This window comes from Lampris incognitus, chromosome 5 (genome assembly GCF_029633865.1).
Source record: "Lampris incognitus isolate fLamInc1 chromosome 5, fLamInc1.hap2, whole genome shotgun sequence".
In the NCBI taxonomy this organism is placed as follows: Eukaryota; Metazoa; Chordata; class Actinopteri; order Lampriformes; family Lampridae; genus Lampris; species Lampris incognitus.
In genome coordinates, this window is record NC_079215.1 from 46,650,411 (window position 1) to 46,794,589 (window position 144,179).

A 144,179-nucleotide genomic window follows, 5' to 3' on the forward strand; every position below is an offset into this window, starting at 1 on the left:
GTCTCCAAACCAATATAGCTGGTCTCACTACCATCTTGTAAACCTTCCCTTGAACTCTTGCTGGTACCCTTCTGTCACAAATAACTCCTGACCCTCTTCTCCACCCACTTCACTCTGCCTACACTCTCTTCTTCAACTCTGTTCCAAACTCCCCAATTCTTTGGACAGTAGACCCCAAGTATTTAAACTCATCCATCTTTGTCACCTATACTCCTTGCATCCTCACCACTCCGCTGTCCTTCCTCTCATTCACGCATATATATTATATCGTTTTTTTTTCTGAAACCGTCAATGATGTTGATAGAAGTGCTCAACTGATGAGCAGAATATCAATACAGATGCAGGAAAAAAAGTTTTAATACATAGCAACAAAGTTCCTTCTTTGTTGAATCACATTAGCAGCTGATGAGTCCGTGACGCACGAAACAGGCTTGTACCTGCTATATATTAAAACTTTTTTTCCTGCATCTGTATTGATATACACACACACACAAGTATATTCACACCAGTACAAGCTTGTTTCGTGCGCAATGCATAAACAAGCTTGTACTGCTATGTATTTTTTTCCTACATCTATATTGATATTCCGCTCCTCATAAGTTCAGCACTTTTATCAACACCATTGACGGTTTCCGAAGAAAAAAAACGCTATACATATATATTTATAGTATGTATATATATTCTGTCTTGCTCCTATTGACTTTCATTCCTCTTCTCTCCAGTTCATACCTCCACCTCTCCAGGCTCTCCCCACCCTGCTCCCTACTCAAGCTACAGGTCACAGTGTCATCCGCAAACATTCTAGTCCACGGAGACTCTTGCCTGATCTCATCTGTCAACCTGTCCTTCACCATTGCAAACAAGAAATGGCTTAGAGCCAATCCTTGATGTAATCCACCTCCACCTTGAACCCATCCATCATTCCTGCCACGCACCTCACCACTGTAATACTAACCCTGTACATATCTTGCACCACTCTTATATACGTCTCTACAACTCCTGACTTCCCCATATAATGCCACGCCTACTCTCGGGACACTGATGCTTTCTCTAAATCTACAAAGACACAATATAACTCCTTCTGACCTCTATAGTGCTTCTCCATCAACATTCTCAAAGCAAACATTGCATCTGTTGTGTTATTTTGTAGCATGAAACCATACTGCTATCTGCTAATCATCACCTCTCCTCTTAACCTAGCTTCCACTACTCTTTCCCGTATCTTCATGCTGTGGTTGATCAACTTTATACGTCTGTAGTTACTACAGCTCTGCACATCACCCTTGTTTTTCAAATCAGTACCAGTATGCTGCTGCTTCACTCCCCATGCACCCTCTTACTTTCCAAGATTGTGTTAAACAATCTAGTTAAAAGCCCCACTGCCATCTTTCCTAAATATTTCAATGCCTCCACAGGTATGTCATCTGGACCAACCACCTTTCCACTCTTAATGTTCTTCATATCTGCCCTCACTTCCTCCTTGATAATCCTCCACACTCTGATTCACTATCCCCACATTATCCAACCGTCTCTCTCATTTTCTTCATTCATCAGCCCCTTTAAAGTACTACTTCCACCTTTTCAACACATGCTCCTCTCTTGTCAGCACGTTTCCATCTCTATCCTAAATCATCCTAACCTACTGCACATCTTTCCCAGCTTAGTCCCTCTGTCTAGCGACTCAGTAAAAGTTTCTCCAAAAGTCATCTCCTTCCTTAGTGTCCAACCTTTCATACAACTCACCATATACCTTTTCCTTTACCTTCACCACATCTCCTGGTACTCCTGTCTACTTTTGTCATGTGTCTGGCTATCCCAATTCTTCTTTGCCAACCTCTTCCTCTGTATACTTTCCTGTACTCCCTCATTCCACCACCTTGTCTTCCTTCCTCTTTTCAGATGACACACCACTTACTCTCTATATACTTTTCCTGTACTCCCTCACTCCACCTCCCTGTCTTCCTCCCTCTTTTCAAATGACACACCACGTACCTACCTTCCTATCTGTCTCCCTCACTATTTCTGCAGTGGTTGCCCAGCCATCTGGCAACTCGTCACTTACCACCCAGTGCCTGTCTTAAATCCTCCCTAAACTCCACACAACAGTCTTTCTTATTCACCTTACACCATTTCATCCTTGGCTCTGCCTTCACTGTCTTCCTCTTCTTGATCTCCAAAGTCATCTTACAGACCACCATCTGATGTTGCCTAGCTACTTTCTCCCCTGTCACCACCGTGCAGTCTCCAATCTCTTTCAGATCTCACCTCCTGTATAAGATATAGTCCACCTGTGTGCACTTTTATCCACTCCTACATGTCACCCAGTGTTCCTCCCTCTTCTGGAAATATGTATTCGCCATTACCATCCTTTTTGCAAAATCCATCTGTCCCTCCAATCCTTGGCACCATACCTATCCATCACCTTATCATCACCTCTGTTCCCTTCACCAACATGCCCACTGAAGTCCACTCCAATCAGCACTCTCTCCTCCTTGGGTACACTCTCTACCACTTCATCCATCTCACTCAAGAATTGTTATTTCTCTTCCATCTCACACACAACTTACGGGGCATATTTGATGATAGCATTAATCGTCACACCTTCGATTTCCAGCTTGATACTCGTCACTGTTTGACACTCTTCACCTCCAACACACTGTTCTACAGTTACAGGTATGTTGTCTACTAGAGAGACGTGACCGTGAGTTGGAGAAACTTCTTTCAGTTAAGATTTCGTTAAACATTATGAGCACTCCAGATAGCCTTAGCCCCGGGCCAAACAGCACTAGATAAGCCTCGTTGGCAGATGCGGCCGAGTTTGTCTCCAGGCTGGGAAGGCTCACAAGAGCAAGCCACTAGTCATGTGGCCTTGTCTGCAGTCACCTCTCCCTACTGCAAATCGGTTTTTGCCCCTCACTAGCCCTGTTGGTAGTCCTAATGGCCAGTGTGCCTCTCCCACTCCTGTCAACAGTAAAGCAACTCATGCTAGTGATAGGAGACCCCGTTACCCACAATATCAGATTAGCTTCGCCAGCCTTGGTTCACTGTTTACCCGGGGCCAGAGTCTCCGACATAAAGGATAATCTTAGGGTGCTGGCATCACAGGGAGAAATGGGAACCCAAGCACACAGCACCACTACTTTCAACAACATTGTTATTCATGTTGGCACCAATACTGCTAGGATGATGCAATCAAGAGATTACAAAAGCCAGCCTAGTCAGGACGCTTGAGTTTGCCAGAAAGATGTTTCAGCATCAATTAATTGTCTCTGGCCCCTTACCTCTGATGGGTACTGAGATGTACAGTAGGCTCACCTCAGTGAACCACTAGCTGGCTCGTTACTATCATGAGCAGGGATTCGGCTTTGTTGACAACTGGCCTCCTTTCTGGGGCTGCCCTTACCTGCTGAAAGCGGACGGCGTTCACCCGATGGGGATGGTGTTGCTCTTTTGTCTAGCAGTATAGATAACTTTCTATGTTTAGTTTGACACGAGGAACATTCAGCAGGTTGCAGGAGATTAGAGAGCCTGCCAGCTTTAAATCTAGTGTGGATATGGAGTCAATTAGTTTAATTAATGTTTAGTCAGGGAATTTCTCATAGTGTAGATTATCAGGCTTGACAGCTTGGTCTATAACATTGAGACTGTCTCCCTACCCTGATATATTGCTCCCAAGCTCTCCTAAATGTGTGAATCACAGATGTAATAATCATTGCTACCACTGGTGGTAGTGAAATGTGCCATGAAGTATCTTATGATCTACAGAAACAAACCTCTAAAGTTATCAAAAGTGTTACCACATAGCATCCAAAGTGTTGGTCATCCAAGGTGTCTAATTCCAATTAATATTTCACCTATTGGTAGCTCTTAAATTCTGCCTACTACTGATCACTTCCACAAGATGCTTAAATTTGGTTTCATAAATATCAGATCATTTTCTACCAGAGCCTTACTAATAAATGATCTGATTCTTGAACATTGTTTCAATATAATTGGATTATGTGAAAAATGGCTGAAACCAAATATTTTCTTTCCCTTAAATGAAGCTTCCCCACCCGACTTTACTTATGCCCATGTAGCGCGGGCAAATGAACAAGGTGGGGGTGTTGCCTTAATATGTTTTTTCCCCCTCTTTGTCTTTGTGGGATATTTTTTCTTTTTTGATTCCCCCCCTCTTTTTCTCCCCAATTGTACTTGGCCAATTAACCCTCTGCCCGAGCAGTCCCAGTCACTGCTCCACCCCCTCTGCCGATCTGGGGAGGGCTGCAGTCTACCACATGCCTCCTCCGATACATTTGGAGTCACCAGCTGCTTTTCACCTGACAGTGAGGAGTTTCGCCAAGGGGACGTAGCATGTGGGAGGATTATGCTATCCCCCCCACCCCAGTTCCCCTTCCCTCCTGAAGAGGCGCCCCAACTGACCAGAGCAAGCGCTAGTGTAGTGACCAGGACACATACCCACATCTGACCCCCCCACAGACACGGACAATTGTGTCTGTAGTGACGCCCAACCAAGCCGGAGATAACACTCGGATTCAAACCGGTGATCTGCATGCTGGTAGGCAATGGAATAGACTGCCACGCCACCTGGATGCCCCTATAAGTCCATTTTCAATCTGACTTAGACTTGACTCTAAATTCCAATCTTTTGAGGCTCTTGTTCTGGGTCCATCTCCCTCAGCCATGAATAGACTCGGCTCTGTCCAAATAGTGATACTTATCAACCTCCTGGCTCTTGCCATCTTGAATAATTTGGGGAATTTGTCTCAGGTCTTGTTATTCATTCTGATGAGATTCTAATTCTTGGTGATTTCAGTATTCATCTGAATAAGGCTGTTGATCCTCTAAGCCTTTCTGGGACTTGTTGATACTTTTGGGTTTGCTCAGTTTGTTCAATGGTAACACTTGATTTGGTTTTATCTAACGGGATGGCTGTTTTCTGATCCGAATTTCTTGCCAACCTCATCTACCGTGTCAGATCCAGGGGTGTTTCCAGGATTTGAGGACATTTGGCATTTAGCTCAGACTTCTGTAGGGGAGTCCGGGGGAGGAATTCTTTTTTAGAAACAAGCTATATTTTGATGGTTTTTTTATGCACTCTGGCACCTTACTTACATTCAAAGTACATGTCTTAATCATTGAAAAATTGAAATGTCTACCTCAAAAACTTGTTTACTTTCCAGATTAATTATGAATTGTGATGTAAAAATTTTTAGTATTGAGTAGAAGCAGAATAATTCACAACTGCTATCATTAAAGAATTTATTGACATGCAACAGTACCAGACTAGAGAAAAAAAAGTTTAATGTATTTATGTTAACATAAGTTTATTGGAATATTACATTTTCTTTCACACACACACACACACACACACGGAGTTAGTGTAGAGACCTGCATTTATTTTGACAGGCTGTTATGTTATGAAGACTATCAGACATTCACACACATTCCATTTTTTGTTGGGCTTCACATAGGCTTAAATTTAAAATTACATTTGGGGCAACACAAAATGTTCCAGGCTTAAGCCCCGGCAAAATGACCTAGTGATGCCAATAGTCAGATAATTTTCTCATCAAATTTAAAGCATTATTGGCCTGTCCTGTTAATGTCAGCATAGATGTAATTGCCACTCGCCACATTGGTCAGTCCACTGTAGCTACATTTGGCCAGCAGCTACCTGAAGTCTTGGCTTCTTTCACTGTAGTGACTGACTGTGTTGAAAATTTCACTAGGGATTTAAATGTGACCCTCTCTAGTTTCCTCGATTAAGTTGCACCTCTCACTACCAGAGCTAGGCGACTAAAGAGGCCTACACCCTGGTATAACGACGACAAATATACTCTTAAGCGGGCCTGCAGGAGTCTGGAACATAAATGGCGAAAATCAAAATTGAGAGGTTTTTACCCATCTTGGCATGAGTGTTTATTGAAATACAAGTGTGCTTTGTCTACTGCAAAAGCAGTGTATCTATCTCACTTAATCAATAATAATAAACATAACCCCAGATTTCTCTTTAACACTGTCTGAACTTACTAAAAAGCAGCCGTCTATTAGCTGCTCACCATTCCCGGTCCATGAGTTTCTAGACTTTTCTTTTTTGCAATAAGGTTGATAAGATCATAAACATAATTAAATCTTCAACTTCAGCTACTCCTGCAGATCCCGTCTTAACCAAATTCATATCTGTATAATGAGTCACTGATAGTCTCAAAAGCTGTAAAAACAGGGACTAGGGACTATCTCTCGATACTTTGACCAAGCTCGTGTCAGCTTCTACAAAACCAACTACTTGCCTATTTGACCCTTTACCAGCAAAACCTTTTAAATATCTCTGGCCTATCCTGGGACTTACAATGCTAGACATTGTTAATTTATCACTTACTACTGGCACTGTTCCCAGCAGTTTTAAGACAGCTGTGCTTAAACCTCTGCTTAAAAACCCACACCTCAGGGTGTCCGGGTAGCATAGCGGTGTATTCCATTGCCTACCAACATGGGGATTGCCGGTTTGAACCCGTGTTACCAATTGTGTCCCTACAGACACAATTGGCCTTGTCTGCAAGGGGGAATTCGAATGTGGGTATGTGTCCTGGTCGCTGCACTAGTGCCTCCTCTGGTCAGTCGGAGCATCTGTTCGGGGGGGAGGGGGAACTGGGGGGAATAGTGTGATCCTCCCATGTGCTACATCCCCCTTGCGAAACTCCTCACTTTAAGGTCAAGTCATAATTTTTGGCATTGTGTATCATAATTTATTAATGTCTATGCATGCTCAATAATCCAGGTAAGAAAATTGTTGAATCAGTTCATCTGGACACAATGTTGTGTCCAGATGAACTGATTCAACTTCCTGCAATTTTCTTACCTGGACTGGATTCTTGAGCATGCATAAAGATATTTTGACTCATTTCGGCGAGGATTGCCTTAAACTTGCACGTGAGTACGAGCAAACGGCACAGAAAATTACAGACTACAGGAACCACCTGAGATTCAGCCTCAGATGCAGACAGAGCAGGATTACACCTAAGAACCTGCAAATGAAATCTTTAGTCAAGGGCCACTGAGCTAACAAGATCCTCCAGAGGGCACAGAGCTAGCTGTTGAACGAACGGGTGAGACAAACTAATTTTACCATCAATGCTTTGAAAGTCAAGGTGGAGCAGATCCAACAGAGACTCGTGTCACGTCTAGATGAGACCACTTTCCAATGTGTGATTGAGTTCACAGAGAAGGTTCGTCTAGCACAACACAGAAAGTCAAAAACCAGGCAGCAAAAGAAGTTCAACCTGCTTGCTGCACACCAGAGACCGCCAGATAACGGACGGTGCCCTCAACAGCAGACAAAGACAGATGCCAGGCATGCCAGCGATGTGGACAAGTGGGTTAAGTCAACTCAAAACTTTGAAGACTCGGGGTCCATAACAGACAAAGACAAGGTAAAATAAATAAATAGCATAAACACCAACCATTGATAAAAGATAAACAATAAAATAACAAAATTAACAAATCAGTCTTGACAATGGTCCCACTACCGGGATTGGTAGCGTGTGGCACTGAATCGTATATTTGTTAAACTCATGATGATTAATTATCAGTCATTAAGCTGGCAAATACATGTATACATGAGATTTCTTAAAACAGCCTGAAAAGTATTTACTCCTGCAGCCAAAAACATTTCATTTGCACTACACCGTCTAGGTCTTTATAGTAGTATTCTCATTACATAATTTTAAGCTACTCGAAGTCTCTGTAAGCTTGCTTTTTTGTAGTTTTGACCACAGGTGTGCAGTATAATGTGGTATACAATATGTTCTGAACACAAACATCTTCACACTAACTGAACACATAGCAAACTTATGTGAGGGAGTGTTTGCTCTTACATGCATCATGCAGCATTGCCTATAAATATCATCACCTGTCATTTTTTCAGTAACATAATGTCCAAGATTTCACATACGCCAAGATTTAGACAACTTAAAAATCAGGAAATTTTAGGTAATTGTCCTCTTTGGTTCTGCAGATCATCACAACACTAGCATTGTATTTGATATACTCCACACAATACACAAAACGTATAGTAAGGAGCTGCTGGAGACAAGCGCTACAGGGACTAAAGATGACAAGGTCATCCACAGATATGGTTCACCAAGGTATTACCAATCATGCACCCAGTGTTACAGGCTTTCAACTGCTTGGACAAATAATCAATTTTTCTAGATTGTGGACAACTGGAGACAGAATTCCCCCTTGTCTGACACCATTGCTGACCACAAATGGGGCTGAAACGCTATTACCCAATATCAGTTGCACAGTCTGGTGGGCATACCAATAAGCCAGAATTCTCACAATGTATTTTGGCACCCCTCTTTGATTCCATTTAACAAAACTTTATATAATTAACATGATCAAAAGCATCAATAAAACACATACGCCCTTGAGTTTTGGCCTCTATATTTGTTAATAATTTCCTTTAAGGCATGTATACATAAGTCAGTGCCATGTTTAGCTTTCAAACCAAACTGGTTATCCGTGGAGTTGATAAACTCATGCACTCTATCCAGCAGGATTGTTTCTAGGACTTTTGACAGTATGCTGGCTAGAACTATAGGCCTGTAGTTATCTAGGCTGCATACTTTACCAGCGTTGTCCTTAATGAAGGAATCAAACCTACAATAACAAACGACAGGGAGGGGATCAAAACTCCAAGGCAACAGGCAAGGTACAAACAACTATGAAGGCTCGAAGACCAGGCATGAAGCAATCAGAGGGACTATAACTGCTGGGGAGGCAATCAGGGAATGAGCAAGGCAGGACAGGAACAGAATGGCACAGCAATCAGGGAATAGGTGAGCAAAGCAGGGGCAGGAACAGAAATGACTGGTGAGCCTTCAAAACAAAACGGGAAAGTGAACTATGACATAACACCCCCCCCCCCCCCCGAAGGGACTGATTCCAGATGTCCCAAATGAACAGACCAGGAGCCCCAAGCAGGGTGGGCAGAGGAGGTCAGCAAGAGGACTTCAAGACTAAGTGGTATGGGAGCGGATGAATGGGGCCAGGGATCTCAGGCAGATGGGCCTGAGGGCTGGACTGATGGATGCAACCGATCTGGAGGGCGACCAGGATGCAGGACTGAAGGGCAGAGCATCTTCGGGGGACAGGCTAGAGAATGACTTGGAGACCGGTGACACTGGCGGGACTGCTCAGCTGCACGGGAGGCTGGCAGTGTGGACAGGACAGCCGCTTGGGAGGTCAACCAGGTGGTGGGGCCGACCAGGGTGCAAACATTGGCAGCGGGGCCCCTCGGGGGCCAGGAAGCTGGGCCACTGGAGACACAGGAAACAGCTCGAAGCAGGCAACCTCGAAAGCCACAGATAACAGCCAACCAGGAACCCCAAGACCCCACTACTTCGGGCAGCTGGAGGTCGGATTGGGTGGCGGCAAAGACGATCGTCTGATAATCTGGGAGCTTTGGCTCTGGGTCGGTGAAGACGGCCTACTGCTTGAGATTGGGCCAGGCATCGGCAGGTGCGGCCGGTGGTTTGAGGTCTGGCTGGTCGTTGGCAAATATGACTGGTAGCTCAAGGTTAGGCTGGGCATCAGCCAAAGGGGTTGGCAACTCCGGTGCAGCAACAGGCTGGGCGTCAGCTGAGGTGGCCGGCGACTTGGGTACAGCAACAGGCTGGGCGTCAGCAGGAACAGGCTGACCACTCTGGAACAGGAAGGATCTCCATAGTGTAGTGCTGGGCAGCGTATACCAACAGGTTGGCCGGGCTGGCTAGCAGCATAGGAAAGGTGGAACATGTCAGCCGGTGTAACTGGAGGCTGGTAGATGGGCAGCCGGCGGCTGGGGGACAGGAGGCTGACTGGAACAGACTGTTCTGGTTGTAACATAACCCAATGAAACACTGTGTTTCCTGTCACGAAGCCTGGGAGGCTGGCGGAAAGTATGGGGACCTTCCCAGGCCAGGTGGGTTCAGGGCTGGAGACAGCTCAGCACCATACATAGACTGGTGGTGTACCGACCGGTAAACAGACTGGTGGCTAACGGGCCCAAGGCTAGCAGACTTGGATACAGGATGATGGCTAGCAGGCCCAAAGCTAGCCAGCTGGGGAACAGGATGATGGTTAACAAGCCCGGTAACCCCCTAGCCTAGCCAGAGGCTACTCTCACCAGACACAGGCTTTGAAAAAGGCATACGTAGTCCATGAAAACACGAACCATCCACTGGGTCCATTTTTGGTTGGATTATACTGTCACGCCGGGGGCAGGAACTGGAGACACAAATGCAGACAGCAGAGACAGGCTGGGGTAGAGCAATGCCTTAATGAAGGAATCAAACTTACAACAACTGGAGCGGCAAGTAGGAGGTCAAAAGTCCAAGACAACAGGCAAGGTACAAACAACAAGGAAGGCTCAAGGACAAGGCATGATGCACCAGACTAACATAACAATCCGACAAAGAAAACAGGGCAACCAGGGGGAATATAACTGCTGGGGAGCCAACCAGGCAAAAGGGTAACAGGTGAGCAAGGCAGGGAAGGAACAGAAATGGGGAACAGGTGAGTGTTACAACCCTCACTTGTGCAGGTGTTCGTGATAGAGATTCAGACCAGGGGTTCCTAACAGTGGCTTTTATTGCCTCCAGCAGAAATGGTCTAGCTCTCTCGTGCATGAGCTAGCAAACAGTGTTTCTCCTGGCTAACCTCATGCATTGCATAGCATACTAAACTTACATGGAAATCAAAATGCACAACTCATTAATCTTCGTGTAAACAAAAGTACAAAAAATACCAAACAAAAGGACAGACAGCACTGGCATAGCACACTGAGTGATCGTATAGTTTTAACATAGAAATGTTTGCACATTTACATTATACATAAGCCACGTACCTGCATTCACAAATAAAACAACAATCCATGAGATTTCTGCTGCAACGCGACTGCATACAAGTCTAAAATAGCATAAAAACCAAAATAAGAACAATGCTCTCCATAACGCACAGCGCAGCGTGGTTGCCGCCAAAATTATACTTTAACTCGGTTAAAACACTTTCTATCGTTACTTTTCGAGAGCATTAGTTAGTACAACTTATATACATTTATATCCAACCCATAGTTTGCAAAGAAAAACATGTTCATTTATTAAAATATCAAATTATTCACAGAGCGCTGCCAAAGCCTGCTTACCTCCAGCGGAGATGGTCTAGCTCTAAGGTACGGATAGCGCAAATGCCCAAAATGTGTCAAAGCGAAAGTAAATAGACAAACAGTCACGCAGCCTCATATTTAACCTTAGTGAATGCGGTACAACATCTGGGGTTTACACAAACCATCAAAAAGCATTGGATTACAATAACATGTTAAAATACAAATTTTGGGAGAATTCACTTTATCTGAGTGAGGTCATTTTCAACTCTGTTACATGAGCAAAACAAGGGCAGGAACAGAAATAGCAAGACCGGTGAACCTTCAAAACAAAACAGGAAACCCAGATAACATAACTATGACAATGCTTGTCTTCTTGGTGGTGGGGAAAACTGGAGCATCCGGAGAAAGCCTACTGCAGACATGGGGAGAACATGCAAAATTCACACAGATGAGGACCTGGGATGACACCCCCCCACAAGGTTGGACAACCCCTGGGTGTGTGGCGACAGCGCTAACCACTGGATCACCATGCCACCAAAGCAAGTTAAGCAGTAATATGATCTAAACCACTTGCTTTGTTAACAGACAATGTTTGTAACATGATCACCATTGAATCATCACTTTCAATATTGCTCACCTTATACTGATCCCTTTGGATACAGTTGAATAAGGTACTATAATGCTGTCGCCATACCTCAGCAATATTGTCTCTACCAGAATCAACAGTGAATGGTAGAGAAGTTTCAGAACTCTCACTTCTTTCCAAAAATTAGCAACATTATGTCATTTCAGCTTCTTAGCCATGGAATCCGCCCTCATGTCTTGCTCATTTTTACAAATGAAGTGAATGGTATACTTGCTTCTTGTGTTCAAGCTCAGGCCTTTGTCTGGGTGTGCCTACTATAGCCCATGATTTAAAGGCTTCACAGGCTTCTTCATGATACCCAGCCTAAATACTTGTTCCAACCAGGCCTGATGTTATGTCTTATTTTTATACTTGTAGTAGGGCTTACTGCCTTCATACAAAGCGCAAATATCATCATACATGTAGCATGTCCTAAGAGTTGACCAGTCCAACCTTCCTGCGTTGTAACTATCTCCATTACTAGATAGCACAGGTAGATGTTCAACATTTATAGCCATAGCAAAAGGTATGTGATCAGTCGTTGCTGCCCCATACATAATACTCATACTCCCCAATGAGGCATATACATCAGCAATGCAAATACAGTGGTCCAGCCATGACATAGTGTGCCAGGCCTTACATCTATAACTATTTGTAAGCAAAAGCACTTTGCTTGACAATATAAGGTTATTATCTGAAGAATCTGTCTGACAGCCAACTCACACAGGTAGAGAAAGACATCCTTGCTAAAGGGCTGAATTTAGCTGTCACATTGAGGCAAAACCCACTAGTGGAACTGACCACAGCCACAGAATCAGCAATCCGTAAAAACAACATTGTGGACCTGGAAGCAGAGCAACTGCAGATGAAAGTTTCAGCCTGCCTCAGCAATGCGAAGGTGCTGCTGTCCAACATCAGTAGAGACGAGAGGGATACTCTCAAGACTCTAAGGACAATAACATCATCATCCTCCCGGCAGACAAAGGCCGATGCACTATTGTATTAGACCAGACAGACTATCATGAGCAAGTTATGACGTTACTTAGCAACATGAATACTTATGAGCCCCTGAAACGACATCCAGGCAGTGGTTACAAGAAATAGGTGATGGATTGTATGAAACGGTTAGAACAAGATAATGCTATTACTAGAATTTTGTATCATGGATTGTACCCAGGGGAAACTACACCTTGTCTGTATGTTTTACCTATGATACACAAACAGGATGTGCCATTACGGCCTATTGTTTGTATGATTAACTCAGTGACCTATAACAGCTCTACGTTTCTTGCATCTATTCTTAACCCGTTGGTAGGCAGTAATGAACATCACATTCAGAATACTTTGTTGATAACTGGCCTTCTTTTGGGGGCTGCCCTTGCCTGCTAAAAGTAGATAGCATTCACCCTACTGGGGACAGCACCACTCTTTTGTCTAGCAGTATAGATAGCTGACTACATTTAGTTTGACACTATGGACTTATCATTCAGCCCGTTGCAGGTGATTAGAAAGCCTGCTAGGTTTAAATCTAGTGTGAAAGTGGAATCAACTAGTTTAATTAATATGTTTATTCAGGGAATTTCTCATAGTATAAATTATCAAATTGTCAGCTTGGTCTGTAACATTGAGACCGTCTCCCTACCCTACTGTATTGCTCCCAAGCTCCCCTCTCCTAAATGTGTGAATAACAATAATCATTTCAACCACTGGTGGTGGTGAAATGTACAACAGAGTATCTAATAAACTACAGAATCAAACATCTTATGTTATCGTAAGTGTGACCACATATTGTCCAAAGCATAGGTCATCAAAATTGTCAGCTAATAATACAAGGTGTCTAATCGACTCTGTGCATAACTGTTACTACGTTAACAATGAGCCAGAGATCAGAGTGTGCGTTGCATTAATGTTTTATTAAGACTCCTGTGTAATACACAAAAGGGACCACATGGCAACAATAACACAGCTCAACTATCTTCTTTACAGGACACTTCACCCTTTTAGTAGAACCCCTCTGACAACATCAAATCTTTTTAGAGGTAATCCACTCTTACAGGTCTCTCATTAATACAAAACAGAACATCTATACAATATATATTTACAAATCCAGACGCACTGGAAGGCGTGACACTCAGCCTGAACTTGTCACATATGGTGTTGGTTGTGCCAGTATGTGTCTCTTGTGATATGAGTGTGTGTGTCAGTGTAACCTGGCTCTGGAGATGTGTCAGGTGGTGTCTGAGGTTGTGGATGGTGCACTGTGTGCATATGTGAGTGATTTCCCCTGACCCGTCCTTCATCTGTGCATATAATGTAGGACCTGGGTGTTGTTGCATGTTGAATGACAGTCCCGTTTCTTCTCTCGCGGGGAGCCACAAATTTTGACCCAACTGCAGTGGTGGTAAAGGACGAGCTTTGTGACAGGTTGTAGTGGCATTGCAGGTTCTCTTTTGGCTGCTTCTCAGACTTCCTAAATGCTTGGATGTTCAGCCAATGGGGTAGTAAGGATGTCTGGAATTGTGTTATGGTGGTGCGTATCTGTCTCCCCATGAGAAGTTGTGCAGGGGAATAACTGCTTTCCGGAGGTGTGGTGCGGTATGATGTCAAAGCCTTTGTTTTCTCACCTCCTTTCCACAGTCTTTTTACAGTAGCCACTGCACGATCCACCCCGCTGTTCACCTATGGATACCTCGAGATGCTGGTAACGTGTAAAACCATACTCTGTGGTGAAGTCTTTGAAGAGTGTACAGCTGTATTGCAGCCCATTATCAAACGTGACTTTCTGGTGTTCCATGGCGGCTGAATGCTTCCTTGAGAGCGGCAATGGCAGTGTTGGCAGAAGCTACCTTGAGGTGGGCTACCTCAATGTAGCATGAAAAATAATCCACTATGAGAAAGTACGTATTTTCCTCCTAGAAGAATAAGTCTGTACCCATCCGTTGCCAGTGTCTCTCTTGCACTGGCGTGGTTAGTAAGGGCTCTCTATGCTCTGCCCTGTGCTGTGAACATGTGATGTAGTTCTCCACCATCTGACTGATGTGTACAGACAGTCCTGGCCACCAGGCAGACTGGAAGGCCCTTGCCCTGCACTTTACTACACCTTGGTGGCCACTGTGGTGGTTGTGGAGGATTTCTTGTGTCATGCAGCAGCGAATCACAAATTTCTGTCCTCTGAGAAGCAGCTCTGCAGCCAAGATGAGGGTTTCTCTTTCAGGCCAGTATGGCCCCAGCTTTGGTGGGAGGGCATATTTCTCAGGCCACTCAGTCGCGAAGTATTTGGTTAGCTTTGCACAGATGGGGTCGGCTTTCTGATTCTCTTGAACCATTTTCAATCTTGCTTCTGTAGCAGGAAGGCTTTGACTGCATCCACAAACACTTTGACATCTGTCTCGCTGTCTTTTTCTGCTTGTGTAAATGTGTGTTTCACAGGGGCTCTTGATAATGCATCTGCTGTTATCCAGTATTTACCAGGTACATACACAATGTCAAACGTGAGCCTCATCAGCTCCAGCCACAACCTCAATACTCTCAGGGGAGCTCATCTAGTACCTTGATACTCAGCAGTGGCACTAGTGGCTTGTGATCAGTCTCTAATTTGAACTTAATTCCCAGGAGATAGGGCGACACACATTCACAAGCCCACGTAGCTGCCAAAGCCTCCTTCTCGATCTATGCATAATGTTTTTTGGCCTCGGACAGGCATCTTGAGGTGAACACAATCGGCTTCCTAATTCTGTCTGCTGTTGGCTCAGGACACACCCACAAGGCCAAAGGATGAGGCATCAGCAGATGCACACGTTTCTGCTGTTGGTGAGTACGGAGCCAACACGCAAGTCAGTTCGGTTTTCAGTTTCTGAAATGCCTTTCTGTGGTGTCCCCCAGCAACATTCATTTTTCTCACTGAGTAGGTCTTTTATCAGGTGTGTGTATGATGCAAGATGAGGTAAAAACTTGCCCAGATAGTTGGCCATCCCCATCACTCTCATCACACCTTCCACCCTAGTAGGTTCAGGCATCTCCATGACAGCCCTGGCCTTGCCTGGATCCGGTGTCTCACCGTCTGCTGTGACCCGGTGACCCACGAACATGATGCTGTCCTTGGCGAACTCACATTTTTCATTGTTCAGCATCAGTCCTTATTCTGTCAGCCTCTTCAGCACCTGATGCAGTCTCTCATTATGTTGCTGCATGTTCTTTCCATACACTAATATATCGTTAGCATGACACACTACTCCTGCATAACCCTCCAGCATCTGTGACATGCGATGCTGGAATTGCTCAGGGGCTGATGAGATCCCAAACAGTAGGCGATTGAATGCATATCGCCCAAATGGGGTGATGAATGTCATCAGGAATGAGCTCTCCCCTGATATTGGGATTTGCCAGAAGCCAGAAGTGGCATCTAGCTTCGTGAACACCATTGCCCCTGCCAGCGTGGCTAGTGTATGGTCTACCGCTGGGAGGATCTGTCTCTCTCCGCACCCACTTGTTCAAGTGTGTTAGGTCTATGCACAGTCATATAGACCTAACCCACTTGAACAAGTGGGTTTGGTCTTCTTCTTCTTGGGTTGTGGTGCCTAAGCCTCAGGGCTTGGGCACCACGACCATGCCAACACACCATGGTGTGGGTTGTGTCACTTTAGAAATCGCCCCTGTGTCATCTGTATGGTTCAGCTCTGCTCGTACCTTGTCATGCAGTGACAGGGGGATGCAGCATGGAGTTTACAGAGCATATGGGATGGCGTCTGGCTTCTACTCGATTGTGTAGGGCTCCTTCAATTTTCCTAAGGCAGAAAATACTGTGGGGTACTGGGCTTTAACATCCTCCTGCTGAGCGTGGTCTGTGTGGAGACACTATTAATGTGAGAGCTTCTATTGCAGAGAGACTGAGTGGGGGCTTAGAGAGTCTAACAACAACATATGAAGCTGGAATTTGAAGGTGTGTTAATGAATGGTATCAGTGCATGTGGCCCTCAAATTGGACGTGAGATGTAAGAGAAAAGAATTCTGGAGTGAGTTTGGATGAAGTGATGGAGAGTGCACCGATGGAGGAGAGAGTGGTGATTGGAACAGACTTCAGTGGACATGTTGGTGACGGGAACAGAGGTGATGAGGAGATGATGGGCAAGTATGGTGCCAAGGAGAGGAATGTGAAAGGATGGATGGTGGTGGATTTTGCGAAAAGGGTGGAAATGGCTGTGGTGAATACATATTTCAAGAAATGAGAGGAACACAGGGTGGTGTATGACCCAGGTGGCCTATACCTTAACTAGGATGCATAATCTGAAAGGGATTGGAGACTGCAAAGTGGTGACAGGGGAGAGTGTAGCTACGCAGCATTGGATGGTGGTCTGTAGGATGATTTTTGGAGACCAAGAAGTGGAAGAGAGTGAAGGCAGAGCCAAAGATGAAATGGTGGAAGTTGAATCAGAATCATGTTCTTTGGCCATGTAGGTTTGCACATGCATGGAATTTGATTCTGGTTTCATGGCTCTCTCATTGTACTTAACATAGAATAACAACACTACAACACAACAATATTCAGATATATACACAGGATTGACTTATAGAGGCCAAGTAAGAGGGGATAAGGTGCAGTGGTGCGGAGAATATATCAGAAATACTGAAATAGATGTTAGCCGGTTATTTACATACATGCCTGAGGGAGATGGACATGACAGAGGGTACCGGCATACGTACAATACAGTACATAGAAAATGGTTGGATTTATTGACAGTGTTATGCATTCATTTGAATGACAGCCCACAGAAAGAAACTGTTTTCATATCTGGTTGTTTTGGGGCACAGCGATCTGTAGCGCCTGTCAGAGTGGAGGAGTTGTGACCAGGGTGTGATGTGATGGGTCTGCAGTGATGCTGCCTACCCATTCCCTGAGTCTGGAGGTGTATAAGTGCTGAATGGAGGGCAGGTTGGCACCACTGATTTTCTCTGCAGACTTGTCTGTCCCTGTTCTGTTTGGTGGACGAACCAAACCAGATTGATGGATGTGGAAAGGACAGACTGGATTATTGCAGTGTACACCTGAGTCAACAGTTCCTGAAGCAGGATTAATTTCTTGAGCTAGTGGAGAAAGTGCATCCTCTGCTGGGCCTTTTTGATGATTGTGTCTATGTTGGACATCCACCTTAGGTCCCGGGGAGATTGCGGAACCCAGAAATCTGTAGTTTTTCACCGTAGACACTGTGCTGTTGAGTATGGTGGGGGGGGGGGCAGTGTTGAGGGGGCTCCTCTTGAAGTCCACTGTCACCGCTGTAGTTTTGAGTGTGTTAACCTCCAGGTTGTTATGGCCACACCAGAGGGCCAGGTGATCAACCTTCCATCTATACGCAGACTTGTCATCATCCTGGATAAGGCCAATGATGGTTGTGTCGTCTGCAAACTTCAGGCGTTTAACAGATGGGTCACCTGAAGTGCAGTCATTTTTGTAGAGGGAGAAGAGTAGAAGGGAGAACACACATCCCTGGGGGGGTGCCAGTGCTGATTGTCTGGGTGCTGGATGTAAGTTTCCCCAGCCTCACCAGCTGCCTCCTGTCTCTCAGGAAGTTTTTAATCCACTGGTAGATGGGGGCTGGTACAGTGAGCCAGGTGAGTTTGGAGTGGAGGATATCTGGGACAATGGTGTTGTTGAATGCTGAGCTTAAATCCACAAACAGGACCCTTTCGTATGTTCCTGGGGAGTCAAGGTGTTAGAAGATGTAATGCAATCCCATGTTGACTGCATCATACACTGACCTGTTTGCTTGGTAGGCAAACTGCTGGGAGTCAAGCAGGGGGCCCTGTGATTTCCTTCAGATGGGCCAACACCAGTCTCTCGAAGGATTTCAAGAACACAGACGTTAGGGCAATGGGCCTGTAGTCATTTAATCCTGTGATATAGGGTTTCTCGGGCACCAGGATGATAATGGCGCTGTTGAAGATCAGTGTGACAGTGTGAGCCAGCTGGTCAGCACAGATTTTGAGACAGGGTGGTGACCCACCATCCGGGCTGGGTGCCTTTCTGGTCTTCTGTCTCTGGAAGAGCTGGCACATGTCCTCAACACAGATCCTGAGTATGGCTGGGGTTCGGTTGGGAGGGGAGAGGGGCTGGCAGAGGTTGCAGTTGGTTGTGGCTGGAGAGGGTGAGGGGTGTGAAAGTTTGCTTTTCAAACCTGTAGTAAAACCCATTTAGGTTGTCAGCCACTTGATGGTTCCCTGCAGTGTGGGGGGATTTTGATGAAGAAGGAAGACCTAAATTATATTCTGCCCTTCAAAATTTAAAAAGAGACCATACCCTAAATATTAAAGCAAGATGGAAGCAGAGGGCAATTTCACAATAACACTGGAAGAATGGGACAGGATCTGCAGACAGCAATGGTTAATGACAAGCTCTCCCTCCTGGAGAGAATTCAGCGTGAAGAATGTGACTCGATTCTTCCATACACGTGCAAAAGACTAACTACTCAAATCAGACCGTTTGCTGGAGGTCCTGTGGAAGCACATTGGCAAACCACTTTTACATTTTCTGGAGTTGTCCCTATGTGGCTCCATTTTGGAGAAATGTTCACAATGTCCTGTAGGCAGTTTTTAAGATGAAGATCAATTTTAATTTTAAACCATGTACCTTATTGATCTGGAAGAGCTCCACTGTGCAAAGAATAAATACTTATTAAGAGTGTTGTTATTGCCTTGCAAAAAGGCCTTGACCAGAAAATGGCCTAGGAAAGACACACCAACCATAAATGAGTGGATTGACTTAGTGTACATGATATTCACATTGGAGAGAATTACATTTAAACTAAGAACTCAAATTGATACCTTTGATGAGAACTGGTCAAAATGGCTTACATGTGTCAACTATAAGGCCTGATTTTATATAGGCGTGAATATGTTTATACAGGTTTGTGCAGATAATTTGTTCATCTGCTAATGTGGAGGTGGGGAATGACTCCACATTAGCAGCCGATGAGTGCAAGATGCATGAAACAGGCCTGTACTGCAATGCTTTAAAACTTTTTTTTTCTCCTGTATCCGTGTTGATATTCCACTCCTCATTAATTGAGCACTTATAACACCATTGACGGTTTCGGAAAAAAAACATATATATACCAATAATTAAATGTATTTTCTACTTTTTTTGAGAATGGGAGAGAAGTTTGATCTCAATCTTTCTTTCTGGTCCTTGCAGATCTTAATTCACAAATAGGTAACCATATTCTTAACAGGAATTCCACATATAGTGCTGACCTGTTAACTTTTGTTGGTGCCTCTGTACCACTCTTTACGGTAGCCCTCTCTGTGTTATGTGGCACATGCACTGTGATGAGGTGTATTGTGGTGGACGGTGGCCATGCTGTTGAAAGCAAAAAGTAAAGGAACTAAACTAAATGGAAAACGTGTCATTATTGTGAATTAACATGGTAGAAGAGGATGGCTGCTAATAACTACAAATTACCTGCGGGATTCGACGAGGGGAAGTCCTACAAGAATTGGAAAAATTAAGTGGGAATGTGGAGAAGGGTGACGGACTTGGACAAGAAAAAACAAGCGTTGGCTGTGGCTTTATCGCTGAAAGGTAGGGCCAGGTATATCGCTCTGGAAATACAAGCTGATGATCTTGATAAGTATAATGAAATGACCACTTTGATTCAGGAACTTGACAAAGTTTTTATGAGAGAAGAGAAGGACCGTGCTTATGAAGTGTACTCAGAGTTTGTTTGTATATCAGGGAAAGATGGTGCCTCGATGGCTGAATATATTGCGTAATTTGATCAGAAATACAATAAGATCCATAAGTTTACTATGGTTCTGCCCGATGTGGTTTTGGCGTTTAAACTACTGGATACAGCCGGCCTTGATGTAAAACACAAGCAACTGGATTTAACTGCGTGCAAAATCATAGTTTTGCCGATAGGAAGTCAGCGCTAAAACAAGTATTTGGCGAGAAAAGGGAGCAAAAGGCGGGAGCAATCAACGTGAGTCAAGATGCTGTTTACTACACAGATCACAAAAGAGAGCAGTCACGAGCTCCAAGTAGCCAAGCTAGAGGACCACTCGCTGGCACTAACCCACTTGATAAGTATGGAAGACGGACAAAGTGTGGAATTTGTCAAAGCACATACCATTGGGTAAAATATTGCCCACAAAAGAAAAAACACATAAAGATGACAAGTAAAAATAAATGCAGCGAGGAACCTGAGGAGTGTAACATAACACTGTTTTCCAAGGAATCAGAGTCTGACATATTCATGGTTGAGGCTCTAGGATCGGCTATAATCGATACACCTTGCACAAGGACAGTCTGCGGTGAAAAGTGGCTGAATAACTATGTAGAGCAACGTTTCCCAACCCAGTCCTCAAGAAACCCCTATCCTGCAGATTTCCATTGTAACCCTGCATAGGTAGCCCTGCTTGAACTTACTCAACCAATCATCTCACAGCACTTAATTATGCAAGGTGTCCAACATCTGACATAATTCATTGCTGATTGGTTGAATAACTACAAACAGGTACCTATTCAGGGTTGCAAAGAAAATCTGCAGGATAGGGGTTCCTTGATGGGAAACACTGATGTAGAGGGACTAAATGAGAGAGTACAAGAAGTGACAAACACAGAGAGTAGCAGGCCTTTCAAGTTTGGGGATAGAAGAGTTGTGCATTCCATAAGAAAAGTAAAAATCCCAACCAAGGTAGGGGGAAAAATGCTGCATAGAAACAAGTAGTCCCATCTGACATCCTCTTACTACTAAGCAAAACCTCACTAAAAAGGGCAGGAGCTGTTTTTGACTTAGAGAACGACACAGTGATGATGTTTAAACAATTGTTAGCTCTAGAGCAGGGGTCGGGAACCTTTTTGACTGGGAGAGCCATAAAAGCCAAATATTTCTAAATATATTTCATTGAGAGCCATATAGTATTTTTAACGTATAATAAATTAAATATGTCTTACTTTTAATGCGACTTCTGGTGCTGCATGGTTTTGCTGATGGCCTTGTAGTCTGGTTCATACGTGGTGAGGTTGAGCTTCATGCAGGCGTTGAGGTTTCCATCAGTTAAACGTGAGCGTAGGTTGGTCTTAATGTTCCTCATATGCGAGAAAGACTGTTCACATGCATATGTAGAGCCAAACATGGTCAATACGGCAATACTCACACGCTGCATTGTGTGGTATGTCACAGGAAGCTCGTTCCAAGTTTTAAGAATCAGCTGGTCTTCAGGTTGAAGATTTTTAATTTCTGTCCACTTGTGTTCCCTCGCCAGCTCTGCTCGCTGTCGCGCAAGACTTTCCATCTCCATTAAGTGACTTGAACTTACTCATCCACATGTCTGATGCCTTCAGGTCAGCAACTTCCAGCTCAAAGTCTCCGATAGAGACCCCGGGGATGCATGTCAGGTCGATTTTGTCCACTGCACACTCATGTGGATGAGTGATGAACTTGAAAAGACCAGTGCGCGCACGAAATTCTCCAAAACGTGCTTTGAATGACTGCAGGAGATTGAACGTAAAGCCAGCTAGCTGCTGGAGATCCAGATGTTGAGTGGAGTCACTTGCTAAGCATGCATCTCTAAATTGTTGCAGTCTTTCAAAGTGCAGAAGACGACCTGTTTCAATGTCCCTGAGAAAGACTTCCAGCTTGCTTTCAAATGCAAACACTGCTTGTTGAAGGGATGAGATTGTATTTCCAATACCTTGCATTTTCACATTGAGCTGGTTCAGATGGCCAGTTATGTCCACGAGATAGTGAAACTGCAGGAGCCAGTCAGTGTTGTCTAGCTCAGGATGCTTGACGCCTTTCATTTCAAGAAAAGTCCGGATTTCACTCAGGCAAGCTGCAAAACGGCTGAGCACCTTCCCCCTTGACAACCAACGCACGTTGCTGTGTAAAAGCAGACCGGGATAATGATTCCCAACTTCTTCTAACAGAGCTTTAAACTGGCGATCATTTAAAGCTCGGGCAACAATAAAGTTGACCACTCGAATGACCAGAGACATCACCTCGCCAAGCTCCTGGCCACACGTCTGAGCGCAAAGCGCCTCCTGGTGCAGGATGCAATGAAAACTTAGGATGGCTCTCTTTTCATGTTCACGGAGAAGCGCTACAAATCCTTTGTTCTTCCCCAACATACAGGGTGCACCATCAGTACAGACAGAAATAAGTTTATCCATCGGTAGTTTTTTTTCTTTAGCAAACTCCATGAAAGACATGAATAAATCCTCTCCTCTTGTTGTCCCTTTCATTGGCAAAACAGCCAAGCTTTCCTCACGCAGTGTGTCACCTGCAGCATACCTGGCAATGATACTGCACTGAGATAGATGGCTAACGTCTGTTGACTCATCTAACGCGAGAGAAAAGTATGTCCCGGCGTTTATGTCCTTAATTTGTGTTTCCTCGACTTGATTTGCCATCATGATGCTACGATCGTGCACAGTTCTTGCTGACAGGGGCATGTCTTTTATTCGTTTGATTATCTTGTCTTTATTTGGGAAGTCATCAAACAGTTCATTGGCCACATCAAGCATGAATGTTTTGGCATACTCGCCATCTGTGAATGACTTTCCATTCCTTACTATTGCCAAAGCCCCCGCAAAGCTAGCGGAATTCCCGTCACCTTGCTTGGTCCACACACGTAGTTGCTGCTGACTCGTCTGCACTCTCCGCTGTAGCTCCTCGCATGCCCTTTTCCTGCTGTCTGTCCCCCGCTGGAGATTTCGATGCAAATGAAGCATGGTGTGTATCGAAGTGCCGCTTTATATTTGACCGTTTCATCGATGCAATTTTATCATTGCATATTAGACATACCGCAGATCCTGCTCTCTCCACAAATGCAAATTCCTCTGTCCACGCAGCCTGGAATGCACGGTAATCATCGTCTTTTTTTCTTTTCGCCATCTTTTCCGTTACAAGGGTTGAAGCGGATAAACTAGTTGGCTATCTGATAAAATTGATTTCTTCACCTTTACAATGACCCGGACATGCTCGCGAGCCATTGGTTCCCGACCCGACCCACGGGTGACCCGTGACCCGTGAAATTTATCTTCAAAACTAATTTCTGTTTACTTTAAAATGACACAGTATTATTAAGAAATATCACAAGTATTTTAAAATCAGTTCCAAACTGATTTTTTTGAAAAAAAAAAAATTTTCAACTCAAAATTGTCTGGGAGCCATATGCCGTCACCGGAAGAGCCATATATGGCTCGCGAGCCATAGGTTCCCGACCGCTGCTCTAGAGGTTACTTCCTCAGGACACTATTGTGTAAACATATCAGATAAACCCTCCCCAAGTGATACATATGAGAACATGGTACTAGCCATTACACAAAATATGACTGAGGAACAAAAGCACAAAGCTTTTACTGAAATTTCACAGGCAGTTTGGCCATGCGTCAGCTGATAAGCTCAAAAAAACTGCTGATGAATGCTGGAAATCTGGATGATGACAGCACTGCTATTCTGAAAGAGATAGTAAGTAAATGTGAGATATGTCTCAAACATGGCAAGCCTAAGCCCAAGCCTTCCTGATACAATGAGACTGTGGCAGTGGATTTACACGAATTAGAACCAAATGTGTGATACCTCCACATAGGTGTAAAACCAGGTCCAGAAAGTAAATGTCCAAACCGTGTATGTGCTCCGACCATGTTACTAAACCAGCTAGTTTCCCCTACCTAGCTGAGGAGTGGTGTTGACTAGAATCTGCTGGTGTAGTGCATGAGTGGCACAAATACATGGTTTGAAGTTTTACTTTCTGGACCTGGTTTTTACACCTCTGCCTCCACATTATCGATCACTTCACTCGGTTCAGCGCTGGTAGTATTGTCACTTCCAAGAAACCAAGTGTGATAGTGAAACATATCATGGACTCCTCGATCAGTGTCCATGGTCCGCCAGAGTGACTTTTCAGTGACAACGGAGGGGACTTCAACAATGAGGGACATGGCAGATAACTTCATTATTGAGATTAAGACCACTGCTGGCTACAGTCCATGGAGCAATGGCTTGCTGGAGCGCCATAATCAATTGCTCACGGAAATACTGTTGAAAGTAAAACTCGACGATGGATGTGACTGGAGAACGGCCCTGGATTGGGCACTTATGGCAAAGAACACAATGCAGAATGTGTACGGTTTCAGTCCATACCAGCTGGTATTTGGACAAAATCTAAATCTTCCCTCTGTCCTAGTGGATAAGCCACCTGCTTTGGAAGGCACTACTATGAGTGCATGGGTGGGACAACACATAACAGCGCTACACACAGCAAGGAAAGCATTCACAAAGGCAGATTGCTCAGAGAGAATAAGGAGAGCTCTAAGAAAGCAGCTTCGTCCCACAGATGTACAGTATGAAACCGGGGACCAAGTTTTCTACAAGAGGATGGACTGTGTTGAATTTAAAGGCCCTGGAGTTGTGATAGGAAAAGATGGGGTGGTGGTATTTGTACATCATGGTGGGACCTATGTCAGGGTTCATCACTCTAGGCTAAGGAAGGCTAATGCTGATCACAGTGAAGTAGCTGGTGCTGAAGGTCTAGAGCACCCTACAGAAAATGACAGGGTAATACTAATACTGATAATGATATGGGCAATGACAATGATGCTAGGAATGTTGCAGGGGTCCTCGACAATGCTATAGATAACGCTGAGGGTGTCAATCATCAGGATGATCAACAGCCACTAGGCATAAAAGTAGGAGGCTTTCTAGCACTAAAAACAGGACAGACAATTAGCTATGTGGACAATGATACCGGTATTTCTCACACAGCAAAGTGATGGGAAGAGCAGGAAGTGCTACAGGAAAGCACAAGCTATGGTACTCAGAACCTGCTGACATTGCAGGTACTATGAGGTCAACTGATCTTACTCAGGTAGACAATCTTTAGATTGAGCCACTGAACAATATTGAAATATGCTCTTATATACATGAAAATGTTGTGCTAAGCACAGAGGACATTTCATTTGACAGTGTAAAACCTGATAAAATTGTACACAAAAATTATGTGTTAGTCACGGAGGATGTTTCATTTGACAATACAAAACTTGATGAAATTAGTAATTGGAAGAGAAATGCAGTGTTTGAGGAGGTAAAAGACATTGGTCAAAAGCAGGTGTCCACCAGGTGGGTGTGTACATTGAAAGAAACCCCTGATGGTATAATACCCAAAGCACATCTAGTAGCAAGGGGCTTTGAGGAATTTAACACTAAAGCACTTCTAAAAGACTCTCCTACGTGCTCCTCAGAGTCACTCAGGTTACTTATGTCAGTTATATGTCAAGAGACAGTGGCCACTACACTCCATGGACATCAAGTCAGCTTTTCTTCAGGGAGCTGAGCTGTCTCGTGACATTTACATCCGTCCTCCTGAAGCCAAAAGCAAAGGAATATTGTGGAAGCTCAGGAAATATGTCTGTGGACTAGCTGATGCATCACTCTACTGGTGCAATAGAGTCAAAACAACACTGCTGAGAACAGGGGCCACAATGTCACAAGTGGATCCTGCTGTTTTCTACTGGCTTGATGAACACTGCAGTGTAACTGGCATCCTTGCTTGTCATGTCGAGGACTTCATTTGTGGTGGCTTGCACACATTTGCCACTACAGTCATTTCCTCACCTCATGTCAGGAGCATAACAGCTTTCATTATGTGGGGATGGAATCTGCCACAGTAAAAGGTGGAGTGGAGATGCAACAACAGATCTACATAGAGAATCTTCAGCCCATTCCTATGGACTCATCAAGAGCTTTGAAACGTGATTCTCCTCTTACAGACTGCAAGACTGACAAACTAAGGTCAAAAATAGGTCAACTCCTATGGGTGGCTAGACAGTGCAGGCTAGATATCATGTATGATATGTGCATCTTGCCTCCACCCTAAAACATGCTACTGTGAAAACCATGCATGAAGCAAACAAAGTAGTAAGGAAACTCAAATCAGAAAATGTTATCCTAAAATTTCAGAACTTATGAAATGATCACTCTTTGAAGCCTTTTGCTTTCAATGATGCTTCTATGGGTAACCTACCTGATGACGGAATACAAGGAGGGCATCTCATCGTGCTGATGGACAAGGAAGGGACATTCTCACCTGTCTGTTGGCAATCCAAAAGGATCCGGAGAGTAGTTCGTAGCGCTCTGGCAGGAGAAACACTTGCTCTTGCGGATGGTATTGACAATGCCATATTTCTGTCATCCCTCTACTCGGAACTCACCACAGGAAATGTCACACAGGGCATCTTGCCAGTGGTATGTGTCACAGACAACTACTCCCTGACGGATGCCATCAAGTCCACCAAAGCAGTGACAGAGAAAAGACCGAGACTAGAAATAAGTGGCATCAAAGAACTTATTCAGAACTAAAGGATTCAACACATCATGTGTTCAGCCACAAAGTAACAGCTGGCAGACTGTCTGACAAAAAAGGAGCCTCTTCCCCTGGTGCTTCTAAAAGCACAGAAGGATGGACAGTGGAAACTTGAGGAGTAACTGTCAAAAAAAAAACATATATAGATATATAAAGACTGTTAAGCCTGTTAAAGAATGGACTGTTATGTTTTTCTTACAGAATGTTTTCTGGCAAAGCACAAATGGACATTGAGTGTTAACCTTTTTGCAGGTTTTTTTTTAAAAGAGGGGAGATTGTTAAGTTAACTTTTGTTGGTGTCTCTATACCACTCTTTACGGTAGCCCTCTCTGTGTTATGTGGCACACACACTGATGAGGTGTATTGTGGTGGCCATGCTGTTGTGACCTGCTGTTGAGAGCAAAAAAGTAAAGGAACTAAACTAAATGGAAAACGTGTCATTATTGTGAATTAACATGACCATTGTACACTTCAAGGGTAACAACTCACATTTTCTAATATTTAATTTAAGACCAGACATGAGAAGGATGTCAAACATTCAATTGCTTTTTGAACTTGTGTGCCATCTTTCAGGAAGAGCATAGTATCATCCGCTAGTTGAGAGCACCTTATTTCTTTGTCTTGTATCTGAATACCTTTAAATGTTTATGTGTAATGCCATGACTTGAGTAACTAAAAGGAATAAAAAAGGAGAAATTGGGCAACCTTATCAATTCCCCTACCACTATCAAACCGTTGTGATGTCCCATAAGGTAATTTTACAGAACTAGTACCTTTATGTATTAATTACTCTTTGAAAATAATCACCAAAACCAAAGAAACCAAGAGTTTCAAGGATAAATGAATACTCAACAGAATCAAGGCCTTGTAAAAGTCAACAAAAGTGTCATCCTTTATGAAGTCAGTGTAGTCAATTAAATCTAATACCAGGTGAATACTACTAAATATACATATGTCTGCCCTTCATAAAGCCAGATTGAGATGTGTCTATAATAGAATCAAGTTTGTTTTTTTAATTCTTCACAAATACTGATGCTAGTAATTTTCCAGTTAATCAAAGTGATGGGCCTCCAGTTTCCTAAAAATAAGGGATCATTGTCTGGTTTTGATATTATTGTGATCAAACCTTGTGTCATTGAGGTTGGATGAGATCAATTGTTCCCCTAGAAACAAAATGAAGAAATTCTGTGAGATCATCCTAGAAAAGCTTATAAAATTCACTAGTAAGGCCGTCATTCCCAGGAGATTTGTTTTCCTTCAATTTATTGATACATGGTTATTTCTTCATCACACTTGCTCTTGAAATCCTCATCAATAAGTGTGGCATTTTCTCTAACCGACTCCAGAAAGGCAGACATATGTAGGGCAGGTATTATATAAAGTACCATAAAACTCAGAAACATATTTAGAAATATCCTTATAATTTTGATTTTCATGGTCATCTACATATATTACATTTGTGAACAGAAGTAAATTCGCTGTTGCTTTTCTCAAGGTTGTAAAATTATTTTGTATTCTTTTCACCCTCTTCTAACCATCTCCTTATTGATCATACAAAAGCCCCCTGGCCTTTTCTTCATATATTTCATCCAATTTCAACTGTAGATTAGTCTGTCAATATTTTCACAACCTAAAATGTTAATTATTTCTATGATAATTTCCTCTTCATTTAATCTTTTGTTCTTAGCAGTGTCCTTACTTCTTTTAATGGCAAACTGTCTCATATTATATTTCATTAGCTCCTAATAGTTCCTATAAGGTTTTTCTAGTTGTGCTTTACTCCAGTGACTAATAATGATGTACTTGGCTTCATTTTTAAATATATCATCCTTTATTATATTTATTAGAACCAGGACAACCCACATCAACAGAAGAATGGCTTTATGATCAGTAAGAACTGATGATTCAGTAGAGACTTTATCCGTTGTCTATCAAGAATATCTGAAATTTAAATAAGTATTCCACCAAAACTTCACAAAAGATCCAAAGATGGCATTACTGGGATTAAAGCCGGAAGGAATTGATGGAAGAGCTAAAAAAATACCTTTTACAAATGTTACTAACAGCAGCAATTAAATGCATCACAATTAAGTGGTTAAAACCTGGCCCCCCAACATAACATTTATGGACTGAGAAAGTATGGGAAATACATCAGATGGAACAAATAACAAATAACTCTGAGACTTCAGAAAGATATATTTAGGTGTAGCCTGGCCATGGCTATATTGAGACAGTGAAGTGTTCTAGACACTTGTATACATTCTGTGTCATACACATATCTCTGTCTTCTCATTTCACCTTATCTGTCTATGCATATACACGCACCCATACCGGTACACACATTCATACACAACTCCCCTCCTTTCCTTTTTTTTAATTATTCATGTCTTTAATTTATACCGCCATTACAACTAACACGTCAAGCTGAAGTAAAGGGTTTTTTGTTTGTTTGTTTTTTTTAATTCCCTTTTGTTAAATGATCTGTAAACCATATAGGTACAGCTGAAAATTTAAAAAAAAAAATGTCTGAAATCAACCATAAATCAATCTTTGATTTCTTGGATTTATCCTTATTACACCAGGTGCATTCCTTATTGTTTGGGTGTGTAGATCTCCATATATCTGTAACACCAAGACCAGAATATACGTATGTTACTGAACTCTGGATTTGTGATGGTAGGTTTAGTAGGAGGGAGGAACCCATCTAACATTACATCAGACATTGAGTTGAAATCCTCTCCCAGGATAGGTTTCCTGTGCACCACAAACAAACAAAAAATAAAACATTTCAAGTGTATGGCATTATGGCCATGAAATGATGGCAGGCACCAGCAGACTCAACCATAGCAGAAGGGAAGGGGACAAAGCAGGAGATCCACCGGAACGGACTATAGAATGGTAGCATTTGCCCACATTGCCAACTTTATCAACGGCGATAAACTCGACTATCTGTGAACAGCAGGAGGCATTATAAGTTGCATGAATGAGGGGTGCATTCAGGGAGGTGTATGAGAAATCGCCACCACCTTGGCGCAAGGTAATCCTCTCTATGCCAGTGCCATTGCCATCAGTGAGGTTGGCTGAAAGCTCCCACCAGTAACCGTCACAGTGAGTCACATCCTCAGGGCAGCCATCTGCTTGTACCTCAACAACTTCACATGATGGCTGAATAAAATCTGTAATCTAGAGAGATGGTATATAAAGAAGGGGTGGGAGGAGAGAATTTTGCTAACGTTACAAAACCATTACAGTAGCTTTTGGAACAACATCAGAAATTGAAACGGCACATCAAGTAGACTTTTGCTGGAAATGTTAGGCAACCATTGTTTAGGCCTTTTACAATAAACGTGCCCATTTTGGACATCTTAGAAACTTGACAGGCTACTTTTCCAGGAGTTTTCATACAAGTGATATTTCGCTCACCAACTTATGTTCCAAAGACTGAAAACTTACCTTATTAGCAACTGAGAATCTTAGCACAGCATAATTGGAATCGGCTCCACTGGGCGACTTGGCTTCGATGATCAGGGTGACATCAGTGCCTGATGGTGTGGTGGCAGGCGGTGTGATTGTCAGGGTTGCCTTACTTTGTTGACCAGTTGTCAAGGTGAGACTGACAAATAATGACAAAAGCAGATAAAGCATCTTTAGCTGGCTGCATAAGAAACCTACGTATTTCATATTATTAACTGAGAAGGTTATGGGTTTTCTGATTGCATACACTGAAAATATGTCAATGCCAATTTATATTTTATCCACATAATGGACAAACCCTATCCAGTGACATGAGCAGAGGCAGTAATTTTGTATTTTATTAGTAATGCATTGGCACTGCTGAAATCATCTCTTAAAGGCAAATATATGCAGCAAATTAGCTCAACCTACGTTTTTGGATAGGACATTGGGAATTCTTCGCCATTTCTTGCAGTGATGGCGAAATTGCCTCCGGGCCCCTGGGTGAGCACACTGAAGGGGATTGAGACAACTTTCCCAGGCTCCATGCTGCTGTCCACTACCGCCTGTGAAAGCCGGATGAGTATAGGGCTGTGTTGAATTCATATACCCAACTAACCAAACTTTGCTGGTGTTTAATGCCCTTTTCCTCTCAGTGGCTTTATTTCAAATGAAATATTAACTATTGCAATTAATTTTGAAATACATCTCATATATCCCAACTTTGAATATGGTATAAATGTGAAGTAAACAGTAATTCAAGGAGTGAACTGAGTAGTGACCATAGGGCAAAAGTTGGGTTAGAAATGATTAAAGATCTATGTACGCACATCCAATTCAGTATCAGAATAAAGACGGAAATTAAGTGTGTGTGTGTGTTTCTGTGTCCGACTTTTAAATGTACAAAGTCCTGTGGAAACAGTTGTTGCAGCAAAATGGTGTTCAGTGACATAATGGCATAATGAATTGGGAACCAGTGCTGAGTTGAGAGAGTGACGGCTTATTGAAATTGGAATTGTTTTCTCACAGCTAATGAGGACACTGACCTTGATGGCCACTTTAGAGGTGGACATCTGGGTGGTGGATTGCCTCTGGATTTGAGTGTTGGAAACTGTGTCTGTTCCGTTAAGCATGACCACAAACTCCCCTTTAGGGACACTGGAAATTGTTACCACAATATCTCCATTGCCCATGTCAATTGGCGTGCCACTGCTGACATTCTCAGGAACAGATGTGGTTACCAAGCCAATTGTATTTATAGTAACTGAAGATGGACCCTTCCTACCCATCACAGATAGCAACAGGGTGACAGGCTGGCCTGGAATGCAAGAGGAGAAGAGACATCAGATGGACAGGGAGGACTATTTTTTTCATGGGCAAAGCTGATTTAATTGCCTCAAGAATCATTAGATGAATAATAAGGGAAATATACCTCAGGCCCATATTGTGTCAGTGTGAGAAACAGAAAATAATTTGATTATGTCCACAATGAGGAAAAGGGGTGGATGTGAGTTTTGAGACGTCCCTGTCAATCTGCATGAATGCTAAGTTGGAAAAATATTTTTTTATTTCAGGAAGTGTGCAAATTGATTTTACAAAAACTGCAGGAATGTACAGGTATATATTCAAGTAAATGTTCGTTGTTTTTTTTTGGTCAATGTATCCAGAGATTTAGGCATAATTTGGATGTTTAGGTTACTTAGACAATTGAAGTGTTGCTTGGTATGTTAACATGCCTGTCAGCTCAAACAGATCAATGAGAGGATTGATTATTGATCCCATTATCATTTGCATGTTATGACTGCATGTAAAACTAAGTTGTAATAAGAGTATAAAGTAGTCATCTTAGTGCAGAATAGCTTTACTGCAGATACCTGCTTGTGGAAGTCCAGTTATAGCTGCATAGCCTGGGTGAGGTCCCTGGAATGCTTCCACAAAGTCATAGATAAAGGTGATGATACTCTGGCCTATGAACACACACACACACACACATTAAAGCATAAATAAAAAAGTAAGCAATGCTGTGTAGAGCTGGGCAATAATTCAATATTATTGTTTATTGCCTTTCGATGGTATTGTATCTGGATGAAATTCAGATATTGTCATATAATACACAATTTTGCTATCCAAATTAATGATATAGAGAATCTATTACCTTAAATTGCTCAAAAAACGAGGCCTGAAATATTTGAGAGAGCATTATTGAAAACTAGTTTTGGTTTGGTGTTATACTTTACATTACCTATCAATTCAATATGATGAACCTCATTGGGATTCTGTCTTTATGCATGCTCAATAATGAAGGTAAGGAAATCACAGAAAATCCCGTCAGTTCATCAACATGTTTATTGGGACAAGCGTTTCATCACTCATATAAGTGACTTCTTCAGTCTCAACCTACTGAAGGTATCCCCACCCTTATATAAACAGCACAGTGACATAACGACCGAAAACAATGATCAGTTTCATATGCAAATTACCATGACCATTAACTAGAGTTACAATGGCCATATGTACTATTCACAGAGGACTGGGGAGTAGTTGCAATTACAGCATTGTAAAATGGCGACAAATGTACTCTTAGGCCTTCCCCTCAGTTCAGGGGTGGTCATTCCCTCTTCACATAGATGGCCTCTTTGACTCCCCTTTCAAACCAGTATTCATCTCTTTCAAGGATGAGGATGCACATCCTCATCCTTGAAAGAGTGGCCACTGGCCTGTAGATGGGTGTACACATTGGAGTCCTGGCCTGATGCATTATCTCTTCAAGGCTGTGCCATCCTGTTTGCCAGCATCTGTTGGTTTTCCCCAGTGTACGTACAAGTCACGGCAATCCTCCCAGCACGTACCAGCGTACACTATATTGCTCTGTTTGTGTAAGGGGACCTGAGTCTTGGGGTGGACCAATTTCTGCAACAGTGTGTTTTGGGGTTTGAAAGCAACTGAGATGTGGTGTTTGGGAAAAGACGTGTCTCAGCTTTTCCAACACTCTCGCCACATATGGAATCACCACTGGTTTATGCTTAAGCAGCTGTTGTGCTCCACTCTTCGATCGGCTGGTACACTGTTTGGGTGTCATCCTGGCTTTGACAAACACCCAGGTAGAATAATCACACTTTACCAGGGCCCGTTTAAGGTGAGATTTCTCCCCTCCCCCCGCCGCTGTGTCAGTGGGGACATTGTCAGCTTGGTGGTACAGCGTTCTAATGACTCTTAGTTTTTGTTCCAGTTGATGATAAGAGTCAAACCTTAAGTACAAGACTTCTGTATGTGTTGGTTTACGGTAAACATCAACAATCAAATGTCCCCCATCACCAATTGCAATTTCAGTCTAAGAAGTCTAATCCATCCCTTTTCACAACCTCCCAGGTGAACTTGATGTGACTGTCCACAGAGTTAATGTAGTCGGTGAAATGTGCCACATCCTGAGATTTAATTTAACCCAGGTGTTGTCCACAAATCTGAATGAATGGCTAGGTGGTGTCCCTGGATAGGACATCAGAGCCCTCTTTTCCATTTACAAGTTGGCCAATATAGGTGAAACTGGAGTACTGCCCCCTGTATGTGAAGTACATTTACTTCAGTCTTTGTGTTTTCCAAACATTGTGTCTCAGTTGCTCTCAAACACCAAAACACGCTGCGCCAGAAATTGGTCCACCCCAAAGATCAGGTCCCCCTGGCACAAATAGTGCAATATAGTGTAATAACTTTATTTATAAAGTACTTTTCTAAAACAATGTTACAAAGTACCTCATAAAGAAATAAAACCAGACAAGGCAAAAATAAGAAAAGACCAAATAAGTAAGAGTAAAAATAAAAACAGAATGAATAAATAAAAACAAATGTAAAAATTTGTAAAAACTTTCACAGAAAGAAAAGATTTAAGATGAGATTTAAAAGAAGCTAAAGACTTGGCTTGTCTTAGTTCAACAGGAAGATACTTCCATAGTGTGGGGCTCTAGTAGCAAAACCCTAAACATCCTCTGTGACAAACCAAGACCTGGGAATAACCAGCAGGGCTCCATCTGTGGATCTTAATGGTCAAGAGGGTGTATACCAGGTCAATAAATCAGAAATGTATGTAGGGGAGCAAGACCGTTTGAGACCTTAAAAGTGAGCAATATTTTTTTTAAATCAATTTGAAATATAACAGTGAGCCAATGTAGGGAGCCACAGGAGTGATATGGTCATGCCTTTGTCCCATGAGCCGAGCAGCAGCATTTTTTACCAACTGCAGATGATGGAGGGAGCCCTTGCTGATACCCGAGGAAAGTGCATTACAATAGTCAAGCCAAGAACAGATAAAAGCATGTATAACTTTTTGCAGATCAGCAATTGATATAAATGAAATAATTTTAGAGAGTACCTTAAGCTGAAGAAAGCATGTCTGAACAACATGTTTGATTTGACTATTAAAACTGAGGTTAGCATCAAATATTACCCCAAGATTCCTAACAGCCTGCTTAAGACTACCTGACAGACCACCCAGATTAGTACCAAACAGGCTGATGGAATTTGGGGGACCGAACAGAATGACCTCAGACTTATCATCATTAATTTTAAGAATATTTTCAGACATCCAGGATTTCATGACAAAGAGGCAAGTTGTGAGATTTGCTAGGGTGCTAGGATCTGTGGGTTTTAGTGGCATGTATAACTGAGTGTTGTCAGCATAAAAATGGTAGAATACGTGATTTTGAATGACCTGGCCAAGGGGCAGCATGTATATACAAAACAGAAGGGGGCCAAAAACTGAGCCTTGAGGGACACTACAACTCAACTGAGCCATCGAGGAAGTAGTTATCCAGAGCAACAGAAAAGGTTCTGTGAGGTAAGAGTGTAATAAACTAAGAGCTGAGAACTTGAGCAATATAAGAGGAGACTGTGATCCACTGTGTCAAAGGCAGCACTTAAGCCTAAAAGAACTAAAATGAAGCAGTCACCTCTGTCTGCAGTCAGCAGTAGGTCATTAGTGACCTTAACTAAAGCTGTCTCGGTACTATGAAGTGCTCTAAAACCAGACTGGAAATGACCAAGGCTGTCATTTTGATGGTTTTGTATTTTCAAAGTTTAATCATTTTGTGAAAAAAAAGAGATACAGATCTGCTCCGTGAATGTTCCTAAAATTAGTTTCAGATAGTTGCACACAAAAAAAGCTATAAGATCGACCTAAAACAACCATGAGCCATCAAAATAATGGCGCGTAATTTGCATGTCATCGTGTGCGTCGTCACTATTTACGACGTGCGTTGGTCTCATAATTTCCTTCGCGAAGTTCATTGCTCTGTTCTAGTGTTCTCCAGTGTAGAGTAATAGTCTAAACTTGATTTTTGATTATTGCCAGCATGTACCAGACATGTTGGCAGACGGTCGCTCTTACAGATGCCGTTTCTGATGCACCATGACTACAACTGTGTGTTGCAGTATTTACAGGGGCTGGACAGCGGTAATTTTAAATTGTTTGAAAAATAGTATTAAAGTTGTTAAAATGTTATATTTGGTGTCAATTGTTTCCTAACAGACATACTTACCTGTGCAATGCATTTATATCTCAGTTGGGTATTTATCTTAACAGAATGTAGAGTTTAAAAACCATGGACGGCATGGTCATTCTACTAGTTTTTAAGTTCCGGTCGTTGTTTGGAACTGTTTCAATATTTATTTTCAGTTCTTTTTTTTTTTACATTTCACGTTTTATAAGCCTTGCTACTTTTGTTAGATTAGCAATATGTGTTTTTCTGTTTTGTTTTTCAGGTAATATTTTCATTTTTTCCTATTTTGCTATTCAAGCTCGACCATGTCTCTCTGAAGTTTAAATGGTTTAAAAATATTATAGTTGTTAAAAGTTAATTTTGCTTTCAGTCGTTTCCTAACAAACATACTAAAATTTGCAATGCATTAATTGCAAATGGGTATTCATCTTGACAGAATATAAAAATTGAAAACCGCCCATCATTTTGACGACCCATGGTCATTTTAGGTAGGAGTGAAATCCCGGTCATTCTAGTGTTAAAAACACTATTAGTATTCATAAAAGAAATCAATTGAGATGAAATTACTCTCTCCAGAACCTTACACAAAAAAGAAAATTTGGAGATTGGTCTGTAGTTACTTAAAGATAGAGGATCTAAATTAGGTTTCTTCAGCATTGGATGGACAAGGGCATGCTTAAAACTGTCTGGAAAAGAACCAGAGGCCAGAGAATTATTAAGAGTTTGCAGAATATTGGAGCTAACAGTTTAAAACATTTCCTTGAGCAGCTTCGTGGGAATGATATCTAAGATGCAGGTGGAGGCGTTCATATTGGAGACTGTACTCTTTAACACTGGACTTACAATTGGTTGAAGCTGGGTGAAAGAGGCAGAATTAACATGGGGAATGGAACGAATGCAAGGGTCAGGCTGGATTTGGGACCTGATATTCTCCACCTTATTTACAAAATAAGCGAGAAACTTTTCAGACAACTCAACATCAGGTTAAAAAAAATGGAGGAAGTATTAATGACAGAATTAATTACCCTAAAGAGAACTTTAGGATTGTGGTTGTTTCTTGATATCAGTTCAGAGAAGTACGCTGATGTCGCATCCTTAACTGCCTTCTGATAAAATTAACATTTGGTTTTGAAGGGTGTTATGTGCTAATTCGGACTTGTAGACTATTGTCGTTCTGATTTTCTACAGAACATTCCAAGCCCGAGTGTGATCATTCAGCCAGGGGAGGTTATTTGATTTTTGTTTCCTAGTTTTAAACGGTGCAATTTGGTCAAGGATGGATAGGCACTGATCATTGAATGAATTCAAAAGTGCATATGGACTGAGGGGGATATAGAGGCATTAAAGGACGATGAATTAAAATATCAACGAATCTGCGTCTGGGTAGCATGGCGTACCAACACGGGGAGCTCCGGTTCGAATCCCTGTGCTACCTCCGGCTTGGTCGGACGTCACTACAGACACAATTGGCTGTGTCTGCAGGTGGGAAGCCGGATGTGGGTATGTGTCCTGGTCACTGCACTAGCGCCTCCTGTGGTCAGTTGGGGCGCCTGTTCAAGGGGGAGGGGGAACTGGGGGGAATAGTGTGATCCTCCAATGCGCTACGTTCCCCTGGCAAAACTTCTCACTGTCAGATGAAAAGAAGCAGCTGGTGACTCCATGTGTATCGGAGGAGACGTGGTAGTCTGCAGCCCTCACCGGATCAGCAGAGGGCCGTGACTTGTACGTACACTGGGGAAACCCAACAGATGCTGGCGAACAGGATGGCACAGCACTGAAGAGATAATGCATCAGGCCAGGACTCCAATGTGTACACCCATCTTCAGGCCAGTGGCCACTCTTTCAAGGATGAGGATGTGCACATCCCTGATAGGGAGGAAAGCTGGTTTGAACGGGGAGTCAAAGAGGCCATCTATGTGACGAGGGAAAAGCCATCCCTGAACCGAGGGGAGGGCTAAGAGTACATTTGTCACCACTTTACAATGCTGTGATTCCAACTATTACTCAATCCTCTGTGAATAGTAGAAATGGCCATTGCAACTCTAGTTAATGGTCACGGTAATTTGCATATGAAACCGATCGTTGTTTTCGGTCATTATGCCACTGTGCTGTTTATAAGGTTGGGGATACCTGCAGTCAGTTGAGACTGAAGAGGTCACTTAGATGAGTGAGGAAACATTTCTCTCAATAAACCTTGTGTCCAGATGAACTGATGGAACTTTCTGTGATCATTTGGATTTTATTCTTACAAATGGTATTTTTGCATCCATGTGCAGATATAGTGGTATATACTGATATTGTGTAAAATTCCCTATTAGGATAATATGTTCTGTATCAGCCAGCATTAACTGTATGTATAGCTATGAAATGTAGGCTACTTAGCGAAACTTCAATGTGAGATATTTGCCTCAGTAGAAATCAGTTGTAAACAGGAGAATAGATACACAGACAATGGGCACCTGAGATCTCCAAAATGCCTCAATCCCTGTGTGGATATTCATGATTTTTTCTCCACGGGTGTATTGCAAAAGCAACAGATGACAATTTGAGAGTGCAGAAAAGAAGTGAATAATCTGACCTGTGACTTTGAGAGTGTAGGGCTCGTTGGAGTTTATGTTGATGCGCCAGGTGCCTGCCTCCTTGTCTTCATACAAACGAATTCTCCTCAGGTTACCCACGGTCTGAATGATCCCCAGCTTACCACTGGTCTCATCGTTGCTCTGGGTCTCACCTGAATTGGACAGCACGTAACATGGATATTTATTAATATAGCATTTTACAAATTGAATATCATTTTGTGTGTCTGTGCATTTTTCTTTTCACTTTTTTATTTAAATTCAAACATGGTGATGTACACATCGACATGAAGACCTTACAGGAATACACTTGTCTTCAGGAAGCAGCCAATTTGGTCAACTCGCAAATGTACGACAAGATAATTGGCAGAGCATTTATTCTGTGTGGTCAGTTATGTTTTATCCTAACTGACAAAGTAGTGCCCCAGCAAATATAGACAAAACATTTTTTTTTGACGCTATCTTGAGTATTTTGCGTTACCTGCAGGGCTGGTCAATGTAAAGCTAATTTTGTTTCCTGTGATATAAAGAGTGATGTTTTTCAGAGATGCATCCAAAGTGAAAGGGAACATCTCCTGTTTCCCAGGGTTCCTGGATCGTTGGAGAACAGTCACCTGAGAGAGGAGATAGAGAAGAGAAATGGCTGAGGATTTACTAATTTATTTTAGAAAGACATTACGAAATCGTTTCTTTATCGGCAAATGAAAGTTCTTAGTAAGTGATGTGTGTGCACAGATACACATGACCTGACAATATGAAAAATGTGCCATAATAACGAATTTATGGAATAATACAATTCATATTGCTGACCTGCTCAAGTGGACTGGTATACTTTACTTATATTACAAGAACACACACAAAAATTGGTATGTACATATAAATCATTTACAGAAATTCAGAAAGCTGCTTGTGTTCTCATTGAGCATAACAATGAGAGATACTATGTTTTAACCAAAACATTGCTTTTTTTTTTTCTTCTTCCCAGCAATGCATGGTGAAAATGAGCAGAACTAACATCTGAGAGCTGCATAGTCTTACCAGGGCTGAGGTGGAGGTGTCAAGAATGATATCAGTAGCTTCAGGCAGGTTCGTCTTGGACACCTGAATCACTTGGCCCCCAGAGGCTAGAGTAATGGCCCTATAGCCATCGAAGGAGGAAACTGTCAGAGAACGACGACGCCTCCCAATAACGTTTGTCAGAAAGAATGACACCTGTAGAGGGAATAGGGAGTAGGGATTATAATATGATTTTTTTTCCCCCACTGCGGAATGGATAGGTATGTAATATGTGAGTGAGAGAATTTCAAAGATATGGATTCAATATTAATTCAGAAATTTGTTTTAAAAATTGCCTCTATGACTAACATTCAGTATTTTGCGGTGCTACATTTTTGGGCAACACTTTACATTAAGTACATGTAATAAGTGTTAATTAATAGGTAATAAGGCCCATATAAGTCTTTATAAAATGCTTATTAACATTATTATGCATTCATATGACTATAATAAGGTTAGTTAATCGGTAATAAGTCATAACTTGCATTTTGTGGATTATCAAAATTATTTTAATAACTTAATCATGAACAGACATACTAAGTGCTTTGAGTGGCTGTTACAGCTAGAAAAGCACTATATAAAATGCGACTTGATTGATTGATGCTACCCGCAGATTTAAATGCATATTGGATTTACAACTTCAGATGCCACTTAGTGGCCGATTCTATTATTAACACTTCTATAGTGTTATTAACACAAAATAATGTTAATAAGCATTTTGTAAGGACTTATAAGGGCCTTAATACCTATTAACTAACACTTACTACATGCACTTAATGTAAAAAGTAACCCGTTTCTGTAGATGGATTACACTGGGGGACAGTGGAATGCAATGTTGGTGATGCAAAAAGAAAATGATTCAGATGAGGAAAGTAACTGCAAACAGACAACACAGTTCAGATGTACTTAAATCGAGTGTGAATTGTTCATATTCAGATAAGCAAAGGCATCAATTGATGAACCTCTAATACACTCCATCAGCTGGTGCAATCTATGGCACAATGATGCCAGGCCAGCGCCTCCCCTTTTACAGACTGACCATTTGTTTGTGGTAAGTTATATTACCACAAACACATTATCATTATTACAGCTCTTTATGATAAATTATTATTTCAAGAGACAAATGCTAAACCTGTTACTTATTATGGGCACTGTAAATTTTCATTCATTGATACTTTTTCAATAGCCTACTTCGTCTTGCCTTAGCTTTGTACTTCACATGTAAATTACTGTAATGTATGAACACCCCTTGAGCAACAGCCCCCATTTGAGTCCAAGAGAGCAATCAGATAGCACTAACAGATTGAGATATTTCCATATGTATTTTTCACATGGGTTCAGGAGCTCTCGTGAAATAGCATTTTCTGGAATGCTTAAGTTAACACGTGTGTATCTGACTTAATAAAAGAGACCCAATACAGGAACGTTTGAAGAAAGTATTTACTGTTGTTTTGGTGCTCCTGATGAGGGCAAGGATGGCATCCCTCAGATAAATGTCTTTCGCTGTGGCATCAGTGAATACATAGATGTAGGAGGAGGCAGGTGCACTAGTTAGAGCCAACTGAAGAAAAAGAGTCAGTGAATAAATCTGTTTAACCTATTCAATTACAACAATCCATTCCAACCCTAAATCATCATTTTTGGGATTGTGTATGATAATTCATTAATATATTAGTTCTGACTGATGAATATTAAAATAAGTCACCCGGAGCCCTGATAGGCACATCTCAGGTTCATCCCCACCCCCGTTTGCTTTGAGCTCTGCGATCTTTTTTTTCATCACATCAGCATCATTTGTCCTTATCAGGGGTCCAACCTCTAAAAACACAGAGTAACAGATGTGCAATCAAACGATCACACACACAATTGCACATATGTGCACATGGATACAAAGATGTGTGAAGGAGAGAGAGAAAAATTAAATGAGAGTATGACAAATTTGGCCACAGTTTTTTTGCCCTTACACCTTTTTTTCATTTTTTTACACCATGCCAAATGTGCATATAACCCTTTATGTCTGCCCTCTATCATAAAAATTAGAAACAGAATAATACATGTACAGTTAGATATACTATATGCCCTATGAAAAGAGCATTGTATGTGGCGCTACCATGCAAGCAGTGTGGAGAATATGACTTGTATTTGGGCAGACATGAATCACTGAAAGTGAATCGAATATACGTATGGACAGACTATACAAGTATCTGGTGAATTGGTGGGGCTGATCTTTTTTTCTTAATGAACATGCAATATTTTTATTTTTTGATATGTATTGCAATATTAAAGAATTAAAAAAAGTTGCAGTTTCGCCAGAAATTATGTGCAGCTTTTAATTTCAAAGAATGTTTTGCAACTAATGTATTATCCTAGCAATGTTTAGGGTGATTTTAGAGGGGGAAATTAGGCAATTGTCAAGGAAACCATTAAATCAGACTAGAGTATATTATTTGTCAGATGTGCTTGAATGTTTTTCTTCAAGAAGAGTTATGAAAAAGTGGACAATACTAGATTTCATTGTCTATCAAGCGATAAGAGTTTTAGCCCAGCATGACTGATGGACTCAATTTGCCTTATATTGCATCCTTTGCAATGTGACTATTGCATGTGTATGTTGCGATGTTGATTCTGAAACAACATATTATGCAGCCATGCTAAATGGCATCGGCTGCATTTTAACATAGTATTTAATGTACATGAGAGCTTACTTGGATCATTGAAGGGGACAAGGATGTACTCAGAAGGCTCATCCTGTGTTCCTCTTTTGCTGTTAATGATATCATTAGCCACCGCCTTGGCCTCATCAATGTCATCGCTCATGCTGCCTGTGGTGTCAATGACGAAACACAAAACAGACGAACGAGCAATCCCCATCATCCTATGAGAGAGAGGAGACAGAGAGAGAGAGAGACATTTTTTTTTACCTTTAACCAATTCTTTAATGGTCCCATTTACTTTAAAAAAAAAAAACAGTAAAATCAAAATAGATACTCTTGTACATACTGAGCAAGCCCCATACAAAGCAAAACCAAAGACACAAACCTTCCCTTTTTCAGAAATTAAGAAAAAGTAATTGGTTTTCTACAGTGCACAGAACTTCTCCATGCCCCCAAACAGAAACAAATTCTTCCAAGTTTGAAATCATTTTGAAATATGTGAACTCAATTTTAAACTGAGCAGCCACTAGACTGCTGAACATGAGTGTAGCATCTGTGGACCCTGTGCCTTTCATTTTCATTGTGTTTCTTCTACTCAGCCAAATGCTCCTTTTTGCTTGACCTATCAGAAAATTAACCAAAGTGACACATCTACACTGTACGGCCATGTACCTAGGACCAAAGACAAATAGGCTGTCTTCGAAAATATCTTCTAAAGATCCGAACCGCAGCTGCAGCACCGACAAAAGAGGGCTCAATCTGGGACAGTTGAGCCATAAGTGCTGTAGTTTCTTCATCATTACAGAAAAAAACAGTGGCTCCCTGCTCTAGGATCTATATATGTCATATGCCTGTTCGTAGCCACAGCCCCATGTACCACCCTCCACTGTAGATCCACAGTGTGTTTCTCTATAGGGGGTTTGTACAGCTGCCTTTGGGAGATGAACCTGGTGTCAACACACTCAACCACCTCAACTCCTGTACACCGGCTAGTGATGTTCTGTTGAGAACCTTTACAGTGACTGCATACAAGGCCTTCTTTGATGTTCTTGAGAAGTCCTGTAGTTGTGGTGTCTTAAAAGACAGAAGGCCCTGTTCACTTCCTCCTGCTCCTCCACAGCAACACAGATGGACATACAGTGCATCCGGAAGGTATTCACACCCCTTCACTTTCCCCACGTTTGTTATGTTACAGCCTTATTCCAAAAATGATTAAATTCCTTTTGTTTCTCATCAATCTACACACAATATCCCATAATGACAAAGCAAAAAGGGTTTTGTAGAATTTTTTGCAAATTTATTAAAAATAAAAAACTGAAATATTGCATGTACATAAGTATTTACACCCTTTACTCAGTACTTGGTTGAGGCACCCTTGGCAGCGATTACAGCCTCAAGTCTTCTTGGGTATGAAGCTACAAGCTTGGCACACCTATATTTGGGGTATTTCTCCCATTCTTCTCTGCAGAGCCTCTCGAGCTCTGTAAGGTTGGGTGGGGAGCATCGCTTCACAGCTATTTTCAGGTATTTCTAGAGATGTTCAATAGGGTTAAACTCTGGGCTCTGGCTGGGCCACTCAAGGACATTCACAGACTTGTCCCGAAGCCACTCCTTTGTTGTCTTGGCTGTGTGCTTAGGGTCGTTGTCATGTTGAAAGGTAAACCTTCGCCCCAGTCTGAGGTCCTGAGCGCTCTGTAGCAGGTTTTCATCAAGGATCTCTCTGTACTTTACTCCATTCATCTTTCCCTCGACCCTGACTAGTCTCCCAGTTCCTGCCACTGAAAAACATCCCCACAGCATGATGCTGCCCCCACCATGCTTCACTGTAGGGATGGTATTAGCAAGGTGATGAGAGGTGCCTGGTTTCTTCCAGACGTGACGTTTGGCATTCATGCCAAAGAGTTCAATCTTGGTTTCATCATGCCAGAGAATCTTGTTTCTCATGGTCTGAGAGCAATTTAGGTGCTTTCTGGCAAACTCCAAGCGGGCTGTCATGTGCCTTTTACTGAGCAGAGGCTTCCATTTGGCCACTCTACCATAAAGGCCTGATTGGTGGAGCGCTGCAGAGATGGTTGTCCTTCTGGAAGGTTCTCCCATCTCCACAGAGGAATGCTGGAGCTCTGTCAGAGTGACCATCGGGTTCTTGGTCATCTCCCTGACCAAGGCCCTTCTCCCCCGATTGCTCAGTTTGGCTGGGCGGCCAGCTCTAGGAAGAGTCCTGGTGGATCCAAACTTCTTCCATTTAGGAATGATGGAGACCACTGTGCTCTTCGGGACCTTCAAAGCTGTAGAAATGTTTTTGTACCCTTCCCCAGATCTGTGCCTCGATACAATCCTGTCTCGGAGGTCCACAGACAATTCCTTTGACTTCATGGCTTGGTTTCTGCTCTGACATGCACTGTCAACAGTGGGACCTGATATAGACAGGCGTGTGCCTTTCCATATCATGTTCAATCAGTTGAGTTTACTACGGGTGGACTCCAATTAAGATGTAGAAACATCTCAAGGATGATCAGTGGAAACAGGATGAACCTGAGCTCAATTTTGAGTGTCATAGCAAAGGGTGTGAATACTTATGTACATGCAATATTTCAGTTTTTTATTTTTAATAAATTTGCAAAAATTTCTACAAAACCTTTTTCACTTTGTCAATATGGAGTATTGTGTGTAGATTGATGAGGGAAAAAAAGGAATTTAATCCATTTTGGAATAAGGCTGTAACATAACAAAATGTGGGGAAAGTGAAGGGGTGTGAATACTTTCCAGATGCACTGTAGATGGAAAAACAGGCCGCATAACTGGCTGATCCTCTCTGCACTCTGCTCCTAGTGCCTCTCTGAAGAAACCAGGAAGTGCACTAATCACTTCCTCCAAAAGCTTCTCATTAGACAAAGAGATTTAAAACCAGTCTCTTGGCTCAAAATGGCAGCCATTTTCCACTGCCCTCCTGAAGTGAGACACACTATCTTAGTAAGTCCAGCTCTTGTGAGGGATTGCCATGCACTGATGGAGCTGAGCATCCTGCAGTGTATAGGCGGGTTATAGAACAGGGGTTCCTCCCGTACACTGCCATAGATCTGGGAGCAGTCTCTCCTGGTGTTTAAGACTGTTCCTCAAGCTCAGAAGACAGCCTGATAGAAAGGTGTCATAGTGAACTCCATGCCAGCTAGTTCCAGAAGGAACAAGTGCTTGTTATAATTCAGGTTCATAATCCTACGAAGCAACACATGCTGTTTCACTCCAAAGCTGTTTATGATATAATAGTCGCTGCACAGTTTGAAGGAGAGCTGTGATACAACTGTGGAGGTCAATCAGGCCCTGGTCACCTTCTAACACTAGTAGGAACAATACAGCAAATTTGGCCCAGTGAACGCCTCCCCAGAAGAAGTTCATCAGCCTCTTCTGTACTTCTCTTATAAGCATGTCCGGCGCTTCTACAACTGTAAACTGCTGCCAGAACATCAAGGCAATCAAGTTATTAACAATCAAGACGTTCCCCCTACAGGACAACTGAGGCTGGATCCATCTAGACAATCGGGCACTGATCTTTTCAACTAAACCCTCCCAGTTTTTGCTCAGAAAGTGGTCACTACCAAGAAACACACCTAAGCATTTTATCCCTTCTGTGTTCCACTACAGCCCAGCTGGTAATGTTGGCTTCTCTTTATTGTTCCACTCCCCCAGTAATACACCCTCGGATTTTGATCAATTGAGTTTAGCGGGAGAAACTTTTTCATTTAAAGCCCATTTCTGCTTGAGAATTTTAACATAATTTTGACTCATTATGACTCATTATGAAAACTGTGACATCGTCAGCATATGCTGACAAACTAACTGAATTAGTGATGTTCTCTGAAAATGTTAGCACTGAGAGACTGTGCTTGAGCTGAATTAAAAGAGGCTCGATGGCCAGGGAATACAGCATTCCAGATAAAGGACAACTCTTTCTTATACCTCTCTGACCAGAGACATGTAAGCTGAGTCCGCCACCTACCTTTAACAGAACACCGCCTCCAGAATACAACAATTTGATCCATGAAATACATTTTTCTCCAAAACCAAAACTTTCAAATGTTTTGAATAAATAAACATGATCAACCCTATCAAAAGTCATCTCTTGATCTGTAGAAAGAAGGCCAATGTCCAGCTTATGAATGAGTCTTAGATATATCAATAATGTCCCATATCAAAAACAGATTATCAATCAATCAAGTTGCATGTTTTATAGCTCTGTTATCCTTGATTGTATGGTCAAGAACACACTACGTCTGGCTATAATGTACAACAGTATCCATACACTCTTTGAGTCTATTTGAAAGACATTTTGCAATTATTTTATAGTCTGTACATAACGACACTGATCTCCAGTTTTTCAGTAAGCCAAGATCTCCCTTTTTGGATCACAATGTTAGGACAGCCCATCTACAACTCAAAGGTATAGTCCCAGAATCCAGACAGTATTTAAATAATTCATGTAAGTCTTGTCCAATTAGAGTCCAGAACCTCTTGTAAAACTTCAAAGAAAGTCAATCAACTCCTGAGACTTTGAAAAAGCTGAGCTGCTGAACTGCTGCAGACATTTCATCAAAGGAGAAGGGGGACTCCAGCGAGGCTACCTGTGTTTCACCCAGCTGAGGCAGTCTCTTCAGTATTTCCTCCACAAAGTCAGAGTCACAGTTCTCCGCAATGAATAGGCCACTGTAGAAGTCTATGGCCAACTTCCTCATCTCTGATGGGTCAATGGTTATTGCTCCATTTGGAAGCTTGAGATGCATCATCACATTATTTTTTTCTAATTTTTCTCTCAAGCTTAAAGAAAAAAGAAGTTGAAGCATCTATATCTTTTATGGTAGAGATTTGAGTTCTGATTAAAGCACCCTTTGCTTTCTCATGTAAAAACCTACCTAAAGCCTTCCTCCTACTCTCCCGGGTTCTGCTATTGCCATCATTCCCAATAATCACTTCATCTTCTAATATCTTAATTTCTTTCTCTAATTCTTTAAAGCAGTTTTTTTTCTACAGCTAATGTGTGTTTTTGTATTACTGACAGAAAATCCTAATTTGTGTTTTTCTGACCTCCCACCACTAGGCTAAGTTTTTTAAATCTTTCGTCCTCAGCCCCCATTGACTCCAGAAGTCAGAGCATAATTGACAGATAGCTTTATCATGTGTTAATCACACATTAAAGTGCCAGTAGTGGCAGTGTCGAAATTGAACTAGTAAGGAAAAATCTGCCACTACTAAACGGTGATCTAAAAATCCAACAGGTGATATTGGGAACTTAAATGAAATAGAATTAAATTAAGATAAATCCTATCCAAACCTGGCTGCCCTCACCCATGTGTACTGCCTAACCACTGGATTAAGTTTCCTCCAAACATCCTTGAGGTCATTTTCTGCGACCACACTGGAAATGAAGCTAATGGTGGATGAGGCTCTCTTGAGTTTATATCAACTGTAGAATGTGTAGTTCCAGTTCCATTCTCGTCCTGCTACTATTACTGAGCAACTATCGAACTGTTTTAGTTTGTCTTTCAATCTCAAACAATTGGCGCCAGAATTATAAGCATACATATTTATGAAAACAAAAGGTACATCTTGGATTGTTGCCTGAACTACTTGGATTCTGCCCTGCTCCACTTCACACATCAAAACATTTGTTAAAAGGAGGCGCTGTGAGAAGAGAACAGCTACACCCACACTAAAGTTGGTACCATGGCTCAAAAAAAAAAAAACTGGCTTGTCCAACTCATTCTCCTCTCTACCTCATTGTCTACTGAGCTATGTGTCTGCTGTAAGAGCACGTCTATGTTTTTAGCTCTACTCAGCTCAGCTACCATACCTCGCTTATCTCCAACCCCTCCTCCATTTATATTTAAACTTACTACCCACAAACTTTCCATAAAAAAGAAAGAAAAGGAAGGAAAAGTAGACAGTGAAACCTTCAAGAGGAAAACACCTTTTATGCGTCACCGATTTTTTTAAATTTTGTGCATTTAAAGGAACCTTTCCTCGCTTTTCTTTGCTAAGTTTAGTCAGAATCGTCTTTAGATGAAACCGCTTCTGTTCACTAAGCTCTTCGTATCCAACCGTTTTTCTAATATTCATAACTGTGTTACCAAAACTGTCCTCATTAGAGAAGAAATGTGTTATTTCCATAAAAAAATCCATAAGTATTTCAATAAGTTTCATCAAGGAAATCATTAATGTCCTTTAATGAATATGACTGCTGATCATCCTGTGACACAAAATCAGTAAGCTGTGATAGGCTATCATCCTCTAACATTTCCTCATGTTCATTTTTAGCGTTTTCATAGTATGACTCACCTGTTGCAGAGACATGACTCTCAGCCTCAGCTGTCTGACTGTCTCTCACTGGTTCTGTCTGCCCTCTGTCTCTGCATTAATTCACAGCCTGTGCTTCAGTACTACTTAGATTGCCATTATTGTTATCCTGCTCACTTGTTTCATTTCCCTTCATATCAGGTTGAGGATCACCGGCTGTGGTATCTCTTGCTGCCTGCTGCACTGTTTGCAGGCTACCACTCTTAGCGTCACCTCCAGGCTGTGGCTCACCTGAACTACTGCCTGCTGTGGGTTACCTGTGTGGGCAAGATGAACGTTTGTGGCTGACATAGCCACACTCAAAACATTGCATACTGCCAGAACTTGCATACACAGTGTACAAACTGTTTTTATATTTGGCCTTAAATGACATTTCTAGATGTTGCGAAAAATCATTTAAATATATGAATGCCTGTCTCCGCAGGGAGTGAAGAGTATGCTGTAGCCTAGCGTCTTCACAACCCAGACGAACTGCTCTGAACTCACTAGCAAACTCTCCGAAACATCTCATTTCTGTTTCAAGGAGCTCGTTTGGGATAAACGGAGGTACGCCTGACACGGTAATACGTGTCGATGACACAAATAATGGCGAGACAGCTAAAAAGAATCTGTCTAGCACCAGGCCTTTCTCAACCAACAGGTTGACCAAACGCTCCCCTCGGGGAAAAAAAGCCACCACGGATTATTCATCTAAGAGCCGTACGGGATTTTCTCATAGCCGACCTTTTCTACAGTGTACTGCGAGTCAGCCACGACTCTAACCCCATATGTAATTCACAGGGGAGGCAAACCATCACCAAGGCAGGACGCCATAGTGTACACCGCCAAACTCCAACCAGCTACTCCAGTCACTTTCTAACAACTAGCAATGAAGTAAAAGTAAACTCCTCTTACCTTACCATGTAGAGAAGAAAAGTGAAAAGCAGTGAACTATCCAAAATAAACAAAACACTCAAGCTCATTCAACACCCTCACTGACGCTCACACACCCAACCTCCCAGCACGCAGTGCAGAGAGAGAGAGAGTCATCTCACAATGTCTGAAAATAAATTTTTCTGATGATTTTTAGTTGGCAAAGGTCTGCAGACATCCAAACACACACACACACAGTGTCGGCTTGTACCTCAAGAAATCATTGTCTCCAGCAGCTCCCCGTATGTCCTCCAACAGCTGAAGGCTAGCAGCGGTGGCTGCACTGACAGCAGCTGTGTGAAGGGCGGCGTTGTCGGAGCGCCTTTCATCCTTGCTAATACCACCACGAGGAACCACCGTGCTTGTCTGGTCAGCTGCACCACCATGGCTGCATTTACCTTGCAATGGAAGCAGCGTAGTTTATCTAACATGAGCCACTTTGCTTTCTCAGTAAGGACTGATTTTAACTGACTTGCACTTGAGTCAAGGCCACCCACATCGTAAATCAGAATCAGAATCATTAAATCTAATTTTTCGTTTTGTTATTTTTTTTCTAAGTCTGGGTTATGCCTTATCCAGCTGACTCAGTGGTATTATGTGTATTATTATTATCTTTTACTACTACTTTCAGCTGCTCCTGTTAGGGGTCGGCACAGCGGATCATCGATTTCCATTTCTTATTATAATAATTGTTTTATCATATATATATATATATATATATATATAATAAAGTGTTGTTTTATATATATATATATATATATATATATATATATATAGGAAAAAACTTTTAATACATAGCAGTACAAGCTTGTTTCGTGTGTCGCGCACTCATCAGCTGCTAATGTGATTCAACAAAGAAAACGTACAGTATATGCTGCCCCACGTCACGCTCCTAATGTCAATGGACAGCAACCAATCAGAGGAGAAAATATTTGAAATTTTAATTATAAGAACCAATGGGGTAGGAAGTTACGATGCACAGCAACCAATGGTGGGGTAGAAAACATTACAACCAATGGGGTAAGAGCTTGGGGCTTGTTTTGAAAAAGCATTTAAATGACCAGAGCACTGTTGAAACAGCATACATTTAGAATATAACAAGGTAATGTCAAATGGGGTAATTTATGTACTATATCATATAGTGGGGTGGTGTTGGGGCACAGTTGGAAGGGCAGGCAGTTAAAATATAAATATAAAAAAATACATCTAAAAATGTCACGTATCATTTAATGGGTGAGGGGGGCAGAAAATAATAAAGACATTTTACTTCTCATTACAAAGAACATATATACATACACACACACACACACACGTATATATATATATATATATATATATATTATAGAGCTTTTTTGGACACTGTCAATGGTGTTAATAAAAGTGCTCAACAAATGAGTGGAATTACATCTAAATATATACTATAATATATCAATTATATTATTATTATGGTTATTATTATTATTATTAGTATAGTGCTATTATTATTGGTAATCATGAAAGTGATAGTAGCGGTGTGTTTTAGTTTATGGTCCAGTGTGGCTCGCCACCTTGTTCTGTTTTACTGTGTGTACATAATGAGCATTCTTGTGTCTCGTTTGGCTGAAGCGTGTGCTGCAGTGTTAGTTATGTCACCGTTACCTTTTGGTTTGGTAGGAGATGAGTTTCCCATATAGCCTGAGGTAAGTTTCTTTTCTTGAAGTATGTTGGGAAGGATTTGGTTGGGGCATGTCCCGCTGGCACAGTCACTGCAGGTGGCAGTGTCACGATCTACACAACGCAAATAGCATGCACATGTTGACTACACAAGACACATGATCGAAATAAAAAATATAAATAAAAAAAAAAATCTGTTTTCAGGTCATAACCAGCTTTCCCTATATAGTCAGAAAAACGTGCACACATTCAGACCCTTTGCTCTTTATTTCTTAGGTTGCTTTGCTGCTAGTGGAGTTTCACATAACCTGTAATACTATGACCATCAACCTGACTTGGTCTGCCAGAAAAATTAAAAAAAATTCTACTTTTACTGCAAAGAGGGATGAATTTATTATTTGTTTAATATCTGCAGTCTATATCACTTATCAATGTCTCCCATGTCAAAGAACTGAGCGAGCGATGAAGATGGAGACATTCTCTGTCCTCTCTCACTCTCTCTCTCTCTCTCTCACACACACACATCTACCTGCCAGGTTTTCCAGAGGGAGGTCTGGGCGGATGAGATTAACGTATGGCTCAGTGTATCCCAACTCCACCCAGTTACTGTGGCTGTAGAAGTCCTGAGAGTGCAAGCATGTGCATATGCACACATAATACACAGACACACACACACACACACACACACGTATATATAAACATGGACCAAAGCACAAATGAACATACAAATGCATACCAAGGGTCTTAGTCTCACTTTCAGCATTTAGCATGTGACACACAAAGTCAATACATAACTTTGACTTTGTTCTCCTTTCCATTCCACCCTTTTAATCTTTCTCTGATATGTTCAAACCCAACTTTTCCACCTTACATTACTCTACCATTTCTTCCTTATGTTTCTATCCATCACCCTCTTCCCCACTCACCTGTAGGGTATGGAGAACTTTGCCCAGTGTTTCTCTAGCAGCTTGGAAGTTCTCATTGCGGAGGTTAACCTTGATGACAGCCACACCACCTGTTATAAGGCCCCGCCCTTCCAGGAAGGCCTCTGAGTTGAAGTGGTGTGGAGCGCTGAAAATATGATCATTTTTGGATGATTAGCCAGTTAACTTGAACTGTTGTCAGTAGATTGCATACCTTTATTAAGTCGTCATTCTATTCTATTCTTCAAGTTTTTCTGATATATATATATATATATATATATATATATATATATATTTTTTTTTTTTTTTTATCCTGTGTCCCCCTACCTGTCTGCATGTTGACAGTCTACATTTCCATTCTGCATATAAATCGTTTGGAGTGCTGAGCGGAACTTTGCAGCCGACACTTCTCCAGCTGCTGTTGGACCGAGGCAGGCCTGGACCAGCTCCTCTGGAGAGTTACCCTGGAGATCAGGGTAGCAGTAAAGGACAGAAGAAGAGTGGTTTAGACATCCCACTGCACCACTATTAGATTTAAGATTCAAGAGATTAATTTGTCACATGCATAATTATACATGTACAACAGCAGTGAAACGAGGATTGCAACAACGCCGTCAACTGTGTAAATAAGCAGTATAAAAAAATAAATTAAATGAAGAGAAAAGGTATAAAGTATAAATGAAGAAAAAGTAAAGTTGTATACAGAGAAAAGTAATGGAATATTGATGTAATAATGGTATTATAAACTAGTCTGTGCAAAGAAAACAATGTAATGGCAAAAAGATTATGTACATAACACAAATTAAGTTAAAAATAAAACAATTAAGATAAGTAAGACATAGGTGACAGCCATAAACAATTTACGATGTGCAACATGCAACATCAATGCAACAACGGTAATATAAGATATGTGGGGGGAAAAAAACTGAATATCAAGGAAACGATATGTGCATGATAAAAATTAAGTTACAAATAAAATGAGGTTAGTATTCTGCCCTCACACCACATTTACAGCTTTGTACTGCTAGACAGACAGTTGACACTAAAGGAAATTATGCTGAAGCATCGCTTGTTGTTGAGGATTGATGTTTTATCTTTTTGTCTCTTTTCTCCTCAGCTTTGTTTCTCTTCTTCAACACAACAAGAACTTCTTATTTTGCAAAGGCAATCAACAGAAAATAAACATTACAAAAATATACTGTTTGTTGTGTCTTGAGCTTAACACGCATCTGTATTATACTACACGTATTATATTAACATGTATATAGTTCCAACAGGCCATTCACTGCGTTTAGCCTGACTGTCTTTCATTAGGACTATGTCATCAACTTGGATGTTTGACTTGTCATCTATCCACTTTTGGCGTTTCTGTAGAGACACCAGGTACTCCTGTCTCCATCGCTTCCAAAAGCTGTCTACTAGACATTGGACTTAATTCCAGTGATTTTTGTGAAGATCCTTTTGACTGAAGTCGCCTAGAGGAGCTGCCACTGAATTGATCTTCTGAGTGAGAATCAACGCAGGTGTCAAAATAGTAGGCACCTCCGGGTCAGTTGACACTGGAATCAGTGGTCTGGCATTCCAAATGGCCTTGACTTGTGCCATGAATGTGGTCAACACTTCATCCATGAGACGGCCCCTGTCAGAGCGCAGCAACATTCCATCTAGAATACAACATGCAACTCCTATCAGTCTTTTCCGACAACCTCTCATGTGGGAGGAATGGGGGGGGGGATTGAAAGTTGAAAGTCCAGGTGCAGCCCTGGTTGTCAAGGTAGCTTGTCAGTTCTGGATCATCAGTATTGAACTTTAATTCTTTACATGCTCCAACAAAATTTGTGCCTCTATCGGAGCGGAGCTATTTGGAAGATCCCTGGACAGCAAAGAATCGTCGTAATTGTGTTTATGAAGCTTGAAGTGGACATTGATTCTAACACTTCAATGTGTGTAGCTCTTGTGCTCATGCATTTAAATAACACTGCCCATCACTTGCTTTCAGCACTACCTCCACGGCCAAAAGATGTCTAATCCTACATAGGTAAAAGGAGGTTCTGACATAAGTCTGCCGGCCAGTAGTTCTGCCATTTTCTGTTCTAGTAACCTTCCTCTTACTTTTTAACAGGTCACACAGTTGTGGACCACACTGGAAACCAGCCGTTTGCCTCCTACTATCCACACACCCGCTGACCGGATGGCTCCCTCGGTGAAGTGGCGACCCTGATGAACCACTTCTTCATGGTAATGTCTCACTATGAGGGTTGCAATGTGATGGGTCTTCAGAAGTATCAGAGGATGCCGCTCATCTCTTGGTAAGTCAGCATAGGTAAGGCGACCTCAAATTCTAAGAAGGCCTTCCTCGTTGATGAAAGGATTTAACATTCTCAAGGGACTCTGTTTTGGAATCTGAATTCAATTTTTCAAACACTTGAACTCTTCCTTGAAAGCTTCTTGCTGGACAAAATGAATGACAACTGTTTTAGCTTGCCACCATGCATCAACGCCATCATCTTTGCGAGATTTGGAAAATGTTTTTGTGTTATGGCTTGTAGTAGTCTCTTCCAGCTAGAAAACCGTTCAAAGCGTGCCGAGGCAAACCAATCTTCTGTGGCTTTGGTGTAGGAAATGGCAACTTGGAACCAAACTTCAACATTGAGATCTGGATTGACAAGATCAAAGCTGTTATTTTGAGGAGGCTCAAAAGTGTGTTTCAAGAACCCAGGGCCTGAGAACCAGTTGGTGGTTCTAAGAAGAGTTGCAGATACAGGCCTTGTTGCGTGGTCCGCTGGATTATGTTCTGTGGTGACATAGTGCTACTATTCTGGGTGGCCAGACTTTCTGATGCAATGGACTTGGTTGGCAACATACACATAAAATCTTCCGGAGGTGTTATGGATGTACCCCAGTACAATCTTGCTATCAATGAAAAACCTCACTGCATGCATCGCAACGTCAATCTCACTGAGGATCATGTTCGCCATCTAAACTGCTAAAACGGCAGCACATACTTCCAAACATGGAATTGTATGGGCAGGGTTAGGGATGTAACGGTTACCGGTTTAATGATTAACCACGGTAAAATTCCCGACAGTTAGTATTACCATTTTAATTATCATTAAAACCGTGTTTGATTACCGCGCTTTGAAAAACTCACGGTAAATACTGTCCAGCATAGTCTCTCAGATGCTGGCGCAGCAGGCAACGTGGGTTTGTTTTGCCTCAATGAAACATGGAAGGCACGGGCAGTGACGGCGCTCGGGATGTTGTTTTGCCTACTAAGAGGACTAAGTCTGAAGTGTGGTCATATTTTGGTTTTTATAAGAGTGCTGAGGGAAAACTGATCGAAGATGGTTACCCTGTCTGCAGAACATGCAGAAGGAAAATCGCTGCGAAAGGGGGCAACACTTCTAACCTTAGGAGTCATTTCCGTGACCACCATCCACAACTTTACAGCGAATGCAAGGTAAGTTAACTTTTAGCTGAATGCCTGATGTGGGGACTTCGGAATGGGGGAAAATGTCATGGTTTGCATGTCTAACTTGCTAATAGCTTGTCAAAAATGTAAACTTGAGCTTTCCTGTTACCAAACGTTACTCTTTGTGAGGGCCGACGGTCCGTTCCACTGGCTAAAGTTAGCTACTCATGCGTAGTATGTTCTTAAGGAAAAGCAAGGAAAAAACCTCCACAGGACTCTGGTGTAAAAAGATAACAAAACGAAAATGTATTCCGGTTCCACGGCGAAATCTTCATACAGGAGTAATCAAATAATAATTTCCTAAACTATAACTAAGGCTGGCTATTACTGCCACATTATTACTACAGCTATGGTAAGAAAACTGTACAGCTTCAGTCTCCAAAATCACCGCCGACTCAACACTCACAAATCTAGACGATTCCTGGTTCACGTACACAGAAATGTGCGATCTTCTTAAAGTGACAGTAGCCCTAATGTTCAACATGAGCCCTGAGCTAAATAAAACTGTTTCATTTGCTTATCTTTACCAAAACAGCATTCCTAATGCAGATTATATCCAAAGCTTGTTAAAATGTGAAGAAATGTCTTTTTGGTTGCTGTTTTCTTATTTGCAATGTGCAAAAGTGCAGTTACCTCTCATGGCCACATGGTGACATCTTTAATGCACATTTGTATGGTTTTTTTCATATGTTTACATAAGGAACGTTATTATTTTATTATTTTAATGTTTATGCAAACAAAAAGTGCATAGTGCTGCTAATTTTATTTGTGGTTTTCAAAATAAAACTTGTTGAAATGATTTCCGTGTGTGTATCAGTACTTTTTGAACATTTTCAGCACATTTTAACAATACCGCGATAATACTGATAACCGTGATAATTTTGGTCACTATAATCATGATATGAAATTTTCATACCGTTACATCTCTAGGCAGGGTGAGGCGCGAACTTAGCTTTGCCCATGAGGAATCCTACATGGCATTGGTTTTCGTCGCTGGTGACACACAGGTAGACTACTGCTGTGATGGCCTGAGTTCCCGCCTCTGTGATGAGGTAAGAGAGATAGGAACATATGTTCTTTCGATGTTTAGCTTCCCCAGTTCCAGGAGGGCTTCTTTCAACAAGTTCCACAAGGCTTCCTTATCTGATGGGGCCGGATCGTCCCAATCGTATTCTTTGGATGACAGATGAACATGCTCCCATTAGGAGTAACCACAGCGGACCATCTGTTTCCACCTCTTCCTGTCCTCTGCATCTTCCTCTGTCACAATGTGTACAGTATGGAAGATGACCTGCTCCGTAATGAATCCGACGTGTTACTGTCTTCCTACTAGTCTGCCGTCGCACCACTTTACAGATTTGTACTGCTAGACACATAGTCAACACTAAAGGGAATGATGCTGAAGCATCGCTTTTTGTTGAGGATTGATGTTTTATTTTTTCATCTCTTTTCTCCTCACCTTTATTTCTTCTCTTCAAAAGAACAAGAACTTCTTATTTACTTTGTAATGCTTTTTTTGATGATTGATGTTTTATCTTCGTTTCTTTTCTCCCCAGCTTTATTTCTTCTCTTCGACAGAACAAGAATTTATTTCCTTTGCAATTTTTTGTAAGAGTGCAAAGGCAATCAACAGAAAATAAACATTACAAAAGTATACTGCTTGTTGTGTCTTGAGCTTAACACACGTCTGCATTGTACTACACATAGTATACGTATATAAAATACATACATATAAAAATAAATGACACATCTACAGTAATAATGCAATATTACTGTTATGGCTCGCTCACCCCGCGCCGGCAGCCAATCGGCTCGCAAGGGCCGGGCTTAGTCATCAGGGCTGGGCTTAAGTTTGGCGGCCTCCCATGTGCCCGTTGTCAGTTCGTGTTGTAACCTCCCCGCACCCGCAGTAGCGGCGACTCTCCTCTCACGGTCCTTTTCTCTACGAACTCATCCCAGCCCTTGGTTCATGTTTTTCCCTTGCAAAGTTTCCCCGTGGAAGTATCCTGCCGTGTTCCCGTTTGGATTACCCGCGAGTTTTTTTCCCCCTTGGACTTTCCGTTTTTTCCTTGTCGCTCATTGCCTTCCTATGTTTGACTATTTGTACGTGTAACCCACATGATTACATGTACCCTGTGACGTATGTAAGTTCCACGAGTAGCCTCTAGGAGGCACACGAACTACAGAGTTTAAACCATACAAACAACCGTCAACAATAGAGAAGAGAAATACGGACAACTTTGACTATGGATTCCATATGTCAAGAGGAAATAGGCAAAGACTTAGCCCAGCAATATCTCGAAGAACTCAGCGCTATTGGTGGTAGTGCCATGTCAGGCTATGCCTCCATCTTAGAAAATGAACTGAGGCGCATTCGGTCTACAGCATCACAGAAAACTGACAACACGTCTTTACCGGAACACAGCCCTATGCAAGACACTAAGCCTAGCATTGATGTTGAGCACACGCCTAGCATGACCCAAGAATGTAACAGACGGCCATCTATATCTGACATTCACCGTGCTCCAACCACACACTCATCCGTGCGTAATTCAATGAGCCTTGAAGAAGACATCATTAATCCCCCGAGCATCCAGAACGTAGTAGTAGAATATGTTATTAAGAATGAGTCAACACAACCATACAGTAGCCCAAGTAAAATTCAAACCTTCTCAGGTAGGCTTCCAAAGCCAAATGGGGAAGTAGATTATGAAGCTTGGAGAACTCAAGTTGAGCTGCTTCTAAGTGACACCTATGTCACCGATTCACAAAAAATCAGAAAGGTTCTAGAGAGTTTGGTTGGTCCAGCTTCTGACATGGTGAAACCACTTGGTGTCAATGCAAACCCTGTTGTGTACGTAAACCACATCGAATCAGCCTTTGGAGTCGTAGAAGATGGAGAAGAGCTTTTTGCTGCATTCTTGAGTGCAAACCAAAATTCTGGAGAGAAGCCATCTGATTATTTATTCAGACTTCAGACCCTCCTCACTAAAGTCATCTCTAGAGGGGGAGCTTCACTTGTAGATTCAGAAAAACACTTAATAAGACAGTTCTGCAGAGGATGCTGGGACCACTCGTTGATTTTAGGTCTTCAGCTTGAACAGAAAAAAAATAGCCCACCCTCATTTCCTGAATTGCTTCATCAGCTTAGGACAGAAGAAGGCCGTCGTTCAGCTAAACTAGATAGGATGAAGAAACATCTAGGGAGCTCAAAAGCTTCAGTGCATGCCCACACTGTTTATGGAATCGAAGCCCCAGCCGAAAACAAAAATGAAGACACACAGAAACTCCGCGATGAGGTAGCTGAGTTAAAGAAACAAATTGCAACCCTGTCCATCAAGGAAGAACCACAGCCAAACAGAACTCAGATTGAAACCAGCTGCATGGTCACGAATGCCTCCACACCTCGAATTTACACGCCTCGTTTTCCCAAGCCATGGTTCTGCTTTAAATGTGGTGGAGATGGTCACATTGCTGCCCACTGTGTGAGTGCCCCCAACCCCGCTCTTGTCCATCAAAAGAACACCAAGCTGAGACAAAAACGTGAAGCTCACAGGAATACGCATACCTTCACCTCCATGCCTTTAAACTAGTGGCAGCTCCTGTTTCGGGACGTTCAGGAGCTAAGTACCAGCATAAGAGTCCCAAACCCATTAATGATATTATGAATAGAACCCAGACAAGAAAAAATAGATACAGACAAAGATACCAAAATAGCCAATCCCTTCCCTGTGAACTTGTAGGGCCACGCTGCACTGCATCTGTCTCCATTGAAGGAATAGAATGTGAATCAATCCTTGACACCGGTTCCCAAGTAACAACCATTTCAGAGACATTCTACTTGAACCACTTATCGTTCCTCCCCATCCAGCCCATTCAGACTCTTTTCCAGATAGAAGGTGCAGGTGGCCAACATGTTCCTTACCAGGGTTATATCCAAGCCCTCATCTCCTTCCCCAGCAGCATCACTGGCGTAGCTGAACAGGTCTCTTCATTAGTTCTCATTGTGCCAAATTGCCATTTTAACACTCAGATTCCCCTATTGATTGGAACCAATGTCCTTGACAGATTATATGAAGGTGGTATAGAAAAGCATGGAAGAGAGTTCTTACAAAGGCCCAATATCAATAGTGACTGTATCTTGCTGTTCCAGCATGTTGCCCTAAGTCATCAGGAAGAGATTTCAGCCAATCATTTTAAGTTGCATGGACGCCATCCTGTCACCATTCCACCAGGAAGAAAAGTGTCTGTCTTTGGAGATGTCAGAGAGAAGAAACATTTCCCACGTTCCCTTTTCGTGGTCGAATCCCCTGAAACCGTTTCCTTACCTGGTAGAGTGTTCATTGAAAATTCCTTGATAGAAACTCCACTTCGATCTTTAAACAAGATTCCTGTCATTCTCAGAAATGTGACTGATCGTAGTGTCACACTGCATCCAAGGCAGGTGATAGCTGAAATGATGGTAGCACAGTATGTGATGCCGTCTGAATCCCAAAATATGACTGTGCCTAACATCCCTCAGTCTCAGAGTAACAACACCAACTTTGATTTGAAAGATTCCCCCATTCCAGAAGAGTGGAAAAAACGGATCACACACCAGCTGAACAGCATGCCAGAGGTGTTTGCTGTTGATGACTTGTCTCATGGTCATACGACTGCAGTAAAACATCGCATCCGACTCCAGGATGAGGCCCCTTTTAGAGAGCGACCCAGACCCATTCATCCCTCTGACAGAGAAGCTGTCAAACAACACCTAAGAGAGCTGCTAGACGCTGGAATTATTCGCGAGTCAGAGTCTCCATTTGCTTCCCCCATTGTAGTTGTCAAGAAGAAGAATGGTGCAATAAGACTCTGCATAGATTTCAGGAAGCTGAACATGAGAACGATCAAAGATGCCTATGCTCTCCCCAACATCGAAGACACCTTCTCTGCTCTTAGTGGAGCCAAATGGTTTTCTGTCATGGATCTGAAGTCAGGCTACTATCAAGTAGAAGTTGCAGAGGAAGATAAGCACAAGACCACTTTTGTCTGCCCTCTAGGCTTCTGTGAGTTTAATCGTATGCCCCAAGGTGTGACAAATGCACCAAGCACCTTTCAGAGACTGATGGAGAAATGTGTTGGAGACCTGCATCTCAATGAAGTACTAGTATTTCTGGATGACCTGATTGTCTTCTCTGACACACTAGAAGAGCACGAGGCCAGATTGATGAAAGTGTTGAACCGGCTCAAAGACTATGGCCTAAAGTTGTCCCCTGAAAAATGCCATTTTTTCCAGACTTCTGTTAAATACCTTGGCCATGTTGTAGATGCCAATGGAGTCCACACAGATCCAAGCAAAGTCTCTGCTTTGAGAGAATGGCCTCAACCCACCAACAGAAAAGAGCTCAAATGCTTCCTAGGATTTGCTGGATATTACCGACGTTTTGTGGAAGGGTACTCTAAAATAGCAAAGCCATTGAATGCTCTAACTGCTGGCTATGTTGCTCCAAGGAAAAGAGGGAAGATTTACAAGGACAGGGTCAAGACTTCCATCAATCCCACCTTACCTTTTGGAAATGAGTGGACTGAAGAGTGTGACGTTGCTTTTAGAACTCTCATAGATAAACTGACTTCGGCCCCTGTTCTTGCCTTCGCCAATCCCAATCTTCCTTACGTCCTGCATACTGATGCCAGCCGCGATGGTCTCGGTGCTGCGCTCTATCAGGAACACGATGGGAAGCTGAGGGTTGTAGCTTATGCCAGCAGAGGACTATCCAGAAGTGAACAAAACTATCCTGCCCACAAGCAAGAGTACCTCGCCTTGAAATGGGCCATCTGTGAGAAATTCCATGATTACCTCTATGGAACAGAATTTCAGGTTTTAACAGACAATAACCCCCTAACTTATGTGTTGACCACAGCAAAGCTTGATGCAGCAGGACATCGCTGGTTAGCCGCTCTGTCAACCTACAGATTCACCATAAAGTATAGGGCTGGGATCAGCAATCAAGATGCCGATGGGTTGTCCAGAAGACCCCAGAGTCCGTCAGAAGAAGATGAGGAGTTCAAGCAGGAGAAAGCGAGGATAGAAGAGCTGAAGCAAAGGGTTTTGGATGGAGAAAGCAAAACTGTTTCTGGTGACATGCTGTCTGCTTTATGTCAACGCCACTCTTTGACCACTTTGGCTGACCATTTGCAGCCAGAACTCCCCATTCTTGCTGAATCCTTAGCTTTAGATGCTTCTGCCATCCCTGATGACTTTGTGTTCTCTGGACAAGGCACCCTCCCTGGAATGACTCACAATGACTGGTAGTCTCAAAGACAGGATCCATCTATCAGACGTGTGATCAGTTTCATTCAAGGAAACCGAAAACCCACTTTTCAAGAGATGTCCTCTGAACTGTCAGAAGTCAAGCTGCTCCTTAGAGAATGGAATAGACTAGAGCTTATAGATGGAGTACTGTTCAGGAAATGTCTTGATCGTGGGAATCAGATCTATCAGCTGGTGCTGCCTAGTAGCCACAGAGAAAGAGCATTGCAAGGCCTTCATGATGAAGTCGGTCATCTTGGCGCTCAGTGTGTCCTTCATCTTGTTCGTTCCAGATTTTTCTGGCCAAAGATGTTTCAGTCTGTTGAACAGAAGTGTAGGACTTGTGAAAGATGCGTGAGGCGGAAAGCCAATTCCCAGCAGGCTGCTCATATGGAGAATATACAGACCAGTTATCCCCTTGAACTGGTGTGTATGGATTACCTCTGTATTGAGCCTGATAGTAAGGACACTAGAAACATCCTCGTCATCACGGATCACTTCACCAAGTTTGCCGTTGCCATCCCCACGAAAGACCAAAAGGCGAATACGGTTGCCAAAACACTGTGGGAAAACTTCATTGTACAGTATGGTTTTCCAAGTCGCCTTCTCAGTGACCAGGGGAGAGATTTTGAATCCCACACCATCACGGAGTTGTGCTGTCTGATTGGAACCGAAAAGATCAGAACCACGCCATACCATCCACGTGGAAACCCTGTCGAGAGATTTAACAGGACCCTTCTCAGCATGCTCGGGACACTAGAAGACAAGGATAAATATCATTGGAGGGACTTTGTCAAACCGCTAGTCCATGCATACAATTGCACGAAAAATGACACCACAGGCTACTCTCCATATGAATTGTTGTTTGGTAGATAGCCAAGACTACCCATTGATCTGGTTCTAGGCCTTACACCAGACCAAATTGGATTCAAGTCGCATTCGGAGTATGTTAAACATCTTCGACAGCGCCTCCAAGACAGCTATGCACTTGCTTCTGAAAGCTCTAAGAAGATGGGAGAGAAGAATAAAGCCAGGTTTGATAAAAAGATCAGAGCCGCAGAACTTGTTCCCGGAGATAGAGTCCTGGTGAAGAATGTCAATTTAAGAGGAAAACATAAACTTGCGGACAGATGGGAAAAGGAAGTCCATACTGTGGTGAAGAGGATGGGAGATGGCCCAGTGTATGTCGTCAAGCAAGAACAGGGTGAAGGTCCACACCGTACCCTTCACAGAGACCTTCTTCTGCCCTGCGGCTTTCTACCTGTTACATACGCGTAAGGAATAAAGTACGCCAGTTTTCGGCTAGCCCCATCTCTGTCTGGTGTCGTGCGCTTGGGGTCTTCCACAAACCCTAACAATTACTCTTGTTTTCCACACAATTTTAAGCTATCTAAACAGATGCATGGCAACATATAACCGAGTACATGACGCAAGAACTGTATCGCCATACACATAGCCTACCTTAGCCACAGTCAACATGACATGCTATCGCCACAAATATGATACAAACGAGATGAAATGCACCAACCAAAATTACCTCAAGTTAGATAAGATTACAATATCATAATTCACAATCTTGAACATGTCAGTACTTACAAAGATTTAACCGAGGATCGCAGTGGAGTCAACGCTAAACTCTAACCATGCGGTTTAGAATCTGCTGGTCCGTCCCTGCAAAGTGTCCCACTAGAAACGTCTACCAAAAACCGCAGGGGGGAAAACTCCTCGCCTGGTATACCACTACCATTACCATTACATTGACTGTTTTGAGAATTTAACTAACCAAAATCAGTTATCAAAGCACAATAACCAATGTTAACATTTACAAACCAAACCACATGTTGTTCTACCTCAGAATGTCCATCAACTAAGGATCCTTAGACAGAAGGAAGATCAGTTCTGAGACAGGTCTCAGGTAAGTTTTAGGTGTTCCTTGTCCCACGATTTTCACTTCAACCTTGCAAACTTTAGCCTGACTGTCTTTCATAAGGACTATGTCATCAACTTGGATGTTTGACTTGTCATCTATCAAACTGATAAACTGATAAACTTTTTTTTTTCAAATATTCACTCATTTTGAATTTGATGCCTGTAACACATTCCAAAAAAGCTGGGACAGGGGCATGTTCACCACTGTGTTACATCACCTTTCCTTTTAACAACATTCAATAAGCATTTGGGAACTGAGGACACTAATTGTTGAGCTTTGTAGGTGGAATTCTTTCCCATTCCTGCTTGATGTACAACTTCAGTTGCTCAACAGTCTGGGGTCTCCGTTGTCGTATGTTGCACTTCATAATGTGCCACACATTTTCAATGGGAGACAGGTCTGGACTGCAGGCAGGCCAGTCTAGTACCCGCACTCTTTTACTACGAAGCCCCGCTGTTGTAACACGTGCAGAATGTGGCTTGGCATTGTCTTGCTGAAATAAGCAGGGACGTCCCTGAAAAAGACATCGCTTGGATGGCAGCATATGTTGCTCCAAAACCTGTATGTACCTTTCAGCATTAATGGTGCCTTCACAGATGTGCAAGTTACCCATGTCATGGGCACTAACACACTCCCATACCATCACAGATGCTGGCTTTTGAACTTTGCGCCGATAACAACCTGGATGCTCCTTTTCCTCTAGCCCGGAGGACACGACGTCCATGATTTCTAGAAACAATTTGAAATGTGGACTCGTCAGACCACAGCACACTTTCCCATTTTGCGTCAGTCCATCTCAGATGAGCTCGGACCCAGAGAAGCCGGCGGCGTTTCTGGGTGTTGTTGATATATGGCTTTCACTTTGCATGGTAGAGATTTAACTTGTACTTGTAGATGTAGCGATGAACTGTGTTAACTGACAATGGTTTTCCAAAGTGTTCCTGAGCCCATGGGGTAATATCCTTTACAGAATGATATCGGTTTTTAATGCAGTGCCGCCTGAGGGATCGAAGGTCACGGGCATTCAATTTTGGTTTTCAGCCTTGCCGCTTACGTGCAGAGATTTCTCTGGATTCTCTGACTCTTTTGATGATATTATGGACTGTAGATGATGAAATCCCTAAATTCCTTGCAATTGTATGTTGAGAAACGTTGTTCTTAAACTGTTGGACTATTTGCTCACGCAGTTGTTCAAGTAGTGAACCTCGCCCCATCCTTGCTTGTGAATGACTGAGCCTTTTGGGGACGCTCGTTTTATACCCAATCATGATACTCGCCTGTTTCCAGTTAACCTGTTCACCTGTGGAATGTTCCAAACAGGTGTTTTTGAGCATTCCTCAACTTTCCCAGTCTTTTGTTGCCCCTGTCCCAGCTTCTTTGGAACATGTTGCAGGCATCAAATTCAAAATGAGTGAATATTTGCAAAAAACAATAATATTTATCAGTTTGAACATTAAATATCTTGTCTTTGTAGTGTATTCAATTGAATATAGGTTGAAAATGATTTGCAAATCATTGCATTTTGTTTTTATTCACGTTTTACACAACATCCCAACTTCATTGGAATTGAAGTTTGTGTATATATAATTATTATTATCATTATTATTAAAATCAGTTATCTTTAACTTTTGGCGTTTCTGTAGAGTCACCAGGTACTTCTGTCTCCATCGCTTCCAAAAGCTGTCTGCTAGACATTGGACTTATTTCCATGTTTTTTGTGAAGGTCCTTTTGACTGAAGTCACCTGGAGGAGCTGCCACTGAATTGATCTTCTGAGTGAGGATCATCGCAGGTGTCAAAATAGTAGGCACCTCAGGGTCAGTTGACACCGGAATCAGTGGTCTGGCATTCAAAATGACCATGACTTCTACCATCAATGTGGTCAACACTTTGTGCATGAGACGGCCCCTGTCAGAGTGCAGCAACATTCCATCTAGAATATGACATGCAACTCCCATCAGTCTTTCCCAACAACCTCCGGTGTGGGAGGGATGGGGGGGGATTGAAAGTCTAGGTGCAGCCCTGGTTGTCAAGGTAGCTTCAGTGTTGAACTTTAATTTTTTACATGCTTCAACAAAATTTGTGCCTCTATCGGAGCGGAGCTGTTTGGAAGGTCCCCGGACCACAAAGAATCGTCATAATTGTGTTTATGAAGCTTGAAGTGGACATTGATTCTAATACTTCAATGTGTGTAGCTCTTGTGCTCATGCACATGAATAACACTGTCCATCACTTGCTTTCAGCCCTACCTTGAAGAGTGCGGCGAGTGACAATGCTCCACGGCCCAAAGACATCTAATCCTACATGGGTAAAAGGGGGTTCTGAGGTAAGTCTGCCATTTTCTGTTCTAGTAACCTTCTTCTTAATTTTTTACAGGTCACACAGTTGTGGACCACACTGAAAACAAGCCGTTTGCCTCCTACTATCCACACACCCGCTGACCGGATGGCTCCCTCGGTGAAGTGGCGACCCTTATGAACCATATCTTCATGGTAATGTCTCACTATGAGGGTTGCAATGTGATGGGTCTTCAGAAGTATCAGAGGATGCCGCTCATCTCTTGGTAAGTCAGCATAGGTAAGGCGACCTCCAATTCTAAGAAGGCCTTCCTCGTCGATGAAAGGATTTAACATTCTCAAAGAACTGTGTTTTGGAATCTGAATTCAATTTTTCAAACACTTGAACTCTTCCTTGAAAGCTTCTTGCTGGACACAACTGTTTTAGCTTGCCACCGTGCATGAACGGCATCATCTTTGCGAGTTTTGGAGAATGTTTTTGTGACATGGATGAGTTTTTTTATGGCTTGTAGTAGTCTCTTCCAGCTAAAAACCGTTCAAAACGTGCCGAGGCGAACCAATCATCTGTGGCTTTGGTGTAGGAAATGGCAACTTGGAACCGAACTTCAACATTGAGATCTGGATTGACAAGATCAAAGCTGTTATTTTGAGGAGGCTCACAAGTGCATTTCAAGAACCCAGGGCCTGAGAACCAGTTGGTTGTTCTAAGAAGAGTTGCAGATACAGACCTTGTGGCGTGGTCCGCTGGATAATATTCTGTGGTGACATAGTGCTACTGTTCTGTGTGGGTAGACTTTCTGATGTGATGGACTTGGTTGGCGACATACACATAAAATCTTCCGGAGGTGTTATGGATGTACCCCAGTACAATCTTGCTATCAGTGAAAAACCTCACTACATGCATTGCAACGTCAATCTCACTGAGGATCATGTTCGCCATCTCGACTGCTAAAACGGCAGCACATACTTCCAAACGTGGAATTGTATGGGCAGGGTGAGGCGCCAACTTAGCTTTGCCCATGAGGAATCCTACATGGCATTGGTTTTCGTCGTCGGTGACACACAGGTAGGCTACTGCTGCGATGGCCTGAGTTCCCGCCTCTGTGATAAGGTAAGAGAGATACTAGGAACATGTTCTTTCGATGTTTAGCTTCCCCAGTTCCAGGAGGGCTTCTTTCAACAAGTTACACAAGGCTTCCTTATCTGATGGGAGCGGATCGTCCCAGTCGTATTCTTTGGATGACAGATTAACGTGCTCCCATTAGGAGTCACCACAGCGGACAATCTGTTTCCACCTCTTCCTGCCCTCTGCATCTTCCTCTGTCACAATGGGCACAGTGTGGAAGATGAACTGCTCCATAATGAACCCGATGTGTTACTGTCTTCTTACTATTCTGCCGTTGCACCACGTTTACAGCTTTGTATTGCTAGACAGATAGTTAACACTAAAGGAAATGATGCTGAAGCACTGCTTGTTGTTGTTCGTCTCTTTTCTCCTCAGCTTTATTTCTTCTCAATCTAATCATGGCCTCTTTCAGGATCTTATGACAGGAAAAGGAGGTCAATACCTGGGATGAGGGCTGTTGTTTTGGCTTCACAGTGGGATGGCGTGGCACCTGAATACTGCTAGCCACTAGCGGCGAAGCTGCACTGTCCAGATCGGGATTCCCAAACATCCGCTGGATGGACCAGTGTTATCAGACAGGGTTGCGTAGCGGTTGGAGAGGCTTAGGTGACGGGGGGGGGGGGGAGTGCAGCCTCTCTTGTGACCACGGACCACCACTTCAGCCCAGGATGATTGATAGTTAGGTGTCGAGCAGGAGGAAAGCCGTAGAAACGTGGAGGGGTCCCACAGAACTGTGTCCTGGATGGTTGCACTGAGAGAGGCATTCCATTTTGACTGCACCGAAGCCACATCCATGAAGCTGTTCAAACGGGTTTTTTCTTATGGAGTTCATCAGAAAGCCCTTGAACATCCTCTTCATGGTCAGTGATCTTTCTGTTTGCTTTCTTGAGTAGCACACAGTCCTCACAGGGCAACGTTGGTGTAATTGTTTTGGTTAGCTTAGCCACAGGCTAGAAACAAGCCACATACAGCCCTACAGAATCGGAGGCTTCAGTGCAATCAAGCCAGTGAAGGAGTCGATGATTAAATAAAATCCATAAAATAATAATAGAGGCAAACCATAAAATCAGTTCAAATAATTTAATTGTCCGAGGGAGTTATTAACAGTTATTAGCTGTTAAAGTTAAAAGCAAGCAGAGCAACAAACCGTTAGCTGGGAACTGGATCACATGTGAAAGAAGGGTAATAATGATAAAATCAAGGCCCACATCAAAAGGTTTGGTATGGACTTTAACAGCTGCGAACAACCAGCAAAAAAATCAGGGAGGCCTGGAGACTGGCTGTACGTGACGGTGCTGCACACTACAACCATGACCTCCACCGTGCTGCTGAAAACAAGTGCAGATTCAGAGATGAGTGAGTTACCAGAAAGACCCAAATCATATGCTCACCTACTCGTTCACACCCTTGCCCACATTGCCCCAAACTATCAGCCTCTATGCCCACCTGAAGACACATAAGGACCCAGACGGGGTCAGTCATACTCGAATCCGAGTGACCACCGATGATGATAGTGTGTGTGTGTGTGTGTGTAAACAGGCATGTTTCTTGCCTACCGTTGGATTGAACTCATGACCAGAACCCTCTGCCACAGCCCGACATGTCTCTTTTACTTTTTGCAATAGAGCTGTTCCCGTAATGCTGACATGACTTGATGCCCCTCCACCGATGGAAACAAAGGCCACAACATTGTCCGACAGCATCAGAGCCAGCAAGGGGATAGCCGTCAGTGGTAACATTGTCACTCTAAAAAAAAATGTGATAAGGGGCAGTTAAGAAATGATCAAACATTTTTTATAGTCCAAACACTTTTTATTAGTGACAACATAAATGACCAGTAATAGAGAGGTACTAGCCTGTTGTTGATATCCCTGGCACTCATTAACAATCTCCAGTCACTTCTCATTTCATCATACATACATATAGATATAAACGTTGTTCAAAAACACTCAATGGTAGAGGAAGTGCTCAACAAATAAGGAGCAAAATAATCCAGTGAGTCAAGTAAATTCTCTATGAGACAGTGGATTATGAACTGGATTATATATATCATTTTTTTCCAGAAACAGTCAATGGCGTTGATAAGAGTTTTCAACTAATGAGGAGCGGAATATCAAAATAGATGCAGGAAAAAGAATACATAGCAGTACAAGCTTGTTTCATACGTCGCGCACTCATCAGCTGCTAATGTGATTTAACAAAGAAAAAAAATAAACCCTTTTTCTCCCCAATTGTATTTAGCCAATTACCCCACTCTTCCGAGCCATCCCAATCTCTGCTCCACCCCCTCTGCCAAGCTGGGGAGGGCTGCAGACTACCGCTGCAGTCGCCAGCTGCTTCTTTTCACCTGACAGTGAGGAGTTTCACCAGGGGGATGTAGCGCGCAGGAGGATCACGTTATCCCCCCCCCCCGAACAGGCGCCCCGACCGACCAGAGGAGGCGCCAGTGCAGCAACCAGGACACGTACTCACGTCTGGCTTCCTACCCGCAGACACGGCCAATTGTGTCTGTAAGGACGACCGACCAAGCCGGAGGTTACACTGGGGTTCAATCCGCACGATTCCCGTGTTGGTAGGCAACCGAATAGACCGCCACGCCACCCAGATGCACCCCCGCCCCCAAGATATAATCTTTGATTCAATTTTCATTGAGTCAAAAATCCCAATGCATTGAAATTGTATCGTCATCGAAAGTACCGCCCTTCCCATTCCCAAAAGGAGCAAAACAGTAAAAACAAATCTTTTCACGTGCTTTTCTCTACAGCGTACTATCACATAACTCCAACTTAAGTTAAAGCACTAAAGTCTTTTTTTTTTCAGAAAATTGAGGTGGTCTGTTCTGAGTCATATCCATTTGAGGCTGAGTGATCAGAATACAGTACAAAGACCATGCAGTCAATGAGTACTTTAGAGCTGAAGAATTTATTGCTTTACTCCCAACTCCCATTATTCCTGCTCCCTTTGTCCTTGTTATTCACATACATTTCTGTATTGAGTAATAGTAAAGTAAATACTAGACTCAAAGCCTGTCTGAAAGATCCTGAACACCCAGGATCCCACCTCTTATTGCCAAAACTAGCAATGGTTCGAGTCATTGCTATTACAAAAAAGAAAAAAAAATATATAGGAAAATCAAATCATTAACATAATAAAATAATGATGAAATACAAATAAAACAAAACTGGTCAGCTATAAAAAGTACGCAAGCAATGAAGACGCATAAAGGAAAAAGCTAATGCTGAATTTAAATAGTCACATTGACTGATTTTTTTGGTTCAATTCTCCACCAAAGTATGATGTGATTGGAAGACAAAGAAGAAAAAGAAACCATGATATTTCAATAGAAATAGAGAATTTGTCCATACCTAATAATCATTTCTAAATAAAAGTTATGTACATAATGATACACTTACAGTTTTATGGAATGCTCTGCACCGTTGCTGCTCGGTCCCACAGGTGAAGTAAACTGAAAGTGAGCGATACAACTGAATATATGCAGTATGCAGGGAAGTGGGTGACAGATGGAGACATTGGGCGTGGATGGGTTTCTGTGTGCATGTATCTGTGTTTGTGTGGGTGTGCGCACACCAATAATTAACTTTTGAAGGTTTTTCAAACTGTAAAATCGTGACAAAATTATCCACGTCATGCCTCTGCCAGTCAACACTTCAGAAAGTGGGTTTTTTTTCTAAATTGCCATATTTGTAAATGTCTCAATCTTCGTAAGTTTGTTTTTATTCATTTATTACAGTTTAAGTACTCTGATGTTTTTAATCTCTTTATCTCACAATTTAGTAATTGTATTCCCTTATTGTTTTCTCTTGTTGCCCATTTAATTAAGGTTTTTTTTTACCCATGATGAACTTTGTAAACCATTTCTGAAAAGTGTGATATGAATAAGGGCTTCATTACCCAAGTTAAGTCAAGTCAATTTGTACAGCCTTCTATCAAAATTTAGTTGCAGAGGGCTTTAAAGTTACATACTGTATGTCACCTCCAATCCTTAAGCCCTCGATTCAGATAGGAAAGAACTCAAAATAAAAACACCAGAAAAAAATTGGGACAAACTCCAGGAAATGAAGAGCGTCAGCCCTTTTCAAGGACAGACAGATGTGCAATTGATGCAAAATGGGCAGTCCAGAGAAACACTAACAGGTTTACAAGAAGCACTCAATTGCACAAGTTATATCAACACAACGCAGAATATATACAATTATAAGTTATGGCAAAATAAGTAACACCTAATGATTATACGAGTTGAAGCAGAATAATCTCAAATATACGTATACAGATGCCACCGAAAAACAAATAAGGCCCTAAGTTTCTACACCAGTTTACAATGTACAATGTTACAATTTCATTAAGCAGATGCTTTTATCCAAAGCGACATACATCTGAGAGTTAATACAACACAAACAAAGGAGCTAGTCAGGAGCAACAACGCAAAAAAGTGCCAAAAATCTAGATTCAATTACAATAGGACATAGGTGTCAACAGGCAATGCATAGAGTGCATACAAGCTTATTGTGTGTGTGTGTGTGTGTGTGTGTGTGTGTGTGTGTTTGTACACAAAGGCAATGCAAAAGGTGCATAGAAGCATTTTATTTTTTTTATTTTTTTTATTTTTATTAATACTATCAGATAACCCTGCCACTGAGGATGCACAAGCCAGTGCATTCTTAGTGCCGGTCCCAAGCTCGGATAAATGAGGGTTGCATCAGGAAGGGCATCCGGCGTAAAATATTTGCCAAATCAAATATGCAGATCATCTATAAGATTTCCATACCAGATCGGTCAAGGCCCGGGTTACCAACGACGACCACTGCTATTGTTGGCCAACAGGGTGTCGGTGGAAACTATGCTACTGCTGGGTGAAGGAGAAGGAGAGAGGGAAGGTATGTCTAGAGGCAGTAAGAGAGGAGGAAGGGTAGGAGTGTGGGGGTGAGAGTCAGAACTTTGAATTTTGGCACTATGTTGGCACTAGGTGGCTTCAAACTCTCTCTACCATGGTGCGAATGGGAGGAGAAATGGGGTAGGGGTAATTCTGAAGGAAGAGTATGTCAAGAGTGCATTGGAGGTGAAGAGAGTGTCAGACAGAGTGATGAGTATGAAGCTGAAATTCGAAGGTTTATTGATGAATGTTATTAGTGCATATGCCCTGCAAGTTGGGTGTGGGATGAAAGAGAAAGAGGAGTTACGGAGTGAGTTTTATGAAGTGGTGGAGAGGGTACCCAAGGAGAAGAGAGTGGTGATTGGAGCAGACTTCAATAGACATGTTGGTGAAGGGAACAGAGGTGATGGGGAGGTGATGGGTAGGTATGGTGTCAAGGAGAAGAATGTGGAAGGACAGATGGTGGTGGATTTTGTGAAAAGGATGGAAATGGCTGTGGTGAATACATATTTCAAGAAAAGGGAGGAACAAAGGGTGACATACAAGAGTGGAGGAAAGTGCCCACAGGTGGACTATATCTTCTGTAAAAGGTGCGATCTGAAAGGGATGGAAACTGCAAGGTGGTGACAGGGGAGAACGTAGCTAGGCAGCATCAGATTGTAGTCTGTACGATGACTTTGGAGACCAAGAATAGGAAGCTAGTGAAGGTAGAGCCAAAGATCAAATGGTGGAAGTTGAAGAAGGAAGACTGTTGTGTGGAGTTCAGGCAGGAGTTGAGACAGGCACTGGGTGATAGTGAAGATTTGCCAGATGGCTGGACAACCACTGCAGAAATAGTGAGGGAGACAGCTAGGAAGGTACTTGGTGTGTCATCAGGACAGAGGAAGGAAGACAAGGAGACTTGGTGGTTTGAACGAGGAAGTACAGCGAAGTATGAAGAGGAAGAGGCTGGCAAAGAAGAAGTGGGATAGTCTGGCCCGTATTAATGCAAGGGCTTACCGGGGTTCAAAACCCAGGGCCTGATGACATGAGAAGGCCCATGAGGCTCAGAGTCTTCTGTGTCTGTGCTCCCGACTGATGTGTGTGTGTGTGGTGACCGTTGGCCGCCCTCAGGGACGGGTGCTTAATATCTGACAAATCACAATGTCAGACCCGTTGATTGACGGGTCTGACAGTGACATTAGGCTACCTATCACACGTATGACATGCCTGTCAAGGCTGCCATTATAGGAGGGTTTCCATGCAACGTCATCACAGAGATGTGTGCACAACTAGGGGGCAGAAAGCAGCCACAGCGCAGAGATTTTAACCAAGATAGAGCTCAAATATAGCAGAGATGACACACAGTTGTTGTGCAATAAACTGCACAAACTGCCGAAAGGATGACTGGAAATGTTCAACATTCCAAAGGGGTCACATGCATGTGAGCCCTTTGGAATGTTGAACATTTTCATCGTTGAACCACTTTGGCAGCTCTCATCTTTTAAGAGCTACCAAAGCGGTTTTCCCCCTGGCTGTGCACGCACCCAGTTATGTTGTAAACAGGAAACCCATCTATTGTCCAATGAATGACTTGCTGTTTTTCAACTGTATACAACATTAGCATTAATGTGCTGGTGACACTTTATAATAAGAGTACAAATAATCATCTACTCATATATTTTCGTAATGTGTGTGTGTGTGGTGTTAGTGTAGATAGCGGGACCGAAAACTAAAGCACTTATGATCCCAATTCTTTTTGGAGGTGGTAGGTATTGTCTCAGAGAGTAAGGGAAAAATCCCAGAAAATTAAAAGTATGCATAATTATGCATAAATATGCAAAATATGCATTTTTCTAAAATGGCAAAAAACCACTTTTCTCGGCATTTCGGATGATTCTGAGCATCTTTGATTTTTTTTTCACCTATATAAAAAAAATTTCTGGGACTTAAATGTTTTGGTATTATGCAAAATATATGCATTTTTGCAAAAATGCACTTATGATCCTACTTTTTTTGGAGGTGGTAGGTATTGTTCCAGAGAGGACCAGAAAAATTGCAGAAAATTAAATTAGAATTATGCATAATTATGCAAAATATGCATTTTCTAAAAATGGCTAAAAACCATTTTTCTCAGCATTTCAGATGATTCTGAGCATTTGGGGGGAGGGAGTTGGAGTAGGGGGGGTAAACCACTTTTCTCGGCATTTCAGATGATTCTGAGCATTTAGGGGGAGGGAGTTGGAGTGGGGGGGGCGTTTAGAGCAGGGGGAAGGCGGTTAGCTGGCAGGATGAAGAGGAGGGAGATTTAGACGGGTGGATAACCAAACCGCTACATTGTAGCGAGGTTCTTCTAGTATACTTAATAAAACGCTTCACTAATGGATGACTCGTGATGATTTAATGCATGAATTTAGTTGGCATAAATACAGTGAACTGCTGCCTTCAAACAGATGAGTTTTTCATGTTTGTTCAAAGTGTATTCAACTTCTGCTCAAACTCCACTTCTCGGTGGCAGATTGTCACATCAGGCCCCGAACCGAATGCAAACAGGAGAATTCAGACTCTAAAGTCATTATCTGACACAAGGTGGTGCACCCATGCACAGGCTACCAATGCATTATGTCTGAATTATGGCAACATTCACAACTCGCTTCTTAAAATCACAGAGGATGTTAATCAAAACATAACCACATGCAACAAAGCTCTGGCTCTTTGCAGGCAAATGGAAACGCTAGAAATAGCTTTCCTATGCAATCTATGGGACGTGTCCAGAAAACAAGGATCAAACTCCAAGAAGTTGAGCTCGACCTCCTCAATGCAGTTGAATTGGTACACTCATTGAGGGATTTTATTGCAGATCTACGGGATCAATTTGACAGGTTTGAGTCAACAGCAAAGGAGCTGTCACCGAGTGTCGCAGAGACTTACAAGGCCGACAGTCAGAGGGGGACCACATAAAAAAACCCTAGATGAATCATCTGATCCAGATGTTGGAATGGCAATGACCGGCCCACAAAAAGTTGCAGTGGATGTATTCACTATGATCACTGATAAACTTGTGGCAGAACTAGACCAGAGGTATGAATCTTATAATGCACTGAATTTTGGCGGATTGTGCAGTTTATTGCACAACAACTGCACATCATCTCTGCTGTATTTGAGCTTTATCTTGGTTAAAATCTCTGCGCTGTAGCTGCTTTCTGCCCCCTAGTTGCGCACGCATCTCTGTGATGACGTTGCATGGAAACCCTCCTATAATGTCAGCCTTGACAGGCACATCATATGTGATTGGTAGCCTAATGTCACTGACAGATCCGTCAATCAACAGGTCTGACATTGTGATTTGTCAGATATTAAGCACCCCCTCCCGCCCCCGAGGGCGGCCAATGGCCGCCACAGAAGACCCCGAGCCTCGTGGGCCCCCTCACGTCGTCAGGCCCCGGGGCTTGAGCCCCGGTAAGCCCTTGTATTAATATGGGCCAGCTGGCTGGTCTTTCACAACTCTCACATTAATTGGTCTACTGGTAAAATTATTGAATGGGGAGGTGATTGTTCTCATTGCGGCTTCCGGAAGGAAGAGACTGTTCCTGTTTCTCTGGCTCCTGTGAAAATTCCTGAGAAAGACATGGTTCTCCCCGCAGCTTTTCAGCTCCACCTCCTGTTGGGAGTAAATATCAAGAGACTGATTTCCCTGATCTTTCCGGCGTTCCCTCATGCTACTGGGATTTAAAGGAGGTCTTTAACAAGTGTAAGGCCAAGTGTTTACCTCCACATCGACCTTGTGACTGCACCATAGATCTTCTGCCTGGCACCGCTCCTCCCAAGGGATGACTGTACTCTCTCTCTGGTCCAGAAACACGGGCCATGAGAGAGTATATTGATTCAGCACTGGAAACTGGGATTATCCGGCCCTCCTCCTCACCAGCAGGGGCTGGTTTCTTCTTCGTGGGAAAGAAAGACAAGACCCTCCGACCCTGCACTGACTACCCGGGTCTCAACGACATCAATAGGAACAATACCTACCACCTCCAAAAGAAATTAGGCTCATAAATGCTTTAGTTTTCGGTCCCGCTATCTACACTAACACACACACACACACTAACACCACACACACACACATTCCGAAAATATATGAGTAGAAGGTGCAAAAGTACCCACACCTGTACGACACGTCACAGAGAGGGTACATACCACCGTCTCTTCAGTTTATTGTCTTGTAGAGCCAGCAGGCAAGCGCATCTCTTCCTCGTCGTCACTGTCGGACGCCATGACAGAAGAGTGTAACCAACACGCAAGCATTGTGGGTAATGTAGTGTTTCACGGACAGTTTTACAGGAAACTACAACGCGGAAGTGCGCTCGACTATGGAAGCCCAAGTGACTGCGGACATTCCTCGTGGAGTCCACTCCGCGTGCGTTCCGCCCGAGTATGTTTGGGCCTTTAAATGTGATTCATCAGATAAGACACTCGGACACTTCCACGCGCGCAACAGCGGCCAACTTTATTGTTCGTCAGACCCGGCAAAACCCGAACCGCCCGCACGCGTTGATTTACATTGAAAAACAGAAAACTTTATTGAGTTCACTTCACGTGACAGCTGCCATATACGCCCGTGCTCGACCCATGCAAATGCGACTGTGACGCTGTGGCTTATTTCACGGACGCTTTGTATTTCCAACGCTGCTCGCTGTCTCCGACCGCCATCCAGCAACCCGTTAAGAACGCGAGGTTTGTGCGAACGGCGGAAAGAGCCGAGGCGTGACGTAGCCAGAGCCCGCCATCTTGTTGAACTGCTCAGGATTCTGAAGGGATTCCACATGTTTTATGCCTATTCCGCATATTATGCATAATTTTAATGTTCTATTTTTTATAGGTGCCCCCGATCATCCCCGATAACCTCCAAAAAGAATCGCGGCCCCAAGTGCTTTAGTTTGGCCGTTTATAGACTCCCACACAGACACACACCAGACACACATTGTGAAAATACATGAGTCGATAATCATATTATTAGTATTGTGGTAACCCACATCTATATAACTAGAGACATTCACCTAAGAGGACAGTGTACCTTTAAGGGAAGAGGTGAGGGGTCAAATAATGCACTTCCGCTTCCGGTACACAGTTCAGTGTCGCTGTCGAACGTATGACATGCAAAGTTGGAGCTAGTAAACTACCTCGACTACGTCTACTCTCACGTCTCCTGTCTCGTTGTTTTCAAACTCCACAGTATTATTATTATTAGTTGTTGTAGCAGTATTGATCATTTAAAGGGAAGCACTTTTTATGGGATAACATCCATCCATCTATTTGGGCATGTAAACAATTTTGATAGATTGAAGAGTAATTGAGAAGTGTACGCAAGATTAGGGTGTAGAATTGTTGTTCAAATCAAATTTCTTTATTTCGAACATGCAAAATAAAAGAAAAAAATTACCAAGCATAAATAAAACCAGAAGGATTCAACAAAAAGAATTATCAATAGAGAATCCAACAAATATATATTTGAAAAGGAGCAGGAAGAAGTTACTACTTGTAATTTCCTGCCACCCTCTCTAATGCTCAATTAATAAACCTAAATAATAAACTTAGATATTAAGAATGACATACCCTGATGTGTGAAAAACTATCTCCGAATGACTCAATAAAAAAAAACAATGAACGCAATAAAAAATAAAAACAACAAAAACAAAAGAACAACAATAACAATGATTTCCAAAAACAAAAATAACAGCATCCACCATGGGGGTCACGGTCATGAGAGAAGCAAAACCTCATCATCACCCTTGTACCTCTTTAAAACAATTCTTTGTACCTCTTTTGGAATTGATTTAAACTTGTGCTTTCCTTGAGTTCATCTAAACCATTCCACAAACTTACCCCACAATTTGAAATACACATACTTTTGCAAGTGGTACGAACAGTGTTTCTTAAAATTAAATGTTCTTCTTAAATTATAACCACCCCCCCCCATCTGAGAACAGTTGTTGTATATTGTCAGGAAGCAGATTATAGCTTGCTTGTACAACATTTGAGCAGACTTAAATTCTACGAGGTCCATGAACTTCTTAGCTCATGAATTTAAAAAAAGTTTTAGTGTTCCCAACATCCTATATTGTTTACTATCCTTATTGCTCTTTTTTTTAGTACACATATTGATGGTAGGTGCTCCCCATACCTCCACACCATAATTCAAATATGGCGATATAAGGGAACAATACAGAATGTACAATGCTTTATGATCCAGAATGTGCCTTGCCTTTCCTAGAACTCAAATTCTCCTTTCCATTTTTGTTCTCATGAATCATATTTGGTTTCCAGCAGATTTTATGATCGAAGTATTACACCCAGAAATGTATTTTCATATACTCTTTCAATGTTAATATTGTTGATCATTGCTTCTAATTGTGTCTAGTTTATGATTTCATGAAAATTTGTTTCTGTCAAACCACAGTATTAACTTTTTCATTTCAGCTGTGATCAACGAAACAAAAAAAGGTTGTCATCCGCAAATAAAATAAAATGAAATAAAATGAATTCCAATAGAATTGACCTTGCAATATAGAGTTTTTCCGAAATCTTGCAGAACTGGGAAAGTAAGGACACAGGCCTGTAATTGGTAAAGTGATGTCTAGCCTCAGCTTTATATAGTGAGACAGCTTGAGCAATGTTCATATTGTATGGACATTTACCTGCTTTGAAAGGCAAGTTGCAGATGTAAGTCAGTGGGTTTACGATACCATCAATGACTTTCTTAACTAAAGCCATATCAATTCCATTCCAGTCAGTCGACATTTGGTTCTTACTCTTGTTAACAATATCAGTGATTTCCTTTCCTTCTACAGCTCTCAGAAATATTGAGCTTTGAATTCTATCTTCATAATCTTCAATAGCCCCCACCTCTCTTGGCTGTGGTTCCTCGATTTCTTCTGCCAGTTTTGGTCCCACACTTACAAAAAAACTGTTAAGCCCAGTTACCACATCATTCAGATCACCATCTCAATCATATCATCATGTCATCATCAAATCAGATTTGTTAATCCCAGTTACCACATCATCAGATCCATCATCCATTATCATTATCATCATTCATATTAATATAATAAATCAAACTTATATAGCATTATTCTAACACTCAAAGTCGCTTTACAATAAACAGCGGTGAAACAAGACAACAGATAAACATAGCACAGACATACAGGAGTGGATGGGAAGGGGGCTACGAGAGGGAGAAGCGGCAGCTACACGTGACGCCAGCAGTACTCTCTGACTTAAACAGACACAAAAAAGCAAGAAAAACAAAAAACAACAGCACTGTAGACGTTGATTTTCTGTAGGGGTTTACTCCCGTAGCCTATTCCTCTCCCGAGGTATCCACTAGGCAGTGGCACTATTTAACCCATAGCTGGGGGCTGGTTCATGGGCATCAGGGAATATCCACACACCGGTGGGCCTGTGCACCGCATGTCTAGGGGCCAGACCTCCTCCGAGTCCCATGTAGTTCAGCCAGGGTCGTGTGTCGTCACGAGGAGGCACAACATAGGGCTTGCTGTTGGAGAGGCTATGTACTGGCAGGGAGAGAGTTAACGTGCTCGGCTCCCCTGTTCACATTTCTGCCAGCCAGCGGTGAAGGTTGAGGTTGGTATATTATTGTCCATGAAGTACTGAGCGCAACTTGTGTTTGTTGACCCATTTCTAACAATGCTATTTAATACTCTCCATGTTCCCGTGACATTGTCTTTGTTTTCCTCTAATATTTTGCCATAATATTCCTTCTTGCACATTATCATAATATTAACTTATTTTTAAATCTTTTGTATCTATTTTCTGCTTCTACCAGTCTACATTTTATGAACTGCCTATAAAGAGCATTCTCTTTTACAGGCATTTTGCAGTCCCTTTGTAATCCATGGTCTATTCTCATAGTTTTGCTTCATGTTGTATTGTTTTATTGGACAGTTTTTGTCGTATAGTGTTATAAATATACTGAGAAATGTATTATAGGTTTTGTCAATGTCACTTTCCTCATATACTTTTTTCCAGTTTTGTTCTAATAATTCATTTCTAAATGTACCCATGGCTTCCTCTGTTCTCACTCTCCTGTATTTAATCATATTGTCTTTGTTAGCCTTCACATAATCACAGCCATAGATCACAAAATCTGGCAAATGGCCACTCATATCATTCGTTAACAAACCGCTTATTATTGTCCATAGTATTTGGTATTATGTTGTCTAGTAGAGTAGCACAGTGTGATGTTACTCTGCTGGGTTTTGATATCATTGGATAAAGTCTCATCCTATACTCATGATACACTTGTCAGTCAATTTGTGCTTGTTGGGATTCAGCAAATCTATATTAAAATCCCCACAAATAAACATGACCTGACTGAACAAACAATTTTTTATCATGTCTTCATAATCAAAGTAGTGGGAAGTTCAAACATGAGCTGACACATTCTTTCCACTCCTCTGGGTTGAGTTGGAGGGTGAGAGGCCAAAGTCCAGCAGCAGAGTTTTGGCCATATGTTTTTTTAACATCAGCTAGGAAGTCACTTGATCAGAATCGTGCTTTTTTTCACCCATTTTTTAAAATCAATATCTGATATGGAAAGAAGTGGGCTTTCCTCACAACAAGAAAACGCTTCAATATTTTCAGTTTAAAACTCATGGATTTCCTTGTAACCACTCCATACCTGTCCCACATCTCTCAGCTTTACGCTCTTTATCTTATCTCCATGAAGTTTGGACATAATCTCTTTTATTGCAGCAATTCAGAAGGTGTACCGTCACAACATCCGCGGACACACTATGACTACTGGGGAATTCCCTCATCACATCTCAGCCCGGTATCATGAGATTTTGTGTCATAGTCAGGAAATTTAATCTATGAAATCCCCCCACCAATCCGTAAGTAAACCACTTACATTTCTCAAGTTTAGAACACAGTTTAGGGAGAAGCCCGCAGAGAGGAGAGGAGGCCAGTGCAATAACGTAAAAAATATGCTTGAAGTTAGCGAGTTGTTCAGCCAAGATATTAGGCAACAACTGCATCCTTACACATCCTGAAAAAACTAGAGCAACACCAGTAAAGATATTTGTAATTTTAGGCTTTTGGCTTTTAGTTACATAATACATATTTAACACATATAGGCCTATAGGTGTTGTGTTTTCGTTTAGTTGAACCCAAAAGCAGACATTGAGGCAGGTCTGCAAAAAGGTAATGATCTTTACTAGATATTCAAATGGTACAGAAATCTAGAACTAAGGGGGACACTCTTGTCTGGGAAAACAAGTGCATGAAATGTAACAAGCAAACATCCAATAATCAAGCAACAAAAACGAATTAGGGGCTAGGTAAAATAACAAGGGGACTGATGACGGATGAGGCACAGCTGGGAGCCCAAGATCACAGGAACCACTTCTAGCCTAAATCAGGAGACACAAATGGGGGTGGGGTTGAGAGAGACCCACACACATGTAACCTCCATGGGAACCTGCTGGAGTGACGGAGGGAAAGGGATCAGGTAGAAGCAGAGGAGGGTGATGCCGCGGCTGTGACAGAACCCCCCCCCCACACACACACACACAGGGATGCCTCCTGGTGTCCCACCAGGCCGATCAGGATGCCATCTGCAGAAGTTAGCAATGATGCCTGGATCTAGAATGTCTCGAAAGGGGACCCAGCAGGGGCGCGCGAAAGTATTTTGAGTGGGGGTGCTGAGGTGCTCTCTATCTAGGCTAGTATTTATTTGCCAAGGAAATATCCCTCCCTCTCTGTCTCTCGCTCACACACGCACAGTGGCACAACGACGGACCCCAGTACACTCATACAGTATAACTAAGCATGCACACCGCGCGCGCACACACACACATTCCGTCCTGGCCGTGGAACAACGGTTTATGCAATCAAAGGCAATGCAGACAACTCTGAAACCTACAAGGCCAAAAAGGGGGGAAAAGTGTAAAGTAACATACTGTATGTAACTACCAGACATATTGTGTTGTGACTACAGTCTATGTTTTGTGACTGATGTGTACAGTATACAGCAAGTGGGTGTGTTACAATATTGGCTAAACCAAGGTTATGCGTATGAGCTCTTATACTGATTTCACCGCTAGAGGGCGCGGCTGTGTTGACCTGTGGTTTATAAAAGAGCATGCACAAAATAAAACCACCATTCCGGTTACAGCAACACCGATAAAGTGCACGTGTGATTTTTCTCCGTGAAATGAGTCTAGTTGAGCTGGTATTTCTGCCCTCAGAGATGACAACGTCAACACTAACCCCTATGCCACCGTGCCGCACACTACTACTACTACTAATAATTAATGTTAATAATAATAAAAAAGTAATTATAATAGAAAAACCATTAGGGATTTAACATCAAATCCTGTGTTTTGGTGAATACATTGTTCATGACTGATTCTACACTGTGATGACTCTGGCTAAGTATCACCCTCAATTTCCATCGGTTGTGTCATGTTTGGTTTTCCTTTGTGTAAATGAGAGCGCTGTCCATTCTCAACGGCTCCGGAACACTAAACTGGCGTAGAAACCTAGGGTCTTACTTACTTTTTGGTGGCATCTGTGAAAGGTCCCCGGATTACGAACGAGTTCCGTTTTTGAGCCTGTTCGTAAACCGAATTTGTATGTAAGTCAGAACAGTTCTCATCTAGCGTCAATTAATCAAATGTTTGTCTTAGTAGGCTAGGCCTATATATGGTATATATGTAACCCCCTATCATATTACAATAGTTCATTTACATTTATGGGTACTTATGCCTTATTCGGTACTGTCATTTTAAGAGACCGTGATTCTACGTCAGGCCTGCTGGGCGGTACTCTTCTGCATTACATTCTATGCGAGCTGGCAGATCACCAGTCGTTACCGTGATTGCAAGGCTGAACATTTTTATTTCTTATATTAGCGAACTGGTGTTAGGACACAGCCCACAACCTAGCCATTAAGGTTGCGTTTTCCCGCCATTCTACTTTGGGACCGGATGTGGTCAGCAGATTCATCCTTCCTAAATCGTCCATCATTGACTGCGTAGCGCCTCCTGTTGGCGAACTCGATGATCTGTGAGCCAGGAAAAACTTCACGGATTCATTCAAGTAAGACTGTTCCAGTAGCCATTCACTTCATGGATTTATTCAAGTAAAACCTCCAGTTAAGGGCCCCAACGAGATATCTCCTTTTGTTTGGGTGTTGTGCCCAACAGGGGTATCACAGCGCTGCAACTTATCAGTATATAATTCGTGTGAATGCCCAGCATTCACACTATTGCTTTGCAGTTCTTTATTTATTTATTTTTCTTCCGCCCATTTTTGGACACTTTGTAGCTCCTTCATACTTTTAGCTACTGAAACCATTCAACTATCAAAATGTTCAACTCATTAAGGACATTATTGATCCCCTTTCAGATTTTTCATACCTTTTGAACTTTTTGAAATATTCAACTATTTTCAGCCATTTTTGAATGGGAGTCAATGGGGGGCTTTTGCAAACTTTCCACCTCCTTTACTCCTTCATACTTTTAGCCACTGGAACCATTCAGGTATCAAAATGTTCATCTCTTTAAGCCCATTAAGGCTAACATTTCGGTTTTTTAAAATATTTTATACTTTTAGACATATTAAGCTTTTTCTACTTTTTCAAAACAATGGAAATCTATGGGGAAAGGTTGAAACCCTCGTCACCTTTGAACTGTATCTCCTCCTTCATTTTTTGAGCTAGAAACCCCATTTAAAGCTTAAACAGTTCAGGACATTCAGCTCATTCAGAATCCTATTCAGATTTTAAAAATATTTTATAGTTTTTGAACAATTCAGCTCTAAAGTTTAGCAATTCTGCCATACACTTTGCCTGTTAGAATGTTCAGTCCTATTGTGACATCACATATCAATTTGAAACTCAACTGCCAGCTTAATTAGTGCGAATGCTGGGCATTCACACTATTGCTTTGCAGTTCTTTATTAGTGGCACCACTTCCACTTTTTCATACTTTAAACGACAGAAACTATTTATGTATTTAGCACTTATGGCAAATTTCTCCGTTTTTTTATACTTTTAAAACTTTTAAAATATTCAGCCATTCACATTTCAGTTTCCAGGTATTTCAGGTAGGCTAGTGACTTTGACTTTTCCTATTCATCCATTTTCAGCAATGCTTTCGCAATTTCTTTCAGCAGCTCAGCATTCACACGCTTTTTCTGTGGAAAAACATTTTTCTAGTTCATACTTGTATTTTGCATATATTTAATAATATTTTCGAACCATCATATGAATATTGGTACATACTGTTATTCCCTATCTACATCTATCTAAAGTATAATCTCATGTAACTCTACTTACCTTGTGCCTCGTCCAGATTATTCACACACAGTCAACTCATACTATACCTGACCTTGAGGTAAAATTCTATCCTTATTAAAGAAGGGTTACATATATTTCCCCTAAAACATCACAAATATAATAATGCAGTGATAATAAAAATGTGACTACAGTTTTACAAGTGAGAGAGAGGATGTGTTTATAGGTCTAAAAAAAAAAAGAAAGAAATATTTCTTAAATTTCAAACATCCCACCCGCCACTGTCCCCGGAGCGAGTCGCGACCGGCGGAGCCGACCGTTTCACGCCAGAAACGAGAGCCCGCTCGGGGCTTGCCTCCCCCCCCCCCCGGTTAAGTGAAAAATGATGAGAGTTTCACCTCTCTCTGAATGCTTCATTATTCCCACTTTCGTATCAGTCGTGATCGTTTTCCTTTTCTTCGACGCATCGCCGTCACTTGCATCAGATTTACGCTTTGCAGCCACGATCGCAAGGGCAAACACACGAAAAGTGTTGAGTGAAAACACGACGCTCGCGATGTTTACACGATCCGACTTAAAATGGTAACGACGGCGTGGCGTTGTCCTCCCTCGGTAATTGTACATATTCTGCATTGTTTTGTTATGACTCGTTGAGTGCTTCTTGTAAACCTGTTACTGCTTGTCTGGACTGCCCATTCAGCACTGATTGCGCGTCTATCTGCGCTTCATAAGTGACGACCTTTCCTGAACTTTGTACCATTTTCTTTTCCCACAATTTATAATTTCATTTAGCAGACGCTTTTATCCAAAGCGATGCACATCTGAGAGTGAATACAACACTGAATCGAGGGCTTGTGTGTGTGCGCGCGCTCAGCTTACAGATGCAGCGGCATCATTAATCAAGTAGATTAGAGGTACACCAGCACCACCGTACTCAGTAACATTAAGTGAAACTTGAACGGAGCCTAGTACTGCAGCCACATAAACCACACACGTGCAGCCCCCCCCCCCCCGCGCACGCACACACCCACCAATATCAGCATAAAATCCAATTGTACACCCAACAAAAACTAGGCTACTACAGTCCGAAATTGCAAATTAACTTACTTTTGACGGTAACGGGAGACGACGGGGCTTGGTGTTGAACACTGAAATGATGTACGCGTTGTTACTACTTGGCACTTGTGGAGGAGGAACTAGCGGAAGAGTCGGCGTCTTGGTTGAGAATGACGGCTGAACTTGAGTTGAGTTATCTTCCTCCTGCTCCTCGACACGTCGTTTTCTGACAAACCTAAGCAAACTGCTTGATTTCACAATCACAAGCAGCTAACTGGCGGGAAATAGGCTTCTGCGCAATGTGCGGGCAGTGCCGAGAGAAAGAGGAGGGGCTGCTCGCAATCAGGCATTTGCGAAATGCACTGCCGCTCAAAAAACACATCTACTCCTGTATTTTCAGTGTGTCTGGTGTGTGTCTGTGTGAGAGTATAAACGGCCGAACTAAAGCACTTGGGGCCTTGATTCTTTTTGGAGGTTATTGGGGATGATCAGGGGCACCTATAAAAAATAGCAGAAAATTAAATTAAAATTATGCATACTTAATTGTGCATAAATATGCAAAATATGCATTTTTCTAAAAATGGCTAAAAACCACTTTTCTCGGCATTTCAGATGATTCTAAGCATCTTTGATTTTTTCACCTACATAAAAAAAATTTAGAAACAAATGTTTTGGCATTATGCAAAATATATGCATTTTTGCACAAATGCACTTATGATCCTAATTTTTTTTGGAAGTGGTAGGTATTGTTCCAGATAGGACCAGAAAAATAGCAGAAAATTAAAATAATTATGCATAATTATGCATTTTCTAAAAATGGCTAAAAACTACTTTTCACGGCATTTCAGATGATTCTGAGCATTTGGGGGGAGGGAGTTGGAGTGGGAAGGCGGTTAGCTGGCAGGGGTTGTAGCGGGGTTCTTCTTTTTTTTTTTTTTTTGGTCACGCCCTGTGATGGACTGGCGGCCTTGTCTCCCCGCCTGCCTACCAATGATTGCTGGGATAGGCTCCAGCATTCCCGCGAGCCCGAGAGCAGGATAATTGGCGTGGGAATCATGGATGGATGGTCGCGTCAGGTTTTTTTCCAACTAATTTCAAAATAATAGAGATTTTTGTTTAATTTGCAGCTAACTCGTACATTTTTTTTATGATTATGCTGGATGTACCAGCTTGGGATTTAGATGGCACAGGCACATCCTGCACACCTGTACTCGAATGCTTAGAAGAGATTGAAGTAGATAACTGGCCCATCAAGACTAAATATTAAAACGGATTTTATAGTCTTATCAATTTAAAGTATTGACCCATGATGAGTAAGAGTAATGCACAAAAACACACACCCACAACAACAAGGTAAAACTTTTTTAACGTTCTTTATTATACAAAATTTGAACACAAAACATATTCAAGTGCCATCAATCACAATAAAATAAAGTGCCAGGGGATATTTTTCATTCTTACAAATACAAACTTATTGTCTTGATAGGCTTCTTGTTTCTGGAGGAGAAAATAGTTTTCATGTATGCCACGGGTGTGTGATGTGGGTCATCGGGGCTCTCCCATCCCCTGATTGGTACTTTAGTTCACCTGCGCCCTTGTGCCTGAGTTACACTGATTGCCCGGCTTCACTCACCTCCTCTTTCTGCGAATGGCTGTTTGGGTCCTGCGCCCAATCTCCCTGATTGGCCTCCCCTGGGCGTATATGCCTCTTGGTCGGTTCGTCTCACACTCTCACTGAGACACACGGAGACTCTTGGTCGCCAGAGTGCCTCGCCTGTTGTGAGCCCCCCCCCCTCCGTCTAGTCCTGCTGTTTGTTAATTCAGTGGAATAAAACATTTTTTGTCTGAACCAGTTTGCCTCCACTTGTAGTGGGGCAGATAAGCAAACCAGTTGTGCATGTTATGACTAAAGCATGAAACTTGTAGCAACATACAAACCCCAATTCCAATGAAGTTGGGACGTTGTGTAAAACGTAAATAAAAACGGAATACAATGCTTTGCAAATCCTTTTCGACCTATATTCAACTGAATACACTACAAAGACAAGATATTTAATGTTCAAACTGATAAACTTCATTGTTTTTTTGTTGCAAATATTCACTCATTTTGAATTTGATGCCTGCAACACGTTCCAAACAAGCCGGGACAGGGGCATGTTTGCCACTGCGCCAGTATTGGTTGTGGTTGCTAGTTACCAAGCCTCCCTTCCGCTCTGCCTGCGTTGCAGTCTCGGTTGTTCTTCCTGTTTCAACTAAATGGCTGCTGCCGCACGTTTCCATCTGCGTTGTGTGATTCATTGATGTCGTCTCTCATTACTGGCGTGGTGGCAGTGCTTACCAGACTTACGTCCCGAGGACTGATATTTACCGAATTAATCGCGGTAGCCCTTCCAGGGGAATCACAGGGTAGTTACGTCTACCACCAGACGCAGCTGGGCTAGCTAAGACACAGTTGTGCTAGCTAAGTTGGCAGCATGGCGACACACAGGGCACTGAAGCAGTGGTGTTTAACAAAGACCGAGACGGTGAACTCTTTTGAGAACTAGCGTCAGAACCTGCCTTATATACTGTCGCTCGACGCCGGGTTTGCCCCCTTCCTGCTCGATGGCGTGGAGTGGAAGAAGAAGTCTAAAACGTCCCCTGTCCGGGGGGTGAAGATATTCCCGCGCCCCGACGTCGCAATAAAGAACAGAAGGTAGCCATGTTAGAGCTAATGTTGGGACAGATAGCCAATTGACCCTTCGCTAAGCCCCGCCCTAGAACAGCCACTGTCCAATCCTATGTTAGTAACCGTTACTAAGCAGGGGAGGCCTGGCAAGCTATCGAGGAAATGACGAAGCGGTGCGCTTACGGTACCTACAAGACAGCAGATATCCTAAGTTTGGAGGGTGGGGTCGTATTTTGGGCTTTTCCTAAGCCTAAAACACAAGAGGAAAAATGTCGAATGTGGATCAAACAGTGTGGAAGACTTTACTCACAGCTGAATCCATCGAGGATAAACAAAAACACAATTGTTTGCTCCAAGGTAAGCTTGCTAACGTTAGCTATCTAGTACTAACAATGCTCATTACATGTTAGTCCGGTTCCACCAAACCTTATACCTAACTTTGTATGTTATGAGTTATGTTATCATCTCAGTGCCCCAAACTCTTCCATCATCTCAATCAGCAACATCTTTTCAAATGTAGAAAAGTTACATCTGACAACCCTAGTCTCTTATACAGATGCCGATAGTGCTGCTAGCTAGCTAGTTCAGAGAAAGGGGAAATATCATAGCAAATTTAGCACATAAAAGAAACTAGCTGGTAACGTTGGTTGCGAAGGTACGCATGCTCTTAACTATCAACTGTTATCTTTTAGCATTTTGTGAATGGACAGCCTAAACCTGAATATCCGAATCCCATAGCTGCTATCCCTGCAACTGTCGAAAGGAAGGAACATTATGGAGGTTGCTGAAAGCCTCCAACAAAAAGGTGACGAGCAATCAAAGTAACATTAACAATTTTATTGAGTTTGAAAGGACATGACATTTCTTTCTACCACGCAGTTTACACACAACTTTTAATTTCATAGATTGATCAAGGAATATGTACATGAATGCATTTGGATTGCTAGGCTACACTGAATGAATGCATCTAATTTTGTATCAAATCCCACCCCAGGATTCCCGCTTTCTGTCTGTTTAAAATGATAAATACAGCATTTATTAATTAATTTGTGTTTTTGTTTCTCAGACAGATGATAGCTTGCCAGGCGTAGCAACAGTAACCAAGGGGGCGGGGCTTAGCGAAGGGTCAATTATTGTCCTGTAATCTCTCGTCACAGCATAGTCAGGAACTCCACATCTATTGACAGCATATGGCAAGCTATTCGTCTACATTACGGCTTTCAGTGCACCGGGGCTGTGTCTGAACTCCCCAAGTCAAAGTGATCCATCCCTGTCCGGACAAGGAGGTCATGTGCCGGGAGGCCTGATAATCACTTCCTCAGCAAATGTTCCTTTCAGCCCCCCCAAGATAAAATGTACATGGCGAAGTCGCGCCAGGTTTTGGGAGAGCAGGTTGAGACTGATGATGAGGTAGAGGAGTGCGTTAGTGGGGAGCCATCGCCATCTAGTGGTGTGAAACGTGTACTTATAAAACAGTCCCCTTACCTTGATGCCTTCTATGGACACTGCCCTGTGCATCTCACCGTTGATAGTGGGGCAACAGGCAACAGGATGAGGGCCTCATGAGCGACCAGGCTGGGCGTCACTGTCACAGGAAGTATACAATCTGCATTCCAAGCAGATGGCTCGTCCCTTTTGTAAGTATTGGGAGAGACACAGACATACTTCCAGAGAGATGGCCATGACCTCTATTTTGAGGGCCTCGTCGTTGAGAATCTCGAATCTGACATCCTGGCTGGAATTCCCTTTATGGAAAAGAACGACATCTCCATCAGACCAGCCAAACACCACATCTGCTTGGGCGAGGATATTTCCCGCTACAGCACCCTCCAAACACCGATGGACAGGCATGCCGTACGGCGCGTGCACGTGCTCCGCGCTCCAGATAAATCTACTGTGCGGCCAGGGGAGTACATCGAGCTCGAGCTGCCTCCTGAGCTGTGCAATGTGGACAGTGAGCTGGTTGTTGAACCACACGTCGATGTCTCATGTGGCCAGTCTGACACACAGCAGTGGCCTGCCCCAACTTTGCTACGGGGTGTGTCCGGGAAGATCTGTGTCCCAAATCTCACTGGCGAGCCGTGGCTGGTCCAGAAAAGCCACCACCTATGCCGTGTCCGCGCCACATATGTCCCGTCACTCAGTGACGCCGCCGTGCCAGCTGATCCCCCCAAACCGGCCCCGACGACCATGTCAGCCTTGTCCTCTGACCTTGTCGCTCTGGATCCAGATAACATCATGCCTGCTGACATCAGAGATGAGTTCCGCGCCCTTCATAGAGAGTTTGATGTAGTGTTTGATCCCCACTTTGAAGGATATAATGGCGCTGTGGGTCCGTTCCAGGCCAGGGTGAACATGGGACCTGTCCTACCTCTGCCCTTCACCAACAGGTCGGCCTGGCTTGCCATACAGGTAGAGTGCTCTGACCTCACATGGAGTCTCATCGACGACGAGCGCAGAGACACTCTCAGGGCCGCTTTAACCTGCTTATGTGTGAGTCTGTGCCCTCTCGACGGCCCCTTTGCTGTGGTCAGGACTGACCCTGCCCCTGGTTTTGCTGCATTGACAGGGGATGGGGCCCTTGCTATGCACAGACGAGTTGGTGAGGTGGGCAACACCAAGAATGTCAATAAGAACCCAGTGGCGGAGAAGGCTGTTCAAGAGATTCAGGGGGAGATTCTTCGTGTCGAGCCTAACTGTAGGGCTGTTACTCCCCTGTTATTCTCTGTCGCTACGGCCAACCTGAACAGTCGTGTTAGGTCTCGTGGATTCTCTGCCCGTGAAATGCTGCTTCAGCGTGACCAGTTCTCCCATAGGCAGTTGCCTGTGGTCGACCTGGACCTCATCTTGAAACAACACTCGGAGCGTGTCACCAACCATCCATACAGCATGAAGTCAAAGGTGCCCTCTGGTCATGTGGCCGTGCCTCCCGCCATTTGACCTGGTGAAATAGTGTACCGGTATGGTGCCGGAATAAGTCAAAGGCCCGTGACAGGTACCTTGTCACGAGCGTGGATGGGTCATGGCACAATATCCAGAAGTTCACGGGGTCCCTCTACGGCCTCTGAACCCCTCGCGGACAATTTCGTGTCTGATGAGGACTTGGACAACCCTGCCCCGCACTGCCCTGACATACCGCCAGCCATTGCCAAGCCCCCACCTGCACCTTGCCTGCCTTGTGATAACGATATGAGGCTGGGGGATGAGACTGTTCCTCCCATCGAGGTCGAGCCTGGGGGGAGCTCCCCTGGCGAGTGTGTGCCTGCTCTTGCACCTGATGCTGCACCTCGACGCTCGGAGCGTCACCGGCGCTTGCCGCGGCATTTAGAGGACTTTGAACTTTAGGCCAGTTGTTTGTGTGCACTGGTGATAATGTTTTGTCTTACCTTACAGGTCTAGTTATATAGCCTGAGCTGTGATGTTGCACTGTGTGTAGGGGGGGGGGTCGTCTTTCTTTTGGGAAAAAAGGAGCAACGCCAGTATTGGTTGTGGTTGCTATAGTTACCAAGCCTTCCTTACGGTCTGCCTGTGTGGCAATCTCTGTTGTTCTTCCTGTTTCAACTAAATGGCTGCTACCGCAGGTTTCCATCTGCATTGTGTGATTCACTGATGTCATCTGTCATTACTGGCGCTGTGTTACATCTCCTTTCCTTTTAACAACATTCAGTAAGCTTTTGGGAACTGAGGACACTAATTGTTGAAGCTTTGTAGGTGGAAATCTTCCCCATTCTTGCTTGATGTACGACTTCAGTTGCTCAACAGTCCAGGGTCTCCGTTGTCGTATTTTGCGCTTCATAATGTGCCACACATTTTCAATGGGAGACAGGTCTGGACTGCAGGCAGGCCAGTCTAGTACCCGCACTCTTTTACTACGAAGCCACGCTGTTGTAACATGTGCAGAATGTGGCTTGGCATTGTCTTGCTGAAATAAGCAGAGACGTCCCTGAAAAAGACGTCACATATGTTGCTCCAAAACCTGTATGTACCTTTCAGCATTAATGGTGCCTTCACAGATGTGCAAGAACACACTCCCATACCATCACAGATGCTGGCTTTTGAACTTTGCGCTGATAACAATCTGGACGGTCCTTTTCCTCTTTAGCCCGGAGGACACGACGTCCATGATTTCCAAAAACAATTTGAAATGTGGACTCGTCAGACCACAGCACACTTTCCCACTTTGTGTCAGTCCATCTCAGATGAGCTCGGACCCAGAGAAGCCGGCGGCGTTTCTGGGTGTTGTTGATATATGGCTTTCACTTTGCATGGTAGAGATTTAACTTGTACTTGTATATGTAGCGATGAACTGTGTTAACTGACAATGGTTTCCGAAGTGTTCCTGAGCCCACGTGGTAATATCCTTTACAGAATGATGTCGGTTTTTAATGCAGTGCCGCCTGAGGGGTCGAAGGTCACGGGTATTTAATGTTGGTTTTCGGCCTTGCCGCTTACGTGCAGAGATTTCTCCGGATTCTCTGAATCTTTTGATGATATTATGGACTGTAGATGATGAAATCCCCAAATTCCTTGCAATTGTACATTGAGAAACGTTGTTCTTAAACTGTTGGACTATTTGCTCACACAGTTTGTTCACAAAGTGGTGACCCTCGCCCCATCTTTGCTTGTGAACGACTGAGCCTTTCGGGGATGCGCCTTTTATACCCAATCATGACACTCACCTGTTTCCAATTAACCTGTTCACCTGTGGAATGTTCCAAACAGGTGTTTTTTGAGCATTCCTCAACTTTCCCAGTCTTTTCTTGCCCCTGTCCCAGCTTCTTTGGAATGTGTTGCAGGCATCAAATTCAAAATGAGTGAATATTTGCAAAAAACAATAAAGTTTACCAGTTAAAACATTAAATATCTTGTCGTTGTAGTGTATTAAATTGAATACAGGTCGAAAAGGATTTGCAAATCATTGTATTCTGTTTTTATTCACGTTTTACACAATGTCCCAACTTCCTTGCAATTGGGGTTTGTAATATACTACATACCCCAAGGTTTTATTTCAGATGTGGAAGCACTTTCTATCTGACCTCTGATGACCTTGAGAGGTCACTGACCTCAGCATTGCATCCACTCTGCATTATAATAATGTATATCTTTGCCAAACTTGCAATGTTGTTCTAATAAAGAATATTTTCTCAGCCATGGCCTTGTGTCTGTGTGTGTCAGTTCGTAGCATGACAATACCGTTGAAGACCAGCAGAGGACAGTAGAGGCTGCACCGCTTACTGTACTTCACCACATGGGTGTGATTTTTTTTTTAATGTTAACTTGTTAACGTCATAACCATGGCCATGAAGAGTGACAGGAGAGCACATGGGAGAAGAGTGACATTTTAATATCTGGAAAAGTGAGTAAGTTAATCATGTTCTTTCTGATCATAGACTATACTGATTCAGCATCATTACCTTTGTGCTGTTATGGCAATATTTTATGACAAAAAGAAATGTTCACATTATTTATAGGATATGTATTTAAAGTGCATCTTATACTAGCTAGCTGTTCATTTCATTCAACAATAGCTAGCTAACTAACTAACTAGCTAGCAAGCTGTTGAGTAGTGTTAGCAAATCCATCTAACAACAGTTGCAGATACAGTGAGAATGGTGGAGTCCTTGGGTGCACAACAGTACAATACCTTTGTGGAAGAACAGCAGGAGCAGCAAACAAAGCCGGTCACAGATACCCTGCCCAAGAACAAGATGCCTCTCTTCAGTCACCCACCAGTGAAAACACAGTCAAAGCAGACGATACAACTTGAAGCACTGAAGCGTGATTGCAATCTCTTCTCGAGGCTGTATGTGTCTTGCCAAATACGTGATGGCAATCTGGATCAATTCTTCAGCCATGAAAACCAGGAAGCACCACCATCTTTGTCTCAGGGAGGGAAGATGCGGCTTGGTACAAAAGCAGACCTCTTGCACTGCATAATGACTGATTACAGTGATTCACAACCTGCTGTTGTGTTTGATGCTGTGTTACTTGATGGTGCAGCTATGGTACAGATGCTGAATCCTGGCACAGCAAAGACCTTCCAGGACTATGCAGACAGTGTCTTTGTGCCGTATGCAAAATCCCAGCCTGAGAAAACAAGGCGTCTTGATATTTATCTGGGATGTCTACATCCCAGACAGTCTGAAGGGAACCACCCGACAGAAGAGAGGGAAGGGAATCAGGTAACGGGTGATGCCAACCACTGCACTGCCAAAGCACTGGAAAGACTTCCTGCGTGTTGATGAGAACAAAACAGAATTGTTTGGATTCCTCTCTCAGCAAGCCACTTGCATCCCAGTAGATGATGGAAAAGAAGTTTACACAACTCATGACAAAATGGTGCTCTGTTCTCCTGCCCAGTGTGACTTGACAAATCTCACTCCATGTTCTCACGAGGAAGCAGACACACACTTGCTTCTGTGTGTGTCAGATGCTGTTCAGAAGGGTTGCAAGAAGGTGGCTATTCGTACTGTAGACACCGATGTTGTTGTTCTGGCCGTGGCCATGTTGAGGAAGATCGGGCCAGAGGAAATGTGGATTGCTCTTGATAGATGCACCAGCTTCAGATATATTGGGGTCCATGAAGTAGCCAACAAGCTGGATCCAAGTACCTGTGCCATTCTCCCACTGTTCCACACACTCATGGGGTGGAACACAGTCTCAGCATTTACTGGAAGAGGAAAGAAAACTACATGGGAGACTTGGAAGGCTTTCCCTGAAGTGACTGAGGCTTTCAATGAGCTCATGCAGATGCAAGGTGATGTTAGCGAGCTGTCCAAGTCACTGTTGGAGCGCTTTGTGGTGCTGATGAATGACAAGTCAAGCGAAACCACGGAGGTGAATTAAGCTAGAAAACAGCTCTTCACTCAGAAATCCAGAGCTCTGGAGAACATGCCACCCACGAAGGCTGCGCTAGAGCAACAAATTAAGTGGGCCACCTATCAGGCCAAGGTCTGGTGCAAAGCTTTAGTACCTGACCCTCACCTACCAAGCCCTTCTGATTGGGGCTGGGTGAAGGAAGCAATGGGATGGCAGCCATTGTGGACAACCCTTACAGAAGCCTCACAGAGCTGCTACGAACTTATCCATTGTGGTGGTTGCAAGAAAGGGTGTATTACGCGCTGCAAGTGCAAAAAGGCTGCCCTCAAGTGTACTGCCCTTTGCTCATGCTCAGATGAGTGTTAGGCTCAGAAAGGACACACGTTACTATACTGAACTAATAATATCATCGTAGGGTGGGTTAAGAGATGCCGACATGACAACAACACTGCTCAGTCAAATTTAACACGTGGCAAACCTAGGGGGTTTGCAATGAAATGGCCAGCAATCGAGCAGAGTGGCCACACCTGGGCTCAGGGGAATTCTGTCAGAGACTAATTGGGCACAGCTGAGCTGTATCGGCAATCAGCAAAGGCCAAGTCGATGCCCATAAAAACCCCAGCCAGAGAGAAGAGCTGAGAAGAGTGAGGAGATGCCACACAGCTCCTCAGAGTGTTTGTTAGTGGACTTACCTGTGTTTGTTTGCTTTACTGAACCTTTTGAGTTGTAACTTTGAATTTAGTTAATTAAAAGGCCCATCAACAGCCAAACGGCGCCCTTTGTCTCCTGGTTCTCTGTGTGTACCACTGCCAAGACATCTGTTTGTGGCTATCCCTACATCCGGTTGTCACGTCAAATATACCTCGTGTGAAGTCCACTTTTTTGAGTTTGTGTGTGTGTGAGTGGGGGGGGTGTTTCCCCCATTTGTTCATGTTTTTCTTTATTAAAACAGACATATGTGTAATAAGAGCATAAAAATAAAACACAATTGATCTATACTGCCTTTATGTCTGTGAAAAAGTGGGGGGGAAAAGAAATTCGACGACCCAAAATGAGTTCGCCCTCTGACGAGTTCCAGAGGTCAATTCTGAAGTGCTTCCACGTCTGAAAACAAATTTCATGGTGTATAGAAACACTGGAGAAAGTGTCATGCTTTAGTCATAAAATGCACAATACCTTCCAGATATGAGATTATCTGCTTCACCATTGGGTCCTGTCCCTGCTCTTGCCGTGACAATGTGTTGCTTGGTTTCATTCAAAAATAAGATATAATAAGGGGTCAGCGCTATTGAATTTGGATTGTGAATATGAGATTTTCCTAAAAATGATTAGGTTAATAAATAGATAAAGATTCTTGGATTTTATTACCATTACATTTATTCCAGAAAGTTGAATCAGCTCATCTGGACAAAAATTTCATTGAGAGAGACGTTTCATCACTCATTTAAGTGACCTCTTCAGTCTAAACTGACTGCAGGTATCCTCACCTTTATAAACAATACAGCTGCATAACGATGGAAAACCAGCGACCAGTTTCATATGCAAATATGGGCGTGACCATTAACGAGTTAAATTGCATGTGTACTGTTCACACAGGATTGGGAAATAGTTGCAATCACAGCATTGTAAGATGGCAACAGATGTGCTCTTAGCCCCCCCCCCCCCCATAGCTATTATTCTACCCAATTCCTCCAATCTCCAACTATTTCCAGAACCTCCTTCCAAAACAGAAGTACCAAAGGGCATTACCATAGCGTGTAAGAATGTGCCAAGCCTCCTTACATTTCCCGCAGTTACTAGTCCGTATTAGACCCATTTTATATAGCTTGAGTGGGATGAAATAAAATTTATACACTTTTTTAATGAACGAATTTGCTTCTAACATCTCTTGTGGCCCAGCCAACACTAGATATTATATCTTGCCATGTCTCCTCAAAATCACTTCCTAGGTCCCTTTGCTAAATTAAGCTTTAAATTCTCACATATCCTGAGGCGTACAGATAGCGTGGCGGTCTATTCCGTTGCCTACAAACACGGGGATCGCCGGTTCAAATCTCCATGTTACCTCCTGCTTGGTCAGGCATCCCTACAAAGACAACTGGCCGTGTCTGTGGGTGGGAAGTCGGATGTGGGTATGTGTCCTGGTCGCTGAACTAGCGCCTCCTCTGGTCGGTTGGAGGGAGGGAAAACTGTGATCCTCCCACGTGCTACGTCCCCTGGCGAAACTCCTCACTGTCAGGTGAAAAGGAGCGGCTGGCGACTCCACATGTATCGGAGGAGGCTTGTGGTAGTCTGCAGCCCTCCCCGGATTGGCAGAGGGGGTGAAGCAGTGACCGCGATGGCTCAGAGAGCGGGGTGATGGCCATGTACAATTGGGGAGAAAAAGGGGGAAAAAAATGTCTCACATTTCCTGCTTTGGGTAGTAATAATGTTTTCATAAAATATTGAGGCGCTATGCATTGTGGTGGGTGAGTTAAAGAAGTCCTGCACCATATTTTCTTTCCCCTTTCCCCTGTTAAGTCTGAAGAAACTCCTTATGCTGCTACGCAATTTCAGGTATTTCCAAAGGTCATTAATCACACATATACCAGTCTCCTGCCAGGTAACCCAAATGAACGAAGGCTTCCCTATACGGACCTGTGGATTACTCCATATAGAGGGATATTTCTGCCTGTATTGAGGTTTCCCCATCATTGTATGCACCTTAGACCACACCCAATGGGTGTTGTGCTTCAAGATGGGGGGGGGGATTCTCCCCCTCCATTTGACTCATTTGTGAAAGGTATGGGTTTGAAAGGAGCTGTCATTGACCTCTATATTTATCCAGCTTGAAATCATATTCTGCCCAGTGTCTAGCCAACTTGGCCATTTCAAATGCTAAATTGTATAGCTTTATATTTGGGAGCGCCCCTTTCCCATTCCATAAGTAATCTTTAATTATTTGCTTATATTGTTCTAATATCTTATCTGATATAATCAATGGTAACGTTGAGACATAGTTAGACTGCGGGGCTGCCACCATTTCAATTGTATTTGTCTTGCCCCCAAGTGTAGGGTTAATTGTTTTCCATTTATCCAGATTGTTTTTTTTTTATTTTTTGAAATGATGTTGCAAAATAATATTTGTAAACCTCGGCTGGGTAGTGCGTAATGACCACTGGATGACAGCACAGGATAGATAGATAGATAGATAGACATAAAAAACACCAGTACAATCAACAATAAAACACACAAGAAAAAAAGGGGGAAATCCATTAAAAAAAAAATTGGTCTGTGGAGGCCGGTGCAGTGCTCCTTTTCTGTCCAGTGAATATCTTGGTATTTCACTGCTCTTTTTATGACAAATATAGGACATCTATTTAACTCATAAGATGGCAGGTGACCCAGATCAGAACTAAACAGGACTTTACTCACCTGTTCCATTCAACTGCAGTTGTTATTCTGGCTTGTCTCACTAAAGAACTCACGTCGTCAGTCAGTCATATTCTGGGTCCATATTAGCAAGGGATTTCACTTTCGTGGCCCACTGAACAGAGAAGGATATTTTGTAAATTTACATATATATGGTGACCCGGGAGAATTGTGATAGATTTAATTTCCATTCCATACAGTTGCAGTGTTGATGTTGAGGTCAAATTCTTTCGTCCCAATGTCGACACTTTTGTCGTTTAATGTGCTTTCGTGTCAAGCGGTTGAAGCTGGTCATTAGTAGTAGTACCTATTTTGTTTTTAGACTGTTAAAAGCATCAATTCCATGAAGAAAACAGGAAGGAAAACAACACAGAAAATGCCTCAGATTTCAGTGATTAGAGCAACAGGCTGCTACTCAGAACTGGTTTTGTTTGTTCTCTGATTGGACCAGGGAGTTTTCTCATCAATTGCTACTGATGTGTAATATATTTGTTAAAACTCTGGAAGTACGGGTCTTGAAAGACCTATAGCGCCTCCCAGAGGGCAGCAGCGTGAAAAGATGGTTGCCTGGGTGAGATGACTCCTTGATTATGTAACAAATCATCTACCCTAAACAAACCATCTAACCTAGATGGGTTATCTGAACTAAACTATTTCTAACCTGCAGGATTAGTCATTGTTTAAATGACTTTTGGGCAGCACGATGGCACAGTGGTCAGCGTGGTCATCTCACAGCAAGAAGGTGCTGGGTTTGAGCTCCAGGGTAGTCCAACCTTGGGGGTCGTCCTCTGTGTGGAGTTTGCATGTTCTCCCCGTGTCTGCGTGGGCCTCCACCGGGCGCTCCGGTTTCCTCCCACAGTCCAAAGACATGCAAGTCAGGTGAATCGGCCATACTAAATTGTCCCTAGGGGTGAGTGTGTGTGTGTGTGTGTGTGTGTGTGTGTGTGTGTGTGTGTGTGTCGGCCCTGTGATGGCCTGCTGTCCTGCCCAGGGTGTCTCCTCGCCTGTCGCCCAATGACAGCTGGGATAGGGTCCAGCATCCCCGTGACCGTGAGAGCAGGATAAGCGGTTTGGGTAATGGACGAATAAGCAACAGAGTATAGCTCAGCAAGGAGTTAAATCAAGATGCAGTTGATTCAGTTAATGCTGTTAAAGTGAGTACGCTAACTTAAAAAGGTGGGTTTTTTCGAATCCCCGTGTTACCTCTGGCTTGTTCGGGCATCCCTACAGACACAATTGGCCGTGTCTGCAGGTGGGAAGTCAGATGTTGGTATGTGTCCTGGTCGCCGCACTAGCGCCTCCTCTGATCGGTCGGGGTGCCTGTTCAGGGGGGAGGGGAAACTAGGGGGAATAGCGTGATCCTCCCATGCGCTACGTCCCCCTGGTGAAACTCCTCACTGTCGGCTCAAAAGAAGTGGCTGGTTTCTCCACATGTATCGGAGGAGGCATGTGGTAGTCTGCAGCCCTCCCTGGCTCAGCAGAGGGGGTTGAGCAGCGACCGGGACAGCTCGGAAGAGTGGGGTAATTGGCCAGATACAATTGGGGAGGGGAAAAAAGGGGGGGGTCAAAAAAAAGAAAAGAAAAAAACAAAGATGGGTTTTAAGAGCAGTTTTGAATTCTCTAATGGAGTCCAGTAAGCGGATGTGATGGGGAATGGAGTTCCAGAGTTTGGTTGCAGCATAAGAGAAAGTCCTGGCACCCATTGTGCAGAGGCTGATGACTGGTAGTGCCAGTAGACCTGCTGGTGAAGACCGCAGGGGTAGATTATGAAGAGCTTTGAATGTTAATAATAAAAATGTTAAGTTAATCCGCTGTGACACAGAAAGGAGGTGTGATTGAATAAGGAGGGGAGAGACATGTTCAGTGGTCTTTGAAAGTGTAATAATCCGTGCTGCAGAATTCTGCATGCGTTATCGGGCGTCTGGGTAGGGTAGCGGTCTATTCCATTGCCTACCAACACGGTGATCGCTGGTTCGAATCCCAGAGTTTCCTCGGGTTTGGTCGGGCGCTCCTACAAACACAATTGGCCGTGTCTGCGAGTAGGAAGCCGGATGAGGGGATGTGTCCTGGTCACTGCACTAGTGCCTCCTCTGGTCGGTCAGGGCACCTGTTCGGGGGGGAGAGGGAACTGCGGGGAATGGCGGGATCCTCCCATGTGCTATGTCCCCCTGGCGAAACTCCTCACTGTCAGGTGAAAAGAAGCGGCTGGCGACTCCACATATATGGAGGAGGCATGTGGTAGTCTGCAGCCCTCCCCGGATCGGCAGAGGGGGTGGAGCAGCGACCAGGATGGCTTGGAAGAGTGGGGTAATTGGCCAAGTAAAATTCAAAAAATTTATTAAAAAAAAAAAATAAACTGCATGAGTTGAAGTTGGTGAATCATTTTTTGGGGGATTCCTGCCAGGTTCACATTAGCCAATGTCTGATGTGACCAAAGCATTGACTAAGACTTCCACGGAGTGTTGCGTTAAAGCTGGGCGTAGTCTTCAGATGTTTTGCAGATGACAGACGCTTCTCGTCATGAGTTCAATCCAACGGTAGGCAAGAAACATGCTTATTTAAACACATACACACACACACACACATAGGCACAGGCATACAGACAAACAAACATGCACAAATCTGGGTTTTCAGGAAGCATTAAATTAATTATTGATTAATCAATATTATGCAGTTATAGCAAGCTAATAACATAATAAAATGATTTCTTTCATATTTATGTGTTTGTTTTCCTTTTCTTTTCATTCTCTCTCATTCACACACGTTTGTGTCCATATGCACATATGTGTGCAACTATGTATGTGTGTCTGTCTGGTTTGCGTGTGTGTGTTTCTGTGTGTCTGTCTGTCTGGTTTGTGTGTGTGTGTGTGTGTGTGTGTGTGTCAGTCAGCACACAGGGCATATGTGACGCATCAGTGCAGTAGTACTGGGTTAGTAGTGCTTGTGGTTAGTGCATGCTGCATGCTGCTTCTGCTTGCTATTTTCTGCTTTCAGATACTGCCGCCGGCTAGCCCTCTTGTAGGGGGTGAAAAGAGGAGCCAAGTGCATAAGTCTACTCCTGCCGGTACATACCCTCTCCGTCGCCAACACTCCTAAAGTGCCTCCTCATGGCCACACACGGTAACTGGGTACTTTGCAGCCCCAGAGAGAAGGCGCGCAGGCCCACCGGTGTGTGGACATGCCCTGGCGTCTCTCAACCACTGCCCCAGCTATGGGCTAATAGCAACTAAGTCCTCAACGGTGGAGTAGGCGGAAGATGGTGGCTGTCAGGAGCGCCACAACAGCCGCAAAGGCGGAAGAAGGCTGCAGCAAAGAAGGGCCCCCAGTTGTCTTGGTCTCCATGCCACTGGATCCCGGCCTTTCTTTGCCAAGGACTGTGTGGAGGCTGCCTGTGCACCAGCCTCCCCACATTAAAAGATTCCACGCACAGGCGTCCTCCTGAAAGGGAATCAGACCGTTTAACATCCCAGACAAAGTCCTGTGGTGACCAGGAAGTGATGACGGGGGCAGGACCATGAAGCCTGGCAGCTCCTAGCCACAACCTGACAAACAGGCGGTGGGTGTCTGATTCAGTCGTTAAGCTCTTGGGCTGAGGCAGAAAGAGATCTTCGGCAGCTGCACCCACGACTGAGCAGCCCTATTTAGGACCCACTCTGCTCACCCCAGTAGGGGAAGGGGCTGGAAAAGGTGCCCTAAACATTAGCCTACCTCGGAAACTCCTGTATGGGCTACCACACACAGAAGGATCACCACTAAGCGGTCAGAAACATAAACAGAAGCAAACTTACATTGGAACCTGGAACGTGCGGACCCTCATGGACAACAAACATAGTGATCGACCCGAAAGGCAAACTGCCATCATTGCCAGGGAGCTAAGGAGATTTCCGGATCGATATTGCAGCACTCTCCGAAACCCGATTGGCAGATGAAGGGCAGCTGAAGGAGGAAAAAGGCGGATACACTTTCTTTTGGAAAGGAAAACCTGCTGATGAGCCAAGGATCCACAGCGTGGCTTTTGCTATTAAGTACAGCCTCATTAACCACCTCTCCGAACTCCGTGTGGGCATCAATGAACGCCTAGTGTCCTGAAGCTTGCAGGCGGCCAAAAGGCCAATGTTGTTAGTGCCTACGCTCCAACACTTGATGCACAAGATGAAGTGAAGGAGGCCTTCTATGCTGACCTGGACAACATCTTAACCAAAGTCCCCAAGGAAGACAAGCTAATCCTGCTTGGAGATTTCAATGCCAGGCTGGGACGAAATCACAATCTATGGAGAGGCACAATAGGGAAGGAAGGAGTTGGCAACACGAACTCCAACGGCATATTACTGCTATCAAAGTGCTCAGAACACAGCCTGGTCATCACCAACACACTTTTCCGCCAAAAGAATAAACTCAAAACATCCTGGATGCGTCCTCGCTCCAAGCTCTGGCACCTCATCAATTACATAGTCGTCGTCCGCGCCAAAGACCATCATGATGTGCTCAACACCAGAGTGATGACCAGTGCGGATGACTGCTGGACAGACCACCGCCTCATCCACTCCATCATGTCCATCAGTCTCACGCGGAAAAGAAGGGTGCAAAAAAGACAGTGCCGGCCAAAGCTCAACATCGAACGGCTGGGTGACACCCCCTTTCGAGAACAGCTCCAGGCTACTCTCAGTGCTGCTCTGCCCAAGCAATACCCAGAAGATATTGATACACACTAGGACCTGCTTAAGTCTATCAGCATGGACTCCTGCAAAAGCACCCTTGGCTACAAAACCCGGAAACATCAAGACTGGTACGATGACAATGACAATAAAATCCAACAGCTCATTGACATCAAGCGGCAAACCTTCATTGGCTGGCAAAATGACATCAACTGCAAGGCTAAAAGAGTAGCCCATGCCATAGCAAAGGCAGCTGTTCAATCTCGGGTTAGGCAACTGAAGAACCAGTGGTAGACAAGGAAGGCTCTGGAGATCCAGAAGCTTGCTGACTGTGGGGATACCAGAGGTTTCTTCGATGCCACAAGAGCGGTTTATGGCCCCAGCCACCGTTGCCTAGCCCCACTTTGCTCCAAAGATGGGCTAATGCTGCTGAAAGATAATAAGTCAATGACCAACAGATGGAAATAGCATTATGAGGAGCTACTAAACAGAGACACAACTTCTGAGATGGAGGCCCTTGACCAACTCCTTCAACAACCCATCAACAAGAATATGGGAGCACCACCCAGTCGGAATGAGGTGCAGGATGCCATAAGGAAGATGAAGAGCAACAAGGCCGCTGGACCTGACTGCATCCCAGCAGAAATCCTGAAGGATGGTGGGCCAGTTCTCCTTAGTCACATCCATTTCCTGCTCCTCAAAATATGGGAAAAGGAGGAAATCCCTGCATAACTTAGGGATGCCCTCATTGTCTCCATCTTTAAGAAGGGAGACAAGGTAGACTGTGAAAATTACCATGTCATTTCCCTCCTATCCATCACTGGGAAAACTCTCGCCCAGATCTTAGCTAATAGACTCCTCCCCCTGTCAGAAAACATTCTCCCTGAGTCTCAGAGTGGATTTCGCCCAAATAGAGGTACCATGGACATGATTTTCATTGCTCGCCAACTATAAGAAAAATGCCGGGAACAAAATCAACCACTATACATGGCCTTCATAGACCTCACCGAAGCCTTTGACTCTGTCAACCGTCAGGCTCTGTGGCTGGTTCTAGCAAAAATTGGCTGCCTGGACAAATACATCCGGATACTGAGACTATTGCATGACAATATGGCAGCCACAGTACTCAGTGGCAGTGGAGATGAAATGGAACCCTTCAGGGTTCACACTGGAGTCAAGCAGGGCTGTGTCATTGCTCCTACCCTGTTCTCCATTTTCATTTCTGCTTTCCTCTATCTTATGGGTCAACACCTAACACAGGGAGTCAGAATCATGTACAGAACTGACGGACAACTCCTGAAAATCAACAGATTCAGGGCTAAAAGCAGAACCACCATCATATCCATCATGGAGCTGCAGTATGCTGATGACAATGCCCTCGTGGCTCATTCAGAAGAGTACCTACAGTGCATTCTCGATGCTTTTGCCAAGGCATACAAGCAGCGTAGTCTGGCCCTTAACATAAAAAAGACCCAGATCCTCTACCAGCCACCATCCAACACAAATAACCCTGCTCAACCCCCAACTATCTATTATGTTGACAAAACCAGACTGGAAAATGTGGACCACTTTACATATCTCGGAAGCCTCCTATCCTCCAAAACTAACATTGATGAGGAAATGCACCACCGCCTCAGTTGTGCCAGTGGGGTTTTCTCAAAACCTAGGAAAAGCGTCTTTGAAAACCGCGACCTCCAGGCCAGGATGAAAATTCTGGTCTACAGAGCGATAGTGTTGCCCACCCTACTGTATGGATCAGAATCCTGGACCACATACAGCAGGCACCTGAAGGCACTAAAGGCAAATCATCAGAGGTGCCTCCAAAAAATTGTCAAGATCACCTGGGAAGATAGACGCACCAACACCAGCGTCCTGGAGGAGGCTAACATTCCCGCTATCACTGCCACTGTAAAATTCGACTTAGAGACGAGAGAGACATTGGTTGTAACGAACTCTTTACTCAGAACTTAGCAAATTTAGGATACTCAGCCATCAGGCTACACCTGCGTTTCTTCCAGTTCGGCTCATACTTAACATTACTTCCTGGTCTCGTCTCGCGAGAGCCCCCCATCAAAGACTAACCAGAGAGCATGTGCATTAACATAAGTCCCAATACATTACACCCCTTTCCTCCAGTCAACAAAATCCGCCAAGTGGCGTGGAGGGTGCCGGTCTCTTGCCGGACGCTGTAGAGGGGTAGTGGGCACAGGAATGGACACAGGACCAGAGGGATCTTCAACAGACCCGCTGGTCTCTGGTCGTGGCGTTTCCGACGAGGTAGACTCGAGCGGCCTATCTTCAGGTGACTGCTCACCAGGAACAATGGATTCTCCAGCTACCACATCCGTGCGTGCAGTCGCTCTACCACACAGCTGATCCACGTGGCGTCGATGCATTTGCCCATCAGGAGTCTGCACTCTATATGAAACTGGGCCAGTAGGATTGGCTATCACACCAGGGACCCATTTGGGTCCCCCAGTGTAGCTCCTCATGTACACAGTGTCCTGTGGCCTAAAACATCTGTTTGGGCCTTGCAGCTTTTCTGCACTCACTTCCTGCTTGAGGTGCATCTCATTTTCATAGTCAGGATGAAGGCGATCAAAGGCCGTGGTAAGACGCTGGTTCATGAGAAGCTCGGCAGGGCTCTTTTCTGTTGCTGAATTGGGAGTCACATGCTGTGACAGCAGAAACCTAGCCAGGCGTGTCTGCCAGTCACTGATAGTGATCCTAGATAGGGCCTCCTTGGTTATCTGGACCATACGTTCTGCTTGGCCATTTGAACGAGGATGGTAAGGGGCCGTAGTCACTGCTCTGATGCCATTCCGTCTGGCAAACTCTTTGAATTCTTCCGATGTGAAGGCTGCACCGTTGACAGAAACAATGGCATCTGGTAACCCGTGAGTTCCAAAGAGGAGCCCCAGTGTGCTGATCGCTGCAGAGGAGGACATTGAACTCACCATGGCAACCTCTAACCACTTAGAGTGTGAGTCCACAATTATGAGAAATGTCTTCCCCTGGAATGGACCAGCAAAGTCAATGTTGAGCCGGGACCATTTCTTAATTGTCCACTCCCAAGGGTGCAGCTGTGCTGTTGGTAGTGCATGACGAGTTCTCTGACAGATTTTACTGTCTGTTCTATTGCTAAATCCATACCTGGCCACCAGGCATAACTCCTCCCCAGGCCCTTCATATGCACAATGCCTGGGTGTGCATCATGCAGCATGGCTAGTACCTCCTCCCTTGCCAGGTTAGGAATAACTACACGACACCCCCATAATAGGCAGCCCTTGTGTGCGGACAGTTCATGGCGCCGGGTGAAAAACGGCTTGAAACGGCTGTCGGGTGTATCCACTGGCCAGCCATGCAGGACCCAGCGCAGCACCCGAGACAGAACTGGATCCTTCCGAGTAAGGGTGGCAATGTGTTTTGCATTCAGTGGGGCTTCAGGCGCCATTTCCAGTAAGAGCACCTCCATGGGTGGAGGGGTCTCACGCATACCAGCGGGCAGTGGTAAGCGACTGAGGGCATCAGCATTTGCTAGCTGTTTGCCAGGGCGGTAGCACAATTCGTAATCGTAGGCCCCAAGAAGAATACTCCAGCATAGCATGGGTGGGGACAGGACAGGTGGCATGGGCTTTGAGAAAAACCACAAAGTGGCGACCAGCAAGGTAGTGGTGAAATTTTTTGACTGCAAAAATGACCGCCAAGGCCTCCTTATCTATTTGAGCATAATTTCTTTCAGTGGAGGATAGTGTCCTCGAGGCAAAGACGATGGGAGCCTCCCGGCCATCAGACTCCATATGGAAGAGCAGCGCCCCCAAGCCATAAGGCGAAGCGTCACAAACAACGGCTAATGGCTTTGTTTCGTCATAGTGCGTGAGCACGTCATCAGCCTGAAGCAGTTGTTTTGCAGCAGTGTAAGCTTTTTTATGTGCGTCAGTCCACTGCCAGGGTGCAGACTGATCCAGGAGGCGGTGCAGCGGTTCTAAGATGGTAGCCTTGTTTGGCAAAAACAGCTGTAAAAATTGAGTAGGCCTAGGAATGACTGAAGCTCCGTTTTGTTCCGGGGTGAAGGCGCCTTCTGAATAGCCTCAACTTTCTCCATAGTTGTCCACCTAAAAATTCAACTTGGTCAGCAGCAAACACACTCTTCTCCTTCTGTAGCCGCAATCCTGCTTCTGCGAATTGTTCCAGCACTGCACGAAGACGGTCATTGTGCTGGTCAACAGTCTTTCCCGCTATTAAGACATCGTCCAGGTACGGTTGCACGCCTGGTATACCAGCGAGGGGTGTATCCATGAAACACTGAAATATGAACACAGCTGTCGATACTCCAAACTGCAGGCGGCGGGCCCGAAACAGCCCACGATGGGTGTTTATAGTGAGAAGCTCTGCAGCCTCGTCATCCAGCACCAGCTGCTGGTAAGCTTGCTTGAGGTCCAATTTACTGAAAAGCACCCCCCCTGCCAGTCTGGAAAACAGTTCAGCCACCGTAGGAATGGGGTATACATCAGGTTTCACAACTGTATTCACAGTGCAGCGATAGTCACTGCAAATTCTTAAGCTGCCATCCTTTTTAACTACTGGTACGATGGGTGTGGCCCACCTTGAGTGTCTCACGGGTTCAAAAATACCCTGAGCTACTAGCTTGTCAAGCTCCTCATCTAGCTTTGGTCGAAGGGCAAAGGGCACCGAACGTGCTTTAAAAAACTTGGGTGATGCTGTCATATTAATATCAATAGCAATTGGAGGGGTTTGTGAAGCCCCGAGGTCCTGGAAGACTTCTGCATATTCCATTAAAATGGACTCCACAGATTGTAAGCATACTCGGCGCACCCCCATTACAGAAATGCCTAGTGCCTCAAACCAGTCCCTGCCCAGTAGGCTTGCCCCCTGACCTCGAACAATAATCAGTGGCAAGGTCTTGTGATTGCCTTGATACTGCACATCCACAAAAATCTTCCCATTAACTTGTGCAGTAAAGGCGGCTGGTCAGGCCACAAGGTGTTGTAACTGCCCTCACTGATCAAGGAGCATGCGGCTCCAGAGTCCACCTCCATTACATGTGTTTTGTTATTCAGGATCACAGTGGCTTGATATGGCTTTTTTACGTGAGCATACAGCTGCCTGCCCATGGTGTAAATGTCATATTCCTCTTCTTGTTGCCTAACAGTGTATGTGTGTTGTTCGGCTTGAGGAACTGTGTCAGAAGAATCCGCTGATGCGACATCCCTGCTCTTTTTAAAACAAACACGAGAAATGTGCCCCCTTTTTTTGCATTAGTGGCATACAGCAGAGGTAAATTTGCAATGTTGTTGGCTGTGTGTGCCTCCACAACGAAAACATGGCTTTGCACCACCTTCTGCTACTGTTTGTTTCACTTTCAAAACGGTTTGACTTTGTGCAGTTTGATGAACTTCTGCTGGCTGTGGTGGTCCCAGCTGATTTGGTTGTAGTATTCGCGCATTTAACGTGGCTGTTTCCGCTGCAAGGGCTTTCTCCTCTGCTGCTTTGAATGTGAGTTCCTTTTCAGCCAGCAGGTGGCGCTGCAGCGCTTCATCTAGCACCCCACAGACAATTCTGTCACGCAGCATGGCTTCCAGTTGGTCACCAAAAGCGCAATGCACTGAGAGTTTACGGAGTTCAGCAATGTAGCTGGAGATTCCTTGGCCTTGCTTTTGTTTGCAATTGTGAAACTGAAAACGCTGAACAATTTGTGATGGAGGAGGACTGTAGTGGCGCTTCAAGGCCGATACTAAGTTTTCATAGGTGACGGCCGGAGGAAGGACAGGAGCAACCACCGAACGTAGTGTAGAATACGTTGCAGCTCCACAGACGCTAAGCAAAATAGCGCGTTTCTTCTCCTCCCCATCTACTCCATTTGCCAGGAAAAAACATTCCAGTCTCTCAATATACTCCTCAATGGCAGTGCCGGAGCCTTCATCAAACTCTCCTATGCGACCCAGCGTGGTCATGGTGATGTCGTTAGGCTACTCACAGATTCCTTGAAGCTGTAGTAGAATACCGGAGGTTGCTGATTTCCATCAATCAACTGGTCAGAAATGTTGGAGTTCGGATCCGCTTCGTCGCCAGTGTAAGATTCGACTTAGAGACGAGAGAGAAATTGGTTGTAACGAACTCTTTACTTAGAACTTAGCAAATTTAGGATACTCAGCCATCAGGCTACATCTGCGTTTCTTCCAGTTCGGCTCATACTTAACATTACTTCCTGGTCTCGTCTCACGAGAGCCCCCCATCAAAGACTAACCAGAGAGCATGCGCATTAACATAAGTCCCAATACATTAAAGCCACCATCACCCAACACCAGCTCAAATGGACTGGCCATGTCATCCGTATGCCTGACTCTCGCCTTCCAAAGCAAGTCCTATACTCCCAGCTCCTCACAGCACAATGTTCCCCGGGAGGTCAAAAGAAAAGGTATAAGGATAACATCTAAGTGAACATCAAAAAATGCCACATAGACCCTAAGACCTGGGAGGACCCAGCAACCAACAGGGCGACCTGGAGAAAACTTGTCCGGGAAGGAGCTACACTTTATAATAATGATCTCCGCCATGCTGCAGAAGACAAGCGCAGACTCAAAAAGGCTCAAACCAATCCCACCACTACCACCGCCCACCCCTGCCCACACTGCACCAAAATATGTGGCTCCAGGATCGGCCTCTTTGCCCACCTGAAGACACACAAGGACCAAGAAAGAGGACAGTCATACTCGACCCCAAGTGACCGCCGATGGTGTGTGTGTGTGTGTGTGTGTGTGTGTGTGTGTGTGTGTGTGTGTGTGTGTGTGTGTGTGTGTGTGTGTGTGTGTGTGTGTGTGTGAGCGCGTGTTATTTACCTCCTCCTTTTACCTGGCAGAATGGGAAGTCTTGAGGCTGGGCATACACTAAGTGACTTGTCAAATCCTAACTCAAAATGTGCACATACAAGGACAGATGTAAAAGATTTTTTTTTTCTTTAAGATTCTATAAGAAAGCACACACTAGAGGATTAGACCTAGACAGGGCATCACATAATGAAACACTTTGGATACAACTGCCATTAAAATTCAAAGAAGAAGATAGAGACTGGAAACTCTCCCTCTCCAATGTGACTTAAGACAAAAACAAACAATGAGGTTGACGGTTAAACACAACTTGTCAGACTTGCATGTGTATTGTTTTAGTGAAAAACAATTTAAAAACTGTTTCTGTCATTACATAGTTGTTCCTCTCACACTACCAGACTTCCAGTCGTAAATATCAAACATGTTTGATTTTATCAGGGCCGAACCGACTGGCACACGAGAAGATTGTGAGGCCAGATTTTGAATCTTAAATACCTGTCACTACAGGATCATCTGATTACATCTTCATACACTTCCTTCCACATATTAGTCAGCTCATTTGCATAAGGGGTGGAGCATGGAGGGCTCTGCAAATGTCTGCTACTCCTTAACAAGTCCAGAGAGGTTGAGAGGATGACAGAACCGGAGGGATCTGGAGGGCTGTGACACAAGAGAAAGGAGAGAGAGCAGGAATTTGAAATACTTGGGCTTCCTTTCTTCTCTGTGAAAGTGGTCAAACATCTAGGTGAGTTTTACTTTGACCTGACAACTGCACTGTCTTGTTGTCGTTCCTAGTCTGCAACTTCTGATAGTTGATATTTCTGTTTTTCTTGGGACCAGGAAAGAGTTGTACAACATAGTCATCACTGTTGAAAAAACTGTTATAACTGCATTTCTTTCCAATCCACCACAGGAAAAGTACTGGCAAAGTATGATGTGATATTCATCTTTTTTTTCTAATAGTTTAGTTTGACAAACTTACCTGCTGGTTTCTCTGTGTGGCTCTCCCATATGAACAACTCACCTACTCCCATCATTCCCATGGGAGTAAGTTAACCATGATCAGTATAAGAACAGAATGATTGCCAAAAAAAAACTTTTAAAAAAAAGAACAGAATGATGCTGGTGCAAATGGTAACCTCTATACAGCAGGAAATCCCCAGAGTACGAACGAGGTCCATGTTTGAGTCCGTTCGTAAGTTGAATTTGTATGTAAGTTGGAACAGTTACGTACAGTTCATGTCTAGCACCAACTAGTCAAATATTTGTCTTAGTACATAGTATATATCTTAACTAAAACATTGTAAATATAATAATGCAGTAATATTAAATGTAACTACAGTACAGTATTTATAATTGAGAGAATGTGTGTATGGGTATAAAAAAACGTTCTTAAACTGTTTAGACAGAAAAAAGATAATTAAAGGTTAAAACGTACTCTCGTTCCAAGTGATGTCTTGCATACCGGAATAGTAATCAAAATCAAAACCAGCGTAACAGGAATATTGTATTGATGTTGACCCTCTAACCAAATTACCAATACCCTTTCCATTTCAATAATTAAACCACTGTGTTGCTTAGTGATGATTGTCGCTTTCATTGGGACAGAGCCTTTAACACGCCCCATTACTCTCCCTTGTCCTTTATAATTGTCCCGATCGTTAATCGACTGTGGCCCTAACGCTTTTACAATGTTTGCTGGTGTTTCACCTCTCTCTGGACGCTTTATTATTTCCACTTTCATTTCAGTCGTGATCGTTTTCCTTTTCGTCGATGCATTGCCATCACTTGCGTCAGATGTATGCTTTGAAACTATGATTACGAAGGTAAACGAAAATTTTAAGTCAAAACCCAACGCACACAGCAATGTTTACGTGAACTGACTTAAAATGGCAATGTCTCCGAGTAGCGTAGCGGTATATTTCGTTGCCTACCAACACGGGATCTCAGTTCGAATCCCCGTGCTACCTCCGGCTTGGTTGGGCGTCCCTACAGACACAATTGGCCGTGACTGCGGGTGGGAAGCCAGATGTCGGTATGTGTCTGGTCGCTACACTAGCGCCTCCTCTGGTCGGTGTGGGTGCCTGTTCAAGGGGGAGAGGGAAATGGGGGGAATAGTGTGATCCTCCCCCGCATTATGTCCCCCTGGTGAAACTCCTCACTGTCAGGTGAAAAGAAGCGGCTGGCGACTGCACATGTATCAGAGGCGGCGGAGGGGGTGGAGCAGCAACCGATATGGTTGGCTGGATACAACTGGGGAGAAAAGGTTGGGGGAAAAGTCCCCCAAAAAAAATAAATGAATAAAATGGCAACGACAGCGTGGCGTTGTTCTCCCTCGGGCAGACGAACCGCCTAAAACGCGCATCATTCTGAGTGTCGCGTAAAGTAGTCCGCCCGTTTGTTAGTACGAACCATTGTGTGTAACTCCATCCATCCATCCATTATCCAAACCGCTTATCCTGCTGTCAGGGTCGCGGGGATGCTGGAGCCTATCCCATCAGTCATTGGGCGGCAGGCGGGGAGACACCCTGTACAGGCCGCCAGGCCATCTCACACACACACACACACACACACACACACACACACACACACACACACACACACACACACACACACACACTCATACCAAGGGGCAATTTAGTATGGCCGATTCACCCACGGAAACCGGAGCACCCGGAGGAAACCCACACAGCCACGGGGAGAATAGTAGGCTTTACTGACGGCGGTTCATAAGTACGGGCGTTCGTAACCCGAGACTACTTGTATAGCGCTTAACGGCTGATTCTCAAGCAGTGACATTAGCGAGTCACTGTATAACAGGAAAACTTACCATGACATCCAATGTCAACAAACAGTGAAATCAAACTTGAATAAAGGTTGCAGAAAGACATTTCAAATACACAAATGCCTCAAACACATCAGGACTGGCCCCTGATTGCTGGAAGTGGCAAATCAGCCCCCTACCCAGCACTACTTTGTTTGCTTATGTTGCTAGACATATTAGTCTAATTGTCTTAGTCAACATTTACACGAAGCAAAAACTTAATTAAGCTCCAATGTACAGTAAAATCTCATGTTTTATTGGTGCACATTCATAGATGATCACATTAAACCATCAAGGCAGCGCTGCGAGCCACTGAAGCCATGGTGGGTCGAACTGCGACCACATGTAATATTAAAACCAAGGAACACGATTGGCTGATAAATCTGGAAGAAAAAATGGCAGACAACCGAATTATTTATAAAAGTCGGGTCACTGAGTGGGTCAATTTGCTCCTTTCGATTACCAGTTCGGCCAGGAAACACTTGCTTCTCAGATTGTGTTAGTTAAGTCCCAACCCGGTTTAAAATGCAGAACCAAGAGGTGTCCTGTAGCGTGGCGGTCTATTCCGTTGTCTACCAACACGGGGATGGCCGGTTCGAATCCCCGTGTTACCTCCAGAGGGGGGTAGTGTGATACTCCCACGCGCTATGTCCCCCTGGTGAAACGCCTCACTGTCAGGTGAAAAGAAACGGTTGGCGACTCCACATGTATCAGAGGAGGCATGTGGTAGTCTGCAGCCCTCCCCGGATCGGCAGGGGGGGGGTGGAGCAGCAACCGGGGCAACTCGGAAGAGTGGGGTAATTGGCTGGGTAGAACTGGGGGGAAAGGGGGAAAAAATCGAAAACAAATAAAAAAATAAAACGCAGAACCCACATTGATTATGGATTAAGTCGGCCCAAATTTAACTAATTATACTGCACCAGCTTCCTGGGGAAACTTTGAGATGAATGAGCGCACTACATGCAAACAACAACAAACAATTTATGTCATATATATATTTTTTTTTTTATTATTATTATTTTTTGGTCACAAACCGTCAATGGTGTTGATAAAAGTGCTCAACATAATCATATATACATGTAATCCAGTGAGTCAAGTAAATTCTTTATGAGACAGTACAAGCCTGTTTCATGCCATAAGCAATCATCAGCTGTCAATCAATCAATTTGTTGAGCACTTTCCCTACCATTATTTCTTTTAACAAAGTTTATATATATATATATATATATATGTGTGTGTGTGTGTGATTTATCTCTCTGCAACATTAACATTTCAAACATGCCCGGAGGACTTTTTCTCTTGAGAAGAAAAGAGGAGTGTGAGAGTTGCCACGTCAGTATTTTATGGGTTCACACCGGATGACTGGGTGTACATGTGTGGACATGGACGGCACTGTGGATGTTTTGCCTAGATAGTGACAATCAACCACTGTGACTAAGTGTCTGTGTGCATGTCTGCATGTGCCTGTGTGTGTGTGTCTCATGTTTAAGAGTGCGGTCAGGTAAACGATGTAGCTCATTGCCATACGTACACACTTCAGCTCATCCTCTCAACTACGACAAAGAGATGCCTTTCAGACATTTTAATCCTCTACCAACTGAGCCACTCCTACCATGTCACCGGCGTGTTCGTGTCATCCAGGCCTCCAAAACGTTCACCTCCATTTACCAAGGCATGTGTGCTGTTACCCAACACTTGACGTGCGGCCAGACGTTTGAAACGAGCTCTGACATGCCGTTTGTACTGATGTGAAAAAGAATGTTTTAGACACAAGGGGAGAAAAAACAAATCTCAATGCCCCCCCCACACACCCTCAATAACAAATACTATGTTGAGGATGAAAAGAAAATTGTTGTCAGTGTGATAAATCATTATTGTGTGAGAGAAAACCTGTCGGCTGGTATGCAAGCTCCCGGCCTGTTTCTAGTACGTTCAGGGCAATGCCCGGGGAAAGCGAAGATCCGTTTTCTAAGCACTGCCGCACATTGCAGCACTTTCTTTTTGCCGCTCGTACTACTGCATAAAAAAAGAAGTGAGTTTAAGATGATGCTATCGTTTAAGTCATGATGAAACACTGTGGATAAAGATGTTAAATAATGGAAACGTTATTGTTGTTGTATCAACAACCTGGACCAGTGGGGACTTGTTGATAATGTGCTTTATTTTTATTTTATTTATTTTCCCGTTATTTCTCACCAATTGTACCCAGCCAATTGCCCCTCTCTTACAAGCCGTCCCGGTCGCTGCTCCATCCCCTCTGCCGATCCGGGGAAGGCTGCAGACTACCACATGTCTCCTCTGATACATGTGGAGTCGCCAGCTGCTTCTTTTCACCTGACATTGAGGAGTTTCGCCAGGGGGACGTAGCGCATGGGAGGATCACGCTATTCCCTGAAGCCCCCCCCCCCCCCGAACAGGTGCCCCGACCGACCAGAGGAGGTGCTAGTGCAGCGACCAGGACACATACCCTCATCCGACTTCCCACCTGCAGACACGGCCAATTGCGTTTGTAGGGACACCCGACCAAGCCGGAGGAACCGCAGGGATTCGAACCAGCAATCGCCATGTTGGTAGGCAACGGAATAGACTGCTACCCGACCCAGACGCCCCCCCTCCATAGTGTGCCAAGTTTTAATGTCAGCTTTATCAAGGCAGTGAAACTGGTTATTTAATTGTCGCAGTCATGAAGTGAATTAAAATCGAGTTTTCTTTCTGAAACCATCAAGGCAGCAAAGTGAATTTTGTATGTGACCAATAAGCATTGACAAGAGAAACGGTATGACCATTCAAATTATGCAGTTATAGTCCATGGGCCAGAGCCCAAAATTTCCTATTTCGGTACACTCAAGGTGGCAAAACTTACTTATAATTTTTGAAAGGATCCATGTCTGTAGATGATATTTTGGTATGATAACCATTCCTGAGTGGCAGCTGTATCACAGTTATCAGCTCATGAAGTTAACCACCCGCTAAACTAAATTGCATTTTAGACGCTGGTGCATATCCTGGTTTAGCCTCATGGTCAGGACATTTTTCAATGTTCTATAATATTGTCTTTGGTATCATTTTAAAGGGGACCTTCTTAGCTTTCATTCAAGCCCTGTTGTGGATATTTCTCACAAATATAGAGGTCACTTGAGCTCTTCAACCCGTCAATAACACACATCTTTCTGCAATTTTCGCCTAAACTATATACTTTCTTTTAGCCCTGTGGCATCTAGGAATATCAGGGACACAAAACACAACAACTGGAATACTCACAGGACTGTAAAGATTCAGGAAATGTATAATATACCCATACTATTTCATTGTGTGAGGTGATTGTGAACCTTAAATTAGAAGGGCATTATTACTAAGAAACTAACTAGACCAAAGCCAGTTAGTCCATGGGTCAGACCAGATATCGATATCACCCAAGGTGACACAACTTCACTGGTGCCATTTTATTTGGTACACTAACAGAAGTAAAATAATACATGATAACCTTTCCAAATGAGCAGCTATTTCATTTTTCTTTCAGGAAACCTGTTTCTGTGCCTCTCACGGTTGTGTATTTGCCCAGATTTTTACAAATATAGCATTTCAACACCCCTGGTACTGATTAGCCTAGCTTAAACTCTGGGACAGTTCTTAGTAAGCCAAAAACCAAGGATAACCAGTACTGTGTACTTCCATTCATTGTGCTAAGCTAGGCTAACGTGCAGCCAGATAGCTTTCTATTAAACACATATAGAGGAAACTGTTATCTATCTTCTTGTCTCACTCTGGAGAAGATTGTAAGCTAATTTCCCATAATGTTAGCATGTTCTTTTAATGTATATATTAATATGATTAGTTAAAGTGGCTACGAGGAACTTTCATCTTGTGTTGATTTTAGCGGCCTCATGTGGACAAAATACAGCTGTTGCATAGCAACTAGGTAATGTACGTATCTATTTGTGGCTATGTAAGATAAATAATGGTAATATGACGCTGGTGAAGCAAAGTAAACTTTGTTTTAGTAGTGTTCATACACCTAAGTTACAAGTATTTGTTTGTATGTGGCAGGTGAAAACTGACTGAATATGGCCACTGGTGAACAAGCAAGTTTTTACCCAATACCAAAGCGCCCACGGGTGGAGTGCATTATCCACTGTTCTGATGATACAGATAAGCTGGTTTCACTACAAAGTGTCGACTCATGGAGAACTCTGCTCAGGGCAGCTCAGATACGAAATCATGCACCAGTTTTGAAACTGGCAAAAGACATTCCTGAGGGACAGATTCCAGCAATCTACTACCACAGAAAGTGTCGCAGTATCTTCACTATGAAGCAAATTCTTGATGGCCTCCTTGCGTCTCTGCTGAAGAGAAACAATCTAAGAGAGTAGCTCGACATGCTCCAAGTACATCTAGGACTTATGATGCAGAGTGCATATTTTGTCAGAAAAACAGCAAATATTCCAAGAGAAGTACTAATGCAGTGTCGAGAACTGCGAGCTGATGCAAAGATCAGGAGTGCAGCCACAAAGAAAAGGGACAGCAGAATCCTTGCCATTGTGAGTAGAGACCTTGTAGCAGCTGAAGGGCACTACCACAGGTCATGCTATAGACTTTACACCAAAGAAGAGGTTTCCAAAGGAGAGGTTGCCAGCAATGAAGATGATGATGCTGCAGCCCAGTATGAAGCTGCTGTGAATAAGGCATACAATGAGCTGTTCCTCTTCATCAGGATGGAGCTTTTTGGCAATCCTCAAGTGATGACAATGACTGATCTCTCTTCTAGACTGGTAGCTTCAATGAACTCCCAAGGCATTGCCCAAGTCAAGGAATCAACCAGGAAGCACATAAGGCGAAACCTGGAGAGTGAGTTTGCTGGAGCCTTGTAGATATTCCCTGATGAGAAAGGAAAATTCCTCCTCTATCCCGATAACTTGTCCATGAGGGAACTTGCCAAAGAAAATCAGTCTCTCAAAAGGGAGCTGCAGACCCTGAAAAGTGTCAGTGCACAAGATGTTATAGCCAAAGCAGCCATCAAATTGAGAGCAGACATTAAAAGTCAAGATGTTCCTCAAACCTGGCCGCCTGAAGTCAAACCAGAAGCAGAATGTCCTACCATTCCAGAGTCGCTCATTATCTTCCTGTACTCTCTACTCACAGGCTCAAATGATCCTGATCATGCATCCCAGAGAGTGCAGTGCCTTCTGCAGTCATTTGGCCATGACATAGTATATGCAGTGACATGTGGAAATACCAAGCCTTCCAAGCACATTGTTCTGCCATTCAGTGTCAAATCGTTGACAGGAAATGTAGAGTTGATAAACATCCTCAACCGACTTGGTCACAGTTTGTCCTATTCACAGATGGAAGAGATCAACACTGCCCTGTGTCTCCAGAAACTCTCATCATCAGGGAGTGGCATTGCCCTTCCAGCTAACATCCATCCTGGCATATTCACAACTTTAGCCTGGGACAATATCGACCGTCTTGAAGAAACTGTCAGTGGTGAGGGAACATCTCACAGAGTCAATGGGATTGCTGTGCAAGCAAAGCCAGTCAACCCACTTCCTGTCCAACCCATGCCCACTGTTCCCAAAACAAAGAAGAGAAGCATTGATGGACCCCCACCAATGTTACCAACTTACAATGCTGGACAACGGGTAGGGCCACCACAAAGCAAAAAGTCAGATGCCGATACTGCAGCCAATACTAAGCTTGCCAGAGAGAAAAACCTTCTTTGGGTCCTAGCACGCATGTCACAACAAGAAGAACAGTCAGTCAGCAGCTGGACAGGCTTCAACATCCTGACTCGAGGAGAGATGACGGTCATCCCCGACAATATAGGCTATCTGCCTACCATCGATGCTCCAGCGACACAAATGTCTACTGTCAACGAGGTGCTTAACCAGTCACAGAGCATCATGCAGTGCTTAGGCCTGAGGAAGATTGTCTGTGTCTTTGACCAAGCCCTGTATGCGAAGGCTGTCGAGATCACATGGAAACACCATGACAAGTTCCATGATATCATCGTTAGGCTTGGGGTATTCCACACCATCTGCACACTGCTGGCAATAATAGGAAAGCGTTTTCAAGATGCTGGACTCAAAGACCTCTGCATTGAGTCTGGCATGATTGCAGAAGGCTCAATTGCTGGTGTTATGGATGGCCGCAAGTACAACAGGGCAGTGCGACTACACAAGCTCCTGTATGAGGCTCTCATGCGACTGACCTTGAATGGTTTCCTGTCCTGGTTGGAAGAAACTCACAGGAATGACATGGTTCACCTGAATGAGACACTGAAGACCATTGACAGCCTTGGGAAAGAAGTCTCACAACATGCTTTGAAGGAGGTCCTCGAGAACAGCTCTTGTACACGCATCATGGATCTATTTGAAGTCTACCGTGAGTTCCTTAGAGGTGGAAACGGCAGCCTCTCGAACTTCTGGATGTCCTATTTGGACATGGTTGAAATCTTGTTGGGGCTCATCCGAGCATCCAGAGAGGGAGACTGGATGCTACACTTGGCTAGCATTTGAGCAATGATCCCATGGTGCTTTGCTTATGACAGGATGAATTATGCACGCTACCTCCCCTACTACTACGCCCAGATGTCTGAGCTGCCCATCACACACCCAGATGTGTACACAGAATTCATGGAAGGAGGCTTCTCAGTCCAACTGGGCTCCACCAATCCCTTTGGCCGAATCCCTGTTGACCAAGCTATAGAAGAAACGGTGAACAAAGACACCCAAACAGCTGGAGGGACAAAGGGATTCAGCTTGAAGCCAGGAGCTGTGACCAAATATCATCTCACAGCTGAGTATAGAAGCATGTACCTCAGACAGCTGAGAGACCTGACAGGTCAAGGCAGGTGCAAATGGTCTCATCCAGATCTACAGAGTCCAAGGATCAAGAGAGATGAAGCAGATGTCCAGTCTGTCATGGACCTTATGGAGAATAACTGGCTCAATCCTATGTCCCCTGATGAGATTGATTTGGTTAGCCTCTCCACTGGCAACATGGCTCCACCTGATGTGACCATAGATCTCTTGAGAGCTCTTGAGAAAGGAGAAGAGGCCTACCAAGCATTCCAGCAAACAAGGTTAGATGCAGACCCACCACCTGTGAAATTCCACGACAAGATGACCAAGCAAAGTCTGAAAACATTCTCCAATGTCAGCACAAAACAAGCTCATGGAAAGAAAGCACAGGATGTGGTTCTGAAGGCAGATAGAAACCTTTTCAGTCACATGATCCTGGTGGCTGAAAGCAGGAAGGTGAATCTGAAGGATGTCCTTGCCTACCCATTGGGCCCACTACCATGGGCACTGGCAAATGCTGATGGGTCCTTACGAAAAACAAACAAGGCTGCACTTGCCAGAGAGCTTGAAAAGAATGTATCTCCTGCAGAAGACATCCCAATCCCATCTACTTCCATCAATGATGGGATGAGCCTGGTCCAAAAAATGAATGGCAACAACAAAACCTTTGCACAGGTGGCAGAGTCAGCCTTGACCCAGGTCCTCCATGAAGGAGCACAGAGTGGGAGGATTGATGTTGTTTTTGATGTCTATCACCAGACTTCGATCAAAGATGCTGAACGACTGAACCGGGGTGGAGACATCACTCTCCGGTACAAGAATCTTGCAGGGGGACACCACGTCCAGCAGTGGAGAAAATTTCTGTGCAGTTCCTCCAACAAGACCAGTCTCATCAAGTTTCTGGTGGAAGAGTGGAAACTCCCACGATACAGAGCTATGCTGCATGGCAAGGTGTTGTACATGACCTGTGAGGAAACCTGCTACAAGTTGACAGAAGATGGGTGTGAGGAAGCAGCAGAACTGCACTCCACACATGAAGAAGCTGACACCCGTCTGCTCCTGCATGCATTGCATGCAGCAAATGCGGGCTCAAAGTCAGTTATCATCACAGCTGAGGACACTGATGTCATGGTGCTTTGTCTTGGCTTCCAGAAGGACATCACCTGTCCCATCTACCAGAAGTGTGGGACTCAGAACCGCACACGGTTTGTCGACATCACCAAACTGGCAAGTTCACTTGGAGACAGCATCTGTGACAGCCTAATTGGCTTACATGCCTTCACAGGCTGCGACACTGTCAGTGCATTCGCTGGTCGAGGGAGGCTGAATGCCCTGAAGATAGTGAGAAAGCACACTTCCTGCCAAGAGACTTTTAGTCAACTGGGACAGACATGGAATGTGAGTGATGAGCTGTTCCAGAAAATTGAGCAGTTCACCTGTCGGATGTATGTTGCTAATAGCAGCACTGCTGAGGTGAACAAACTGCGTTACCAGCTCTTCTGCACCAAAAGGGGAGAGGTTGAGTCCAGCCAGCTGCCACCATGTAGAGACTGTCTCTTTATGCATGTTCAACGAGCCAACTATCAGGCAGCAATATGGAAGTGCTGTCTGCAGGCTAACCCTGTGGTGCCAAGCCCTACTGAGTATGGATGGACAGACGATGAAGGCAAGCTGGCCATTTACTGGATGCGCTCCCCACCTGCACCAGATGTGGTCTTGGAAATGCTAACATGCAAGTGTGTGCATTCATGCAAAATGCCAAGCTGCATGTGCCTGTCAAATGGACTTCCATGCACAGACATGTGCAGGTTACAGACCTGCAGTAACCAAAAACAGCAGGATGGTCCAGAACTGGACTTTGAACTTGGGGAGTCAGATGATGAGAGAAACGAGCAGTTTGATGAATGACAGTGTGATGATTCTGATGGTATTACTGTGGTAGTAGTCTATTGATGCACAGGATGTTGATTCTGGACTTGGTTACCCAGAGCTTGATAACAATAATGTAACCATATTCACATATACCCATTACCCTACCCATTACCATTACATATACCCACTAATGATATGGGATTACATGTATCATTGACTAAGTATATGTAAATGTCAATGTTGTTTAAAATATTAAAATAGTTCATTACCTCACTATGGTATTACTTTTTATCATGTATTTTGATTGTGTATTTAAACAAATGTAGAGACCAGTTTGTGACCTAACTGGCTTTGGTCTAGTTCTCATTTAAGGCTCACAATCACCTCACACAATGAAATAGTATGGGTATATTATACATTTCCTGAATCTTTACAGTCCTGTGAGTATTCCAGTTTTTGTGTTTTGTGTCCCTGATATTCCTAGATGCCACAGGGCTAAAAGAAAGTATATAGTTTAGGCGAAAATTGCAGAAAGATGTGTGTTATTGACGGGTTGAAGAGCTCAAGTGACCTCTATATTTGTGAGAAATATCCACAACAGGGCTTGAATGAAAGCTAAGAAGGTCCCCTTTAAAATGATACCAAAGACAATATTATAGAACATTGAAAAATGTCCTGGCCATGAGGCTAAACCAGGATATGCACCAGCGTCTAAAATGCAATTTAGTTTAGCGGGTGGTTAACTTCATGAGCTGATAACTGTGATACAGCTGCCACTCAGGAATGGTTATCATACCAAAATATCATCTACAGACATGGATCCTTTCAAAAATTATAAGTAAGTTTTGCCACCTTGAGTGTACCGAAATATCGTCTGGCCCATGGACTATTACAGAATATCGTGAAATATGATATAAGTGGCAGAGAGCCAGGAGCAGAGATTTGCCAGCTGTTTTCTAGCTGTTAGCCTCACTACATTACTAGCCATGTCATCTTTTGCGCCATCATGCAAAATCACCCCCAAGCCTGCCATTTGCTTAATGCAACTGTCATTGCATAAAGTGCAAAATCTTTACAGAAATTGTGTACCTGAAAAAAAAACACATTCACCGCCAAACAAAAAAGTAACACACATGTGAAACTACCTGTAAATGTATGCACATCTTCATTCCTTGAGATTAAAATGAACATGTGCTCACAGCACAGCAGAATCTGATAATCACTATGAACATGTTTTTATTACAGTAAAATTTGCAAAAATGTAATATGCTTTGCGTCGAATTTTGTCTCTTTCTTCCTTATGCAATTCAATTTTGCTTAGTTGTAACACTTACAAAAGTCGCTCTGCTAAAATAATAGTCAAACAAATGTATTGTTATGCCAAAGCATTCTGTCATCTCAAGGGGCAAAACAGGCTATCAGGGCAACAAATTCACCGTTCTAAATTTGCCATCAAGCTTGTACAACTATCAGGGATAGTGATCAACATACCAAAATTCTGGGTATCCGAGACGGTAAAGAAAAGCGTTACTGTCAAGAATAAAACATCATATTTCTTTATCCACAAATCATCAAATGAACATTTCACACTCCTGTTATTGTTGTTCTTCTTGTTGTTATATTCTTATCTTTATAAGTATTAATATTCATATTGTGGTTCTCATGTTTTACTTCTATGCTTTGTTTCATTTTACAAAAAACGACTCCCCTCTTTTCTTCCAGAAGACTGATGTCAAACATCACCTTCCCCTTCAACCACTCTGCAGAGAAGCAGCTCCTCTGTCCCCTGCTGCAGGCCATGTGGGAGCACTCTGTAAATGGCAACGCCAAGGCCAATCTGTTGGTGGTGTGCATCCAGGGCCTGGTCTCCTGCCTGGGCATACTGGAGAACGCCTTGATCCTCTGGGTGGTGGGCTTCCGCCTGCGCCGCCGCACCGTAGCCTCCGTCTGGGTGCTCAACCTCGCATTGTCCGATTTCCTGGCCACCCTGACGCTCCCCCTCTTTACCCACTATCTCCATTCCTCCCATAGCTGGGAGCTGGGCAGACCCCTCTGTGCAGCCCAGGCCTCAATCTTCTTTCTCAATATGTTTGTGTCAGCCTTCCTGCTGGCGGCCATTTCCCTGGACCGTTACCTGTTGGTGGCCAAGCCAGTGTGGAGTAACAACCATCGGTCAGTGTCAGCAGCGTGGAAGGTGTGTGCCCTGGGTTGGCTATGGGCAGCAGTCAACACGTTCCCATATTTCCTGTTCCGGGATGTGATTGTGAAGAAGAATGGGAATAAACTGTGCTACCATAATTTTGCCTTGTTTTTATCGTCCCAAGCCATGCTGGACAGGAATTGTGAAGTACGCCAGACAGCTACAGCCATCTCCAAGCTGTTGCTGGCATTCTTAATCCCTCTACTGGTGATTGCAGGGAGCTACATCCAGTTAGTTATCAGCTTGAGAAGGAGGACGGGGAGGAAGAAGGAGAGTACCAACAGGCTTACAGGAGCACTGATTGTGACAAATACAGATAGGGCCTCCAAAACTACAAAAACCTCTAAAACTGCAAAATCTATGAATACCTTGTTCAAGCCTGAAGCTCCTACCCCGGCGTCATCCTCCAACAACCAGACCAGTCAGGGCCTGTTATCAAAGAACTTCACCAAGATGGTGACGTCTGTGATAGCAGCATTTGTACTGTGCTGGGCTCCTTACCATATCTTCTGCCTTATTGAGGTCGGGGCCCAGTACTGGCCTCAAAAGCTGGTTCTTGTGGAGGTGTGGCTGCCTAGAGCGACAACCTTTGCATTCTTTAATCCGCTGTTGAACCCCATTCTGTATGCTTTCAGCTGCCCTCACTTCTGTGTGAGAATACGGCAAAGCTTGGCGGCAGTGTTTGAAGGACTGGTGGAGGAGGGAGGAGGGCTCATTTCAGTTCCGGGGAGGAGTAGGAGAGCACAGCCAAGATGTGAGCTCGGCAGCTGCTCCAACATCCCCAAACTGTCAAGCATCACCCCACCTGTCATCCCTCACGCTGGGCCCTGCGACCCCACTCTCAACATAGCCCCATAGCAGGTGACATGGAGCAGGCAGGACAGGAGACATGAAGTGGAACACGTCTGAGAATTGAAGACATTTTAATTAAAACCATTATGGTTTTAGTTTAATAAGAAGGCGTGGCTACGATCACATTTCAAGGACTTCATTTCATAAACACCTGATTTAATGGAAGCCATCCTTTTTAAGAGGTCAGGCCCAAAGGCATGTTACACAACAACTGCCATCACCTTTGAATGATGGTGTGTCAGCTAAAACAGGCATTACTCAATGTCCTGGTCTTTTACCAATCAAACCTAGCACACGATGGTATGTGTCATTTTCATTTTCACTCCTGACCGCACTCCCCAACCCAAACAAGTCAATTTGGTCACTTGAAGATGGTCATTTTTTTATTCATTTTTATATGATCATAAAATTTAAAAATATTTTACAAGTGTGTGCTAGCCAAGACAAGGCAGCCTCATGCAAAGAAATAATAATAATAATATGTACAAACAATAAAACAACAATGAAAATAGAGTTGAAATAAAAGTAATGGTAAAAAGGTAGCACTGGGCAAACAGCATAGCAGAAATCTTTTTAAAGCCAGATGTGTCCAAACTCCACATTTTTCAAATTAGATTTGAAAACACCTAGTGTGACGTGCACCCCGCTATTTAAAATGCAAAAGGAAGGAATACCTGGCACGTGAGGATAGGTCTTTTTCCCAGTTCAGTTTGTGCATCTAGGACAGATGACAAAAAAATAAATTTAGTAAGTATAAAAGGAAATTGTGAGTTCTTTCCTGATGACTAACGCAGTCACATAGATCAGACTTTATAGATGGAAGTGTGCTAGAGTGTTGCACCCAACCCACTCCGCTCTAGTTCTGGCAACTGTCTTTTCTTTCCCATATAGTTGTTCTTCTTTTTGCTTTAACAAAATTCAGCAAGCAGCACAGTATATGACCTCGCCGTGCAGTTTCTACGTTTGCCACCTAAACACAGCTTCCTTCCTTTTTTCCTCAGACATACTGTCATAACGTTTTAAAGAAACAAAATCTTTTCCCCTTACAAATACAATGCAGTCTCCATCGCAGATTAATATAAATGTCAATATGTTTGTATAAAAATGTAAATATATGAAAATGTAAATAAATGTTAAATATCCTCTTTCTTTGTTGCTTTGGGATAGTGCCTGATTCCAGGCCGCAAACACGCTCCCCTGCAAAAAATAAAAAATAAAATGTTGCCATAACATTTTCTCTTTACTCAACAACATAACTAGCAATAAACTTTCCATATACAATACAACAAATCACATTACATAACAAGAAAATGTGAATGCTTGTATACCGTTTCTTTGCACAGACTACATTAGTATTTTCTCTTCAAGCTACAAAGGCATGGATACAAATATTTAGATCTCTATAGTCCTCTTGCCTTGAGCGGTGCATTGGTTGTAGGTATGCTGGTGGGCCCCCCCTGTTGACCACAAGTATTTAAACCCATATGCCTTCATCACCTCTACTCCTTGCATCCTCACCATTGCGCTGTCCTCCCTCTCCTTCATGCATATGTATTCTGTCTTGCTCCTACTGACTATTAATTTCTCTTCTCTCCAGTGCATACCTCCACCTCTCCAGGCTCTCCTCAACTTGCTCCCTACTTTCACTACAGATCACAATATCATCTGCGAACATACTGCCTGATCTTGTCTGTCAACTTGTCCATCACCAATGCAAACAAGAAAGGGCTCAGAGCCGATCCTTGATGCAATCCAACCTCCACCTTGAACCCATCTGTAATTTCTACCACACACCTCACCATTGTCACACTTCCCTCATACATATCTTGCATCATCACTCTTACATACTTCTCTGCCATTCCCGACTTCCTCATACAATACCACACTTCCTCTCTTGGCATCCTGTCGTATGCTTTCTCTAAATCCACAAAGAAACAATGTAACTCCTTCTGACCTTCTCTATACTTCTCCATCAACATTCTCAAAGCAAACATTGCATCTGTGGTGCTGTTTCGTGGCATGAAACCATCACCATCATAATCATCGTTAATCATCACCTCTCTTCTTAACCCAGCTTTCACTTCTCTGTCCCATATCTTCATGCTGTGGCTGGTTGGCTGATCAACTCTATACCTCTGTAGCTGCCTCAGTTCTGCATATCACCCCTGTTCTTGAAAATCGGTACCAGTATGCTTCTTCTCCACTCCTCAGGCATCCTCTCACTTTCCAGGATTGTGTTAAACAATCAAGTTAAAAACTCCACTGCCATCTCTCCTAAACATCTCCATGCCTCCACAGGTATGTCATCTGGACCAACCGCCTTTCCACTCTTCATCCTCTTCATAGCTGCCCTCACTTCCTCATTGCTAATCCAACGCATGTCCTGATTCACTATCCCCATATCATCCAACCTTATCTCTTTCTCCTTTCTTCATTCATCATCCCCCACCTTCTCAACACAGTCTCCTCGCTTGTCAGCACATTTCCATCGCTGTCTTTCATTACCCTAACCTGCTGCACATCCTTCCCAGCTCAATCCCTCTGTCTAGTAAAAGTTATTTTCTCCTTCCTTAGTGTCCAACCTCTCATATAACTCGCCATTTGCCTTTTCCTTTGCCATCTTTCTCTTCGCTTTACGCTGCTTGTCCTTGTACTCCTTTCTTCATCTCTCAGACTATCCCTTTTCTTTTTTGCCAACCTCTTCCTCTGTATACTTTGCTGTACTTCCTCATTCCACCACCAAGTCTCCTTGTCTTCCTTCCTCTGTCCTGATGACACACCAAGTACCTTCCTAGCTGTCTCCCTCACTATTTCTGCAGTGGTTGCCCAGCCATCCAGCAACTCTTCACTATCATTCAGTGCCTGTCTTAACTCCTCCCTGAACTCCACACAAGTCTTCCTTCTTCAATTTCCACCATTTGATCCTTGGATCTACCTTCACTCTCTTCCTCTTCTTCTTCTCCAAAGTCATCATACAGACCAACATCCAATGCTGCCTAGCTACGTTCTCCCCTGTCACCACCTTGCAGTCTCTAACCCCTTTCAGATCACGCCTCCTGCATAAGATATAGTCCACCTGTGTACTTTTTCCTCCACTCTTATAGGTCGCCCTGTGTTCCTCGCTCCTCTTGAAATATGTATTCACAATAGCCTTTTCCATCCTTTTCATGAAATCCACCACCATCTGTCCTTCCACATTCCTCTCCTTAACACCATACCTGCCCATCACCTCTTCATCACTTCTGTTTCCTTCACCAAGATGCCCACTGAAGTCCGCTCCAATCACCACTTTCTCCTCCTTGGGTACCCTCTCCACCACTTCATCCAACTCACTCTGGAATTCTTCTTTCTCTTCAATCTCACATCCAACTTGTGGGGCATATGAACCTTGACCTCGACCGATCCGGTATGGAAATCTGAATTATGATCCATATATCTGATTTGGCAAAAGTTTTGCGCTGGATGCCCTTCCTGACACAACCCTCCCTATTTATCTGGGCTTGGGACTGGAACTAAGAATGCATAACATGAAGGAATCTTCATGAATGTTTATGATTGTTGTCATTTCGGGTCATTTTGTGAACTATGTCTTCTTTTTTTTTTTACGCAAAGTTGACATTGTTTGAGAATTCTTTGTTGTAACAACATGAGTGGGACCAAGCTGCTTGATTTGATATATTTTGCACTTCTGTAGCTCGAAAACAGACATCTCAAAAATGTCAACTTTGCATTAAAAATGATATAATTGACTGAATGTAACTTAATTAAAGCAGTCATAAAAATTCATAGACTCCTTCTTGTTTATAACAGGTGTCATGTCATGGTTATGACAGTGTCTCTCTGGTGCTAGCCTACAGGGCAGTGAAAGGAACAGCTCCTTCCTATCTCCAGGCCATGGTCAAGCCCTACACCCCTGCCTAACCACTTCGCTCTGCTGCCTCGGGACGCCTGGTTGCCCTGTCGCTCAGAGGCCCATGCTGCCTATCGACCTGGTCATGGCTCCTTTCTGTCCTGGTCCCACAGTGGTGGAATGAACTCCCCACTGATGTCAGGACAGCGGAGTCGCTGCCCATCTTTCGGCGCAGGTTGAAAACTCACCTCTTTAAGAACTACTACCCTGTTACTTGCTCTTAGCACTTATTGTATTCACTCATTCAAAAAACAAAAAAAAATCTCTTTCTTGCGCTTTTACTTTGGCACTGGTTTTGCTCCTAGATGCTTGTTTAGATGCAATTATGACCTCTGATGACAAGTAGTTCTCCTGATTTCCTACGTTAAATGCACTTATTGTAAGTCGCTTTGGATAAAAGTGTTGGCTAAATGACTGTAATGTAATGTGTCATGTCATCTTATTTATACAAAGCCTTTCAAATAAAGTGTTACTCTACCCTGCAATGACATCAGATGAGCAGGGAAGTGCAGAAAATTTGCTGCAGGGTCATTTTTCAAGCTTTATGGGATTGTACTGTCACTCACAAATTATTGTTTACATGAAGTTCTAGGTGGCACGGTGGCGCAATGGTTAGCACGGTCGCCTTACAACAAGAAAGCCCTGGGTTCGAGCCCCGGGGTAGTCCAACCTTAGTGGGTCATCCTGGGTTGTCCTCTGTATGGAGTTTGCATGTTCTCCCCGTGTCTGCATGCGTTTCCTCAGGGGGCTCCAGTTTCCTCCCACCAGTGGTGGAGGAAGTACTGAATCTCAGTACTTAAGTAAAAGTACAAATAACCAAAGAAATATATACTCTAGTAAAAGTAGAAGTACCACAATGACAACCCTACTTATGTAAAAGTAAATATTACTTGCTTTTAAATGTACTTTTAAGTATTAAAAGTAAAAGTACTTGCATATTGATTTATTCTCTTAATGTTTGCATTTTAATTAAGCTAGTTTTAGGTTAATGTAATTGTGCTTACCATCTGTGTTACATTACGACTTACAATTCTGGATATTGTAAAATGTGATCTGGAGAATTAAATAGCATTAAGCAAAATCAAACAAAGAACACTGGTTATACATCTTTAAACATTGTTAAAGATTTTATACTTCAGTTTACAAAAAAAACTTGTGTGTCAGACACATAAGCAGTCCCAAACACTGAATTCAAATCACTTAAAGCAGTATTATGCGGGAGTGCTCCCTCTTCAGGAGAAGTTGTGCATTATGCTATATAACACCCACTAGCTGACTGTAAAATGCACATTTGGATTTGTTTACAAGCTGTGGAAACGGTTAGCATAAGTTTGGCAAAATGATGTGGACTATTAAGGAAAAAAACAAGGTTTAAAACGAATAGAATTTTTGATTCGAGGTGCGGCGGCTCACCGCCACCAAAAGTTGCATTGGTGTGTTTTGATTTATAGACAGTAGAGGGAGGCGAGACTGAAACCTAATCAACCCAGAAAATGTTATAGAACCATCACAATAACTTCGAAGCTGTTTAATTAAGGTAAATTAAGCTAAATAAAACTGCATTGGGTCTCTTTAATCAGAACTCTCCCAGGTGAGGCATAAGGCTTAGAACTGCCTCTGAGGCTCTCTCGAAACCAAACTGTCACTTTAACACATCCTGTGCCGAACTTGTACTTATTCAAGATTAAAGTCCTTTCACATTTTCCAGTTTAAACTTCACATTACCAGTATTTTTTGTTGAGTTTCAAGAGGAGTTGGTTTTCGAAGTTCTTAGAACCAAGCCTGCCTCTTTTGGGTGTAAAAATTGCCCTGCTGTGTTGAAAAGTCTCTCACAGGCAGCAGAGGCAGGTAAAGGCATATTTACCTTAAGCAACAATCTGTACATTGCAGGCATTGATTTTAGTACATTCATTGAGGTAGCTGTGCTGGCCAGGTAAACATCCAGCTGCTTTGATGTCTCCTGAACGTTGTCTTTCATCATGTCAAAGTAGTCGTTGTCGTCGTCGTCCTCCATCTGCTCTGACTGGTTAGACTGTATTGGCTCCCGCTCCAACTGAGTTTTGATGTAGTTCATGCCTACACAGAAATGTCCATTACACCAAATAAGGGAAAGAAAGAAAATAATACTGTATGTATCTCCATAACCAGATATGACCGGGAGACTATAGGCTAGGTCATTTTGCTCCTTAGGAACCATACAATTTTATGCAAAAGTTTGGGCAACCTCAATAATCGGTGGGTGAAGGAGAAGGTCTGCACACTGTATGCTCCAGTAAATATACTTTAATTAACTCTAAAAAGTAGCAACGTTTTGATCACACAGGATCGTCTTCAGGCCTTTACTGGAGCATACAGTGTGCAGACCTGCTCCTTCACCTTCTAACTTTCTTTTGTCTGGCACCTGAAAAATATTTTCTGGATGGGCGCACCACCTCTACAAAACAACCTCAATAATCCACATTTGTCAGCCATCAAACCTGACTGACCTGGAGATATTTTGTAAGGGGAGATGGTTTAAAATACCTGCAGTCAGACTTAGGTGTGGTTAGTTGAATAATCTACAGGCTGTTATTTCACTAAAAAGGGGCTCTACTAAATACTGATGATGTGTTTATTCCATTAGGACACCTAAGCTTTTGCACCTGTCTGTTGTTGTCTGATGCACATTACATTGTTAATGTTTATTCTATAAATGTTATTTTGGAACTGAAATGTCATTAATTACATAAGGTGTATAATGTGTTAAGGATGAGCAGCAGATGATAAACTGAAATCCAGGCGCCCAAACCTTTGCATAAAACTGTAACAATAGATTTTACATTTTTGGATCTACTGTTAGGAGCTGCTCTTTGCAAGGCTTAATAAAAGAACCTCTTCCACTACCTTTCCATCTTGCAATTTAAAGAGCTAATGACTTACCCAGTTTCAGCAAGTCTTCATCACTTGTCCAGGATGTGCAAAACTTGGGAAGTAAAATTGCAGCAGCAATGAGTTCAGGGTCGGAAAGCATGGGTCCAAACCGCTTCTGTATTCCTTCTTGAAGAGCAAAGATCAGTGGCCGGCAGAACTTGGATGAGGTTAGGAGGCGGTCAAGCTTCACAATTAGGAGGGTTATAGTGGGCAGCAGCCATCCCATATGGACATCCACCTCTGTCTGCATTATGTTCAGTGCCTTGGCGATTGGGGTCATAGTTGCAGCATATTCAGGCAAGAAGGAAAGTTCTGCAGGGCTTAACCTGTTACACAGTGATAGAAAATTAAGGAAAATGTGATATGGCAATGCAATATGTAACATACACAGATGGCTATTGTTACTAAATATAACATTAGGTAACATTACATGCAAATATTGAAGATAACTATGTTTCTACAAGACAATGTGTTTGGCAGCGTAACACTTACATGGGGACTTTAAGTGCAATGGTAAAAGCTCTGATGCCTTCTTCTCCACTGTCTTGGATGATTCTTAGCAATTGTTCCACTGAAAGAAAGGGGGAATTCCATCTTCTGTCATTTGGGCGAATAAGTTGGAGCTTGCACTCCCTTTCAATAACCTCTGCAGCTGTAGAGGAGCGAGCGCTTTTGTTCCATAGTGCCGAGCACTTTGCAAATGCTGCACGTGACATTTTTTGGTAGACGTCATATGAGTTGGCTTTTGCGGCATCAACTGTTGAGATCAAGTTCAGGAGATGACATGCACAACGGTGATGCTTTGGGAGCTGATATTCGGAACAACCATCCTCTTCATCCATGAGACCTTCTACCTCAACACCCTCTATCTCCTCTTCCAGATCTAAATCTTCCTCACTGTCACTCACATCTTCCTTCTCTCCTTCGTCTCAACGTTCTTCATCGAAGCCATAAACCCTGAAGGCCTTCACAAAATTTGAGGCGTTGTCAGTAGTGGTCCTCACGATCTTTTCACGAATGTTGTATTCTGTATGGATGTCATTAAGGGCAGCAGCTAAGACATCAAACGTATGGGATCCCTTAAGCCTCTTGCACGCAAGAGCAACCGAAAATCTTTCTAGGCTGTCTGGCTCGATCCAGTGGGCGGTCACTCCAATAAAACTTTGACGAAAAGCTGTCCAGCAGTCAGTGGTTGTAGCAATGTATTCAATGTTCTGCATCGTTTCTTTACTTATGTTTTCATTTCCTGTGTTGTTTTTTCAATTTTGGCTCTGACCGTTGTTCTGGACATCACTGTGTAGTTTGGCATGGTATGCTGCATTAAATCCTTGAATCCTGGTTGCTCCACAACTCCGAAGGGATGCAAACCTTAGACAACAAAGTTAATTACTGCCCGATCCGTGCTCTTTTTTGAGGCTTTGGTGTCCTGAAGTCTCTGCTGCTTACTTGTTGACGCACTCTCACCAGCAGGCAAGCTTCCCTCCCTCCTGATTACGGTTGCTGTCAGTTGAAGGTATCGGTTGAGATGATGTCCATATTTTCTCTGAAAATAAAACATTACAATATACTGTTAGTTCATTAGATAATTCTAATTCATTACGTAATTCTCCTATTATGATGGAGGTTACTGTCCAAAATGTATTACAATACAAGTGGCAAAAAAATATTCATAAACTGTTGATGAGTTTTAGGCTAATATTGAAAATGTGGATAATTTAGAACACCATCTCTGACTAAAGCCCCCCCAAAATATTATTAAATAATATGGCTCTTATTTCATTGCAAGCTTTCACAGCAGCTATGCACACTTTATTACACAGTATCTGCGCCCCTCTATCTTCCTCCATCTCCCACAAGTATCTGCCTATCCATTGTGTGCTTTAAATCTACAATTACATGCACACAAAAAAGCCCTGCAAAGAGTGACAAGGGTCAATTCGCTGTAAAATTCAGTTAGCATCATGATCACACTTGACTTTGCAAATCACTGCGCTTAACTCTGCTATTCATCAAGCTTTGGTATATACTATTTTCATGGCTCTGGGATAGCCCACCTAAGAAAATATGATTCATTCCACATTCTAGAATGTATGAATCCACTTCACTCAATCAAAATATGACAGGCGGGACCCTGTTCCACGACCACTGCAGATTCCACGACGTTGCTAGCAAGCAGTCTAATAATCTACTAGCTTTATCTTCCCACCATTTAGTTCTACGCTGGATTTATAATAGCCATAAACGTGTTCTTTTGTTGATATTGCCATATGTCAGACACATTTTGCTAGATTGCAGCAGAAATACCACGGTACTCACCAAAATGAATAAATCAAAATCAAATAAATTTTATTTGTATAGCCCAATATCACAAAATTAAAAATTTGCCTCAGTGGGCTTAACAGCAACACAACATCCGGTCCTTAGACCCTCTCATTGGATAAGGAAGAACTCCCTAAAAAAACCCTTTAACCGGGAGAAAAAATAGGAAGAAACCTCAGGGAGAGCAACAGAGGAGGGATCTCTCTCCCAAGACGGACAGCGTGCAATGGATGTTGTGTTCACGCAATTTACATAATACAACATTGAAAGAGGATAACAGAATTAATAGCACTACAACAAGCACTACAACAACATGCAAAAGCAGGGACATTCACTAGCGTAGTACTAGAACTAGCTAGATAGCATAGCATACAAGTTTGCTTACCTCAACATGCTTCTTCAAATTTGAAGGAGAGTTCTTGAACGCCAGCAGCTCATTTTTTCGTGGCAGGCATAGTTTACACTGGAATCTCCACGAGTCGTTTTTTGATCCTTTTATTTCAAATAATTCCTGTAAATAGGGCCATGGGTGGTTCATTGATTCAGATGTTGCTTCAGACATGTTTGCTAGTACTAGCCTGTGAGCGCGAGTGCGCGAGTTGTTGCCGCTTGAACTAGCCTATAGGTGCCCGATGCTGCTCTTGGAAGGGTCATACCTGATTCGTTCAGAGCGGGATGGTCCTGCTTAGTGCTAGAGAGATCCACCAACTTGCGGGTGAAACAAACAATGCGCCGGTCAGATAGCATTTTGGTGAAGAAAAAAAAAAAGATCATAAAATGTAACAGAACGTATTGTAGAAATGTAGTAGAGTGGAAAGTATAAGTAACTGCTGCAAAATGTAACTAAGTGAAAGTCGAAAGTATGCATTATTGATTCTACTTAAGTAAAGTACAGATACGTAAAAAATGTACTTAAGTACAGTAACGAAGTATTTGTACTTCGTTACATTCCACCACTGCCTCCCACAGTCCAAAGATATGTAAGTCAGGTGAATCGGCCATACTAAATTGTCCCTAGGTATGAATGTGTGTCTGTGTGTGTGTGTGCCCTGTGATGGTCTGGTGGCCTGTCCAGGGTGTCTCCCGCCTGCCGCCCAATGACTGCTGAAATATGCTCCAGCATCCCCGCGACCCTGAGAGGAGGCTAAGCAATTCAGATAATGGATGGATGGATAGATGACGTTCCATTGATATCATGAATAATTTTTTTTCTGCAATGCTTGTTATAACAATCCAATTACATAAGTCTTTTGCATCTATACTAAACTAAGATATTGTAGAGCCGAAGTAACGGAGAAGACCGTAGGTTCACACTTTAGCCATGTAGGCAACTTTCTTTAATCCATGGTAAATCAGCGAGACAAACAAAACCCACAGCTCGACTGAGCGGAGGTGGCAAGAATAACCAGAAAACTGGCTGGACAACCATAACTTAACCCTGCGTTAACCTGCCACGGCAACCATGACTTAACCCTTAGTTCCTGGGTTGAATTCTGTCCCCAATACGTGTCCACCACATGAGCCCCCCCAGAATTCGCCCTAGTAATCGAAGTCAGGCAGGCGCGGGTGGACGACAGGCCGTCCGCGGCGGCTCCGGATAACAGGGGCCGGAGTGTCTGTGGGAGGCATTGACGCGGGCCTGTGGAGGTCGGCCTGAGGAGCAGAAGAGGCAGCTCGGGCCTCCACGGGGGGAGGAGGCGGAGCCGGGGGACGACCGCGACGAGGAGGTTGGGCTAACTCCAATGGCTGCGTCAAGTCCAGGTGTGCGGGTTTAACTCGGTCCACTGAAACATGCTCGGCCGTGCCCCCAAAATCCACCACCAGGTGCTTAGTTCCCCGTTCCAGGACGCGGAAGGGGCCGTCATAAGGGGGTTGCAGAGGGGGGCGGTGTGCGTCGTGACGGATGAACACGTAGTCCGCTGACTGCAGACCTGGGGGCACCTGGGACACCGGAGCGCCGTGTTGGGCGGTAGGGACGGGTGTGAAAGCTCTGACCCCGTCCAGCAAGGAGGCTCGTTGGTCCACAGCTGACCAGGGACGCGTTGCATTGGGCATGAAATCGCCTGGGACTCGCAGCGGCGTGCCCTACACCAGCTCCGCAGAGGAGGCTTGTAGGTCTTCCTTCGGGGCGGTCCGCAGGCCCAGCATGACCCATGGGAGCTTGTCAACCCAGTTGCAGTCCTTGAGAGTAGCCCGAAGCGCAGCCTTCATGGACCGGTGGAAGCGCTCACATAGGCCGTTCGCCTGAGGGTGGTAGGCGGTAGTGCGATGAAGCTTGACGCCCAGAGCCTCACCCACAGCATTCCATAGCTCTGAGGTAAACTGTGGCCCACGGTCAGATGAAAGGTCGGAAGGCGTACCGAAACGTGAGACCCACGACCCAATAAAAGCCCGGGCCACATCAGCAGACGTCGTGGATGCCAGGGGAACAGCTTCAGGCCAGCGCGTAGTCCTGTCCACCACAGTGAAGAGGTAGGTGAACCCATGGGAGGGGGGTAGGGGACCAACCAGGTCGACGTGGACATGGTCAAATCGTCTCTCCGGCACTGCGAAGCGTTCCAGGGGCGCCTTAATGTGGCGGTGTATCTTAGCCCGCTGACAGGCAACACACGAGTCGGCCCACGCTTTCACGTCTCTCTTAAGTCCCTCCCACACAAACTTAGCAGAGGTCAGGCGCACGGATGGCTTACCGCCTGGATGAGAGAGGCCGTGCACAGCTTCAAATACGGGGCGTCTCCAGCTGTGCGGGACGATGGGCCTGGGCTGTCCTGTGGAGACGTCACACAGGAGGGTGACACCTGTGTCGCTGAAAGGAACGTCCTGCAGGCGGAGCCCCGTGTCGGAGGCCCGGAGACGGAGGATGCTCGGGTCCGTGGCCTGGTCAGCAGCCATCTGTGCATAGTCAAGGCCTAGGTGGACCGCTCCAATCACTGCCCTATACAGGCAGTCAGCTACCTGGTTAGACTTACCAGCGACGTGCTGGATGTCGGTAGTGAATTCCGAAATGTAGGAGAGTTGTCGCTGCTGGCGAGCGGACCATGGCTCGGCCGTCTTGGACATGGCAAACGTGAGGGGCTTGTGGTCCACGTACGCAGTAAACTCGCGGCCCTCTAGCAGGAAACGGAAATGCCGGACGGCGAGCCAGAGACCGAGGAGTTCCCTGTCAAAAGTACTATACTTGCGCTCTCGGGGTGTAAGCTGGCGACTGAAAAAGGCCAAAGGCTGCCAAGCCCCCCCCACCCACTGTTCGTGAACGGCACCAACAGCATAGTCCGATGCATCCGTGGTTATGGAAATAGGCGCTGTAGGTGAAGGATGCGCTAGCAGGGTAGCCTGGGAGAGCGCAGCTTTAGTCTCGGTGAACGCACGGTCCCGCTCTGCTGTCCAGTCGATCGCCTGGTTGGGGGACATGCCTTTCAGCGCCTCGTACAGTGGCCGGATGATAAAGGCGGCTCGAGGAATGAAGCGGTGGTAGAATGTCACCATCCCGATGAACTCCCTGAGCGCACGAGCTGTTTGGGGGCGCGGAAAGGCCGCCACCGCTTCCACCTTTGAGGGCAGGGGGACTGCCCCGTCCCCAGTGATGCGATGCCCGAGGAAATCAATGGCTGTCAGCCCGAACCGGCACTTCGCCGGGTTGACGATCAGCCCATGCTGGCTGAGGCGTGTGAAGAGGGCATGAAGATGGGACAGGTGTTCTTCCTCGGAGGCGCTGGCGATGAGTATGTCGTCCAAATAGACGAAGATGAAAGGAAGGCCACGGAGCACTGAATCCATCAGCCGCTGAAAGGACTGGGCCGCGTTTTTGAGTCCAAATGGCATTCGTAGGAATTCAAATAGGCCGAATGGGGTTGTCACCGCTGTCTTGGGGATGTCTGAGGGGTGCACGGGAACTTGATGATAACCACGGACCAGGTCGACTTTTGAGAAGACGCATTTGCCAGACAGGTTTGCAGAAAAGTCCTGGATATGCGGGACAGGATAGCGGTCAGGCGTGGTGGCGTCATTTAGTCGGCGGTAGTCCCCGCATGGGCGCCAACCTCCATCAGGCTTAGCGACGATGTGGAGTGGGGACGCCCACGGGCTGTCAGAGCGGCAGATGATCCCCATGCGTTCCAGGTGCTCGAACTCAGACTTGGCAATGGCAAGTTTGGCGGGGTCGAGACGCCTGGCTCTGGCGTAGACCGGGGGCCCCTTCGTAGCAATGTGATGCTCCACCCCATGCTTAGCGGTGGGTGCAGAGAAGGTAGGCTGGGTGAGGTCAGGGAACTCAGCGAGGAGGCGGGTGAACTTGTCTGCCTCTGAGAGAGAGTTGGCTAGACCTGCATAGGCCGCTTCCCTCCACGTACATGCGAAGGAGGAGAAGGTTAAGGCATCGACCAGACGGCTGTTCTGAATGTCCACTAGCAAACCGTAAGCGCACAAAAAATCAGCTCCGAGGAGGGGAAGCGTTACATTGGCCATGACGAACTCCCACGTGAAACGTTGTCCACCAAAACACAGTTCTACAGACCGCACGCCGTAGGTGTGGATAGGGCTGCCGTCAGCCGTCGCCAACTGGGGGCCCCGCTCCCCGCCCATGATGTCGACGTCAGTAGCAGGGAGCACGCTTCTCTGTGCGCCCGTGTCACAAAGAAATCGCCGACCGGAGATGGTGTCGAGGATGAAGAGTAGCCTGCTCGTATCGCCAACACTCATGGCCACTACTGAGTGTTGGCCCTCTCGTTTCCCGTCGGCCTGTAGTTGCAGGGGGAACGGCACCGTTTAGCTTTCGCACCAAATCGAGCGTGGTACATACAGAGTCCAGAGGGCTTGTAGCGGTCTGATGCTGTGGCGCCACCGTCGGGCCACGCCCGCGATGTCGGCGGGGGGCCAGTGAAGGTAGGAGCCAGCACCCCGGCATGGGAGGAACGTTGTGTAGCGACGAAGAATCGGTAAGCCTCCTTTGCCCGCTCACCGGGATCAGTGATGGTGGAGTTAGCGAGCGCAGTCTGGACGTGGGGCGGCATGTTGCGCAGAAACAGCTCCATAAACGGGAAACATGGCTTTTCTTGACCCAGTAGGTTTAACATCCTGCTCATTAGCTCCGATGGTTTGCCATCTCCCAAGCCCTGAATTGCGAAGAGGCGACGTGCTCTCTCCGTTGTTGACAGTTCAAAAGTTTCAAGGAGGAGATGTTTAAGTGCGGCGTATTTACCATCGGCCGGTGGGTTGGTTATGAAACCGCTTATCCTGGAAGCCGTATCGCACCCCAGCGCTGCCACTACGTAGTAGTACCTGGTCTCGTCTGCTGTTATGTCTCTGAGCGCGAACTGTGCCTCAGCCTGCGCGAACCATGTAGCCGCGGAAGACTCCCAAAACTCCGGCAGTTTCATTGCAACGGCGTTCGTAGCCATAATGTGTGTGGTTTCAGAAAACTTATCCGAAAACCGACGTCGGGGTCACCAGTGTAGAGCCGAAGTAACGGAGAAGACCGTAGGTTCACACTTTAGCCGTGTAGGCAACTTTCTTTAATCCACGGTAAATCAGCGAGACAAACAAAACCCACAGCTCGACTGAGCGGAGGTGGCAAGAATAACCAGAAAACTGGCTGGACAACCATAACTTAACCCTGCGTTAACCTGCCAGGGCAACCATGACTTAACCCTTAGTTCCTGGGTTGAATTCTGTCCCCAATACGTGTCCACCACAATATTCCAATTAATTTTCAAAATGTTGCATGATTATTTGCAGATATACACATTTATGGGCTTCTTTCCTCACAGATGTTACACCACCTCAGTTCACAAGGCACACTGGGAATTTTGTTTTACCACTTGGTCTGGAGTCGGCATCTGAAAATGCTCCATTTGGAGGGCTAGCTGACCACCACCCCACAATCCCCCAAAAAAACGACACACCCTAACCTACACAGCCATGCGCAAAATGGAGGGGTAGGGCCAAGAGTGTGTGTGTGGGGGTGGGGGGGGGATTGGGCCTAGGTTTATAGACGGTTGCATGTGCATGAAGCATTTATATCAATTGAACAGCAAAGGGTGCCATATCAACACTCATGAAACATGTTGGCCTCTTCGTGGACCAGGGAGTTTGTCCTTGCCAATAATTCAAACATGCCAAGTTCGTTTGAATATATTCATAATATATTACTGTCCCTATGAATAACCACACCATGTATATTTACATTTAGGACAAAAGCCATCCACACTATATTTATCCTATCTTCTGGCTTGTTCCCTAAAACTATTTTCCTCTTATGCCCTGAATTTAACATCAAAAATTCTTCCAATCGTCTTTTCATAAGTAAATATAGAAGTCCATTACTGCCGTTGAATAAAATAAAAAAGACCAAATTCTTTTTTTCCCTTTTTTTTCCCCCTCAAAATTGTGACTTTAAAATCTCAGAATTACGAGTTCACTTCACAACTGTGACACATGGAGTAAGACTTCTTGCCACTGCAATCCTACCAGCAACTTTCCCGCACTATGCTGAGATGGGCTACAGGCTTTTTAATTATAAATAGAGTGATATAGTACATCATATTTTGTCATCAACAATCTACATGTCTTCTACCAATACCAAAATATATTGGTTCCACAATAAATTATACATTGGTACATAGTGTGTGTGTGTGTGTTTCATATATGGAGGTGATGGCGGTAAATACACGTACCACTTGTATATCATTCAGTGAGTGAGCAGGAAAGGGGCGATCCTTTCATATGCTTTTTTATTATTTCTGAGTTTTAAGTCAAAACATATGACTTTCAACTTCTAACTTTCACTATTCTTTTTTTCATTATTTATTATTCTATTATGGCCCTGTTCAAAAGTTCAGTTTTTTTTAAGGCAGTGGCAGGAATAGATTTCCATCAAAAAATAATATAGGCAGGACAAAATGGTTTTGTTATTTTTGAATCAAGAACAATTTAAGATAGTGATTAAAGCTTTTCCCTAACAAATTACATGGTTTGAGTGCCTGTTTAACTACTATCACTCCAGTCAAGCCAATATAAATTTAGTAAAAGGTTTTTGTAGAACATTACAAATATCGTAACGTTTAAGTCTACCATCAACAAATAAAAATTGACTTGACTTAAATTTACATTGGAGGTACAAGCTATACAGACTTGCACCACCAGAGGGCAGGCTAGAAGTGATTATGGGCGACACCATGAAATGAAATGAAATGAAATGCAAACGTAAGCTTTTACAGGTCCTGTAATCCCGGTGCTTTCCAGATCTAAATTGATGAACTTCTGATCACCTTTCGGAGTCATTGGATTTCATTGATACACATCACAATAACCTGACTCTGTCAGTCAAACTGGCTGTCTGCATCACATATGGTCAGTAGCAAACACGAAATGAGGTGTAATGTGGGCCACAGCAATGTGGGATTACCCTGGAGGTAGTTGTAATGTAGAGGAAGTATTAGAGAGTCAAGGTCCAGAATATAAAGAGAGGGCGGGATTAAGCCTAACATGTCAGGCTGGCATATACAGTTCTACTTTCCTCCCTGCTATGCAGCATTGACAGATGTTCTCTCGCTCGCTCGCTCTAGTAGAGTTGTAGTGACGTGATTTTTAAAGACACCACTGGTATAAAAAAAAACAGTAGGAGGAGAAGTAAGACAGGGCAGCGGATGATATATTGCAAGGACGCAATGTATGTGACACAAAATTATGTTTGTATCCACACAAATGATTCTGAGATGACATAATGCAAGGATGTCACAGAAAGAAAATGTGCTAAAATAGCCAACACCAAATCATGACTATTTTTGGCTTTATCTTTAGGAATTTCTGGGTCACTGGATACAGGGGTTTAGAGTTTAAATGGTCTTTTATGAGGGAAATGGGGAAAGTCAATGGAGAGCAGGTAAGGAGAGAAGAATAGCACAGGACCCAAACCGGGTCATGTTCCTTGCATGAAGGGATTTTTCCAGAGACTTGTATATTTCAGAGAGCATAGGATTAAGTGTAGCCTCTGAAGTGTTCACATGTTATGTTATTTCTTTGCCAAATGTGAAAGTAAAACATCAGATTAAGGTCTTTCTAAGTGGGGATGCAAAGAGGAAAATGCAAGGGCAACAACATTAGTGATGCATCGATGAACAACAGCAGAAAAGAGAGAATTCCAGGGATAGAGACGTGGACAAGGAAGGTGTAAGACGACAAAGCGAAATAAGATATAACCAAAAGTACATCACAAGGCACATAATAGGGAGGGTTGAGAGATAGGAGAGACCAAGAGAGGGAGATAACCTAGGGAAAAAGAGAGAAAGTCAGAGAACAGGTTCATCGAATGGGGTTGATGTATAGCTCTACTTATAGATGACAGATGCTGACCAGAGTATTAAGGCTGTGCGTCAGTATTTTTCTTTAGACTCTAATACTTGCATGCACAAGCATGTGAACACACACACACACACACACACACACACACACACACACACAAATATATATACACTTACACACACACAAAAACACTCATATATATATATATATATATATATAAACACACACACATACTAAACTAGTGTGTGCAAATGCATACATGGGCCATAAGGGTTAATGCTGTATTTATTAAGTCAACAAAGTCTCATCAAAGCAGACCTAACCAACCTTGGTGTGGACACACAGTTCATATCAATACACTTGTATAGTACGAAATACATGCAGAATGGCTAATGCTGACAGAAAAGACAAGGCGGAGAGGAAAATGAAATAAGCCCATCACAACATTTGTACATGCACTAACAAGACTGTCCCATAAGGACTCTTCTAAGTATGATGAGGATAAGAAAAAGTCATCACTCTGATTTACTTTAACTCCAGCAGTTAAAACGAGCACTACACATTGGACCTATTTACATGTGCCCATTTACAAATCAGCATTGCATTGCTGTCATTCGAAACCCTCTGACAGAAAATCCAAGTAGTCAGACCTGGTTTCACAGCGGCCACGGTATTTAGAAGAAATCCACTACAAACTATTTTTCTCTTGTTGTCCAATTAAGGCTGCAGTCCAGGATTTTACAAATTAAGACACCGGGTTGCCCATTTTCAGAGGGAGATAACTCAATTCAAAGAAGTACACTTTTAACGTTACCAACGATTGTAACCGCAAATGTCAAATTACATGTTTTGTGATATGTGGTTTGATGTCTTTGCTGCACTGACTCATTGTGCTATTGTTATCCAAAAAGGAAGGAAGGTAGGGAGCAGGTGTGACACTGTTTTGTGGGTTTTCATGTGCTTGCACAACCGGAATTTTTCTGTCTCCATTATGGCTGTGCGATATGACCAAAATCTCATATCACGATATAGGTCATTCATATCACGATAATGATACATATCATGATATAGGTCATTCATGTCATGATAATGATACATATCATGATATAGGTTATTCATGCCATGATAATGATACATATCATGATATAGGTTATTCATGTCATGATAATGATACATATCACAATATAGGTCATCCACATCATGATAATGATACATATCATGACATAGGCCATTCATATCATAACGATATATATCACGATATAGGTTATTCATGTCATGATAATGATACATATCATGATATAGATCATTCATATTTTGGCGGACACTGGGGGCTGGTGCCTCTCACCCAGCAGGGCTGTGGGCTGGGTTTACGTTCCCGGGCTCGCTGGTGCAGGGTTATTTCTGCTGCAGTTTGGTTTTTGGAGCTGAGGAATAAACATCAAACTCGCCTTCATCTCCTGTGTTTTTCCTCATCCTGCCACAATATCATGATAACAATACATGTTATTCATATCACAATAACGATACATATCATGATATCGGTCATTCATATCACAATAACGAGACATATATTTTCTGTATATTCAATGAATAAACAGTTTATATAAAATGACCACATGGAAAGGCCTATTTCTTATTACATTTTGAATTATATACTTGACAAATAAAGGTACTTACTCATATTTATTTTTCTCCTTTTATCTAGAACCTTTGGGCAAATTGACATGATTCTTGCATAGGTGGTAAAAGAGGCTAGTGGTATTTGAGTCTGTTGTGGGGACCGGCATGAGGCATATTTTGCAAAGTATGGTTTTCTGGTCCGTGTCAGACTTTTCATACCCAAACCACGTCCAACCGATAGAAGTAGCCCCCCTTTTTGGTACAAGCTCCTCATTTTGTCCTGGCTGGTCAGAGTCCTTCTGTTCAGAATTACCCCATTCTGCATTACGTTCACCGTCCTCCATGTTTGTTTGTATTGTCTTCATGCAAATTTCCTGCCTGCGTCCATGCTGTGTAAAGAGCGGCAAGGGCCGACCAAATGATGAAAAATATTGCCGTAAAGAGTGTGATTTGTGACACAACAGAATAAATGATAAAGCTTAATATGAAATGATGGATGTTTTCTATCGTCACGTGATATACGTATATCATCATATTGCACAGCCCTAGACTCTCCATGTTGCGGAACCTCTATGTGCATATGCACATAGATCTTGAGAGGTTCTGCATAGCATTTCCTCAGT

At 43.6% G+C, this 144,179-nt stretch overlaps 2 protein-coding genes across 3 annotated transcripts; one reads left to right on the forward strand and one right to left on the reverse strand.

Annotated features, from left to right (window-relative positions):
* Positions 1 to 29,492: 29,492 nt before the first annotated feature.
* vwa11 (von Willebrand factor A domain containing 11) lies at positions 29,493 to 85,802 on the reverse strand. Of its 2 annotated transcripts, XM_056279929.1 has the most exons (19): positions 85,602 to 85,802; positions 70,722 to 70,774; positions 68,865 to 69,054; positions 52,523 to 52,659; positions 52,199 to 52,343; positions 51,802 to 51,895; positions 51,258 to 51,386; positions 49,831 to 50,017; positions 42,414 to 42,583; positions 41,414 to 41,526; positions 41,153 to 41,269; positions 39,691 to 39,864; positions 39,134 to 39,266; positions 38,655 to 38,807; positions 32,459 to 32,551; positions 31,631 to 31,902; positions 31,017 to 31,150; positions 30,585 to 30,744; positions 29,493 to 30,314 (listed from the first exon to the last, which is right to left on the reverse strand). In XM_056279929.1, the coding sequence occupies exons 3-19, from the start codon at positions 69,045 to 69,047 to the stop codon at positions 29,934 to 29,936; spliced, it is 2,775 nt and encodes a 924-aa protein (XP_056135904.1). In that variant the 5' UTR covers positions 69,048 to 69,054; positions 70,722 to 70,774; positions 85,602 to 85,802; the 3' UTR covers positions 29,493 to 29,933. The 2 variants fall into 2 exon arrangements, with proteins under 2 accessions (XP_056135904.1, XP_056135905.1); XM_056279930.1 differs by lacking the exon at positions 70,722 to 70,774.
* A 37,374-nt stretch (positions 85,803 to 123,176) lies between these two features.
* LOC130113015 (prostaglandin D2 receptor 2) lies at positions 123,177 to 124,505 on the forward strand. Its single transcript, XM_056280532.1, has one exon. It carries the CDS (start codon positions 123,177 to 123,179, stop codon positions 124,503 to 124,505), a length of 1,329 nt encoding a protein of 442 aa, XP_056136507.1.
* Positions 124,506 to 144,179: the final 19,674 nt, after the last annotated feature.

Excerpts from the sequence above, each read along its gene's own strand:
- LOC130113015 (XM_056280532.1), top strand. The coding sequence starts at position 123,177 with ATGTCAAACATCACCTTCCCCTTCAACCACTCTGCAGAGAAGCAGCTC.
- vwa11 (XM_056279930.1), bottom strand. The coding sequence starts at position 69,047 with ATGTTACCACTGACGGCTATCCCCTTGCTGGCTCTGATGCTGTCGGAC. Across the intron at positions 52,344-52,522 it reads GACTGTCAACATGCAGACAG|CGCTCCACACCACTTCAACT; the intron begins GTAGGGGGACAC and ends TCATATTTTCAG. Across the intron at positions 30,315-30,584 it reads GATTCTCAGTTGCTAATAAG|ATTACAGATTTTATTCAGCC; the intron begins GTAAGTTTTCAG and ends CCATCTCTCTAG.